Source organism: Haemaphysalis longicornis, unplaced genomic scaffold, assembly GCF_048455015.1.
Source record: "Haemaphysalis longicornis isolate Haplotype H1 unplaced genomic scaffold, Haemaphysalis longicornis Haplotype H1 scaffold_9, whole genome shotgun sequence".
NCBI lineage: Eukaryota > Metazoa > Arthropoda > Arachnida > Ixodida > Ixodidae > Haemaphysalis > Haemaphysalis longicornis.
The window spans coordinates 84276409-84420009 of NW_027526460.1; the positions used below are offsets into that span (position 1 = coordinate 84276409).

The 143601-nt window shown below is 46.8% G+C and overlaps 2 protein-coding genes across 9 annotated transcripts; one reads left to right on the forward strand and one right to left on the reverse strand.

Moving 5' to 3' along the window:
• Positions 1-10594: 10594 nt before the first annotated feature.
• On the reverse strand, positions 10595-41919 carry LOC144151465 (homogentisate 1,2-dioxygenase-like). The gene is made up of 15 exons (XM_077682519.1): positions 41636-41919; positions 34841-34912; positions 32624-32712; positions 29704-29812; positions 27806-27865; positions 25857-25948; positions 25134-25168; positions 24950-25029; positions 23998-24097; positions 22147-22268; positions 18980-19084; positions 17690-17816; positions 14226-14278; positions 12769-12897; positions 10595-11348 (listed from the first exon to the last, which is right to left on the reverse strand). Exons 1-15 carry the CDS (start codon positions 41657-41659, stop codon positions 11211-11213), a joined length of 1335 nt encoding a protein of 444 aa, XP_077538645.1. The 5' UTR covers positions 41660-41919; the 3' UTR covers positions 10595-11210.
• A 321-nt stretch (positions 41920-42240) lies between these two features.
• LOC144152560 (mitogen-activated protein kinase kinase kinase 15-like) lies at positions 42241-116205 on the forward strand. Of its 8 annotated transcripts, none has more exons than XM_077683857.1 (36): positions 42241-42355; positions 55421-55568; positions 56757-56948; positions 59518-59628; positions 60424-60593; positions 62435-62510; positions 65085-65177; positions 66103-66209; positions 67052-67222; positions 68109-68381; positions 70873-70960; positions 71791-71862; positions 72729-72898; positions 73767-73950; positions 74738-74999; positions 76492-76595; positions 77018-77156; positions 77446-77507; positions 77637-77702; positions 79259-79359; positions 81417-81485; positions 82062-82120; positions 82891-82963; positions 85063-85194; positions 87039-87119; positions 89318-89483; positions 91401-91463; positions 92076-92154; positions 93461-93540; positions 95342-95447; positions 96561-96699; positions 98706-98804; positions 102489-102571; positions 103778-103872; positions 104920-104996; positions 106523-116205. In XM_077683857.1, the coding sequence occupies exons 1-36, from the start codon at positions 42345-42347 to the stop codon at positions 106581-106583; spliced, it is 4062 nt and encodes a 1353-aa protein (XP_077539983.1). In that variant the 5' UTR covers positions 42241-42344; the 3' UTR covers positions 106584-116205. The 8 variants fall into 8 exon arrangements, with proteins under 8 accessions (XP_077539983.1, XP_077539985.1, XP_077539984.1 ...); XM_077683859.1 differs by having other exon boundaries at positions 89354-89483; XM_077683858.1 differs by having other exon boundaries at positions 87057-87119.
• Positions 116206-143601: the final 27396 nt, after the last annotated feature.

Consider the following 143601-nt stretch of genomic DNA (forward strand, 5'->3'; position numbering starts at 1 on the left):
GGCAGCTTCGTTCGCGGTGAGTTGGGCTTGAAGACATAGTTCGTGACGAAGGTCTCTGGGTAAGAAGGACTGAATCGGGAAACCGTCCTGGGAGCGAAGTATCAGTTTACGAAATGTAGGATCGCTCACCCTCGTTTTGGAAGTTTTGCGGAACCAGCCGTCTTGTTCAGGAGTGAATCCCTTCATCGTGCCAGGTTGTGAGGCTCTCGTTGCGGTGTTGATCGGCGAAGCCGTCCTGGTGCAGACGAGGTGGTCGCTAGGCCTAACGGTCTAGGCCTACTCCCAACGTGGTCCACACAAAGAACGCCGTAACTTCACCAATGTTCGCAGGAGAGTCCCAAAAATTGCTGAGGAGGTCCCGGTAATGTTCCGAACAACGTCCTGGTAATGATATGCACCAACACAAAAGGAAAACCGCACTAAAACGCAATACATGCGGAGCTCGGAGCACACACGGGCGTCTGGGCTAGACCAGTCAGCGGATCCCGAGCAGCGTGCACGAGAAGCAGCGGCCAGGCGTCAGCGTCGAGAAGCGGACCCTTCGAGTCGAGAGCAAGACACAGCTTCGAAACGTAAGCGTCGGGCCGCGGACCCCGCCGTACGGCAACGAGAAGCGGCGGCGAGCAAGCGTCGTCGTCTGGAGGCCGCCGCCGTCCCGGAACCCGCCGTCGCGGAAGCCGTCGGGCAACGTCAACGGGACTTTGGGGGTGCCGACGCGCGCTTCAACCCCACTATGCTCTGCATTTACACGTGTCCCTCGCGCGGGGGCATGCGACGGATGATTTTTTGTTTGTTTTTTTTTTTTTTTTTTTTTTTTTTTTTTTTGTTTAGGCTCGTTCTGGCCTTGTCATAGGGTTGTCGACTTGCTTCGAGAGTGGTTGCTATTATGTTCGGCTGCGTTGACTCTCGAGCTTGATCTTGATTGTTGCCTCTTCCGGATGCTTCCGCCCATGTTGGGGTGCCTGAAGCTGCTTCTCCCACCCCCGCTTGGCGTTGCCGCCTGGCCTGTCTTCACACGGCTTGGGGTCTGGTCTCGAATGGACTCCGCCCGTCGCTGTTGCTGCCGCTGTCTCTCCCTGATGACATAAGGCGTCAGGCATCAATGTGGGCACTCTGGCACCCGTTACGTGGTCTGTCGGTCTTCACGTGTAGCTGTCGGTCTTCACACCCCAGAGCCGTGGGACCCGACATATTGCGCTGCAAGTGATCGTAGAGGCGACGCGGGCTGTTAATATCATTTTCGCCTCATGTGGTAGGCATAGGGAAGTCCAGTAACTGGGGAGGCGCTCCTGGATCTCTGAGCAACTGGATGGAAAAGCTGGATGTCATGTTATTTGCTCTAGTCACGTGTATCTCAGCTACTGCCGATACAGCTTTCCCAGTAAGCGCTGTCTCTAGGTACAAGAACTTCGCGTTCGACAGGGCCTAGTTGTCGTGAATTGGCTGCCAAAACCGCTCCAGAGCCGCACCGTGCCAGCGCCCTTAAGTCATTGTAGATCGAGCTTCGGCCTTTTCACGTTCGCACTCGCAGAGCTCCTGTTACCGTCGGGAGGTGCCGGCCTTTCTTTGCCCTGGTTTCCATTTTTCTTTTTTGCTTTTAAGTTTCCAGGCCCAGACTCGCAATGCACTTGACTATACTTGTCATTGTATTATAATGCACGAACGTAGTTTTGCTTGGCTTCTTGTTCAAACACTAGTGGCTCAATGGCGCCGCCCGCCTAGTCCAGTGGTATTTTAGGGCACTAAGCGTAACCCTCAATACGTCGAGGCCATTTCATTCTGCTTGGCTTTGTAGCGCTATAGCGGCCTCACAAATCAGTTTTGTCACCTGAGCTCGTAAGGACCTTCTGCTTGAGCCGGTCCATAGCCCCTTTGTGGCGTTGTAGCATCTTCGTTGGGCTCTTCAACTTTGTTTGAATGGCGTCTTTAGGCTTCGTGCGTGGGCGTGTAAGATTCAACTTGAGTTTCAATCTGAACGCTCTGTGCGGTCACCGTGTCCCTAGATTTGGCGTCTCGTCGACGCGAGGTAGCCTCGTTGTTTCATAGTAAGCGTTATGTTACAGTCCCTCGATATCGCAAACTGTTCGCTGCTTCGATAATTCAACTAAACGAGATTATCAACAAAAAATACCGTTATTTTCATTCCTAACAAGTACAAAAGCACTAAGCTACTATACTTTTAGCATCCACCGGCTTTTAGCATCCACCGTGGCGGGTGCCCTCGACTGGTCCCGCACGGAAGAGAGTAAAGTCGATACGCTCATGAGGAAGAGCATAAAGAGGGTGCTCGGTATCCCCTTATCCGCAAGAACGAAAAAGTTGGAACAACTGGGAATCCACAATTCACTGGTCGAAATCGCAGAAGCGCAAAGAACCGCGCAAGAACAGAGGCTGCTTTCCACCAAGGCCGGCAGGAAGATTCTTGGAGACATCTGCTACATGAACGAAGATTTTGTGGATCACACTGCACAGGTCCCCGGAAGGGTGAGGGAAACGTTCCAGGTAGACCCGTTACCGGGGAATGTACATCCCCAATATAACGAGGGGAGAAGGCGAGCCAGGGCCCGAACCATCTTACGGCTCGCAAATACAGGATCGGCCAAAGCTCTGTTCGTGGATGTCGCCCAGTACGGCCGCTCGGGCAGGTTTGGAATGGCAGCGGTGGATGTCAAAGGAAACCTCGTCACCTCGGCGTCCTTCTATGCACCAAAGGCCACTACGGCCGAACAAATCGCCTTATCCATCGCCATGACGGAAACCCGGTTTAAGCAAATCTACACGGACTTCCGCTCGGCGGCCAGAGCCTTCCTCAAAGGAACTATTGCCAAAGAGGCAGCCAGGATTCTACATGGAAGAAAACAAGAGACGTTCCATAACATCACATGGTTCCCGGCCCACATGGGCCACGGAGTCCACGACACCCTCCCCAACGCCAACGAGTTCGCTCACGATCGCGCGCGAGAAACCGTCAGCCGCGGTGATCGAACAGGCCGAGCTCGCGAGGCCCCCAGAGAGTTCCGAGACGCGTTGCTCACGTTCAACGAGGTAGTCACACACTACCAACTTACGCGAAGAACACTCCCGCTGGCCCACCCTGCTCTCACACACCCACAGTCAGCAGCCTTTAGAATGCTTCAGACCGGTTCCTTCCCAACCAGGAGCCGGTTTAGCTTATTTCACCCGGACATTGACCCTCACTGTCCTCTCTGCGACGCAGCTTACTGTAACTTAGACCATATGCTACGTCAGTGCCCGGCGTTACAAGAGGACGCCGAACTCATCACAGAGGAAGAATGGACCATGGCGCTCCACAGCGAAGACTACTACACATAACTCCGGGCTGTCCAGAAGGCTTGCGTTAGGGCGGAGGTCCTAAACCTCCCGCCACCCGCGCAGGTGCGGCCCGCGTCTACTCTGGACGGTCCTCTGGGCCGCTAGGTTAGACCTTCCGGACCTAATAAAGTTCAATGTCTGTCTGTCTGCCACCGGCTTTACCAGGCTTCCAAAAAGAAACCAAACGGGTGCGGCACACGAGCTCCGGCATAACCACAACCGGATGAGCACGTCAAAAATACAGTTATTTCCTTCTCATAGACAGACAATAATAGGCGTGCACGCATTTTAAAAAATAGCAATGTCATAATGATACTGGAAAACAGTCTTTTTCGTCGCACACTCAGTAAAGCGAACCCTTAGACTCCTCCGTTACTAACACACCGTAATAGGTCACAACGTAGTGTCAAACATTTTTTGCTCGCTTAATCTGTGAAGGAAACCGCTTACACACAGCAGGTAAAAAATTTAGGCTATATACTTTTAAGCTTTTTTGTGTTAACAAAAGTGACGATTTACTGCTTTTTAGGCGCGTGTATATTCTTTCTGCATAAATGTGCACGCCTACTTGATTGTATACACCCCACATTCTTGTTTCATTTTCTGTGTCTGACGTGACTCTCTTATTACTTGATTGTATACACCCCTCATTCTCGTTTCTTTTTCTGTGTCTGATTGCGCTCCACAACAAACTGACCAAAATCTTGGAAGCCCAACGCACTTCACACCTGCACCGACTCTCTCTCACACCGGCCGGTCGACGAGTACGTCAGCTCATCGGACGCATGGCCCCTGCCACCCCACACGCGCCCCAACGTATTCCCCTGTCCATTCGTCAACACATCCACGTCCCTCCCGTCCTCAAGCATATGCGCCCCTTCTACAACCGAGGCCGCCGCAACGCCCGCGTCCAATTCCTCGACAAACGCTACGGCACCGATCCCAACACCCGCTATACCGACATAGCCCAGTCGTCCACCCGCCACAGCACCACCATCGCAGTCCTCACCAAAGAGGGCCGCCTCTTCACCGCAGCCTCCTACTGCCCCATCCCCGCGGTCACCGCCAAGTCCCTCGCAATCGCCCACGCTGCCCTGACCCACTTCCACGAACCCTACCTGACCATCATCACCGACTCGCAGCAAGCCTGCCGCCTTTACCAAGCTGGCCTCGCCCCGACAGCAGTCATTCACCTCCTTCAACGCCTCCCTGAAGACAGTGACCTTTCCATCGACTCCCGGCCACTCCGGCCTGGCAGGGAATGAATAGGCCCACGCCGCAGCCCGCGCACTCATTACCCGGACACTTCCTTCGCCTCTCCTCGACCAAGCAACGCCCCCATCCCCCGACCCAGCAGCCCTCACACCTCACGACTCCACGTAAAACTCCATCCTGTCCCACTACACCAACTCCCGACGGCGATACCCCCCCCCCCACCCTTCCCTCACCGCCCAACAAGCCTAGATCCTCCGCCGACTCCAGACCGAAACCTACTACAACCACATCGTCCTGTCCTACATTTCCCTTTCTCTCTTTCCACCCGACTTACCACATTGTCAAATCCCTCTCAACACCTGCCACCTCGTCTTCTCCTGCCCCCAACAACACACATCCTCCCCTCCCACTCCCCTGAGCAGTGGGAGTCCGAGCTGACCATCTCCGCACCGGAGCGCCAGGTCGTCCTGGTGCGGCGCGCCCTGGAGGCAGCCCGGACAAGAGGCCTCCTGGGCATAGGAGGCTAAACACTCTTCTACCCCTCCCCTTTAAGCTTAATAAACGTCTTACCATCCACCCATCCATGTGTCTGAAGCGACTCTTTTCTACAACACCTGTCAAAATATACAGCTTCTTTGTTTTGGTAGTAGTGTGTTCTGATAAGAGATTAATCTGTACCATAACCGATAAATGAATTATTACAGTTCGTCCGCTCTTTAATTTAGTGAGGCGCTGACCGAACAAATGTGTGTGTGCGTGTGCGTGCGTTACGTGCGCATCCATTTTTGTGAATACTTCTTCACTTGTCAGCATATTCCATATTCTATCAATTCCTTCCAAGTAAGCATTAACCAAAATATTTTTTCCTTTCGACAGGCTTCGTCACAAGACCACCCACGCGAGGGTGAAGGAGCCGGACTGCCTGACGTGCACTCTTTCAAGTAACTGGTCGACAGTTGCAGGGGCACCTTCCAACAAGCACAATTCGTCTCATGGCCTGTGTATAGCGACCTTATTAGTTGACCAGTACCATTCAGGGCTGACTGCCTCTCGCACAATCGCCGAACATTCACTCCACAGGATGGAACGCGCTCAAGTCATCCGCCCAGATTCGTCGCCTCGTTTTGCGATGAATGCACTCGTTTGCCAAGTAGGGGGGCGCCAAGTCGCCGTCTTTGCACCGGCAGATAAGAGCCAGTCATGTTCCTCGGCCCGTACGCGAAGTTACATTGCGAAGGAATCAACTGCGCATCCCGCCACAAGCAGGCAGCAACCTCGCAGTCAGGCCACCAGTGGTCCCCACACGTGCACCGTGTGCGGCAAGACGTTGGGTCGGAAATACGAACTCGCACAGCACCTACGAAGGCACACGGGAGAGCAACTGTGTGAATGCGCCGAATGCGGCAGGAAGTTCGCACGGCAGAGCGATCTCAAGAGGCATCTTCGTGCGCACAGCAGGGTTTACACTTGCGGTCCTTGCGGAGCGACGTACCCCACCAGGCAGCTGTTCACCGCGCACCGCAAGACGCACTCCGTGGAACGACCTGCCCACAAGTGTCAGGAGTGCCACAAGACGTTCTCTCGTCCCGGCGGCCCCTCGTCGCAACGGAGCATACACACGTGCGACAAACATTACGAGTGTCACATCTGCCAGAGGCGGTGCGCCACCAGGCATGGTCTTAAGGCCCACTTGCGCGCGCACGAGAACGTAGCGGGATTGAAATGCAACGCTTGTGAGAAGAGCTTCCTGTACCGATGGACCTTGCTCAGGCACATCCGAACGCACACGCGTGTTTCGACTACTGAATCGTCGGTGGAAACGGCGATGTGCTTGGAGCCGGTGCCTGAGCACGTCACACCCGACTTTGTGTGGTATTCAAACGCGTATTCTTTTGAAAACGGTAAAAGTTAATTGTCTAAAGGCCGCAGTAAACGCTCTTTAGCTGTGGAAATGGCAATACGTATGCAGCCAATGGCAGAGGAAGTCATGCCTGTTTTTGTGTTGTGTTGTACGCGATTTATTTTTTTTAGAATTGCCAAACATAATTGCCGGAGGGGCGCAGTAAACGCTCATTCGTACGTTAATATGTTTGGTGCCAGTGGCTGAGCAAGCCACGCTCGACGACTTTGTATCCAAACGGCTGTTATTTATGATAAATTGCATAAGGTAATTGCCGGAAGTGCACAGAAAGCAACCATGGGCTGTTAAAACGGCTGTGTGTATTACGCCGCTGCCTGAGCACGCCCGGCCCTACTTTGTGTGATATTCAAACTCGTGCTCTTTCTGATAATCTTTGAAGTTAATAAAGCCTGAAGGGCGCAGTAAACGTTTATTCGCTGTAAAAATGGCAGTTTGAACGGTGTCACTGCATGAGCACGCCATACCCGAACTTGTGTGCTATTAATACGCCTGTTCTTTTGTCAATTTTCAAGCACCCACTACCAAAAGAGAAGAGTAAACGTCGATTTTAAAGGAGTAGCTGCTGTTTTACTGTAAAGCATTATGTGTCTATCCCCCCTACTTTTCGTTCCGGTGTCACCGATTTGCTCGGCGCCGCTCCGCGGCTCCTACTCGCCACCGCTGACACCTCTTTCACAACTATTTCCCCCCTCACCTCCACCGATGCCCCTTTAGCAAGTTGCGCAGTCGGCAGCTAACGGCGGTAGCGCGGTTCTCAGATGACTGCGAAAAATAAACAGACGCACGGATGGGCGTAAAAACAATGGCAGCATCTCCACTCCGTGGATGATGGCGACGGTGTGGAGTACGGGGACTCGAAATGACATCCAAGTTTCGCCCCGAGTGACATCCGATTTGCGCCCCGACCGTCATTCGATTTGAGCCGTCAGTTGCACCTTGACTATTTCCTAAAGCAAACTGCAACTCGCGGCTCAAATCGAATTTCGCTTGATTTTCGCTTGGTTGTGCGCGCACGGATGGACATTGGGAGGTCCTACGGTACTCCGCACCGTTACAGGCGAGGGAGTAAGCCGTTTGACCCTCGGGTATTAACGGTCGTAGCCCAATGGATAAGACGACTGACCCTGACTCGGTCTGGTCTACCAGACACAGGCCCAAAACCTGGCGGCGCCTGTGTGATTTTTTGCGATTTCAAATGCTATGCGCAGGGACGCACACGGACATTGCGCGGTGCTAATTAGGTACTCCGCACCTAATATTCACTGACGATTACTACACTCCCTAAGATGAAATTGTGCGCAGCGCGAGCAGCAGTCTTCTCGGTCACGCTGCATTTCTGCTGCGTCTCAGGAAGTGTTCACGTGATCAGCGAACGCACGGCGGCGTGCGCTACTCTGCTGCTAACACGCAATGCGCCGCCGCTGCCGACCAGCATGTTGCAAATCATGTTTGAACCTCCCGCGCAAATGTCACGTGGTTCGGACTACCCCCGCACAAGGGAGCAGCGAGCATGTTGTTGCGCATCATGTTTGAACCCCCGCGCTAACGTCGCGTGGTTTGGATTAGCGCAGAATGGAAAAGCATCTGCGGAAAGTGACAGTGGGGGGGGGGGGGGGGCGCTCCTTGTGACCGACGCATGAGACGTGCTAGGGAAACGTAGTGAGAGAGTTGACGCCGTAGCCGCACGTGTCGTACCCCACTTCACCCTTCGCTAGACTCTTCTCTACGTTTTCTTTCTTTCGTCGCTCACTCGGTTGCGCGGACAAACAGACGCCGCTCCCGCGAAGCCCACGTAACGGCTGCCAAAGGGCTGCCCCCTAAAACGACTGAAACCTGCCGTCGCAGTTTCCGCTCAAATTCCACTTCGCCAAGTAGCTATCAATCCCTCCCGGTAGAAGAGGGACTTCCCCAGTTGGAACACCGGCTTGAGCCCATATTTCTTTTTCAGCTTGGAAGGCCTTCCGAGCGACATTTTCGCCGGTGTCTTTCACGCTTTAGTATGCGCCATCACCGGAGGAGGAGGAATAAACGTGTCTCAAAAACATTCCGCCCTGGGGAAGAGTCCTCATTCCAGGACCCCTTGAGTCCGTCCGGCTTCTTGGGCTCTCTGCACTAGCCAAAGCTGGTCGTCAGGGTCCGAGCAGGACAGAACTCTCTCCCAGTGCTCAGGGGAAGGGAAGGGCAGGGGGGGTAGGTGGGGGTTCTTATCACAGCCCCACATGATATGGTAGAGGGTGCCCGGAGCCTCGCAGAAGCGACATTGCGTGGAGTACAGGGTGGGGGCCAGAATGTGAGCTCTAGTGGGGTGGGGAAAAGTGTTTGTTTGGATGCCTAGGAGGTGGCGCTCTTGTTCTTTAGTGAGGCTTTTGTGCGCAGGGGGATATAGCGTTCGTTCCAGGCGGTAGTGCTGGGTGATTTCGACAAGAGGGGGCAGACCTGCCACTGCTCGCCGAACTCCTGGCTTGCCCGGTGACCGGTTTCCTGTTTATGCGTGCACGGTTTGCGGGTAGAAAAGGTGGGGCGTACACGCACAGCTAGGCTTCCTGCCGCTATCGGTGAAATGCCGGCCGATTGTGCTGGTGGAAGATTTAGATGTCGAAATTACATGGCTCAATGCGGTTAGTCGGCAGTCCTCCTCAATCGACTAGTTCTGGTGTTGGTTGATGTGTTACACAGAAATCTTACACAAACAGTAAGGTACATACGAGGAGCAAAAAAAACGGACAGTCACATGTTTGTACGCGAGAATAGAGCTTAAGGGCTTCCAGATTTTAAATCGTTATGGAACGGATGCATGGCGTTCGTTTGGAGGAGAAGAGCAAGAATTGAAGCGTTGGCCCGAACACAAGCACAAATGGGCGCAAAAACAACGGAAATCTGCTGGCGACACCGTTACCGCGTCAAGTTCAGCTCGTTGAGTAGCGGCGAATCCCTCCCGGATGAACAGTAACTTGCCCGCTTGAAACGCCGGCGTGAGCCAATATCAGTTCTTCAGGGGGCTTTCAGGGGATATCTTCGACCGCGTCTGTCACTTCTAAGCACGCGCACATGACCGGTTGCCGGTTTATGCGTGCGCAGGTTTGTAGTGGAGATTAGTGGGAGGGAGGAGGGGGGCGTGCACTCCTAGCTATAGGTTTCATTCCCGTGCTGATGGATGGCATGTCCGTTGTGCTGGTGCGAGGTTCAAGGACGTTAAACGGCCCAGCCGTTTAACGGCTTGTCCGCAGTCCTTAGTGTTAGAGCGGATTGGGTTTGTGTGTTAGGCTATGTTCAGACTACCGTCGCAAAAGCCGTATCGTGATCTATGGACGTAAAAAAATGGCATGTCACAAAGTTCGGTTGGCTAAGACGTGAAATTACGCCATTCTTCAAAGTTCTTGCAACTGTTGCGGCTACAGTCTGAACCCGGCCTTACACAAACAGTGAGATGCTTACGACGCGGGAGGGACACAGACAGTTACATGTTTATTTTGAAGAACAAAGCTTGGATCCTTCAGAGGTCCATTCAGTTAGGACGTATGCTCCATCGCAAATTACGATAAATGTGTTTTGTTTCGTGCACCCCGCTGACTGAGTCCAGCTTTGCAGGTCATCCTTCTTGACAGAGTGGAAGGGCTATAATTTTTTTTTTTTTTTGAAATATGCCTGTCGTACTTTAGTTGTGGGCTGGAGATTTGAATGATAATGGCGGCAATAAAGCGTCCTCCTTCCTGCCTCATCATTGAACGACCCGTACCGCCTTTTAGCTGAGTGCTGTAAGCGCGGTCTTTTTAAGCAAGAAGAGATACCTTGCGGTTCTACATTCTCATTGTTATCGTTGTTTTGATGACGTCAAACACTACTTTGGCGCATTCAGCCTCAATCTGTAAATGTGCTTCTCAAAGCAAATGTGGGAGCATCCAAACCTGTTTTGTACTGTCGGCCACAAAAGTTGATATGATGTGCAGTGCGTGGCGGAGCGAGGCAAATCTGCATTTCTCCGTAATGTAACGTGTGTGATGGAAAGCACGCTGTGTGCACGCTACTGCATACTGTTGCCGGGCAATCAGGATACATTTGGTAATTCGGCAAGAAGACAGGAATGACGAGAAAGCGAATGATACAAAATGTTTATTTTCTTCCACATAGCATTGATGTTCCCCCAAAAAATCAGTCGTTTAATGCTTTGCGCAAACAGAAGACACTTGTTCTCAGAAGAAATGGCACTTAGCAGAGAAAAATTGTTACGCATGCCTTGTGTATTCAAAAAGGCAAAAACATTTGGTTTCAGATACCTGTCAGGGCCGCTAAAAATCGAAAATGTCTCTTGAAGTGCTGAAGACGCAAAATTAGAAGGACTGCAGAAGAAACAGGCACGAAAGTGAAGTATCTCAAACAAACTTGTTCACAATGGGCTTTTGTAAATGCATGGCCTGTTAGAACAACATCAACGCGAACCGCCGTACAAAATTGTGAGTATTACTCAAATCTAAATACATGCACAGAAAAATTTACTCAAAACACTGGTAAGTTGCTTGTCTGGCTTGAGCAAACATAATCGTTCTCTTCAAAACTTGTTCGCTCCGCTCGAGACCGTTTCCTTTCCAGTAACAAAAAAAAGCTATTGTCCGAAATGGGAAGCCGAAAGGGGAAACTCTTCCACAGTTTCCACCGTTCAGAATGTAGCCAATGTGCCACAATATTGACGATGGGAGTACGCGGATTCCCTTCGTGGAAAGGGATCGCACCCCGGTTGCTTCAGTTAGGGTTTCTTCCAGCTCGGGTTGAAGTTCTTGCGCAGCCCCTGCCAGCAGGTGTAGTACTCCTTGTCCAGTTTGCAGCAGGCGTGCTCTGCCCACGTCGTCACGGCCATGCTCAGCGAACTCTCGAACATGAACGCCTGCACACGCATATCACGCCGCGCTTTGTATTCGCGGCTGCTCGTACGGACACTCAAAGCCACTGCAGTTACTTAGGACGCCGCCTAACGGTCCAAAACCAAGCAGCGAAGTCGCTTATTTGAATTCAAAATTTGCTTGTGTAATGGCTATTTCATGTCAGTAAAAATTTCTTGTATATCGCCAAACCACTGCCGTTGTAGCTTTCAGTGCTCGTTCTATGAAGCTACGCATGCGCACAACCTGTTTCGGCCCTTCTGCACGTGCGAGGTTGAGTCGGTCGACTACCGTGTGCCTTAAGAAGACCAGTGCTCTGCTATCTTGTAACCATCGCTACCTGTATTTTTTTTTTAATTCCAAACGCACCGCCCGTTTCACAATCAGAATGAGTAGGACGCATGGTTCGCCCACATGTAAGATGGGGCCCCGAGCTCAACTGGAATCATTCGACCGCACCTAAATTCGAGAGAGGCTTGTGCCTGGTTGCCAAGGCAACCCATGTTCGAGACCGCCGAAGTAGCTGCGCTCTGGCCAGCGATAGAAAACTCAGCGCCGCGGCGGAGCACGGTTTGCTTACGTTGTCCCTTTCCACCACGCGTCGCTCCACCTCCTGAAGACGCCACACACATTTACTGCACAATAAAGATGTTTATCCTCCTCCTCCTCCAAGATTAACCGGTCACGTGAATAAAGCACTGGGAAGGATAGCAATTGGGGGAGAGTGGCAGGAGTAGAAGGAAATTGCTTGGTTGGCCGCTCGGGGCTGATGCGTTTGGCGCTAAAAAAATACAGGAGGTGATGCTGTGGTTCTGCGTTGCTAATACCGGAGTAACAGAGAATATTTTCAGTCTTCTACAATGTCAGCTATTTTTGCAGTCTTATGCAGGGCGGGCAGGCAGTGCCGAGAGTGTTGCATGAATGACGACAAAGGGTTAGTAAACGCGTGATAAAAAACGTAATGAAGCAAAATTTCGATTAATTTCGATCAATTTGTTCTGAATGCTCAGCAATCTCAATCAGTGAATTTTTGACTAATAAGGTCATTGAATAGCTTCACCAGGCGATGAAATCAGCAAGCGTTCCGCCGTACCTGAGCTACACAGACATTTTCAACGGAGAGTTGAACTGAGGACATGCCGCATTAAAGAACAATTGGGAGTTTAGCCGATGGCCTTTGTACTCCTGGAACTGTACCGAACTCGGTTGAGTTCTCCTCTCATTTCAGCGCTAATCTCAGCATCCTTTCAGATGTTCAAGATTGCCCTAGCGCCGTGTTTTGGTGCAACAATCGCCGAAATGGTAGTAGCAGAAATTTGTACTAGCCGAGTACATTATCTATAAAGGTGAGAACGCACTCGCCTTGTACATAGCTTGTACGAATGAGCGGTTTCGGGGCAAAGAATTCGCGTATGAAGGACCTACCATGCATCCGTCCCCGATGCGTTGAGGCGCCAACTTTGCCTTGGAGGCCTGCTCGAAGCAGTCCACGTCCGGCCCGTGAGGAGTCATCATGCTGTGCAGGCTCGCACCTCCGGCCTGGAAACCCGTCTCCTGAGAAGCAAAAGACCGATTTGGAAAACGTGCAGCGGATTTATTACCAGCGTTTGTTCGAACTGCAAACTCCTGCAGCACTTGGCGCCGCACTGCCCGTCGTGTCCACACCCGGCACATTTTACGCAACCTGCACGCCCACCCCAGGCCCCGTTTGACTGGTGAGGCTTCGGGGTTCAGTTGACAGGCTCAGACATGTTTACTCTCCTTCGATCACATTCTTAACCCCACCCATCGGCGCCCTGAACAACCCTCTGGTCCCACCGGTTCTTTTTGCTTAGGAGTGCATTCTCAGGAATGCACCCTACACTTCCTTTCGGCATTCGTCGCCTCGATCATATCGTGGGAGTTATGGCTGTCTGCCCAGCCACCATAAAATTCAGGCTTCCCAGGAGCTCTGTGTGAACATATGCACTGTATCGAGAGAGAAAGCGAGAGAAACTTTAATAAAAGCTGGTAAGAGAATCTACGTGGTCGGGGTCTTTGGTTCTGTTGAGGCGGCCAGCCGTCCGTCTTCGCCCTTTCCGTTTAGGACAAACGTACTTAAACTCTGCACAGACCCGGAGGACAGAAGGCCACAACTATAGGACCTAAACCTAGGTCTTTTGGATAGTGGAGCTTGTTCTCTCTCCGTCTCTCTCTCTCCGCGATGGAGCTTTGGTGTAGTAGGTAGTCTTTGTCGTTTAGGCTACCCGCCTCATTACTTCTGCACGTCTTAAGGAGCCCATTGATAACTTAGCGGCGCTTATGGATCCTCACTGGGTGATTACTTAGCATTGGCAGTTGCAAATATGAGGATTGATTGATTGATTGATCGTGATTGATTGATTGATTTGATTTGATTGATTTGATTTATTAATTGTATGGTTCAACGCGCCGACACCCCGCAGGCGATGAGGGGCACCGTAGTGGAGGGCTCCGGATTAATTTTGACCGCCTGGGGATTTTTAACGTGCTCCCAAATCTCGAACGCACGCGCGTTTTCGCTTTTCGTCTCCACCAGATAAGCGGCCGCCGGGGCCGGGAGCCGAACCCGTGTCCTTGGACTGCAACTTTGAGGAACTGGGCCGGCTTGTGACGACAGTCTCGGCGACCTCGAGTTGGCGGCTACAACGATGCACTAATAGCTACTTTCCTTATCAGGTGCCCTTTGCCGCCGCCGGGTCGGTTACACTTTCGTCCCAACCACCACTAGTTTTGAATATTCGACAACAGCTACAGAAGTATCGTTTAAGCTACAAATTTCCGCATCTGACCATCTCGTACGTGTTACAAGACGCAGGAAAGAGTGGTTTAGAAGTGCAGAAGAGTGGTTTAAACGCGCTTACCTTGGCTTCGTACTTTCCGGTGATGAGACCCATGAACTCACTCATGCAGTTTCCTGAAAGGCAGAGATAGCGGACAGTAAGCAATTTTGAAAGCAACTACGGGCCAGGCAATTAACTGCATAAACTTTCTGAAAGCGACGTTTTCAGCTCTATAGCCGAGGATATATCAGATGTTCAGTCATTGCTTCCCACTGATATGAGTCTAAGCCACAGATGTGGCTCTTTCAAGTCAAAATAACTTTGAAATGGCCTGGGCGTTTCGTACAACTGCGTACTTTTGTCGGTGGCTTTCCAAACGCAATAAGAAACGGCGCATAACAGTTTCAAAATGTTGAACTGCTTGTCGGTTAGCTTTCAGGCATTTTGTATCGTTTCTCCCGTTTTCTTCATGTTCCCATGTAACCTACCGGCGTGAGATTTCAGCGGTCCTCGATGAAGTCAACAAACAATTGATCTTTATTTTATTGGATGCTAAGGCGTATCTGATTTCAGATTGTCTAGACGAGAAATACCATGGGGGCACGCAGCTTATATCTTTGGTCTTCCCATAACGAGGGCGGAAACTTTTGAAAAGCGCAGAATTCATGAATTTATCCGACTTATTTGCCTTCTAAAACACTTGTATGGCCAGCGGTGTGTCATTACAGGGACTCTGCAACGCTTCCCATAAACGTTCTTAACTCTTTCCTTCGCGTCTGGGAGCACTGCAAAAGCTATAGTTATCGCTAGGACGGAGCGGCACTGCGTGATTTGCTCGTCGCTGCAGATACGCCTTGTGGATCTTCTTTGCTTTTCCGGCTTTCTTTATAAAGCGGCTATCGAATGCGTTCGTTGCTGCAACCGACGGAAAGTCGGCCAATAGCCGCTAAACCGCTGTAACAACGTCATGTCAGCGGTCAAAGAACGCCAAGACCGACAAATAGAGAAAAATCTTTTGAGCAAGTTTCTAAGTCATCTGATGGGCATAGAGCAGTAATTTCTGGCTGAGGTACTTTGCGACCCCATAATCTAAGTACTGGATGTGTTGGTTGACCACGTTAAGCATTTAGGATTTTGAAAGACGTTGGTGAAAGTGTTGCGGGGTCCCCCTTTAACACACCGCGTATGCAGCGAGTTTCCCTTTGCTTTGTTGTACACGACAAGCGTCAATAGCAGCTACGTTGCTTCTAGGGGCTATGCGCTTCATCGCCACTATCGCGGTTCGCGGGCCGCCGAGTTCGATCACCGGCCCGTTGTATATCGAACAGATGCTTTCTTGGAGCAGCAGGTGGCTTTGAAGTCGTATACTGACGCTTCCTTGCCAAGCCCATATGCGGAGGTGCAGTCTTTACAAGCGGCCAGAAGACCTGTTTTCGATCTTTTTTTTATATTGGCCGTTGTGCGCTGGCTTCTGCGCGTACCTTTTCTCGGCTACTTGCCCCTGCATAATTGTCCACGTGACCATCTAACGAAAAAAGAAATTGGCTCCGCTTGCACTAGTGGTGGGAGGCTGGAGAAACAGCAGAGCTGGGGTTCGGCCTAGCTTCTTCCGGTTTTGCAATGTTTTGCTGGTTTTGCTTGGCTTTGCGCTAAGTTTTGTTCGGTTTTGCGACGTTCTTGCTAGGCTAGACCAAGTTCTCAATCGTGAGGCAAAGTTTAGCTGGATTTTACAAGGCCTCCCAGGTCGCTCCCCGATACTGACAGTGGATTTCAGAGGGGAGAACGTGGGTCGACCCCTAGCTCCGCTGTGTCTCATCCAAGCTTGCGCCACTAATGCAAGGTGCGCCTATTTTTTGCGTTTTATTAGCGAAAGAAAGACTATCACCATTAAGATACTATAGTAAGGGGTGCGCATACGCATATGCCCCTTGTGCTCACATTCGAGCAGGCGCGAAAGCTGGCTTCACTGTTATTATACCCTTACTGCAGTGGTGCACCCGTTACAGGCGGCGCAGCCCTCTTGGTATTTTTTTGCTAACGCCACCGGTCCAAGCTCAAGCCTAAAGAGCTCCGCTACTAAAAATTGGCCCCGTATCGGCTCACTTCCACGAAAATATCTCTCCTCTCCCCCCCCCCAACCCGTCACGCTCTTCAACTTTCCGTCTCGCTCCTCCCAAGATGCACTCGGTGGAAATTTGCTCAAATCAATTCAATTCTCCCGCGTTTCACTGCTCGTGCTCTTACTATGAGAACATTTTGTTACTGTTGGACTTGGCATGCCGCCATGAGTTGTAGACTTGGGCGCGAGCCGTTGTTGTATTTTTAGGTCAGATGATAATTATTAATGAGATTTTTTTTTATTTTCCATCACAAATACCAACCACACATTTGTTTTCAATTAAAAGAACCCTGCGAGTTCCAGTTGTGTCTAATGTTCTGCCTCAAATATGCCGATTGTTTTGTATCTACTAAGCCGCTGTTGACAAGTATGAACTATGGTAGCAGATTTAGTGGTTTTGAAAGTTTTGCCTATAGAAATGTGTGGTTTCAGTACCTTTATACCTTTTCGCCGGGTGACTGAATCGAGCGACAGAAAGACAGACAGACAGACGGACGGACAGACAGACAGACAGACAGACAGACAGACAGACAGACAGACAGACATACATACAGACAGACAGACAGAATAAAGGGCTCTAAAGTAAAATAAAAGCCCGACCGACACCAACATTTCCGGACTAAAGTACCCCAACACCGATAGTCGTCTTTAAAAAATAAACGTGCTCGAGTTTCACGCACCGCCACGGAACTCACTACTGGGAAAAAAATTTTTCTTCAACATCAGCCGCACTTACAAACATCACCGGCTACGCGCTGGTTCATGTCACCTTAAACTGCGGTTACCCCGCCAACAGAGCATAACGCAAACTATCGGCTACCTCGGTTTCTACATGGCTAAATGGCGCTAAATGCGAGGACGAAAGATGAGGAGACACGCTACGAAGCTCCCCGTCCTCGTCTTTAGCGCTATTTAGCCATGCACAAGAACCAATTAGCCCAACTGTTGATTATACATCGTTTTTTTTTTGTCTTGTAAACCAACAAAATGGCGGAGATCGACCTCACCACCTGTCCGCGTCCGGGCTGTGCTGGGCGGTTAGCTTCTCCCAAATGTGCACTACCTGGTCTTTACAGGCGCCGATGGTATTAATACGCTCCTGGCAAGCCAGAGGCCAACTCTATTTCTTCTTCCGCGACATGGCATAAGAGCAATGCATTATTTTGGAATCTGCGGCAACACCGATGTAGGCACAATATAAATTCGTGAACACGGATGTATGCGCAAAAGTTATCTCGTTACACGAACCGCGCAAGCAGGGGTTGTAACTGATTCCATAAATGTACGGCTTCGTGATTTTTATTTTTTACCGAAAGATTTTGGCGGTCCGCCTCGTAGGGAGGGGCTCGTATGACGGTGTTCATTCCCGTGTTGGCGTCTCCCCGAGATGGGGGACAGTAATGAACGTCTGTGGTTGGGTCCTTACGGTGGTAGTAGGGAGGCCTGAAGGTGTTCTCTGCCACCGACCAGCGCGGAGGAAAGATGACGAAGTCGGCAATGGCGGTTCCCGGCTTGCTTGAAGGGCACGTCAGCACGGTAAAGATGGATGGGTCCTGCGTCGCAGCACGGAAACGTTTCTGAATCGAAGTGCATTTGTAGAATACACCTGCCACAATTTCGGCACGCATGTGGGTGAAACAACGCACTGCCACGCTACGTGTTGTTTGAGCCACGACGTGTCGATGCTGTGCTATTAGGGGCGAAGCCCCTCAGTGGCTGGGGCTGTTGGCGTTTCCTAGCGTCGTCGTAATCGTCGTCTCACGAAGTCACGGTACTAAAACGCCGGGACACTCGTTTACGCCTAGCGCTGGAGCGCCTCGTGCTTCAAAGACACCAGACTTTTACAGCAAAGCTGTGTACCTGTACACCCCCAACGGTTTCACCTCCGTTGGCAAAAACGCCAAGGCGCCAAGAATACCTTTATACACTGCATGCTTCGCCCCTCCCCAGGTTTCACGTTAGTGAAGATGGCCGTCGAATTTTTTTTAAATGCAGAGCATTTCAGTAACTCACGATGTCACCCGGGTTGACGTCCGTAGTCGTAGTCCGCACCCCTCCCCCTACACTATATAAAAAAAAATACTACCCGGCGCCTGGTTTCGATCCCTCGACCCTGCGGGCGGAACGCAATGTACATGGTGCTCTACCCACTGCGCCACAAAGCCGACACAGATTGGGAGGCCACGAACGCGCCTTATATCCTTGACTCATTCAAACTACGTCAAGAAGCTGCTGATACAACGCATTCACTACCACCAACTCAACAAACACTAAACGTTAACGCAACACACCAACCCCCTATGCGACGCATTTACTCGACTCTCCCTCGCGGGGAGATGGGCCCAATTTTTTACTTTGGGCAACGCGGCGGTAAGCCATTTGTATGGTACTTGTGGTCCGTTGGTGCTTGCTGTCGTTTCAACCATCTGCACATGCCAGAAAGCGCTCCACCATAATGTCCTACCTTTCATCCTTGTCTTAGTGTCTCTATTTTCACCTGCCATCTCCGAAATGTCGATTGCAAATAAACCAAACTACTTTAGATTTTGTCCTATCCAGCGTAATATATCGCGCTGGAGGTGTGATGCTTGTAGTAGTAATAGCAGCAGTAGACGTCGCAGCAGGGGTATACAGGCGGTACTACTGTAGTTAATCTTGTAGCAGTAGTGCTAATATTTTGTAGAAACAGAAGAGCCGGAGAAAAGGTGCGACTCACGGCGTGGTCGAAGGAGACCGTGTTCATGGTGTTGAACTTAGCCAGGTCGTACTTGTACGGCACATAGTTTCCGTGCCACGCCACCACGTCGAAGGGCGAATGGTTCTGCACAATGGGGGAAAAGACGCATTACACACGACAGTGAATGCAGACGACATGTAAGCACCTTAGTGTCGACCATATTAATTAAAACCCTCATGATTGGTGGAACTCAACTTTACTTACGTATAGCACCCGGTTTAGGCTTTCAATATAGTCATATATGTAGTACGGGAACATTGTCGGCGACCAACATGGATATGGCTACAAGCTTGTACCCAGCCATGTATACATGGCTGGCATATTACGTCATCACAACCCATTCTGGTGGCCCACTTCCAGGTTCTTCATCGCTCCCAAAGGTAAGAGCATCAGATAAGTATGCAGCCCTTCGCCGTGCTTGTGGGTCACAAGCATGGAAACTACGCTGACGTCAGAGTAAGTCATGTATACTCGTAAAAAACAAGCACGTATAAAACTTTTGCAAAAGAAAAATTAAAGAGGATGTCGGAATTCGCGTCGTAGTTCCGCGTATAGGACAGGGGCTTCCGCTTCCGCTCTAGTGGCAGGCTAAGACGTGTAAGGCACATATCTTTGTCCGCCCTGTTTTTTCGACCTGGCTGGTGTTCCCCCGCCAAATAATTTGAACATGGATAAAGCGCAGTTTGATAATTGTATCTTTACATGTATACCTTTACTCAAGGGCAGTTTTGACACAAACCATGTGCTTAGTAGGAAGGAAGCTAAGCTGCCGTGGGTAAATTTTCGGCTGATGTTCACACAGCTGCCACGGTATACATTGAGGGAGCCAGTGCCCTCGAATCGCCCTCTATCAACGCCGTTTGTGGACACTGCTGGCGCGGGTTTCTTCGAGCGCAACTACAATCGGTTACAACTCAAGAACGGCACCACCTCATGTAGTGCATCACTCCGCCAAAGCGCCGGACCCGTGACGTCAGTGCGCGGGCGTTTTGAAAGGGGTTTGCTATGAATGCGTGATATCGTCTGCCTTGTCTCGCGCAGTTTGTTTGTCGTCACTGGAGTCGTTTATAAGCATATTAAGTCTAAAAAATCACGGGAACAGCTCGCGCCGTGTTAAAAATATTCCCAGTAACGGCCTACTTGCGCCGCGCGGAGAAACATCCGGCTACGGTGATAAGGCACAGCGGCAAATTTCGGTGCCGTTCTTAAACCGAGTATAGGAGCGTGATACACGGGCGTGCTATTACCGACACACACCTGCCCTTGAAAGCTAATGACTACATTGTGCGCGTTGCTCAAGTACCACACGCCAGTGTGCGCAAACGCAGGCGCCTGTTGTGCCGTGAGATAAGATGCCGTCTCGTTGGCGGCACCCGCCGCGTGGCTTAAACAGCTGCGTAGTGTTATCTTGTGTGATGTTATGATCATCTAGTATTTACACTCTTGATTCCGGAAGGCCAAATAACCATAGAGCTGTGCCCGTCTGGCGTATTCGTTGCATGTGTCGCGCTGTGCTCCGCCCGTGGTGCTGCTTGGGATATAACGATTCAGACATATTTCGTAGCGCGCACTCAAAAATGGCCCTTAAATCGTTCCAGCAACGAAAGTCTGAAAATTTATTGCACTCCTTCGATACTGGTGTAGCGTTTGCCTCTAACATTGGCCGTTTTCGCATCAGATTGTTAGCGTCCGAGAGAGAGCGTCGTGTTGCAGACACCTCCAATTTTTTTATTGAATGACTTATTTGCAATATTTATTGTATGGCTTTACGTACCTACGTACCTCGGACACGTTTCGGAAGATTTGAATGAGAGAAATGTCGCCTCTCGCGATAAAACCTGGAGCTGTTCCGCATTTTGAGCGTGAAAGCGTGGCCAAGGAGCGTACACCGGCAATTTCGCGGTTCATGGGCTATCCCTTCTTTGAAATTACTCACTAGATGTTCACGTCTTCTCGAAAATGAAAGCGTATTAAGTAGCCACTGAAGGCAAAAAAATAGGAAGAGAGAGAAAGCTTTAAATAATACTGAAGACGTTAGCCCCTCTAACGGCTTGCTACTGCAGATGGGGTGAATACAGTGCGGCGTAAAAGGAACTGGAGAAATAATGCGGCAAAGAATGCGTTCGTGCACTCCGTACAGATGGTTCACCAGCGAAGCTGTAACGTGTGTCTCCGCCCAAGCGCCGCCGTTCCTGTCCGCTGTTTTCTCTTGAGGCGTGCTTCACGCAATAACACTCACTGTTCTTTTCTGGGAGAGAGAACCTTTTTAGGGGCGAAGAACCTTAGGGGCTCGAGCTGTCTGCGTCACCTGTCGTCGCCGCCTCCTGTCGTCACGATAAATTAAGTTGTCAAACGATGGTAAAAAAAAAAACAAGTGCATAATGAATAAAACCGGTTCAAAAGAAACATAATTTAAACTAATTTAAAATACAGGAATAATCAGAATTTAATAGCATTGATAACAGAAATTTTTTTAAATTGTGCCTCGAAATTGGTTTCAAACGCTAGGTTTTCTCCTGTAAAGCATACTTCTTAGCATGCTGTGGCGTGTGACACGAAGACAACTTACGGCCTGTCTGTCCCTCATTTAATTGCTTAATTCTGTTTCAGCGCAAGAGAGGGTGCCACTGACTCAGCAAGCGCGCTATTGCTCCTCTCACCGGTGCCTCTCCCGCGCCCAATCAGCGCGTGCCGTGTGGCAAGAGAGAGGCAACGGCGCGCGTTGGCTCCAGAAACGCTCTTTTCTGCGATGTAAGCTTGCCCATTAGCAGTGATTTTGCTGTGGGAAACATCGGCGCACACTGCATGATTGGCCCCTCCCCAGATTTCGCGTTAGTGGAGATGGCCCGGGTGCTTTTTGGCTGCCTCCGATGCGCTGTTTTTACTTAGCAGTGTCGATAGGTGCGACAATGTAACTACGCCATCTATTAACCCAGCCACCCTCTCCCCCCTTCCCTCCAACTTGTAACTCCAACCTTTTTCTTTTCGCGCATTCTTACGGGGTTGCGCCGAATGAGTTTTCTGCGTACGCGGGACCGCTGAATTTTCATTTCGTCTAGCCTTATAGATCTTTGCTTTAGAAATAATAAATTATAAACAAGGTAAAATAGAATAGAATTGGATCGAAAATGTTCGCGGTCACTCGCCTGTGCTGCCTGGAAAAGGAAGCCCTGGTACTTGCTGACGATCAGGAATCCGTTCACGTCGCGGTCTTCGAACCAGGCCGTGGGGGTCTTGAAGTCGCGCGGATTGGCCAGCCCGTTGGCCCCTGGAGAGAATAATTGTTGATGCGCGCTTGCGTGAACAGCGCCAAGGGGACTACTCTTTCGTTTGAATGTTAGATACACGGACGTAGGGCAAAAATTATTTTCCTTGATGTCTAAGGGTCCCACACCTCCGTGCTCACCCCTAGCGACCTGTCTTACAATGCTACCCCTGGCGCACAATCTTCACGCAAGAGGAACGTATCCCCCTCCCCATCCCTCTCCCACCAACTGCGAAGCTCACGTGTGACGCTGGTATCAAGCAGGCACACTCTAAAGCCACACTACCCTCTCACGTATTTTATCTTCCCTCTTCCAATATTATATTGCACTTGCAATATCACCCTCACAACGAACCATCTAGTCTACTCCTGCCAGGACTACCCTAATCCCTTCCCAGCTCTTCATTCGAGCAGCGGGTGGCTGCGCTGCCCAGCTCGGCGCCGGAGCTCCCACAAGCTCTGGAGATCCGGGTCTTGGTATCAGAGTGGACTCGCGAACCCCTGAAATTGTCAAACTGACCACACCCCTTCCCTTTTTTTTAAATACTCTCCCTCCCTCCACCCCCTCTCTCTCTCTCTCTCCTCACTCATTCTCTCTCTCTTTGTCTCTCTCTCCCTCTCTGTGTATCTATATCTCCCTCTCGCGCTCCCTCTCTCGACGCTTTTGAAACGTCTGCGTGACTAATGCTCTCGAGTTGAATAAAACCGTGGCAAACGAAGATAAAGAATGCTGCTTGGCCGCTGATTGAACTCAAGAAACTTGCGACATGGCAAAAATCTGCGAAAGCGGTAACGAAAAGAAGTGCCGCGTTCCTATCTCGGAAAATATGAATCCATAACTGCCTCCTGAATAGTCAGGTATGTGAGGGTGTAACTGTCTCCACACGACTTTGATGCCATCATCTTCATCAGATAACTTATGCCACTAGAGGACAAATGCCTCTCCCATAGGGGTACTACTGCCCCTACCCTTCATAATCCGAGTACATTTCGCTATGCCCCCCCTCCCCCCCCCCACGCACACATTCTTATTTCATTTCTACACATGGGTCTCTGTGTTCTTTCGCCTACTTCTCACTACGTCCGTTGGTTATAATTATTTCCATTCCTTACATTTGCGTCTTACTAGTTTGGTTTCCCTCTTTTTATAAGTTTCGTTTTTATAAGTTTCGTTTGTTTATAAGTATTACAAGGCACCAAATACCATTACCGCTGCGGCAGGGAATCGAACTCTGCGGCCATCGTGTGTACCAGCAGAGCACCGTATAGTCCTGGGCCACCATGGCAGGTGTTTGCTTGAGCTAAGAACTAATTTCGTGCTGGCTCACAGCGAAACAACTAGGCGCAAAATCCAAAGACCCAAAATCTAATCACGTCTTTAACGGGTGTAGCTGCTCACACGTGCTCTCTTCGCTTACTCAGGGTAGACCCAAAAGTGGTGAGTGCGAGCAGAAGAGGAGGATGAGAGAGTCGGAATAATACAGCATTTCACCAACAGGTAAACGGAGGAGAGACTCATGCCAAAAGGTCCCTCAGATCACACAGACCTCTTCCATTTATTACACAGCCAACGCGACTTTCTCTCCGAACACGCTGCGTCAGTTTTTTAGGAATCTGCCCAGTAAAACATTCTCTCGAAAGGCGCAGGTAATCAGCAAAACAACGTTTGTAGGGTCAGGCTGGTCACTCAGAGTTTAAAGGGACACAGAGACCTCACCGCCGCGTGTCTTACCGATAGGGCCGAGGTTCGGCAGGACGAAGTGATTGTCGAAGACCTCCAGGATGTAGCCACGGCTGGGCCCCGACACGTGCACTTGGAATCGCATCCCTTGCTGTGTGACGCAGGGTCAGCAGCGTCGCGTGAATACGCATCAATGGGAGTGCCGTAAAATAAATGCTAGGTGATAACATAAAACAGCTGAAAATCTTTCACTACATTCATGTGCTGACAGCTTAAGGTTAAGTTTCGTTGAATAAAAGAGACCGCAGATAGCTTTAGTACACGAGGCTTCACACTTGTATTATATGGGTGCACGTATAGAGTCATTACACCCTTCATCCGCTTGCAATTTTAACAAGTCGTGACTAGTTAGCGCAACAAATGCTGATTATGGGTCGTTGTTGGCTTCATATATGCGCTACTTCAGCCAACTACAAGCTCTTATGCCAAAAGAATAAAGAGATGCGCTTCCCTCAAAAACTGCACCGGCACAAGGATGGCAAAGAGCTATGCGATAACGCCAGCAGTTATGGGAACCTGTGGTAAACCTAAATTTTATTGCGGTTATGTTAACTTAAACTTCAATTTTATTCTCAACGGCCGCGAAAAAAAGCTGCTACTCCCGCTGCAGTCATTAGAGGGTTACAGCAGAGCGCAGAATCGGTCCCGGTATGGTACCCGGCGGGCGACCGGTGCAGCCACGCGTGCGCAGAGGCGGCAAAACTAGTTGTGCAAATGCGCATGTGTACCGGTGCCGTACCGGGACCGGTTCTGCGCTCTGCTGTAACACTCTATTGCCGCTATTCGCGTAAAAATCCGTAGTACAGAAAACTTCAATTGGAAGTTAATATAGGCAATATAGAAATAATACAAGTTCTTGAAAGAGAGCCTCGCAAGGCGTGCGGTACAAAATTTCCACACGAGCAAGGGTCAAGTATTGGTCGCAGAGTTTGTGGCCGCTTACCTGAATGACGCATATCTCGTTGGGCTCCACGTGCATGCGGCCGAACTCTGTGATAATGAACAGGCTGCCTTGCTGGGGAACTGCGAGGCCCATGGGCACAGCGATAAGAAAAGTGGCGCCGCGTCTCTAGTACGCTCTGCCTGCTACATCGAACTCGCAATAACGGGAGGTAGGTTTGACTTGCCTATGAGGAAGTCCCCGTCAGAATTGTACATCGCCCTGAAAGCGAGAAAAACAGTAAAATGAATAGAAGGAAGTTCTTCGTAAGATGTAAAATTTTGTCAATTACTCGTTCCCTCGTTCTTGAGAACATGCATTCATCCGCGACGAATGATCTGTTTCGGGACACAATCTTTAGAGCAATAATCTGCACTAGTATGCACGTTCTAAATTCGCCCGTTATTAAGGGGCTGCTTGTAGTTATATGGGCACAACAGCTCTTTTACCTGATGCTCTAGATACAGTGACTACAACAAGATAAATATTGAAAAGCCATCTGCATGTCATTCCAAGAGTCGTTTTTTTTTTGTTCATTCTTCAGAAATTTATTTCAATTTGTCCGGAAAATGCGCGTCCATCACATTGACTTTTGTAAGACCGGCTCCCGTTGGTGTGGCGGCACCACAACTAACAATTTAACTGCAGACTGTGACTAGAACTCAAGTTTGCAAGTGAAAATTCCTGTGTTTGCTCAACACTACGCCAATGCGGCGGCCGGGAATCAAATTTTCGCAGAGAGGCTCAGAAGTACCAGTACAGCCACTTTGACGCCAATGGCGGGTCTCAACAAACTGCGACCATCTCCCCCACCGTTCTGGTTTTGAGACGCAGCTAACTTTAAATCACTCCGTTTTCTTGGGCAAATGACGATGTACACGCATGCCGCCAGCGTAGTCTTGGGTCTTACTTGTCCTTCATGGATATGTTGCAGCAGTAGACATGGACGGCCACGCCATGGCGGGTCCTGGCATCGCCCGCACCGCACACGGTGTTGAGGCCCTGGTCGAGCACACAAAGACACGGAAGGTGGATTTAAGACACACTTTTGTTATCCAAAAAGTTGGCCTTCTCAGTTGCTCCGAGGCCACGCGATACACAAACAGATCATTGGGTTTTGTGCGTCCAGATGAAGGAAACTTTTCGGGTCCCTTAAGTGAATGCCATAGAATGGCGGCTAAACAAACTAGGTATGCATCTGGCAATTAGAAAAGGCTGCGACACTTTCCCGCGTCGCCGAGCCAGCGTAAAAAAATGCCATCTTGGTGTCAAGAGGCGACGTACGAAGTGGCATTCAGCGCACTGTATGCGCTTGGGGTGTGTCCGCGTTGTCTTTCAGCTGAGCCGCACCTTTCCGACCATCAAGCAGCGCGTTAATGTGCGTGTTCAGACGGACGCGTGGCCGTAAGGCAAGGTTTCCGACGCATATTACGTAGCGTGACTCATATGCCGGCTGTATACAGGAGAGCTTTCTCGGCGAATTTGAGGAAAAGGGGCAATTGTTCGCTTTGTTTTGAACCCGTATTTTATTGGTTCTGCAACGGCTGTCATGACACTACACTGGGGTGGGCTGTCCTGTCGAATGACGAGCACTCCGTTTGTGCCGGGCGTGTAATGTCATGGGAGAATGGTGTGATCGACAACGCGTTGGTAAGTGAGTATTAAAAGTTGCGCTATCTTTGAAACCGCCGCAAACAAAAGTCAGCATTACAACCACCTAAACATATTGTATACACTATCTGCAAGAGATTTCAGTAGCGTAAAACCGGTCATTTGTACGGGGCTGGACGCATGGTCGGTGCCACTGTGCCTGCGCGAGGCCAGTTTCGAGTCTTCCGCGCACGCGCCGTAGCGGCGTGCGGTACACTTTCGTGTACTGCACCCGGTCCAGTTCTCCTATGTCGCTCTCCTTTTCAACTTTGTTTCCTTCTCTCTCCGTGCTGCGAAAAAGAACCTCAACGAAAGGGGTCCTGTCAAAAGTTTCCCCTGGAGCGAATTCAGCCGCTCTTTCGTGTACAGAGGATATGTGGGAGTGCGGAACCACTTCCGTTAAGTCCATTTCTTTTAGCACGTACAAAGCGGAAACGTTGTGAAAAACTTGTGATCGCCGACAAAAGGTTTATTTTAAAAGGTAAAAAAGACGTTTCTGCTTCCATACGGAAACCTTGTTCACCGCACGCGTTTTTCCTCGGAAAACCGGTGCGGCAGCTCTGAGAAGCAAGCAGGAAGTCTTCAAAACCGGTTTCGGAGAGGGGGAAAACACATGCTGAAACGCGCCGCTCTCCGCCTGTGTGTCTGGCCCTTTATTCTACCGAGCCCCGGCTCGCAAGCATTTTGCACCGCTTTCACGATAAGCGATTATGACATAGGATCATGATATAAATATTTCCAAACGGTGCTCCGTAATATACCATGGCAGCAGTAAACTAATTTCAAGTCGCCTGTTAAATAAAACTGCTTTGACTCCTTGCAGAACTATACTACATATTTGTGAGGTTTGTTTGCATCAGATGACCAGAAACGCAGGCAATGTCATGAACGTGGGTGCTGTTGGCAGTTACGCAATATGTATTGTCCTTGCGTGATTTATTTTCAGACCGCAAAATACCCGCTAAAGAAGAGGCCTACAGGAAGGTAGGTTTTGTTTGACAGGATCGCAGGAAGATTCGTACGCTCACTCAGTTGTTTCTTGTCGCAATGCCCTGTTTCGCGCTAGTGTTATGGTTCGATTGGGTTTCCTTTCTGTATCATTATTCTATTGAAGGTTTGAGAATCTGCACGAATCGATATGTTTAGCTGTTGGTAAGCGCCAATGCTAGCCCGCGTTCAGAAAGGTCAAACCTGTCGCCATCAACTTACGTCCACAAAGTCGATGGACCCCTTGGCCGGGTCCGGAATTTCGAAAGGCTTCCATCGGAGCTGGAATGAAAAGTGGAAATGTTTAGCTTCAGAACGAAGGAATCATGGTAAAAGAAAGGCTGGAATGTCAGCTAGGCTCTGGCTTTTTTTAACTATCCTACACGTGGGAAATGGGGAACATTGGGGGAAAAGATGAAAACAGTAAAATAATGGGAAGGTAAGGACAGAGCGTAAAGAGGTGTGCCCAGCATTACGACACTATAGACAACAGAGTTCAGTGACTGTATACTTGGGCTGTAATTCAAGCGTAGCTTTCTGGCTGTCGTGCCTCATCCCCACACTGTTCATCGTGTGGTGTTCCAGTTGATGATCGATGCTTTTATCCCATTCTGCCTCAGGTCATGCAGTACGGCGTGCAGCTTCCCTTAATTAGCTGCAATAAAGATCTTACCTGAAGTACATTATATATCTGGAGGAGCATTGCATTTTTTTTTAAATGTGCACCCCCCTGTGCACATGTACAGTCGGCCAAACCTTAAACTAGCATTCGCGAGAGGCGATTTTTCGGTGTTATGGCACTTTTAAGAAGGAACAGACTAACAGACGATGGGCCGAGCTGAGCTCGGTTTCTGAGCATGCACTTAATCTCGACCTATTTGCACCTTGGCTTCCGTCATACGGCGCTGACTCCTGAATAGTCGTTACTCGCGCACGCTAGATAAAGATTTCGGGGACTCTACATCTCTTTCAGATGTAATGCTGCTCAAGGAATTCTTATGTAAGCTCGCTAAGATTACACCTCTTTCCCTTCATCTCTTCAGCTCTACCTTTTTCCTGCCTTTTTTAAGTAGTTCGACTACTTCGTTAGCAGACTGCCATGCAAAAAAAAAAATGACGTACCCCTCCTTCTAACGTCGGCGATGGTTAAACGCGAAGATGTCTCGTGAGGGATTCCTCTGTTGATACGAAAACCTAAAGCAGGCTTCACCTGTGTCAGAGTATGTTTGAGGCAGAGTACGCTTTACAGGTGGAAGTTGGCTTTGCTGCAGTAGGTTTTGAGGTACACTACAGACACTATAAGTGACGCGTAGAAAGCTTCGCTTTAGACTTCTACCGGGTCGGAATGGCTCATCGGATAAACGTCGGCTACAAAAAACGAGGCACCCAAGTTCGATTCTGACCACAGGAGTCGTGTTTTTCTTTGACTTCACTCACGATCATCATCATTGTCCGAGAGAAGGTCGGCTTTTCGGCAGTGCGTCTTGAGGTGGACTGCAGACGCCATCAGTGATCCATAGAAAGCTTCGCTTTAATATCAACTTCCGCTGAAGGATGGTATTCAAAAATGCACGGCTGGGCCAGCACGAACGCTGGTGGTTGGTTTTACTGTGCGTTGACGTTTGTCCTGGGAATACTTCATAGCAGTATTAGGCGCGAAGCCCTTTGCGGGCTGGGGCTAGCTGTTTGCGTCTCCTGTCGTCGTCGTCGTCGTCGTCGTCGTCGTCGTAATCGTCGTTCGTATCATGTAGTCACGGTACTAAAACACCGGGAAACTCGTTTACTCCTCGCGCTGGAGAGCTTCGTGCTTCAAAGACAAGAGTCTTTTAAAGAGAAGCTGTATACCTCTGCCCCCCAACGGCCGTTGGCAAAAACGCCAAGGCGTCGAGATTACACTTACACACTGCATGCGTCACCCCTCCCCAGGTTTTACGTTAGTGGAGATGGCCCGGGATTTTTTTACTACTAACCAATGGGCATCGAGAGTCGGCGTTGCTCATTATGCAACACGATCTACGTTTGTCGCGCTTTTTCATGCTCGCCAAGATAACGTTACGGCCAGAGACAAAGTCAGCCAGTTTTGGGTGATGGAGTGCTTTGCGAACGCCTTGTTCACTTACCTGGTTAGGGTTAGGGTAGTTGGTGTTCCAGTCGGCGGTCAGGTTGTTGTCGCCGGCGTACTTGGTAAACGGCGCGTGCTGCACGGATGGCCTTATCCGGTACAGCCAGCTGCGGGAAGAAAGGTACGGGAATTGCGCTGATGCCTTACCGTTCACGGACAATACATTATGATGCTAGAGCACTGCACAGGCCAGGCCCAGCCTGCTCTAGGGCCGGGCCGAACGGCTAGCGTATGGGACTTTGCCCGACCCAGGAAATTTATTTGTGGACCTCGTACGGGACTTGGTACGAAATTCCGACCTTTGAAGCGCTCTATTTGGTGCTGCGAGTTGGTTCCTGCTGGACAGTGCCATAATACTAGCGGTCCTGGCGTTTGTGTAAGCATATTGGCCCAAGTTCATTAGCCTTGAAAAGGACTGCAGTTGTGAGTATAACCAATAACATGTGTGTGTGGTGTGTAGAGTATACTCATTCCACGCTCCAAATTTAAGGTTGCAAAATGGCACGCGACATGCGCACGCTAGAGACTGGTAGGAGCAGAGGAGGAACGAGGGGTGAGATAGGGATGGACGCGGATATAGGGGCCCAGGCGGTGGGACCGACAAATATAGACACACCCCGGCATTCTGTATTGTACCAATAAATACGTGTAAATTGTCTGAAAAAACATGGCTGCGGCTTAGCTCAGCGAACCCTGGATATGCAAAGCGAAAGCTTGGCCAGTCTGGTGGAGTCTTGGTTTCACTTGGTTAAACTTTCATTTAGCTGTAATTATTATACTGTTCGTCCAAAGCCCGTCTTTGTCTACAGTTGTGGTCAAGCTACCGGCCTTTTCTGAGCCGAACGGCTCGCTCTTCCTCATTATCCAACGCTAGCTTCGCGCCCTTGGCATTTCAGACCCTATTCAATCCTATCCAGTCCAACCCTGTCTCCAGTGAAGCAGCTCGCCGGGCAATATCCGCGAGGTAGCCACACGCCATCTGCCGACGACTGCTCATACCTCCCGCTCCCTCCCCATGCTCAGAGAAAACGGCCCGGCCTCGCTCTCATCCATGACCAAGCTCGCGTGCAAGCGGTGAGTCACGTGGTCAGGCGGCGACCCAGCCGCGGAGAGCGCATGCGCCAAGCCGGCAGCGGCGGCAGCCAGCGAATGCGGCCGTCGGCAGAGCTCGGCCCGGCGGGTCACGTGATGCGTTGCAAAGGATACGGCGCAGCGGCGGTCAAATGAAGGTCAAATTCTCCGCGACGGCGAAATGGCTCGACGAGATTGGCAAAGCTTTGCTTTAACGCGCAATTTATTTCCCCATCTCGCGCCGAGTTCGATAGAGCTGTTGGGTGCAAGAACTATAGCTATGCAGCTGGGCGTATAACACTCCAAACACTAAAAACACGTGTGACATAAATAACCTGTGGTTTGACATTCCTGGAAGGGTGGCAAGTAATACACCGAAACACTGATCGAAAATTCACCAGCGATAATTTTTTATAACATTTTATCGATGTAATGTGCCGACAAAACTTTATTATCTTCATCTGCTGGTAATTTTCCTCAACATATAAATTGTTCGCTTCAGCGCTTCTATCAGACGGCAGTTGATTAGAGGTTCTTTGACGGGCTTCGCGGCCTATTAAAGTTAGCGTTAGTAACTTCAGTATATTATATTGACTAAACTGAGAATTAAGGACAGCTGGCCGAATTGGAACGTAGTCATATTAGGAAACTTCACTGCTAGACGACACGAATGATTTAACACCAGCGTTCTCTTGGGTAGTCATTCTTTTTGTATAACGTTAACGTGCAGCGCCCCCCCCCCCCCCCCCCACTTCACGCAGATGCTCATATGACCACTCCATGGTATATATGTTCTGGATTTTCAATAAGTGTTTAGTTGTGTAACTGCGCTCGTTCGTCTGTCTTTTCTTGTCATCGTTTCTTCGAGCAGTAAAATTTCTATATGTGTATTTATAGTAATATGTCTATGATTTCGCGGCAGTCAACAATCTAAAGTTCCACATTATGGCAATAATTGACTACTTATAGCACAGTTCATTTATTGAGCACGAGGTTGCAAGTCTAAATAAACCATAAAAGCGGCCGCGGCGGCCGCTTTTATGGTGGAGGCGAAAAGCAAAAACGCCCGTGTGTACGAAATTTCGGCGCGCGTTAAAGATCTCCATGTGGTCAAAATTAATCCGGAGCCCTCCACTACGGCGCGTCTCATCGCCTGCGTTGCGCCGGCGCGTTAAACTCTACAATCAATCAATAAATTGTTCAGTTACTCGCTTACACTATTATCAATAGTCAATGTATAGCCGAGTATTAAAAGTACTATGAATAGTTCTTGTATTCCTACGACACAGAACTGGCCGCACCGCATACCCGAAAAAAAAATAGCTCAGGTTTCTCATCGCGATAGATTTACAAAAATGAAATATTTTAACCCGAACTACGTATACCAATACAAACGTTACCTAGAAAGTCATTCGCCTTAGAATAGTCCACACTAAAATAACGCAATTGGCTCATTTTCCTGTGCACCATTTGTGTGGATGCACAGCAAAGTGCCCTTAGTTCACTTCAAAAAACAAATCTTGATCAGCTAGGGACTGGTATACGTACTGCACACCCATTGTGAAAATTTCCTAGGTCAATCCTAAGCCTTCTCGACCACAAAGAATTCACAAAAGAAGCTTGCATTTAATTGTGACAAAATCATTTTATAACGTTAAGGAAGAAAAGTGTTTTCTCTAGCTTTCCGTCATATAAAACGTTTCATTCTCGCTCGGGACGTGAGCTTGTACGTTGAATTACTTGCGGCCTGCTCGCTTTCGGACTCTGCCTAGAAAATTTTGACAAAGACTGTACACAGTAAGCAACGGCTTGCACGGAAACGACGCTTTCATCCGCGAATAGCATACCTTCTCTTGTTAGTCTCCCTTGGAGCAGTGAACGCAGTCCCGGACAGCTGTTCAGCGTACAGGCCGTACGGGCACACCTGCGGGTTATTCTGCACAGACAGATGGCATCTGCTTTAGCCACAACTGCGCGCTCACACACACACAAAAGGCCGGCTTAATAGCGTTACGCCTTTTCTCTTTTATTATTATTTGTTAATTTACCTTGCAAAATTAGGCCGGAGGTTTCAGTTGAAACATTGTTACTAGGATTATCAGTCGCAATCAACACGGCAAATAAACGTCACACTATTTCAGGCAGCTGCAGTTATACACACATTCTCATGTAGGCCACTGCACGCACTTCAACCGAGCGTAGAGCCTGTCCAAGTATACCTTTACAACGTCGCACACAGGGGAGAAAAAGGAAAAACCGGCTTGCTATGATTATCCCCGCTTGCACTGCGACAGTAAGCGTCAGTTTAGAGAAAAACAAACTTCCATCCCGATGGCACTACTTTTCGCCTACAGGTGAATGGTGCTGGTATAGTTCATCCTCAAAATAAGTAGGTGCCGTAGAAAGTAGATAATTGCATAGTAGGTAATAGATAGATAGTAGATAATAGTAGATAATATATAGTTGCATTAGATAAGTAGTGGCAGTAGCTGCAGTATACATATATTACGGCAGTATATAGTTACAGTAAAAAAGTACCCCACCAGTGCACTGAACTATGCGCACAACCGGAAAGTGTGCTACCCAAAACGCCGCAATTTTGTCTCCCTGGGGATTTTTAGCGTGCGCCTAAATCTCGAACAAACGAGCGAAAACGCCCGTGTGTTCGAGATTTAGGCCCATGTTAAAGATCCCCAGGTGGTCAAAATTAATCAGCGCCTGTGTAGCGTCGGCGCGTTGAACCTCATAATCAATCGAGTGGTGATGAATTCCTTCAAAGCCTAAAAGGTGCATGCGGTATCATTTAACTCGCGGCAACTGAGTCTCCGGCGCTACATTGTTGGGAGCCCGGTCTTTCATGGCATGCCACCATCAGCAGTTAGGGTGTGCGTTATATGTTGACATTCTTTTTCCGTAAATAATAATGGGAACGTAGTCAATCTTATTACTTGTATACATCAACCCGATTACTCTATCGGAAGTCTACGTCCATTTGCAGAACACAGTTTTATGCTTCCGTATAGGCTCTCTCTCTCTCTTTTTTTTTTTCTTAAATAACTAGCCAGACTGAAGGCGTGAAGGAACAGTGCACATTTCTGAGCGCGATAAGCAAACAGAACAAGCTCTTTTTTTTCTTTGTCCTCGTTACTGAACGTGCGCTGTCCAGTCAGTCCTCACCTGTCATTACCTCGACATGTTACCTTGCTAGCTTGGCTCCCGAGAAACATTACGGATACGCAAGTTTGGGGGAAAGTATTCTATTACTGAACTCGTCCAAATTACTTGAACACGTTTCGAAACCGCAGTGACAAAAATTCTGTTTATTATATCCATAAGCAGGGGTATATACATTGTTATCCTGGCTTACCGCGGGTGCACCGGTTGTGACACCGATAGAGCAGACCGATCAAAGAGATGTTTGCAGAAAAATTAAGCTAGAATTCTCCGTATAAAGGAAGCGATTTTAAAAGCTATACATTGGGCGAAATGGCTCATGTATGGCGCTTCTGAAAATTTCGCGGTTGCGTAGTGCACAAGCTTTCAAGTTACCGACATTGTTCTCTTTGTCCTTTCAAATGAGAAATTATTCGCGGTGTGAAATATATCATCATCATCAACAGCCTATCTTAGGTGGTCCACTGCAGGACGAAGGGCTCTCCCAATGACCTCCAACCGCTTCTGTCGTGCGCTGCTCGAGTCCATCCTTTGCCCCCGAATTTCCTTATTTCATCACTCCATCGAGCTATTGGCCTTCCCTTTTTTGTAGTCCCGTTCCTCGGTATCAACTCTGTTACCCTGGGGCTCCACCGGTTGTCATTTTGCCTAACAACGTGGCCAGCCCAAGTCCATTTGTTTTATTAATTTTAGACTATGATATCTCCTTGTCGAGTTTGCTCCCGGATCCACGATTTCGTGGTTCACAAGCACCTCAAGATGTCGGTTTTCTCTTATCAGTGCGCTTCTGGAACCCTCATCACAGAATTGAGATCCTGTAGACCGACATTGTTCGTGACTGAACAATGCAGAGTAACACACCGAGGCATTATCTAAAGGAAAACGCTTACCTGCCCCTCCGGCAGGGATCCGGGACACCTTGGGTCTTCGGAAGCGAATTCGCTGCCAAAGCCCGTCAGGTACTGAAATGAAAGTCGCGGTATAGAGCGCACTCGTCAATGCCGCTATAGATTTCTGACCTTTTGTTTATATAAATCAGTAGAAGCTTCTGCGTTATGGAAGCCGTGTCATATATGGGCTCGTAGTGATATAGAGACCCACTTTACTTCCTACACAAGACCCCTAGAAACTGTTCCACGTGGAGTTGGCACCCGTGGTGTGAACCGACTAAGCAGACTCCCAGAATCCCAGCTCTCGGGAGAAGTATATATCTGTACAAACACCAGTATTTTTAGCCACTTGGGGCATTTTTTTACGTGAACTGGTGCAGATTAGTGCAGCGCAGTGCAGACCAGTGCAGAGTTCCACTGAGGATATCAAATAGCAAAAACATGAACATTTGCTGCACTCCTTGCACCAGTGCATCCACTTCAGGCAAAAAAAAAAAAAGTACCGAGTTGGTCTCGCGTGCTACTGCCCGCACAACCCAGCACTGAATGACACCACCTCACTCCACGTACAGGTGACACTCCTTGAAGCTGAACTTCAGGCTATTGGCCCCGAGGACATACCGTGGCGCCACCTACGAGTGACGTCACTTGTAGGACGCCGGGTTATGCTGTCGTCTGCTAGAACACATTTCCTGTGCTTATGTGACCGCACGTTTTTTGTTGTGACCAGTGTGTGCCCCCTCCTCGCGGTTTTGATGCAAATTACAGAAAGAAGTTGCCTACAGACCAAATAATCCGGGCAGGCAATCAACGGCTCGCTTGTTCCCGACGGCACCGCCGCGGCTGGGTAGTTGTTACCATCGCCACCGACAGCTCGTACGGAGCCAGCTAACGAAGGACGATACGATTGGTGGCGAGAAAAGTACGCTGTCAATTCATTATGAAATACTTGCGACGTGACATGTACGCGACTGTGTGTGCAAGAAAATAGACCTTGCAACAGCGACAGAAACGTGCCGCTCAGTTGTGATCTCACCACGCGTACTGCGCGCATTGCCTGGTAAATGAATGACTACGTGAGACCGGTGAGCGGATTGCTTCGCCGCACAGGCTTAAAAGTGCTGGTACAATCTGCACTTTGGATTAAGGAGTGCCTATTTCCCCTCCAATGTTTTTTTATATATATTTATGCTCTGATTTGATGAACGATCACTATAGTAGTCTGTACTGCTGATATGTTTACTTTTCGCGACAACTTGTCCACAATGTACGAATGGTATTAACGCGAGTTTTTAACGCTTTCGAGCGGGTTTAGACGTGGCTATGTTTATTTTTAATTAAGACCTGTGCAACACGGGCTTTTGTCTGTTTACAGTGAGCCTGTGCCTTTCTCTAGCATCAAGTTCGAGAATTCACGATTTCTCATAGAAAGCGCGGTTGCGTACGACGCGAAACACGTCGTGGAGTAATGGGGAGTTTAAGAATAGGGGAACAAAGCGTTGGAGGCCCCCAAAAAGTTCGGGGAGCCCAATGCAACATGCTTGCGCGCGGCGAGTTTTAGAAGAGGGTCTTCTCCAACAGCTAGCTCGCCGCCGGTTTCGGATGCGCGGAGTCCGATGTTGGGAACTTTCGGCTTAGCGTCGCGGCAGATATTTCATCGCCGCTACCGTTATACAGTCCCGAATGACAGTCCCTAACACAACTTTTCACCGCACTATCACCCCCTTTCTCGTATGTGGAAGTTTGTATCCGTGGTGACTGTCATGTAGGCGATCGATGATCAAGACACCTGCCACGGCCTCGGCCGATTTTTGCGCGCAGGTATCGCCACCCTTCGGCCGCTCGCCGCACCGTGCGCGAACGGGCCGGCGGCGCGGGGCCCGACATCCGCGGCCGGTCGGCGTAGATCGCGGCAGATATTTGAGCATCGCCTTGAAAATCACAGCTGATGACACTACGTAGCACAATTTTTCACCACACTAACACCCACTTTCGCGAATGTGGAACTTCTTTTCCGCGATCAGTGTGATTTTAAAAAGCGGAAACAAGGTGTTGCTGTCGCGACCTACGTCGGTTCGAGCCGCCGGCGGACACAGACACGGCGGACGTGTGTGCGGAGCGTTTCTGAGAGCAGTAAACGCTTCATAATTTCCTGCTTCACTTATTTCTTGCGAACGACAACCTAAATCTAGAAATTTAGCTCGGTGATCGTCGTAGCCGAGCTAAATCTTGATCGGGGAGACGAGCCGCAGCTTACGCTTACACCGGGTTCGGTCGCATACGTCCGCATACACCACCACGCTCAAGTCGTTTGCGGGCACCCTTCCACGGTTATAAAGTCCCCATGAGGTCAAACTACGCTTCACGCACTGGTAATTAACTTCAAAAGCCGAAAATTAGCACGAAAACGCACTCAGAAAGCTCGTCATAAACGACATGTCACGCCCTACAACCCACTAAGCTGCAAGGTAGGAACGGGGATCCTACAAGTGACGTCAAAACGATCGCAGCGCCGGCCTCTCCAGTGGTGGCCCTCGCGGCCAATATAGGCTTCACTCCTTCATCGTGTACCTACGGGCTCCTGACTCATACAGATCAGTCGAAGAATTACATCTCATTTAGTCTGATACTCTCGTCAATGAAATGCTTGTGCACGTCGGATTCCTTCAACGCAACTAGTCGCACGAATAGTCTCGATCCCTGGTCACGATCCCTGGTCACGAGACCGCCTGGGTAACCAGGCCGCTCACACAGTGGCTCCGGAATGCATTTTATATTCCCTTGTACTGGCTGACCCCCATGACTACCCCATACCCCAGTTCAACTCTCAATCTCTCTTTCGTACAACTTCAACACAAAACGGCCAAGAAGGAGAAATGTCACGAAGCCCCTCACTCGAAGAATACTCGCTGACTTTCCACCAGTATCTTGCGCCGGTTAAATTTTCAGCAATCGAACTAGTCACCAACCCAGTATCTGTCCTCATCTGCCCCCAAATCTACACCTCCCCCCACAGCTAACGCCAAATGAATCGACAAATCCTTATTGCGTAAAATAGGAGTCTTCTGGCCGAGACGAACTGAGTGCCCCCTGCTACACAGGCTGCAACTTCCCTCTCCTGATTCCCCTCTTCCGATCGGCTATTCGGTACTACTACTGTTTTAGTAGTAGTAGCAGTAGTAGTAGTAGTAGTAGTAGTAGTAGTAGTAGTGGTAGTAGTAGTAGTAGTAGTAGTAGTAGTAGTAGTAGTAGTAGTAGTTGCAGTAGTAGTAGTAGTAGTGGTAGTAGTAGTAGTAACCTCTCATTGAAGTGGAGGGCAGGCGACAGATGTAGAGAGGGGAGCACTACTACTACTACTACTACTACTACTACTACTACTACTGCTACTACTACTACTACTACTACTACTACTACTACTACTACTACTACGTCGAAAGAAAATAAAAACGACTGAGTGTATAACTTCTTCCATAGCCCTTTTTCTAGCTTGGTTTCAGGGCGACAAGCTTCACCCGCATACATAGGCAGTGTTTTGTTTTTAACGAATTTTCTTCTCAGAAGCTAGGGAAATAAAAACCGAAACATGTTGGTAGCACTATAATTCTCTAAGATAAATTATACACCAGTATTCGTATAATTCGCCGCAGAGCGAAATTTACGTTTTTGGCCTTGAAAGTATCCCAGGAGTACCCCCCCCCCCCCCCGGGTTAGGCTTTTATTTCGATGAAATACCGATAAATTTATTCGGTAGCGAACAGTTTCAAGAAGAGAGAGAGACAACCTTTATTAGAAAAGGATGACCACTGGTCACGATGGGGGAAAAGAATGGGGAGGGAGGGTAGGAGAACAAATGCTGGTCGTTCTCAGTAGACTCAATAACTGGGCCAGTTCTTGGAACCTGCAATTCATGGGCCAGTTCATGATGATCGCAATAGGGTTTGTGCACGTTCACCAGTTCTTTCGGGGGAGGACCCGCTCAAACAACCCGTGCCATAAACTGCTATTTCATAGTTGTGCATCAGTTTGTTGTGGATCGGGATGGGGTTGGGGGTGATTTGAATGTAGTACGGTGCGTGGCGAAAGCTGGGCACCACCAAACTGTGTGGCTGGGACCCAAGAAACGAAAAAAAAAGAAGTTAACGAGAAAGCAAGTGGGCAAAATGGGGTTATGGAACAATCACGAGACGTAATGGGTGCCGTCTGAATTTCCCCCGGGTTATTTTCCTTATTTTTGCTCTTGTTCATCAGCATTTCAAAATGGTTGATTGCCGTGATGTGAGCCGAGGACGTCTCGCTTGCTACCGCTAGGTAATTGTCGGTGATATTTAATTAACGATAGACAGAGCCAGTGGCCCGGCGAACTCCTCCCTATACCTTGAAATTTCGGGAGGTGCTTCGCTCCCCTTTGCGTAAGGCAACAAATTTAATCGCTAGAAAATTAACATAATAAAATTTGTGTGCGCCGAAGCTACGCATGGGAGATAGGTAGCGTCGTTGAAATTCTCCAGATTAATTTAAACGACCTACGGTTCCTTAACACGAGCACATCCTTGCTTGTTTCAGTCGGTCTATAGTTTCGGGATTCACTAATTTCGCAGCTACTGCCGGTTCGTTGCACAAGCGCCACTGGTGATGGCTAAAGTCCCTCCGTACGCGTCTTTAATGATGACGTTGTCGAAAGTGACGTCGTATTTTTGGCGTTCTGGCGGAAATACGTCTGACGACATCACTTCCGGTCGCACCATACTGCTCATGGTGTGACCGGAAATCAAGATTTGGTGACGAAAGGATTACTCTATAGTATACTTTGTGCATGGTATATGTTTCAACCGTACAAACTTTTTTCTGTACATTGGCGTGGACAACAATAATATCGTCGATAAGTTTTCCAATTGAACTATCTGCATCACTGCGGCTTTTTCGCCAGCCTCCTCAAGTAGTTGTGCAGCAAATAAATGTAAAACCGTTATCTGAAACGGCGGACGAGGGCTTTAAAAACGATAAGTGAGATTGCACTCAATACTGACCTCCCTCACAGATCAGCTGGCAAACACATCTCACGTGAACCAACCCGCTTACTTCTAACGCCTGTTCCTCATGCTGCGTTTGTGCACAAATACGTTACACCTCTCAGACAAGAACAGTTCTAGTTATAGCTCTGGTTCTTGGGCAAGTGTAATGTTTAAAGCACTCATCGGTGCAATAATAATAATAATTGCCACAAAAACGGGCCCAAATTCGCCGTATCGAACAGGCTTCTGTTGAAAGGTGTCAGAACACTCGAATGCATTCATTCAAAATTTCGGCGTTAGAAGAATTGGGTTACATTGTGCCTGGGGTTCGCTGTGAGTCTAGAGAGGTGCCGTGACCAATATACCACGTGTCGCTCAATGTGTCGTCATGGCTCGGAGAACGAGTGTGTTCGTATTGGCTTTGAAAGGTGCAAATTGCCACATACAGTGCTGTAAATAAGCATGCCTGTCTTGAAAGCCCCGTATCAGCAAAAATAGACAAAAATCTTCCCTTCTTGAAAGGATGTAAGTAAGATTTTCGTCTTTTATGCGTTTAAATAGGTTAGCAGGCGAAGACAAAACGAGTGATTATCGTGTCCCGTGCATGTCAGGACGATTCAGCCAGATAGCGAAACCTCCTTGACCCTGTCCTTCCCATCTGCAGACGATATCGAGTCGGACGATACGGAAGAAATTTCGCCTTCACTCGGAGTTATCTAAGCTGCTCGACGCTGACACGCTAAGCGAGTCGGAAGAGGTCCAGTTTTGTGCCGCGTCCGACTAAAGCCGCCAATACCCGTAGATGACGTCATCGATGCTGCTTAATGCGAACGAAAAAGCGCCTGGTCGGCCTTGAAGCCGCTGGCCCGAAGGCAGGGAAAAGATCTCGGCGCCCGAAGAATCCTGTTTGACATGTCCAGAAACCTCTCTTTTTTTGTTTTTCCGTAAGTGCCAGACGCGCGCGCTTCCCAGCGCCTCGGCTGATAGGGGAACGCGAAGTAAAAAGACAACAAAGATGGCTGCCCTGAGGCGTCAAATGTCGTCTGCTACAGCGCAGCTCGCCTGTCTGCCAACGAAAACCGGATGACCGTCGCGTCTGCTTTGTCGGCTGCTGTCACTCCACGTGCATCATACAATTTCGCCCAATATTTTGTTCCGTTATTTTAACTTCGTTAAATGTATATATATTTTTTTTAATTATGACAGTGATGACTACGCGCAGAGGCGTCTGCTGGCATGCATGGAAAGCGAAGCTGTCGGGTTTTGCATGCTACTCAAAGGTGACGAAACCTCATCTCTTCCAGACGACAAAAAAAGAAAAGAAAAGCCGACGTCTCTATATTACGTATACTTCGTGCGAGCATGCAATAAAGCATTTTGTTGATCAGAGCACACAATATTGGAGCTCCTATATCTGGAAGAATGGAATTTATTGCGTTCATATATGCAAAAGCCAGTGGCGGCTCGGCTGTGTCCACCCATAATAAATGAGGTATTTGCACTGTTCTCGACATTAATTACACTAAACTGCGGGTCGAGCGGATTTAATTTGTGGACACTGGTCAAAAATGCTCCACTCTGAGAAAGTTTCGAACTTGAAACAGATTGTCCTTTCATTTCCCCTCGCTTTATTATTCCTGCTATTTAGTTAAATACAATTTCCGGGAAGTTATAGCTAAAGGTTCTAGATCGTCCGTGCTTTTCGCCGTACCGCTGCGTATGAGCATGCGTATGAGCAGTAAATTGAATATTTCAAATGTATTTGGGATCATAGAGTACTCACTTGAAGTTCCTCTTTCTTAGACATTTCCCAGACGACCTAGACACAGCGAGTGAAGTCAGAGTGAAGGAGGACAGTATTTTGCTCGGCCGCTGATTAGCGTAGTCGCCCGGACGGGGCAAAAACTAATCTACGATAATTTGGGTTCTGGTTTCACTCTTCCCCCGTGGGCGTCCTCTCGCGGAGAATCACACCACACTGCGTCGCTCGCCTCGTAGTAGCTTTTGTACGGAGCTGATGTAAAAACGTGTAGCGCGAAGCTCGTGACACACAGAAACACCAAACAAGCTGTGGCAATGGTGAGGCGTTTAATAGAAACGTTTGTTCTAATAAAGAGCAGTGCGCGAGCGCCATCTGTTTTGTCATGTAAAAGCCTGCCGGAGTGGGTGCGAAAGCGACGGAAAATAGCGAAAATAGTTGCTTTAATGCTCTACGACGCCGAAAGATGCCGACACTAGACACTGCATTCGTGGGTTTGAAGCAGCTTTAATTCCAAAATGGTCTTCATAGCACATTAAAAACACATCTAAGGCTAAATAAGATTTTTTTAACGAAGCATATTGCACCTAGGAATATTTAACGTCATTTTGACAACCTTCAACATCACGTGAACAAACAAGGCGGCTGTGGGAGGCTATCACGTGACAAAGTATGGCGTCTGCCAGAGGATTTTGTGAGAGGACATGGTAATCGGGGCCTGGATGACATTCTCATGTTCAAACGGTAAGATTATTTCCATGTCCGATAGGATGATTGCGTTACCACCGCGTGGGTGTGGCGAGCGTAAAGTAGGCCTTTGCCCCTGAACTTAGGACGACGCCCGTATTCGTGGCGCTATCGCTTTACGACGTGCTTGATTTTGCCGCCGTACGTGCGTGACCAAGTTCGAGCTAGATCGCGAACAAGGACGTTTTCACGGATATGTGTTTACGGCGCGCTAGTGACATTCTTCCGGTCAGCGACAGCATTGTCCGTGGTGTAAAGGCTCTGTTATCGGTTCGGGCTTTCGCACCGTCTTCGCGAGATACCGCCTGCAAGGCGTAAATAGGCGAGCATCTGTTTTTGGTAACTGCGTGTGGCAATCGCTCGGGGCCGAAGAACGCCCCTGCTGGCGCCGTTTTTCATTTAGAAGTTAACTTAACGGTCAGCTGATGTTCTGAAACGCAAGAAACCGTTGTCGTGTTTCAAACTTTGCGCATTTAGTGCAGCGCTGTGTCTTCCAAATTTGGAAAGCAAAAACTTGAGACGGGTGCCGAACGCAGTTGCGGCGACCGCCGAGAGAAAAATAAACACACTGAAACATTTTCGCCGATCGCTAACGAAGCCGCGACGGTACGAGTTCTGTGTTTTTCGAATCGCGTGTTCGGTTGCCAAGAAATGCTTTTTGTGTGTTTTGTGTTTCCATTCTGCCTTTTCGCCTTGGCGCCGGACTCGTGGCCTTCAAAGAACCGCTGAAAACGAAAACACTGTCTTGAAACTAAGGCACGCCAGAAAGAAAAACAAAAAAACTTTGGGGGTGGTGTGTCGAATACTTGAACGTTTCATTTCCCCGGTCAGCCTGCGGCAACTAGAATTAAAAGGAACTCAAGTTGAGTCAGTTTTAGGGGTTGAAACAAACATGCTTTGATCGTCACATCTTCAAGTCAGACTGAAGGGAACGAACTAACTCTTTTAACTTGTTTCGGTCCAAGCGCTCGTGCGAAAGGCGCATTATATAGCGCTGTTTCGAAGCGCGAATTCTCACGATACGTCTGCGCGGAAGGAGCTAGATTGTACGGCGGCGCCGTGTTTTTATTGCTTATCATAAACGGCACGCGGCGTCGTCGTGACAATAACCACACACGGCGCCCCGTCCGCCCGCACTTTGAACTTGCGTGGGATGCGTCGAGAGTGTAGCGCGCGGGAGTTCGACTGGCCGCGCCGGGATGTGGAGGTTGTTTTTGAGCGGCTGACCGGAGGGCGAAGGGCGTTTCCGTTGGCACCCCCGCGGATCGCGTTGGGGAGTAACAAACACGTTTCCTAGTTCTGAAAAGTAAAACTGTCTGCAGCGTTGTGTGATACCCGCGCCCAGCACATTTGAAAAAAAAGTAGACATGGAAGCCAAAAAAACAAGAATGCTGAGCGTACACGTATAAACCATGAAGAATTCTGAACGCTTGTCGAGGTTATAATCCAGAATAAAGTACAGTCGACCTTATATACATTACGAGCAAAAATAAAGGCCGTCACAGATGTTTTAATCTGGTAGAAACTACACACTTAGTTTTAAGCAAAAAGTGCTCCTTTACTTCTACATTCCTTTTTGTTTGTTTGTTTGCATATTTAAATTTGCTCGATTGTATTAATGTTTATGGCAGCATGGAGCGAAAGGGCATTTGTAGCACATAGTTTGCAGTCATCATATCCATCATCTAGGAAGGAGGCAAAGTCCTCATGACGGCTATGTGCAATCTATTCTCCGTTCTTTATTTCAAAAATGGCGTGGAAGTGGGAGGTAGTTCTTTAAAGTGGCAAGTCTGATATTTCATGCAAGCGATTTAAACGCCAAGGGTGAGTGGAAAAGAAAGTGGAGGTTGACATCTCGGACAGCGAAACGGCTCCTCGAGAAGCGTTCCGTGGCACAGGCCATTCTTTAGCACAGGCTTGAACTTTTCCATCCGTGCCACTACATAACAGGTGCAGTAAGGGGGGGCAGGAAAGCATTGCTGAATGAGTGAAAAGCTTCAGGAACGTGCAGCGGCGCAACCAAGTGACAGATTAAAGGCAGCTTGATTGCGAAACAATGCATCTCAGGCATGCAAAGCCCTTCAACGCAAGGCAGGGGCAAGGCATCTCAGACGTTCAACTGGACACTCATGCTTTCGCATTCACGACCTTTAAGAAATGCTTGGGTGTCCTCTGGCCTTTTTTTAAGTGCAGAGCACTTTAGGGGCTCCTATTGTCGTCGTAGCTTGCTTGCTGGACCCAAGTAGAGCCACACGGCATTCCATCATCGCGACATAACCCAGAGGCTTCAAAAGCCAAGCGCTTTACATAGTCATAAGCATTCAAAACTCGTGAACCACTGGCACTTGTCTTACGTCTCCCCGTTTTTTAGCGCAAAGAAGACTGCAGGTACATTTGAGGCAAAATATACGTAATTAACCAGCAGCGCCCACGTTCATTTAGTTGGGAATGCTCATTGGGTTTGTTTTGACGATAGTGAGCGAAAAAAAGTGACAGTTGAATGCGGGCACATGCGGGAGGAAAAGGTGCAGTTTCAGGCAGGGGACACGTGAGCACTGCGAAGGCGGGAAATTTGAATTGCATTTGGTGATAGCAGTGAGTGGATAACGCGCTACAGCCCATTATGGCGAATCACTGCTCTGCGCTTCTGACAGCTTCCACATTGAGTGGAACTGCTTTAATTTTATGCCAGTTGCAAGCTTGCCACCATGCGAGGCGCGTTACGTAACATTTATCGCAAGCCTTGGAATGAAAGCACCTGTCTTCGATGTGAAGTACCCAGGCACAATTTCTTCCCACTTACGCAGTTTCTTTTAGAGGTTATTCAATACATGTTCCCAAAGTGTGTTTTTTTTCTTTGGAAACTTTGTCCGAGGGGAAAAAAAGCATTCCTCTAAATAGGGGAGGGGTGTTGAGGCTGGGTGTTGATATCATAATATCAGTTTCTCTTTTTCAGAATATATTCCCCCAGAAAAATCTGCTTCTTTTGAATATAAGCTTTAATGGCAATACAGACATCTGTACGTATTTCATAGAAACATTTGCCCGGCGGCATTTTCCTTTTATATCTTTCATTTTTTGCCTTATTCTACCGAAAGTGAAGGAGGGGGGGGGGAGGGCTGTTGCAATTGGATAATTATACTTACCGTGTTTATACAATTATAAGGCGAGGGTGCAGTTTGGAGAGTAAAAAAAATCACCTTATATATTTTTATTTATTTAGATACCCTAAAAGCCCCGAAGGGCATTACATAGGGGGGGATCAGAAAAGCAAAACTTGAACGGATAATATACATTGGATGAGTATACAAACAAAAACATAGAAGATTGACCTATACAAGGCAAGCAATACAATTTTGCATGAGAAATTTAACATCAGGCTAACAATGAACACAAAATGTGCTTTAAAAGAGCAAGGCAGCACTTCAGCATTTAACACTTTAACACACTTGAGCATTTAACACCAAGTCATAGCACAGACAGAGCAATGAAGGAACATATAACACTGGGCTTGAAATTGATAAAGTTAAACTGCATCTATTTGCGCAAGGTACTCTGTTTGTAGATATGATAATAGCGCCGTTTGAAAAGATGGTAAGTTTATTGAAGATACTATGTGTTCGGGCAACGTGTTCCATTCTGTAATGCTCAGGACAAGAGGTGAATTTTGATATTTATTTGTTTTTGCAAAAATTGGTTCGATTTTACGGGAGTGGTCTAGTCTGGAGGAAACGTAACTGGCAGTTCGAAGGTGGAACTGGGAAAATGAAGTAGCGTGTTGAAGTACGGAGTAGAAGAAAACCAGTCGATTATATTTTCTGCGCATGGCGAGTGGCATAAGGTTTAAGGAATGCTTTAGGGCAGATACGCTCTGATGACGTGAGTAAGATGACGAGATAAACCTTGCCGCGCGGCTTTGCACAGACTCAAGTAAATTTGTTAGGTAATGATAATGCGGGTTCCAGACAACTGACGCATATTCCAAAGATGGTCTAATGAGCGAAGTATATGCAAGGAGCTTAGTGTTCAAGCTCGCAGGGTGTAATCGACGTCTTAAGAGGCCCAGTTTTTTGAAACATTTATTGGTTATGTACTCTATGTGTGAGTTCCAGCTCAGATCAGAGGTTATGTAAATTCCAAGATATTTATATGATGAAGCCGATTGTACGTCTCTGTCATTTATTGTGTAGCGATTTAAGGGCCGGTCAAGCGCACAAGAAAACCTTACGTGTTGCGTTTTTTCTAAGTTTATGCCCATTTGCCATGTGTTACACCATTTCGATAGTTGCGTTAGGTCAGATTGAAGAGCAGATACGTCAGTGGGGTTAGTTATTTGCCGGTATATCACGCAATCATCCGCGAAAAGACGAATGGAAGATGTTATGCCAGTTTCGATGTCATTGATATAAATCAAAAACAAAAGGGGCCCGAGGACAGAGCCCTGTGGGACGCCTGATGTGACGGGAATAGGACGAGAAATGTAGTTATTTAGTTTAACAGACTGCGTACGGTTAGTTAGGAATTCACCAATCCATCTCGTTGTATTGTAATCAAGGTTTAGGCTATTTATTTTTAGAAGTAAGCGTTTGTGAGGCACACGGTCGAAGGCCTTTGTAAAATCTATAAAAACAGCGTCGGTGTCAAGGGACATGTGGAGGGACTTGTGAAGGTCAGTCAATAATTCATAAAGCTGTGTTTGACATGAAAGGTTTTGTCGGAATCCGTATTGGTTTTGGAGCAGAAGATTGTTTTGGTTTAGGTAGGTCATTATATGGCTTTACAATATGTGCTCAAATAATTTGCTGCAAATAGAAGTCAAAGATATAGGTCGATAATTCGTATGGTGCCTTTTGTCCCCAGATTTGAACAATGGCTTTATGTGCGCAGCTTTCCAGTCTTTTGGCACGCAGCCAGTTTCTAGTGATTGCTGGAATATCAGGGTTAGTAAGTAAGCTGATGCAGGGCAAGTAATCTTAAGAATCTTAGTAGTTATGCCGTCAGGGCCAGGGCTTGTAGTCGTTGAAAGTCTTTCAATTGCATGGGTGACACCATTTATTGTGATTGTAATAGGCTCAAACTGGTGTGTTATAGGGATGTGCGGTGACGTGAGGGAGTGGAGGGGGAGTTCGCGCGTGAAATTAGCTTGGAAATGTTTGCTGAAAGACTCTGCGCATTCATCTGAAGGAAGCATGATACCGTTGTCATCTTTCAGCTGTGGAACTGCTTGGTTATTTTTAGGGTTCAGCACACGCCAAAATTTTTTGGGGTCACTACTTAAGCTATCCGGTAGGGTTTTGTTAAAGTATTTATCTTTAGCTTCATGAATTGCAATTTTTACCTCACTACTGACTTTTTTGTAGTTTAACCAATCATCCACGGACTTCGTCCTTGCCGCCTTCCTGTACGCTCTTTTCTTTTTGTTTAAACATGTTTTTACTTCTCGCGTAAACCATGGGTCGTTTATCCCTGTCTTTATTGTCGTTAGAGGTACGCATGCGCTTTCGATTTCTTTGAGTTTATCGCGAAACGCCATCCAGTTTTCGTCCGCATTTTGATTATTGAAGTTAACCTCAAAGTTGCTCGAAAAACTCGTCATCATACGGCTTATCTTTTCTATGTCTGCGCGTGCAAAATTTCGAATTTGTTTTGTAACTTCCCCTCTACCTGCGCGTGGCAAATGAAATGTACAGTGAATCAGCTTATGGTCACTAATTTCTTCTAAAACTTGAGTGATGGCCTGATCGGGGTGGGTGGTAAAGATTAGGTCTAAAATGTGATTGCTACGTGTAGGTTCTAGCACAAGTTGGGTTAGCTGAAAATAACGAGTCAAATTGGCGAAATTAACCCTTTCTGTTCTATTTTGGGCAGAGTTTACTGATAAGGTCGGCCAATCTATTGCGGGGTAGTTAAAGTCCCCAGCTAAAATGATTACTGAGTTAGGAAATTTGAGTGTAATTAACTCGAGGGACTCGCTTAGTAATTCGACAAGTCAGGGCTGCAGTCGGGCGGTCTATAACAGGCACCAATTAGGCACGTTACACTACCGAGACAAGCATTTACCCAGACGAGTTCAAGGGGCGAATCGATTGATATGGCAGAAGGTTGGAATTCATGCTTTATTGCAACAAGTACGCCTCCCCCGCGGGTGCTGATCCTATCTTTACGAAAAAGTGCAAACGAAGTCGAGAGTGCGAGTTCGCTGTCAGCTACGTCTGGGGAAAGCCAGGTTTCAGTACCAATTATTATATCTGCAGAGCATGTGTGGATGAATGTTTTTAGTGCATCAATTTTGCCCAGCATACTGCGAAAGTTCGCAGTTATTATTGAAATAGTTTCTTGTCTTTTTGGTTTGCAGCCATTGCTTGCAAGGTGCCATTTCGCTGTTTCTGGGCTTTCTGCTAATGCTTGCGGGTTACTTACAGATACCTGGATGATACTGTCTGTGCGGGAATCATAGCGGTAAACACAGCCCTTGAGTTCAAGGGTTGCAACACGAATCTTGTAGCGCTCGCCTTCATCACGGGTATTATTGGCAAACTCACGCAGCTTGCGGCGTGCCAGCTGTATTTTGGGGGAGAAATCCTCCTCCAACCACACTTTTGGTGTCTCAAGATCTTTTAACTTGAAAGCGTTTGATAAAGCTTCGGTCTTAGATTTGAAGTCTTGAAACTTGACAATTATCGGTCGTTCGAAGTTGGGCCGTTTTTTCCCTAGGCGATCTGCTCGCTCTATGTTCCCTACTTTGATCTTGAGGTGGTGGGACAAGAATTCCTTTACAATTTTTTCTGATTCGGCATAGTCCTCTTTCGGCTTTTCGGGGATGCCTTTTACAATCAAATTATTTTGTCGCATGCGATTATTCATGTCATCAACAACGTCTGCAAGTTCCTCGGTGGTTTTGGCAATAGTCATTTTCACTTCTTTTACAGATTCGTTGACAGCGTCAAATTTGTCTTTGATATGGGGTGCGCCGCCGATGCTGAGACCAATTGAATTCATTTGTTCTTTTAAGTTCGTAATGTCCTGCTTTATCTCGTTGAGCGAACAAGTTGTTTGCTCGTGGAACTCTTTCATCAGTGCAAGGACATCGTCAATCTTCGGTCCGGGATTTAACTCAACATCCCCCGCACAAAGCAGGAGCAACGCAAGACATGTTAATAGTATCAAAACTGAAGACCTGGGGCAAATCGCACAGATGAGGGCTGATCCTGCGCCAAATCTCTCTTTATGGCGGCTCTGAGGTTCACGACAGGCGACAAATCTACCTATACGCGCACGGTACAAGCACACGTCTATACCCATGACAAAAAGACTAAAACCCGAAAGACCAATGTGGGGACTTGCCGGCCAGCGACGGTAAAAGCACAATATAACAAAACAGACACGTCTACCTACCTACAACAGAAAGTTGTGGAATTTAGCATGTGCAGCTCGTGGCCGCAAATCCCAGATGGCTGAGGATGTCCGGGCTTTAAGTAGGTTTCAGTGGCGCTGGGGTCGGGTCTGACGTCAGGGAGACGTCAGGAACTTCTTTGCTGTCGGCGGCAATCTTCTTGATAAGGTGCGGGCCACGAGGCGCTTGTTCGCGATGACCAGGAGGCAATCAGCGAAAAGCAGGAGGCCGGAACAGAGGATGATCTACAACAGAAAGTTGCGGAATTTAGCATGTGCAGCTCGTGGCCGCAAATCCCAGATGGCTGAGGATGTCCGGGCTTTAAGTAGGTTTCAGTGGCGCTGGGGTCGGGTCTGACGTCAGGGAGACGTCAGGAACTTCTTTGCTGTTGGCGGCAATCTTCTTGATAAGGTGCGGGCCACGAGGCGCTTGTTCGCGATGACCAGGAGGCAATCAGCGAAAAGCAGGAGGCCGGAACAGAGGATGATCTACAACAGAAAGTTGCGGAATTTAGCATGTGCAGCTCGTGGCCGCAAATCCCGCTATACTGACTATATATAACTATACTGACCTTCGAATATAAGGCGGGGTGTGACTGAGACTACGGGTTTTTGAAAAAAACCTCTTCTTGTATTCAAATAAATACGGTACCCGTTTCACATGCAGCAACGCACCCAACAAGAGACCCAATGCGTTAAGCAGAATCACTCTGGCACAATCTCTCAGGATTTGGGGACTTCCTAATGGTCAGGAGATTAATTGCTCCTGAATGATTTTCTATTGTGTTTTGAGGCATCCAAAGCTGAATGAGGTGCAACAGCTGGCTTGCACGTTGAATGCTTTGTTGAGCAAGTGTTAGTTGGTTGACAAAAGTAATGAAATTAGTTTCAACCAAGCCAAGTTGCATTGTTTGTGAAGCACGCATGTTTTATATTTCAGCGTACGTTAAAAAAAAAGAAATCCTCAGGAGGGAATAAATTAATCTGGCCTTATGGGCAAAAGGTATGTACAATACCTTAAGTCCTAATTGTATTTGAATAGTTTAGCAATTTGTTCAGCAATTTCCAATAAAGTGTATGAATTTGTTAGAGCATAAATTGAAAATTACACACTGTCTCACTGCTTCTGCAGAAAAAATGTGTAAACTCCTTGAATCACAAATTCAAAATTTTGTGCTGCCTTTGACTTCACTGGGGGTATTAAGGCCTAATCTTAACAGGCTACGTGACCCCTCCCCCTCCCTTCCAATGTTTGTTCAAAAAACTAGCGATACCTTGCACCACCGCAAGAGGGAGAAAAGTTCAATAGCTTTGCAGATACTTGGGACTTGGCTGCAATATTTTGCAGGTATTTGGGACTTGGGGACTGGAAATGAAATTAATAAAGGAAATAGATTTTTTGGCGATAACAAGCAAAGCCTGTGCTTGGTGTGCAGCGATATGTGACTTAAGTTGCAAGCCACTTGCAGTTCTGTAAATTGTTAAGACTGGTCAATTTTTCAAGGTTGGAAATAGTCCGAGTAAGCCAGCAAAAATAAAGAGTAGAAAACTTGAGCTGAATACTTTGCCGACAAACTTGTGATTTCATTCCCTTACAGATGACTTCATAAATGAAACATATCATTTGAAGCATTTTTATAGTGGCCATATTTTCACGAATTAAGCGCAGAAGAAATATGTAATATGGGAATAAGTACAACTGCTGTCATGCTCACAGGTGCTGAAAATCATTATTATCATCATTGATTGTTAGATAATTATAGTCTTGCCTGTTACCTGTTTTTGCTCATATGTTTAACCTGCTTTAAAGGAGCCATGAAGAGAAAATACAACTTTGTTTAATTTGAAAGAACTAGAATTCAGTATCTCACTCAGCTCCATTAGAGCCACAAAAGATGTTTTTTTAACGAAAAAAAAGCAAGAATTATTTTTGAAAATTCAAATTTTGCGCCGCAGTGACGTGTTATGAGCCAGAATGATGTCATACGAGCCAACAATAAAACATAATTTTCAGTGCGTTAACTGCACGTTAGCATTCAAGTGATGCGGTCAAATGGAACTAGAGGCCCCATTACAGACGTCCAATCATGTGTCGTCGCGACAGGTCAGTTAGGCGGCTGTGAATCGCACAAACAATGTTCCGTGACATCATAGAAAAGTTGCGGGAAATTGGCTAGGGGGTCGCGACTGCTTCACACGTTTTCTTCAATATCTCCATTATTTTTTCGAAGATTGCGATGATATTGGCCTCATTGTTATCGGGTCTAAGCAGTCTTTCTAATAAACCCAACTTGTATTTTGTCTTCATGGCTCCTTTAAAGGGTTGTTTGAGAGATCGTAAAACATTCAGGCTGTAACAAGAAAAGGTGGTAGGTTAAACTTTCTCTGATGTCCTTGGAGCACATAAAGCTGTGGCTTTACAAGTGCTGGATCTAAAGAAATGGGCTTAAATACGACGATTCACTTTTTTGACTTCGCTGTTCTTCTATTACGTCTCGCACTACTCTAATTGGCCTGCAAAACAAAAAAATACAGAGAGAGGAAGAAGTGGAGAATAAAAGCTACACTTTGTTGGCCTAAGCGCGAGCAGTTTCTGAGGCCTTGGCCTTTGTGGGGCTCCGCTAATTCCAGATACTTTTTTTGTTATCTGGTTTGCTGTGGGAGAGGAGGGGGGGATGCCATGGTCTGATGACCGATTTTTCACTGTAAACACTTCTTCATTTAATTTTTAAAAAAGCTGATGGAATCGGGTTAAAATTAACAAGATTTGAAGCAGCAAAACATAAGGGCAACGTGTTTTGCATTGGTATGATAGCCAATACATAGAACTGCATCCATTCTTTCTACCGAGAATCGTATGGGATTACCACTTGTATTTAGAGAGCTTAGAAGCAGCTCAAGGTACTTGTCTGTGTACTTCATAATTGATGCAATGGTAATGGCGGTCATGATGAGGCATTTTTTTATACCCCCCTTTCCACAGTATGTTGCAAATTTTGTGTGCAGTTTCACGTTTTCCTACAACATGTAAGGCCTTTATTACTTACCTGTAAAAAAAGAAAACGACCATTATCATTTAACCTAAATTTATTCTCACCATTTCAAGTGCTGATATGAAGTCGAGAGCATGATGCAATTCTGTCTGGCCAGGAAGGTACATTCGAAACAAAAAAAGAGATGCCAACCAATCCAAACAAAAACGTTCTTGATGTTTTGGCCTGTAGAACGGAAGCCTCGTTCACAGTCTGTCACTCCGAACTGTCATTGTTCACATTGTGACATTGTGAACAAAGCTTCTTCCGTATTGAAAGTTGGGCGAGTTGGTGCGTATGCATTTTGAAGTATAACAACGCAAAAAAGTGATGAGTAACACAAAATAAATTCACAAGACAGTGCCCATCTTGTGAATTTCTTCTGCGTCCTTTGTCGTTTTTTTCGCGCTGTTACATTTCAAAAGACTTCCGTGCTGGAAGCCCAAACATCAAGAGCGTTTTTGTAGGGACCAGTCAGCGTCTCTCCTTTGTTTCGCAAGTGCTGATCTGCACAGTGGCTTACATTCAGCATTTTCGGTACATGTACGTTAAAAAAAAAAAAAAAACTGACAATGACAATTGGCAGACAGACGCACGCCTAGACACATTCCAGACGTTAGTCCAAACGCTATTCGGACAAGCTTGACAAAAATTCAATCAATACCTAACATGACGGATCTTCTGAAACCATTGACGCAAACTTTGCACTGTCGTTGCTGCCGAAGCGGAAGTGGGCCTCGGAACAAAGTGATAGGGGCATGGGCGGGGACTGCTGTGGGTGCCGCTAACGAGTGCAGACGCGAGGCGGATTGACGGCAGCCGCTGTTGATACGGGCGGTAGCTAGATGAGGCGTGTCTGCATAACGCGTGGGGTGCATCCGTGCGTGTCATAGCGGCCTTGTCGCGGTGGTGTCAAAGGTGCGAGGCATGCGTCATTCGTCAGCTCGCATCACTTGGTCGCGGGCGGCCGTCGCGATAACTGTATCCTCCCTGGGGTGCTCTTGAGTGGCTGCTACTGGCTTCCTGGAAGTGGATTTAAATTTTGTTGGTGGTGTTTTTGGGATGAGGTGAGCTGTCATCTTTTTCGATTTGGCTTCCTGAAAGTAGATTTAAATTTTGTTGGCGGTGTTTTTGGGAGGAGGTGAGCTAGGTATGTAACTTTTTCAATCTGTTGGGAGAGAAATATACGCTAAAGGAACATTGCATTTTGGTGTTCCATCCTTGTTGAAATTTCTTAGATTGGCAGTTTGGGAATGTACTGGCAAAACTGGGCTGGGTAATACTTAATTGGAAAAAAAATTCACCGTTTTTTACGAATGTGTATTAATGCTGTTTTGAATTGTAGTGTGTCCGCATTAAGTAGCAAAAGAAAGGAGGTAAAAGCCACTACAGTTAAACCTTATTATAATGGGTAAAAAATGTCTGTTGCAGGCACATCACCTTTCAGTGTTGTATCCTTGTTGAACTTTGAGATTGATAGTCGGAAGCATCTTGCCAAAACTGTACTCTGTGATACTTATTTGAGAAATGTTTTCAGGATTCCACGCGAAAATTATTTAATAACTGTTTTCAATTGAATTGTCTGCATTGAGTAGCAAAAGGCAGGGAGGTAATACCAGCTACAGTTATACTTAATTATAATGGATGGAGAAATATACGTTGCATTATAACAGATATAGAAATGTGTGCTGCAGGACCATTGCCTTTCATTGTTCCATTCTTGTCGAACTTTTCGAGATCGACAGCTTGAAAAGGAGCTTTCAAAACTGTGCTCTGCAATATTTAGTTGGAGAAATTTGGCTATTTTGCACAATTATTTATTAACAATTGTGCAGCAAAGCATCTGCATTGAGTGGCAAAAAGAAGGGAATAAAACTACTAGAGGCAAAGCTCATTGTATATAAATGGAATATAATGCAGTAATATACTAGTTTGTTTGGCCAAGCTGGAGCATTCTTCAGTTTGCACTTAGCACTTTAGAAAATTCCCATGCATGTTGGCATCAAGAAAACGATCAGTTCCAGTGGGCTCAATACTGAAGAAGAAAACAAAAAACAACTGAAGAGGCTGTAATATTGTCACGAAGTCATAGACTGCGCAGTTGTCTTCAAGGAAAACAAGTTTATTGGAGCGAACTTGTGCTCCCCTAACAACTCAAGGAATACACACGTGCTGAAGCAGCAGTCAACAGAGTGACGTGTGCAGGCGAGCTCTGGCAATTCGAATCCTGCGGCGTCTGCTCTGCAGGCTTTTATCTTTTGGCGCGAGTGTTTCTTGAACCGTCAATTTACATCCAGAACATCGTAGATCAAAGAAGATTATTCTGGGCTAGTGACGTTAGGGCGAGACAGTCTGCTTATCTGAATAAGATAGCCCGTGTGGCATAAAAATAAAGAATGGAAGACGCGCTTCACTTGAGACACAGATAACAGAGTCGAGCGTGGCCGGGCAGTAAACAAACAATAAACAAACAAACCCATACATGGTTCGCGGCAATATGCTGCTAGTATGCAAGTTTCCAAAGCTTCATCGATGAGTGAATAAGTTTCTTTTGGGTTAGGTGTTCTTCATACAACGGACTGTGGCGCCCAAAGCAGTTTTTCAAAAGAGTGCCCGTGTGTCCATCCCCTGTGTGCAGAAAAGCCCTGTGCTGGAACTCGGATGAGGTTCCAGCCAAGGTGAGCTGCCCGGCCATGAGCGAGGTGGATGCCCGTTCCTGCTGCAGCGTCGCCAGCGCCTGCCCACCTCCGCGCAGCAAGATGGACGTCGTGTGCGTCATCGACCTGGTAACAATGGGCGCCGTTTCTCTCTCTCTCTGGAGCCTGCCTTTTACTTCGTACAGTAGGGCGTGATTGAAAGGGATGGCAGGGAATGCCCTGAACCTCCTCCTCTTTGCTGCACACCCCACACCTTCCTCATGCTTACAAGTAAACAGCTTTAAATTACCCTAATAGGAGGGTCAGAAAAGAGCATGGGATTGTGTGTACCCTTCTTGTGCACTTGGATAACTCTCCGAGACTAGCTGACTAATGAACAGTGCGAAATTTCGGTTGCTGGTAAGCGCTGTGTCTGTGTGCTCTCCTGTCATCGTGTTTTTTAAGAGTGAAGCTTTTTAGCAAATCGTAATTTTTCATGTCCGCAGTAAAAATACCGAGAAGTTGTGGAGTGCGCGCACGTGAGCACGAACCTCGTGGGCTGTGGCGACCACCCAGCAGTTAACAAAACCAAGAAAATGGGGAGCGCTCGTGTGTCGTGCGTGCCTTGCGGCGACCACTCAGCGTCCCCTGTGCACGTTTGTCAAGCCAAGCATACCCAATTAGGGAGATTGGTCAAGATTGGCCAAAAAAAAAAACTCCTGCATTAGCCGTAACCGTGGCAACGGTTCCTGAGAACGAGAAAGACTCCAGCGTTCGCCGTAATCATGGCAACAGTTGCTTGCAATGAGAAAGACACGTCGTAGTGTATGCCCCTCTAAGGTGACGTCCAGTGATTATCACTTCCAAAAAAATGAAGGAAGCTTATACTTACAGCAACAATGATGGAGTAGAGGTAGCTGCGTCAGCGAGGAAGAAGCAAATCGGGTGCAATCGGGGACTGAAACTGTTCTGATGGTGGTGAAGGTTGCACACAGCTTCACTACCTTCAGATCTTGTGTTAGTTTGAGCTTCCTTCATTTTTTTCACGCTGTTTATCACTCGGTTATGTATTAACTGGACTACCTGCAATCTGTGTCTCCAAGACCCTGTTTGCCCGCCGTTTGGTCAAGAGCCACCGGTGCACCAATGTGTGCGTGAATGCTACCACATTTGAAATGAGTTTGGTATCGCCGTTGGCCAACCTCCATAAACGCGGGGGTATTTATTATCCTCGGGGTTTATAATGTTCTTGTTTGAAGTCGGAAGCTTATCCGAACTTCAGTGCTGGGACCGGTGGAAGTTGATCTTTCTGTCTGTTCCCCTCCCCCCATTAACCAGATCACAGGCACGGGTGCAGTGGGCGGTCGGCTAGCCCAGCGCAAGGCGGCCTACGAGGAGATCCGCAAGGTGTGCACCTGCCTCGGGGCCAGCCTGCACGAGCTGCCCTTCAAGAAGCTCGACTTTGGCGAGACCAAGGTGCTGGACCTGTTCTACAATGCCGACGTGGCCATCGTCGACGTCTCCATCCAGGTGAGCAAGGGCTTGTTCTAGCTCCTCCCCTTCTTCTCAGCACTTTCACCATGACCGCAGGTCGGAGCCAAGCTTTTGTAAAGGCACGGTTTTAATGCGAGGGCCATAAATGGCCCATTGAGCGAGGAAGTTGGCCTTAGCGTCAGCTTCTGTTACACCAAACAGCTCCCTAGACCATACGTGTTTACTTTGTTTCATAGCACAAGGTTCTATGGCACGTTCTATGGCACGTTTTTCGACTCGGCGGTAGCGAAAGGTGGCTGTCCACACCAGTGCATCGCAGATGAAGAGAGGGAGCGGAAGAGCACGGCCAAGCAAGCTAACAGACAGGCAGCGAAATCCACCATCGTTGTCAACCCACCCTATGTACCTATGTAGGTTTGCTCGTTTTCCGGTAAAGCCTGATTTTACCCGATTCTTACACCCCGAACATGTTTCAGTGAAATGCTAAACCCGGTTTTTTCCCGAATGGACCTTTCTAAAGTAGTAATCTGCACAATCGGGCGCTGAAATCAGCCGTTCTCAAGCAGTACTTTCTGGTTACTTTCTGGTAGCAAGCTCCACAAACACAGCTGTTGAACTCATTGAGCATTGGCTTGACTCTACCGCTCGCTGCTGTAAGCTGGCAAATGTGGCACTGACATTGATGTGCCTGGCTAATAGAAGCTGTGATGTCGAGAGAACTTTCTCCCGGCTGAGATACATTCAACGATTGGACAGGTGTCGAATGGAGACCAACATGTTGCATATGCAGATGATAATGTATGTAAGCAAGGATGTGTAAACAATCAATGGCCAGCTTTTCAAGAATAAAATGTGTCATTTTTTGGAGGTTATCAATGCTCTTTGCGGTCATCATTACTGATTCAGTTGCAAACAAACGCCAAATTTCGTATGGTATTTGCTGGAAAACCCTGATGTCCCCCCAATTACCAGCTTGAAACAAACACCAATTTAAATGCGTTAAAAGTTACACAGTTCTTGATACGGTATGATAAAATAAATGAGTTTTATTACTTTGTACATCCCTAGATTTAACCCGAAAAAACCTGAATTTCGGAAGGATTTTACAAAAAAAAAAAACTCAATTTCTCTCGCATTATCAGTTTGAAAAATGGCACCCGATGTTTACTGCCTGATTGTGAAAAAGATATAAAACCTGAAAACGAACAACCCTCTATGTATGTTGGCAGGAGCGTGCAGTGACGCCACACGGAGAAGGCAGAAAGAAGCCATTGCAAAGCCTAAGGCAGAAGTAAAGGATAAAGCTCTTTGAGAATGCTGGGCAGAAGCAAAGCGTGTCATGTGTTTAATTGGACATTAATTCCTTCGCATTTTGAAACCTTACAAATGACTGAAGGGTCCTCAGACATTTTTGGTGCGTAGAGAATGTATATAGCCTTTGTTGAGGGATGCTTCCGCAGCAAATTGAATGGGTGGCGGCCCTGGGATGGTTCATGGTGTTTGCTGGCTTCTCTCGTTCAGTGTATGATGAGTGCGTATTCTGATGCAAGAGGTAATGCGTCTTTATTTCACCTGAAATTCGTGGTATTCCCTGCTGGAGTATGTACTTGCAGCATGAGGTCAAACTTCTGAACACAGAGGCTGTGTTAATATTTCTGATAGAGGTGAATGAGTTAAAAAAAAAATTGTTCTGGACTGCAGAATGTGGACATGGTGAAATATGCGAATACCTACTTCCGTACCGGATAATACCTGAAAGTAAAAAATTCAAAGCAGCACAAATCATTTGAGTTCTCCACTATGAACTGCATTACTAGCAGAGGGTCATGCCAGGGCTGTGTTCTTATTTGGGACGAGGCCAGAAAGTCGCCACAGTGGGAGGCTGAATGAAAATGGGGGTTGTAACTCCACGAGCGATGGGAGACCTTGCGGTCCAGCCCCGCCCTGCCGACCCAGCTCGCGCTGACGGCCAGGGGCCAGGAGCTGCTGGCCCAATACGGTTCCCGCGACCTGGGAACCGCTCCGTCTGGCGTCTGAACACGCCTCGAGCTCAAATAAAGTTACTACTACTACTACTACTCAAGAGCACCTAATGCTTGCTACTACTGAGCATTTCACTCCAAGCCATGCCTTGACGTGATGCAGCAGACATGTTCAGCACTCCTGCCTTGCGTTAAACATTGATGCTTGCCGGAGAGACCAGTACAATAAAAGCTTTGCATTGCACTTCATTTCACCCAAAGAAGTTTAATGTAGCATTATTGAAACGTGGGTGTGTTGGTAGTACATCATACAGAAAAGCGTGGAAAAGATTACGACGCAAAATATGAACAAGGAGAACAATGCGCTCCTGTTTGTTCTTATTCTGCGTTGTTGTCTCTTTCCCGCTTTCTTCTATGGTTGATGTAAGAAGTGGATGACCCCGACTACTTTGCCAAGCCTTCAGTCAGCTTTGTGAAATGAAATAGATGTGTTAGTTTTCACCACCTGCGGTACTGTGACATGCACCCAAATCTTGCATGTGCTACATTAATACTGTTCTTTTGTTTTCTTACAAAGCTAAAAGTCCCCGTCTCTCTCCCTTTCCCTCTCTTTTAATATCTAGGACCAGCGCAACCCCCTCTTCTACCACCTGGGGGTGCGGGAGAGCTTTGGCATGAAGCAGAACATGATCCTCTACAACGACCACGCTCCCGGGGAGGCCTACTCCATCAAGGTAGTGCTTTGCCCCCGTCTGCTTCTCGAATGTCTAGAGGGGAAGAGGGGCTACTGCTTTGCCGAGTCTGTCGCCTGGTGGTCAAAATGGATCTGGAACCCTCCACCACACCACGCCTCATAGCCCAAGTGTCGCTTAAGCGCGATAAACCCCATAATTAAGTCTACTGTGCGTGCATCCCAGTCGACCACAGAGTGCTAATTAATTGGTTCATGGGTCAATTAAGGAAATCGGGCTGTCCAGGTAAAGTTGTGGTAAAAGGCTAGCGGTTCTTTTTGTGCCCAGTGGGGAAGGAACTCAAGTGCAGTTCATTCGCTGTTCTGAGTGAAGCAGTGGGGTGGTGGCCTTAGTAGTAGCATGGAAGTGAAATCCTGACATTTTGAAAATTTGGGGGGCTGGTGGCTTACCTTAAACAAATATTTACCAGGTGAAGAAGTTTAGGATGATTCAAGATGCGGCAATGTGGCCGACAAGTGCAGCCAGAAAACATCCCTTGAAGCGTTGTCGTTCCAGACTTCCTGCCGGTTTTATTGTTTCTTTGGCAGGATTTGCAAAGTGAATGCCAGTACAACACATCAGTTAGATCAGACGGAAACAGTAATGTAGTTTTGCGAGAGGGTTTGAATGTGAGCAGGTAGTAGCGGCTGCAAATTTCTTTTGCAGAAATTTATAGTACGTGCAAAAAAGTGAGATTTGGGGGAGAGAGAGAACTGCTAAAATGGCATAGTAAAGCTCTTTCAGGCAGCTCTTGTATTGCACCCTTACCCTTGTAACCTGAATGTGAATAATTTTCAGATTGCCTGTGCAAGCTACCCCCTGACGACGTACAAGGTGAATGATGCCGGTGCTTGCGTCGTCACCGAGACACCCGGAATGGCCCTAGTCTCAGAAGACACAGTGGAGTCCAAGCAGCCGTTGCATGCCAAGCTCAAAAAGTTCCTCCAAGACGTTGAAGTTCAAACCAAGTAAGCTTTTTGAACAAATTAAACGTGCCATACGAAAATAAATGCTTTATTGAATGTAAAGATAAAAAACAACGAGAGGCTAGGCATAAAAATGTAGATAATGTTGAGATATGAGCTCAAAAGTACAGGTTGATTTCGCTCTTTCTACAGGCAGTAATTAAATATTTTTCAACAATTGCATGTGTGTGCTGCCAGAGTTTTTGCTTCATGAAGTCATATGTTATGGTAACTAACATGTTTCCTGGGATTTTATATGTGGTATACGCTGGCTGAAATTGTGCACCTAAAAACCATCAGTGCAACTGTCTTTAAAAGAGGGCATGATTATTTTCTCTTCAAAACTTGAAGAGATGCAAAAATGCTTTTATCCTTTAAAAAAGAGTAAGTTTTGCGTTGCATTCAGGCTGAAATGATCCCCTGCCAATACTAAACGAAACAACTTGCCTTCCAACAAACCACTTTTCAGTAAAGTTTGCAGTTGTTCTAATACTTTCTCAAACCTGTTGGAGATCCCTTGGCACTAGAGCATGCTACAAACATTAAGGAGTGATGCAGCCCTCACTTGTGTGCAATCAATAACCTCAGTGTATACAAGGTCTTCTGCTACATAGTAGAGGAGGTGTTGGAGCACTCTGCATAGGCAGCATACTGAAATAAATGGGAAGCCCTGCTGCCATGAGGAAGCAACCTCGCTTGTGATCTCGAAGCTTTCAAAACGAGATGTGTATGCCAGCCTCATTTAGAGGCGTTTTAATTTCCCTTGTCCTTACTCAATAACCTCCAACATAAATATTGCACATGGTGTTGGATGCAGCCTTTAATGGCTTAGTTCAAACAAAGCATGCCAACAAAGGCTGCCGGGAGTTTTTGCACCGGTTTTAATTAAGCCTGAATTGCATGGGTTATTTGTCGCAAAAGTTGCTTGGTACCCATCTGGACAATCTTTACACTTGAAACCTGAAGTTTTGCTGAGTGGCCGTTTAGCTTTACTCGCTTTACTCACAAGCTGTGGTGCAGAATACCGTATTTACTCGCATAATGATCGCACTCGCGTAATGATCGCACCCCTGAAATTTGTCGTCAAAATTCAATTTTTTTTAATTTCCCGCGCAATGAACGCACCCTTAACTTGCCGCAGCAGTATGTCGTATGTGTGCCAAGTCTAGCTGGCCATGATCGTGCTTACGTCTGTTTCCTTCCCTTTCAGACCGGACATGGCTACGTTATTGCCGAAGACTGGCCGATGTTAGCGATATCTGCAAGCATGCGTTCAATATTGATGAGGAAGGAACTCTCACTAAATGCATTTAATGTACTCACAAGACAAAGAAAAAAAATGCTCTCAGCTTGCTGCGTCAGCCCCCATGTCTGTTTTGATGTCCCTTACTCTGACAGCGGTAGCCACTTATTGGTCGCCCTGTTATCACCTCGCAGCAAACTTGTTCCGGTGCGTTCCGTAATTCTGAAAACAATGCATTTTGCGTCACTTTGCAAAGCGGGTGGCGGCGGTGGGCGGAATTTTTATTACGTTTTTATTTATTATTTTTATTATGTTCATGAGACCTATCGTAAAAATTTTGACCCGCCACTTGCTTGCCTTTTCTGTGCTCAAACGTTTTTCCCGAAAAATTTACCTTGCATATAGAACGCACCCCTAAATTTGCATCAAATCTTTTGGAAAAAAAGTGCGATCATTAGGCGAGTAAATACGGTATACCTTGAAACATTCCACTAAGCTGTTTCCCTCCCTCAGTGCTTTGCAGCATCAGCAGTAGAATTCCGAAGTTCCCACACTGCCTCTTAACACGTCCCTCGGTCTTCCTTTTGCTTTTGCGATGCAGAGCTCACATGAAAGAGAAGTTTCTCTCTGACCTGCGGAAAGCGCGGGAGATGTACACTGGGGAAGAGCTAGCCAAGGTGAGTTCCTCCTGCAAAGGAGTATTATATAGCTCTGCAGGAACGTTTGCTTTCGGTAATTATTAAAGTTAAATGGACACTGTATGCACCACTACCTGAACATGGTGTTACACTCAGGCCTTCAAAGCGAATATGAAGGGAATAACGATTTGCTTCAAGTAAGTGCTACGACATTTTGCAATAGAAGAGGCAAATAAGAAAACGCACCTGCACGCTTCATCTGTATCCACAACCATCTGTACTGTTATCCTTCTGTAAATGATAAATGATAAAGCTGTGACATGCGGCTGGTGTTTTACGAACAACACGTGACCTACCCATTTCGCAGCAACGTGTGTTTGCCGGTGTTTGCCGTTGGCGCATTGACGCTGCTCCCCCCGCACCGCCCAACATTGGTGCTTTATCTCCACATCTTCGCTGGGGTGAACATAAGGTCATATCTATGGGTTAGGGAAATTAAAAGCTGCTGAATTGAATTCGGCAGATCTGAGAAGTGCAAGGCTGTAGCTTAGACTGACCTGATACACCTATGATGGGGACACTCTGCTTAGCACTTCTTGTACCTCTGGCACTTAAAGGCCAACTGAACTCAAATTTTCGACAACGTAAAAATAATGTCACCTAATAGTACACATAAAAAGAGTGCGAAATGCAAAATACTACGTTTCAAACATGGACCCGAGCGACGCAAACGGCTCGCGACATTGGCGTTTTCGGAACCGAAACTGAATAGAAAAGGCGGCCATTACCGGTGGCCGGACGTGACGTACGTGACGGAACGGAAGCGGCCCCGCTAGAACCGGCGGCCGCTCGGATCTGCCTTCAAATGCGCGTGGTAGCGTCGCGTTTCGCGCTGTGATTTCCACAGAACTCCCACTAACGTTTGCCCAGGATAATGGAGTTAGGCGCGATTCCGACATAGCGTTGCTATCAATAGAAACGAAGTAGACCGTACAACAGTTATTTTTCCATCAGAATAATTGCCGTTGTAGCAATCGCGGGAATTGTGAGTAAAAAAGCGGGCCCTGATTTACAAAGCCAGGTGCTCGTACGGTATCGAAAAGCAGCTTTGGTTAGCCGGCGCCTCGGCTGTGACATCGCTTCTCTTTGAAGGGAATAAACCACACGCGGGCGCAGATCAACCACTATTTTTACTCTACATTACGCGCAAACAGCTTCGTGCATATATATATATATATATATATATATATATATATATCAGCCGAGTATTTTTTGCCTTGCTGCACATCGAGAATCAAATTATAAAAGGGATCTAAAACTATAATCCAGCTTTCACAGCTAAATGATGCGCTAAAACACGAAAAAAATTACTTATCTTCCGCTGTCTTCTACTTTCACCAGAGACATATATGGGCTGTTGAAAACATTTGACTTTCAAGTAATTCTAGTGCTCTACAAAAGTAAATACTTCATTTGAGAATTGAAAAAAAAAACAAGTTTATTGTTTATGAGATGAGTAGTTTCGTTAGCTTTCGCACTTCGCAAAGACGACGGCTGATATTTGTGCGGATATATTTGTTACCACGAGCAAGGTTCACTTAGAGAGTGAGGCAAAAGTCGCACAAATGTTTATACCCGCGTGTACAACAACCCTAGTTAGGTCGCAAAACTTTGAACAGGTCTAAGGGAAGGAGGTGGCGTTGGCCCAGCCCAAATATTGCAAATATCGGACGCGGAAGGTCAAGTGGTCAAGGCTTTATAAAAGATCTTTTTTTTCTGTGATAGATGCAATAGGAATGCGAAATGTAAGGCAAATGTGCGTGTCGCGCTATTTCTTTTTTAGCAGAAATATTATTTCCAAGTATTATAAGAAGAGTTTTGCTAGCTCCAGAACGTTCGCAAGCGCGCGTATATCTTGTAGGCTTCTAACATATTTTATTGCACTGAAAAAAAAAAGGCGGATATTGCTACCTATGCAGTTAATTTGAAAGATGTGATGGCGACGGCGGTACAGCGCGGTGGTGTAGCAGAGAAACCCCGGGCGAACGGCGGAGTGCCGTGCAAGTCGCCGGAGGAGCGCGAGCTCCACGGGACAGGTTCCCCAACCTCCGTCACACGCCGCTCGAAACTTGTTACGGCGACTCTCCGCCAGGTGCAAACGTCGTCTGCACGGAGCTACTTTGAACGACGGTACCTGGTGTGCTGTGTGCTTACGAAGCTTAGGATTTCGCCAAGGTGATTTTAACAGCTTAGACTGCTTATTTGGATCAAATTTGGACAAAGAAAAATTTGAGTGCAGTTGGCCTTTAAAAGATACTCCATGCTGCATATTGGTCTAAGACTGCACCACAGCTGTGACTGCTGTGACAAGTTGTTGTAGTTTGACACTGCCAACTATGGTTTCAAATTGCTTATTAAGTAAATTTGCTTGCTTGTAGTGGGTGAGGCTTATTAAAAATACGCATCTTCCTGGTAGTTTACGGGAACTGAATTGCAGGCCTAATACTATTTACCGAAAAAAAAGAAATGAACATGGTGTGTTTTTTTTTGTTTTTTTTTACGAATTTGCTTGTTTCTGCGCATTATTCTTAATTTTTTCCAATTTTATTGCAGACTCTGAGAAATTTCAGGAAGCGGCTTGACGACCCCAACATCATATCTGGAGACGTGGTTCTCAGCATGCTCATATCCTTCAGGGACATCCAGGTGAGCTCTCTTAGAGGCTGCTCGCTTCAGTTTATTTTAGGGGTGAACAGATGTTTTTAAAGGAGGGCTGACACAAAATTTTTGGTGCCTACGAGCGCACCAATCATAGAATGGCACATTAGATGGACGAACGCAGTATAAATAATTACAGCTTCATTTATTCATGTCGGTTTCGGTTTCGGTGAAGCGAACACCGAGGCGACCGCCATGACGGGAAAGCGCATTTGACGTCACTGTTCTCGTCGCACCACAACCAATGCCGGTCTGGCCGCGCATGCATGCACCAAAACAGCCCAATAGGCTGTAGTCGCACGTGATGTCAGTGCCAAAAACTGTGACGGGATGTACAAGGTGGAAAAGCGCGCGCCAACAGCACCACGGCTGCCTCGATGCGTCACGGGAGCCCTGATGTCAGCTGTTTGGGTCGAACTGCAGATGACATCATGAGCTTTCTTGATGGTGCGGATGAGCTTTCTCGTGTGCGTAAGAATTAAAATTGATTTAAAATATGGTCTACGGAACGGTTACAGTTGACTTCTGAGGTGGTATCTTTATATACAAAGGAAGCCTTAAACATAGTCATCTTAGCTTTGAAAGTTCGTGTAAGTACTCCTTCAATGTATAAATACGGATTAAATATTAAGCCTTCTTCTTGAATTGAATACCTAGTTTTTTATCTCACAAGTATTCATGTGATCGCTGAATATGCTTTGAACTGTGCGAGACACATTATATGAATTGAGTTACTTGTGTAGTCGTTAATTCATTCAAATTTGGTACTCCAATATTTGCACATTCCTACTTACTAGCCAAGGCCAAATAATTAGTCGATTGTGCACTGTAGCTTAGCAGTGTTGCATTGAAGCTGAAGCTTTGGTTTTGTTTTTCTCCTTTTCTAACATATTTTGCGACTCTTGCGAACCAGGACTACGACGCCATGGTGAAACTGATGGACGAACTACAGACCGTGCCAAACATGAAGTTCACATCGACGCCCGCCATCCAGCATCTGTACGCATTTGCTCTGAACAGGTGGGCAACTGTACAGCTCCCATACCTCTCGCAAAGATGCAGAGGAATGCGATTACCTGGGCCACCACTGACTCCGCTGTACTCTGTCTCAGCTCTGGGTGAATTCCTTTCAGAAAGTTCTTGCAGTCTTTTGTATCTTGGTGACAAGGAAACCCATGGTGTGAGACTGGTTACATTGGTGTGCTCTCATGAGAAGGGCGCTGTCATTCAAGGGCTCAGTGTTCTGCAGTTGCAGTGGATTCTTTTTCGTAAATGGATGTTTGTCTGGCAGGAATTAGCCTGAAATTGGTCTGCATCCGCAAATTAAAAAACGAGTTGGGCGTCTTTTGGTGCAAAAGACACAGGAATAGGTTGCTTACAAGATGCAACAAGAACATTTGGTAGGAAAGAGGGGTTTTTGATGTCGTAGGTTAGGAGAGTTTGGAAGTCTGCTGTAAAAGATGGGTTCATCTTCCTGTGAACATACCTAATTAAGCCACTGGTGCTGCTGATTGTGATAACTCTCTTTAAATGCGCTTTGAAAATAGCTGTGCTTGCAAAATGTTCTACCTACGCCTACCTTAGGTGTACCTACATTTGGTGACAGAGTGGGTGGGGAAAAAGTGAGATAGGAGTGTTTGGAAGCCTGTGGAAGATGCTTTCATTGTACAGTGAACATTTAATACGCTGCTGCAGGTAGATATCAAGGTTGTTAAATGTATTTTGAGGACGGTTTTCCTTGCTGAACTGCTTTTATCGGCTCCCGTACTTAAGTGTTGCAACCTCTCTTTGTGGCTCTAGATGTGAGATGGCCTTTGCCAGGATTAACAGGGTAAAGGTTAAGAGCCTCTCCCTGTATGCAGGCGCAACCTCCCGGGCGACCGCGAGCGTGCCCTGGAGGTGATGACGTCCGCCCTGCAGAAGAAGGAGAACCAGGTGCCGGACATCCTGTGCCTGTGCGGCCGCATCTACAAGGACAAGTTTGTCGAGTCCGACTACACCGACCAGGAGAGCCTGCGCAATGCCATCCACTGGTGGGTGGAGTGGGGCAGACCACCCGCTTGGCCTTTGCTATGCCTCCGCTCTACTGGAGCAGTGCACCGGGGTGGTTTAGACGCTAGATGTCAGGTCAGCGGTGGGTTAGAATCGAGTTAATATGGTACACTATTTACAAGCAACATCCTGGTCTGCTGTGCCAGTGTCTTATAACACGCTATCGTATTTGTGGTCTATGAGTGGAATTGTGAAAGTGCTGTCATTGCACTGTAACCTCAGGGTTCCATTTTTTTGTTTCTTTGTGTGGTAGTCCCCACCTTCGGGACTGTTTGGCTGTAGCTTGTTCGATTGGAAGCTGCCGTGGGGCAGGATGCTACCTATTAAGGTATCCTAACATGCCTTAGTTGGGGGGTAGTACATCTAACCTAACCGCGAGGCTTTACTCCTCCTTTCAAACGAAGCTCCCACAAGATATAAAGCTGCACTTGAGCTGTCGTGGCATGAAAAGGGAAGCTATATAATACCGTGCAGTGTGCCACCTGCCTGCTGGTTAGAGGATCGCTATTCCATGGCGGCCATTGGCTCCTATTTCCTTTTATTTGTTTTTCCGTAGTTCTTTTATTCCCGAGTTGAGGGATGTATGAGTGACATATCCATAAGCCGAGGGATGTGGATAAGGGGAGGCAATGCGATAAGCAATGCAGGGGCATGAAGAAGTGTTTGTGAACAGAGATAGAAAGCATTATTAGGTTGAAGGAAAAAGCATAAAGCCACAACTATGGCAAGCTGCACACCCAGGCTTCCACTCCAGTCGCTTCCGTAGAGTATGAATGTAATCAGAAATCAGAGGAGTGGCGGCCTTCTCATCTGCATCCCTATCCTCCCTCCTCTTCCATCCCCTTCCTCTTGCTCTTCCACTGGCAGGTACCGCAAGGGCTTCGAGGTGCAGCCCAACGAGTACGCGGGCGTGAACCTGGCCACGCTGCTGGTCATAGACGGGCACGAGCTGTCCAAGTCGACGGAGCTGCAGCAGATCAGCCTGCGGCTGAACAACCTCATTGGCCTCAAGGGCTCCCTGGACAGCCTGGAGGACTACTGGGACGTGGCCACCTTCTTCGAGATCTCCGTGCTGGCCGAGAACTACGCCAAGGCCTGCCAGGCCGCCGACTGCATGTTCAAGCTCAAGCCCCCCGACTGGTCAGCCACCTCCTTGGCTGCACTCCTCCTTCTCAGTAGTTAACCCCAAGGGCGCGGGTTCGACTCCCAATCACGGTGCCCGATTTTTTGATGGGAGGAACAAAGTAAGAGCAAGACAAGAGGGGAAGAGGGAGAGAGAAAAAACAGTTTGATAAACATGAAAGTGAGAGTGGAATCCTAGTCTAGGAAGTCATGATCAGCCCTAACCCGTGTTAGGGCAACACATGTCACAGGAGAATGTGGTCCTCCAGTTGACAGCTGATCAACAGTGCAGGGGTGAGACAGCTGCGCATATTGCGCAGTTCTGATACAAATTTGTTTCCTGCGCCAGGCTGCTCCAAAAGCCTGAAAATTGCAAAAATTGCGCCAAACTGCTCCAAAACAGTCTGACAGCCAAGGATTGTAACGCTTCCGTCAGTTTCAGTGGGGAAAAATGCTTACTGACGGCATAATTTTCCAGCACCTCCAAGGTGATAGTGTTTGTAAAGGTTTAGTTGATTGATCATTGAATAAAAAAACCTGCATTAAATTGTCCCCGAGATCGTTTTTTCGAGAGTCACAATGTCGGCTTGTACAAGTTATATTCTGTGAGTTTTTAAAGTTTTCCCATCGAAAACCATTGCAAAGTCCTGTAGAAACAACACTTATGTGTACTGAGGCGACAAAGTACTTGTGCAAGTAGATGAAAAAAGCGGCAATTTTTGGAGCGCAGTATCTCCGGAACGACATCACCGGCGCCGCCATCTTGGTTGGAAAACATGGCCGCCGGGGGAAGCACTAGCTCGCGGTAAAGTGCTCTTCGCCGATTTCTGCCGTGGCTTCGGTGATGAGGGGGTAGCTGGGTTTACATTTAGTCATTTAATCTGTTGCGGGAAGTTGCGCGACTCGAAAGACGGGAGTTCAAAAAGAGGCGTGGTGCCCGCTAATTCGCCGGTTTTCGGCCTTGAGTGTGATGCGCGGTGCGTGCTTGAAGTGAAATTTCGTACTCATTGCGGTGTTTTAAAAGGCTGAGTTATTGCTGCCTTTGACAGCGAGCTGCGATCAGCACTGGAGAAGTGGCGGCGCGGTGTAGGCTACATCGCCACGAAATGTTCAAGTAGTGTCCGATAGCGGGACGGGCTATTATTGCACGCTAATAATAAAGGTTCATCTATCTGACATGAAATTTAATGACAAGAGGGAGGTTGCTAAACATACCAACGTTGCGACGAGTGTCGCCTCGTTTTGCCCAACTTTTGCCGTGGCTCTACACTTGTGTGTAAAGCCCAGTCTGGGATTACAAAAATAATAACTTCGGCATTCACATGATAATAAAAATACCTTACAATTGCTTAGTTTTTCAATTCGATATTCTCAACGACGCTCCACGCTTATCTATGCGTAGAGCTTGATAATTTAAAAATGCTTTGTAAAAATGTAGTGCAGTTCGACCTTGGGATACTCTAGTAGAAAAAACTTTATTGAAAGGCGGTTTCAGTGTTATGTACGTTCAAAACCAATTAAAAAGTGCACGTGAGTTGCTAAAAGTTTGACATTTAAGGCTCCTAAGGTTACATAATAGATGTCAATCTTCTGCTCCAAATCAAGGTTCTTTTGCTCCAAAATCGAGATTTCGCTGCTCCAAAAACTGCTCCCAAATCTGATTCAGCTGTCTCACCCCTGACAGTGTGTCCTGCAATGCAGGAAAGGAATGCATGAAGAGGTGGGGTGGGCCTAGGCCATGTATGCATTCCAGGTGTATATGTTGTAGGGTGCCTAATTGTTGGCAAAATTTTCATTGAGTGGTGTACTCCTTATGAGAAAATAGTCGAACCCGGATATATCGAACTTCAAGGGGATCGTGAAATACTAGTTTGATATATCGCCTGGAATTAATTTTACAGTTCATTTAACTTTGGTGTCTGAAATGGGCACTCAAAATGGTTCCTTGCCACTGGTGCCACCAAAGTTTAATGGGCTGTAAAATCAGTTCCAGGCAATGCATAAAAAAACTGCTTTTATTATTACATTCACCAGGGCTCATAGCATTAGAAAGTATAACGATTACAGTTTTATCACCAACACTGTTTTGTCTAATGTTTGATTAAAAAATGGCTAATTATCTCTAATTATCTTAAGAACTAGTTCACCAACTCAAAATATATTTGAAATCAGGGGGGGGAAAGCAGCTAGACTGGCAAGTTTCACGGAGTTCACTTTAAAATGAAAATTAAATGAAGTTCTTTTGAGACCAGTGTCCCCCCTTAGCAGTACGAGAGGCAGTATGTCTGTGTTGTGTGAACTCTGCAGGATGTTTCTCCCAGCCTGTGTTTAGGTTCATGTCACTGTTTTAGCATGTGCAGGGTGGTTGGGGATGTGGTACTTGCTTGTGAACATCTGTTCAAGAATGAACCTACTTTCATAAAACGATATTTTGGGATCTTATCGGAGCGGTGATAACAGGGACGATCTTTTCATTCCTTGTTTTTTTGCTTTCCCACAACTTGTGCAGGTACCTGAAGTCTACGTTTGGGAACATCAAGCTCATCAGTCGCTTTCGGAAAAGGCCCGAGGATGTTGAGTTCACAGCTGAAGAACAGGCAAGCCTCTTTGCTGTATTTTTTCATTTATGTGCTGTTGTTATGAGCTTTGTGGGGCTTTTAGTGATCATTTTTGTGCCGTATCCTTGTCCCTGTGGTAGAACCTGCATTGTTGCCATGGCACTATGGGGCAATATAGTGCACCTGTGCCCTTTTAATTTTAAGAACCTCATTAGCAGCCTTGAAGTGTTTGGTTATCATGTGCCTATTCTTCACAGAGCCCAACGCACTGCTTTATAACACCACCCAACTAATATTTTTACAAGTTATCGGGGCAGTGTTGCTGAACCAGCGCTGTATTTTTTTTTTATGCATGCTTTTTCTAAGCGATAGATCGTTGCATCCACAGGGTAGGAAAATCATTGCTCCTAGTCCGTTTATTAACAGGCAATGACGTGCTGGTGGTAGCGAGCACTTCTGCTGGATAACTTTCACTTCTGTTGCTGTTTAATTTTAATTATTTAAGCTGAGGTGGCGCATTTTTTGTGGCATCTCAAGCCTAATCGCTGGTGCACTGAGACGTAGTAGGGTTGTGTGTTTTGTAGTGCGTGTGTACCTTCTAGTGCAACTGATAAATTTGCAATTTTTTTTCTTCCAGCATTAACATAGGACCTGTTCGCATCCTCTCGTTTACAGTTAGGCCTCATAAATGCGCCGAGTTTAATCCTTCCTCTTAATCGATTCATGTTTGAAGCGCGGACAGACGAAACACAAGAAGAGGACAACACGAGCGCACCTTATGTTTCGTCTGTCTGCGCTTCTAACGCGAATCAAATCCAACTAGCTCAACTTTCTGTTCTACTCTTAATCGACTCTCTCCTCTGGCCCAGGTGTTTGACTTCTGGGTGGACTTCTTTGTCACGGCCTACTCTTCGGACCTGGAAAGCACCATTCGGTTTCCGGTAAGTGGCCTTAAATAAAGTGCGACTCACTTTCTTCAATCTCGAACTGAAATTTTCGGCTGAATTCTTTGAAAAGGAATGTAATGGATGCCGCCAAATGAAGAGTCAGCTGCCAATTAGCAGCCAGATGTAAATACCGAGTTCCACCTTGGACCTCTATGTTCTGACTTGGACCTTGGAAAGCCTTGGACCTCTATGTTTCATGGAATGCATTCTGGGGTACAGAAAATAGGAGTGCAATCTGGGAAGTGCATGCCTAGAAAGCGAAGCAGTGGCAGCGGAAAAGTAGTCCACTGCTCTAGTATGTGTAGTACGAGCCACCTTGGGAGGTGGTGCAACCATAGGAGGCACACAGGAGGCTCCTAGAGATGGATAGTGAGCGGAACAGGCTTCAGAGTGCGCTGCGGGGCTGTCGGGGGGCTGGTCAACTGGTGACGGGTGCAGCCGCAAAGTTTAACAAAAAGTTCAACAGCAGATCAAGGCAAGGCCCAACTAAGCCTTCGCGTAGCTAATGGTCAGCGCTGTGTCCGCATCCCTCTTTTGTGTCTTGTTCCAGCGCTCTGTTCCTGAAGAATGTCAAAATGCCAGCTAGACCACCAGTCGACACTCGTCGATTGCACCTTCACATTAGCAGAAAGTTCTAAGCATCTCGCCAACCCTTATTTCTGTCTTAATTCAACGAGCCCCTCATTTTCCCATTCTGATTCGCTACATGCATAGCGAGGGCCTCTGTTCTGGCAGTCTTGGTGCCATAGGTAGCTTAAGGTTCAGCGCTGGTCGACCACTCTCAACATGTCGTTGATGCTCGAATCACGGCCCGGGGGTTGAAAAGAAGGTCTAAGCATTTTCGTTCTTTCTCTCCCCAGATCCTGGTGCTAGAGCCGACCAAGGTGCGAATGCCGAGCTACGTGACGGTGAACATGGGGGCGGAGGAGAAGTCCATCGAGATCCGCAACCTCTGCATCGACACCCTGCGGGGAAACTGCCGCAAGATCCACGAGTGGCTCTTCACCGCCTCTTCCATCCGCAGCATCAGGTCCCGTGGATTCCTCATTGGTTTCTCAATTATTGTGGATAAAAAAAAAACCTAATGTTCTGTTTTGTCGCATATGCTTGTGTGACCATTTTTTTCCTTTTGAAACGGTAAAGCACTTAAGAGCATTGAAGCCAAGCTGCCAACAGTAGGGGCAATAGCAATCGTATTGTCGATCATGTGGCCGCATGATGTCCAGCAGGGAGTTTGCTTTGAAGTTAATTGCTCAATGTTAACTTCGGTTCTGTTGCTCTGTTGAATTCCGAGTTGAGGAAATTGCTAAATACAGCAGAACCTCACTACAAGAGACGTTCAAGGGACCGGGGAAGCACGTTTCTTGTAACCAAGGTGGTTTGTAGCGTTGCTGACGTGGTGAACGTAAAACCAAACTAATCGTTTTCATTCAAATGCCTCTTGCGACACTGTCTCATGTAACGAGGTTTTACTGTAGGGGTACTTTAACGAGGTAGCTTAACTGACCGACTATCCACCCATCTCCGTCAAATGGTTGCGTACGTCACTTTTCCAGGGAAATAATTCATACGAACCGGCAGAAAGGGGTTTCGTTATGTGATACTCCTCAGTAGTCACAGTGTTTGGCAGGTCTTGGTAATGATGCTAGTCCTTGTGAAATTGGCCTGGTGTAAAGAATTCCAAAATTCGGTATTGCAGCTAAGATAAGTTAAGATTAAGATAAGTTTTTGCTCGCTGTTTTTCATTGTGAAAAATCATATTTAGGGCTTCCCTTGCTGTTTTGAGCATGTCAGAACAGCTATCCTGGAGGGATTATCTCGAAGATGTGCAAACTTGTTCGGTTAGTGATTTAAAGAGGCCTTTTCTCTCGCCCCCTCCCCCTGTGTTGTGCACGCAGCCAGTACAAGCGTGACGAGCGGTGCCTGTTCCTGTACGTGCACCAGAACTCGGACGACTTCCAGATGTACTTCCCCTCGGTGGCGCTCAAGAACCGCTTCTACGACCTCATCGTGGCCATGACCGCTGACCAGGAGGGCATGGTCATGGACATCGACCTGGACGTGGGCTCGGGCTGCGTCCAGGTGAGGAAGAGGCACACTGGGGCCACTCTGGGAGCACTCTGGGGGCCAACAAGGAGGGCGTGGTCGTGGGCATTGACATGGGCGTGGGGTACAGATGCGCCCAGGTAGGTGAGGGGACACACTGGGGGCATACTGGGATCACACTGGGGTACACTGGGGCCAACCCGGAGAGCATGGGCGTGGGGTCAGGATGTGTCTAGGTAGGTGAAGGGGCATACTGGGATCACAGTGGGGTGCACTGGGGCCAACCAGGAGATTATGATCATGGACATTGACCTGGTCATGGTGCCGTTTTCGCGGGACGTTTGAAATCATCGGAGCTCTGTGTCCGATGGCCTGTGGCGCCATAAGGAAAGAGTTCAGGAGCATTAAATTCAGCCGAAGCATTTGTACACCACTTCGATTGTCCCTGCTTGTTCAGTGCCATGGTTCTCTTAGCCCCAAGCTGCATGGGACAAATGTGCACGTGTGCAAGTTGGAGTCACCTTGCTCGGTCCATAGCTGAAATTGGCAATGAGACTGCCTTTCATAACCAGCCTGTTTTTGTAACAAGCTGTTATCAGTAGTTTATGGTTGTTGTTTCGGTGCGTTTGTCTGTATTACAGTGTTTCCCACTTCTCTCTGTAATTCCCTCAGGTCCTGAGGTAACACAAACAAACAAATAAATAAATAAATGAATGAATAAATAAATAAGTAAGTAAATAAATAAACAAAGAAAGAAACAAACAAATAAATAAATAATAAACAAATAATAAATAAATAAATAAAAAGACGTGTTTTTCTGCAGTTTGAGTACGAGACCGACGACCAGGGACGGCGCATCATCTTGGGCAAAGGCACGTACGGGGTGGTGTACGCAGCCCGGGACCTCACGACACAGGTGAAGATTGCCATCAAGGAGATCCCCGAGGAGAACTTGGGGGAGGTGCAACCCCTTCATGAGGAGATCAAGCTGCATGCCCAGCTGCACCACCGCAAGATCGTCCGCTACTACGGATCTGTCTCCGAGGGCGGATATGTCAAGATCTGCATGGAGCGCGTGCCTGGAGGTCAGTTCTTGGTGCTGGGGTGTGCTGCAAGGACTCGATCTTGTCCCGTTGCTTATTACCGTATAAGTTGGAACATAGGTCGAGCTGGGATATGGGTTTGAGCCCCTTACCTTGCGGCCGAGAAATGGGAAAGGAAAGTTGGGTACACAACGTCTTTTTAGGGAGGGTATAAGCACTCATTTTGTCTAAGGCTACTTCTTAGAGCCATCTGAAATCTTGTCAAACGGCCACTTGTGTCTGGCTGTCTCCCACACACCGGGTCGTCCTCAGTGCAGTTCGGGGATATGTCATCAGGAAGCGAGCGCCAAGCATGCAACACTCGTTGCAGACCGTTGCGACGGCCGGTCTGTGCAGGCGGCCAGCAGGTGTCTTGGGGTTGTCACTGGCCATCCTTGGCATTTTTGCCCACGAAGATGAAAACCGTTGGGGGGTAGAGGTATACATCTTTGCTGTAAGTCTCGCGTCTTTGCAGCACGAAACGTTTTTATTGCGAGGCGTTGTAGAACGACTGTCCCGGTGTGTCCTTTTAGTACGCGTTTTTCCCATGGACATGAAACATTCTAGCGTGAGGCATTGAAAAACGAGTGTACCAGTGGTTTAGTGCCCTGACTACCGGATACTACGACGACGACGACTGGAGACGCCAACAGCCCAAGCCCCTAAGGGGCTTCACCTGTAAAAGATGGCGATACGTCCGCTCGATGTCAGTTGCAATGGTGCCTTTGCCGTTTGGATGGGTCCAACAGGCTGCCTGTTTGCCAGATGACAATAACATCATGCCAATGACCAATAGGTTGAGGGGTGACTTTCCGGCGGTTTTTTTTGGTAAAAAATCTACCTATAGTCCGACTTATATGGTAAATTTTAAATTTGTCTGTATCCATGAGCAGGTTCCCAGAAGGAGTGTGTCCAAGCTCCCACTGCTGGTCCGCGACCATGTGAATGCATTTCGGGATATGCTCTTTCGGACAGAAAATGTGTCGCACATTAATGCTGTTTTTTACCTATAGTTTCCTTTATTTGTTGTTTCTTTTTAACTTTTCAAGTATTTTTTTTTTTTCGCGTGTATATGAAATTGAATGAAGCTAGAATGAATTTATCTACCCATGCAGCTGATTAGTTGTCTTGCGAAGAATACAGTTGCCCAGTCATTTACAAGATTCAGGCACTTTACCATGTTTCTGAATCCTGTTTAATGGACAACTGCTGTGCTCCTGCTACCATGTGTCACCAGATTAGTTTCTTTCGGGGGTTCTTTGTCACCTAATAGCGTTTCAAGCCAGCAAAATTATTTGTGGACAAGCCACTTGATGGCATCAGCTAAGAGACAGGAAGTTTTTAATGTCAAGCCATGCTTCCATATGACTTCTTCATGGGATATGACGCAATGCACGTGTAAGGGGTTTAGCAGTGTTTCTTGTGGAAGTATGGAAGCATGTGTTGGCTGTTTTAATTAAAAGTGCTGTCGCTGCATGTCGCCGCTTTCACGCAGGGAGCTTGTCACAACTTCTACGCTCCAAGTGGGGTCCGCTGAACAACAATGAGCCAGCTATCGCCTTCTACACCAAGCAAATTCTCGAGGGGCTCAAGTACCTGGTCAGTTCCTGTCATTTCTTTCATTTGTTCTTTCTGACGACTGTTTTCCTCACTCTTTCAAAGAGCATTGGTGAGCACTGAGTTCATTGTGAAAAATACTTATCTTAGAATATTTCCCCCCTGGTGTTGTAGCTCAGTGAGATAGGTTTACTGAGTAGGATTCTGAGGGTTTGATATCCAGATGCAGCGGCAATTATTCCAGTGGAAGGGTGGATACAAGGGGTTCTAGCTTCCAAGATTTCAGTGTCCATTAGAAATTCTCGGTTGTGCTGATTGAGTTTGTTGAAGTTAGCTGCGGTGCACAACTTTCCTCATTTATTCATGTGTGTGCGTGTCTTTTTTATGATATTTTCGGTATACGAGTCAACGTTGTTCTTCTTAGTCCGTAGTTACACCTGCCCCTTCCTTCTCCCTCTCCCCAGCATGACCAGCGGATCGTCCACAGGGACATCAAGGGCGACAATGTGCTGGTGAACACGTACAGCGGGGGCATCAAGATCACCGACTTTGGCACCTCCAAGCGCCTTGCCGGCATGAACATGGTCACGGGCACCTTCACCGGTACGCCTGGGCTGCTGCAGGAACTCTGGCACCCAAAGCCAAGAGGGTTGGGAAGGTGTAATGCGGCTGCTCACATCTGGGCATAACCCTTCTTTATTGGATGCTATAGAAACTTGGCGGAAATTACTTAAGTTACGGGAAAGGTAGAAAGGTTCTGCTTGTTGCTTGTGTTTGTTACCTAATCTCAATGTTTGTAAAGGGCCCATACACTTGTGGTAACAGAACTTGGTGTTGTACATGAAGGCATGGCTGTGCTCATTTCTGCTCATTTCAAATTGCTCTTCTTTAGGCACGTTCCAGTACATGGCTCCTGAGGTTATCGACAATGGCCAGAGAGGTTATGGACCACCGGTAAGTAAGACGTCATTTGGCTCCTGCATCGAGCTAGCAGTGCTGCCTCATCTGATGCCCTCAAGTGGTGCATGTCTTGTTGTACACAGACGGATTGATGTTGACTGCCATTTGTTTCCTCCCGTGCAGGCTGACATCTGGTCACTGGGCTGCACTGTTGTAGAGATGGCAACAGGAAAGACGCCCTTCATTGAGGTTCGCTTCTTCTGAATGCATGCACACGTCATCTGTTCAAATTTTTTTTAGAGCAAGCAGTATAGTGATTCAGTGCAGTTCGTTTATGTGAGGTACAGTAGCCGACCGTTTTTTTCGGACTCCAAAAATTCGGACTTGCTGGATATTCCAGAATTTCACAAGGGACCTCCAATTGTCCCATAGGAGTAATGTATACGAACAACAGATATTTCGGACAAAATAAAATTAAAAGTTCGATTTTCCGGACAAAATGTTCTGCAACAGAGCCACGGTGCAACTCCAGGACGACACCATTTTGACTCCTAAGCCACCCGGCTAGCTTTAAATTAGATGGGGATTGGCTTGACTCCTGCCGGCGTAACTAACTTTGATGTCATAATTTTGCATGTAGTCTGCGGCGGAAGCAATCTCGAAAGCCCGAAACGGGTCATACGGGGCCAGTTTTTTTTTTTTTTAAACACCGCTGTTTTTAGGCACCAGGTGATGCTGACTTATAAGCAATATCATCAGCAGGTTTGTCCTGAACAATTCGTGACTTCTTCATCCTATTTAAATGAAATAAAGTTCGTTTTTGCGACTCGCGGATTTTTCGGGCTGCTGTTTTATTCGGACTATTTTTCGTTCCCCTCCAGGTCCAAAAAATTGGTCGGCTACTGAATTGGCATCTTTCAACAAGCTCCTTTTGTTTGAGAATCTCTTAGAAGGCCTTAGTTTCATCGCGTACTTGTTTCTCGAATGGTGTAGAAAAATTTTTTTTTCTGTCTTTAATATTTTGTAGAGGGTGGAAATTTTGCAAAGCTATCCTTTGCTTGATCCTGGAGCTAGCCGTTGCGTCAATGGCTAGGTTACGCTGCGAGAACCCGTTGTGTGGAATGTGTTTTATGAGACTACACATCCAACTTCCTGTTTATTTGAACCAGTTCAGTTCAGCTTCGTTAAAGGGACGTTAAAGTGCATAGTTAAATGCGCAACTCATTGGCTCTAGGGCTCCCCTGGCTGTTATATTTCATGCTTGAGTGTAGTTTACATTCCACAAGGATGCAGTATGTGGCAGGGAGGCAAAAGAAAAGAGAGAAACAGTAGAAAGCAGATGTACTGTTGTACTCTCTTGCAATCTTTCTGTTTCACAGCAACAGCTGTCTTGGCAATTAATGTTAACTCTGCCTTGTGCTCCAGTGGTAGCATTCCTTTGGCATTATTGCAATTTCATTGGTGAAGCCGGGGTCTTATTTTGAAGGGAGGAATGAATTTTTCGCTGGTTGTAGCATCGGTGGCTTCGGGGGGGGTCACTATTCAAACGTTCATATGAATCTTCCTTCTTGGGCCTTTAGGAGGAAATTTCAGTGTATATGTGTAGATACAGTATACTGCCAGCTTCTGAAGGATGAGGAAAGGGCTGACCTTACATGCCTCTACTTCTTTCTATGCTGGTGGTTAATCTACCGTTGCTTAGATTGTTGCCACTAGGGTCAATTAACAATTTTCGAGTGTTAGCAACCTGGCTTAGAATTAGGGGGGCCCTGTGTGAAGGGGCCCTTTGCTGTGTGGAATTGCAGCTGGGCACACCCCAGGCAGCCATGTTCAAGGTTGGGTGCTTCAAGATCCACCCCGAGATCCCAGCGTCCCTGTCCGAAAAGGCGCAGAAGTTCATCAAGAGGTGAGTTCCCGCATGTGCTAGTTGGGCGTTCGCATGGGAACACAATGCACCTCGAGTAAAGGGACTGGCTAGAATGCGAACCAGCTGGGGTATTTCTGGGGTGGATTGTGATCTAGGTCCTCCTATTACAAGCTTGACAAATTGTTATACCGTCCAGCACTTACAACCCTTGTAGGTGAGGCCACCATATCAGTTAAAAGGTGGCTGCACATAATTGAAGCAGGATAGCTTTTCTACGTTTGTTTTTGGTGCCATAGAAAGATGTAACAAAACATCTAACTAGCTTTAGTTTTCCTTTTTGAATTTTTTCTACAAGATAGTTCTGGAGTGAACTTGAGAAATTGATTGATTGATTGATTGATTGTGGGGTTTAACGCGCCGACGCAACGCAGGCGATGAGGCGTGCCATAGTGGAGGGCTCCAGATTAATTTTGACCACCTGGGGATCTTTAACGTGCGCCGAAATCTCGAACACACGGGCGTTTTTGCTTTTCGCCTCCATCAGAAAAGCGGCCGCCGCGGCCGGGAATCGAACCCGCGACCTCATGCTCAGCAGCGCAACGCCTTAGCCACTGAGCCACCGCGGCGGGTCGAACTTGAGAAATTGTAAATTTAGTCTGTCGTATTGGAATCTGCAAAGTGTTTGATTTTAAATGATTTTCAAATACAGTCATTGTTCACTTGTTATTTGCTTCAGAAGCAAAAATGGCTATTCTTCACACAAGCCTAATTCGTAACATGCCAGGTGGCAGACTGGCTGTGTTTTTGAGGACTGCCATTATTGAGGTACTGAAGAGAACTCAAATACGATACAATTTTATTTATTGGAGGCACCCTAAAAATTTATTCAGGCTAGCATAAAAAGCAATTGCAAGACTGGCAAATTCTGCACACATGTTGCTGATGCAAAGTCCAATGTACCGTATTTGCTCGATTGCAACATGCGGGTAAGTTTACTTGTGAAAAATATGAAAAAATAATTTGACGCCGATTCTACCGCGCTGATGTAACAGACATGACACCGTGTACCTGGCAGAATACGCTTTATATAACATCGCAACTGTGGAGCGGAAATTCTTTGTGGTTCATAAACTAAACTTGCTTATACAGCTCCTGCAAGCATTAAGGCCCAACCACATGCACGCGTAAAACCGACGTACTCGCGCAACGACGTAAGCGTGTAAGGAACCGGTGTACTCCGGCGTATGCGGTATGCATTGCTACGCGCTTGTTACGCCCAAGTCAGACCCCGCCAGACATCGACGCAAACTTTCGGGCGTACGGTGTTGACGTAGACCTCTGGCGGTGATGTTATCTGGCATAACAAGACAGCAAATTCATAAATAAGCTAACTTTACTATTCATCATGCGATAAAACGAAGTAATTTGTAAAATACGGGGAGCAAGCAACCGGACAAACCAAGCGAAGCAATGAGCAACTATGGGAGCAAGGCAGTTTACGCCAAATGTAGCGGAGGGTTTTGTGCCTGGCAAGTATGCATACTAATCCTCAACGTTTTTAATGTCCCGAGAACTGTTTTAGCTGGTTCTGTAATAAATATACGTACTTTTGTAAGAATAGGCATTATTTGTTTTATTTGAGTTAAAATGTAGTTGAACTGGTCGCCACAAAGCTGACCCCGGTGTAGTCGAGCCACACTGCGTGGCGCTTTGGTTTACGCGCGCGTTGCAGCGATATGTAGTTACTCGCCCTCTCCAACGGCGTCGGTCGGCGTAAAGGCAGCGGTGTATGTCGCCGCAGGCGTACGTCGTTGCGCGACTACGTCGATTTTACGCGTGCATGTGGTTGGGCCTTTAAAACTAAATCGGGGAATATTAAAAGCCTATTTCGATGTTGAGCCCTATTGCAGTGCGCACACAACTTTCTAGGCTGCTTTTATCGAAAAAGGTACGCGTTAGAATCGTGCAAACGCGGTAGTCTACAGATTTGAGTGGTGCATGAAGAGGGGGCTAGCAGTGTCCTAGTGTGCTGCTGTGGGGCTAGGGCATTTGTGCATGTGACCCTGAACTTGTACTGCTTCATTCTCGCCGTCCAGGTGCTTTGAACCCGACCCCGCCAAACGGGCGACGGCTGCCGAGCTTTTGGAAGATCCCTTCTTAACGGAGTGAGTCCTGCTTGCAACATTCTTCTTTATGTCTGGTAATGCAGTTTATTACTTAACGTTGTGTTAGCATAGTAATTGTGCAACTGATAATTTTCGTGTTTTTTTTTTCCTGCTTTGTGCAGTTTTTTTTTTTTTTTTTTGCCAATAACTAATAGTCAATCTTTGTTCGCCAAGTCATTAGCCAAATATCGAGCGTGAATGGGCGCAACCTTTGCCAGGCTTCGATCGGACTATGACTGCTGTGGCCTGTGCATTTGGCAACGAATGATACACGAGCAAGAAAACAAGGACGTCATGGCATAAATTTGGTAATTCTAGTCTTAGGGGTTGAAGAATTGTGCAGCTGATTGCATCAGAACGGCTTTCGCATTTCACTTGAAATAAACTTAAATCTCGGAGGCATGCCCTTTGCATTTTCTTGAGCGCGTTTCATTCGTTGTTGGCTGTACACGTGTGGCTGTTACAGCAAAGAAATGCCCTCACGGTTGCAGTCACGGCTTTGTGTGGATTTAAGCTTGGGCGCTGTAGCACGATTTTTCGCTAAATATAGGTTTTTTTTCCCTGGCATGTTTGCAGCAGTGGGAGGAAGAAAAAGGCTCGACCATCAGCGCCTGATTTCAGCCGAAGCATATCAGGTAAAGCCCCCCTCCCCTTTTCTCTCACCTGTTGTCTAGAAAAAAAAATTTTAAGGGGGGACACTGCTCTTAAAACAGCTTCCTTTAATTGTTAAGTAAACTCGGTGAAACTTGTGAGACTTGCTGCTTTTTCCCACTGATTTCAAATATGCCATTATTTTTTCAGTCGGTCAATTAGTTGCCTAGATAACTAGAGGTAATTAGTCATTTTTGGAGGAACAATAGACATAACAGTGTTAGCCATAAAACTGTAATCCTTATATTTTCCATTACGGTGAACCCTGGCGAGTGCAATAAGTGAATGGGTTTTTTGATGCACTGCTTGGAACTAATTTTACAGCTCATTAAACCTTGGTGGCACCAGTGGCAAGGAACCATTTCGAATGCCCATATAAACACCGAGGTTTAATGAGCTGTAAAATTAGTTCCAAGCGGTGCATCAAAAAACCGATTCTCTTTTTGCACTAACCAGGGTTCATTGTAATGAAAAATATAGAGATTAAAGTTTTATGGCTCGTCTATTGTTCCTCCAAAAAATGACTAGTTATCTATAATTATCTTGATAACTAATTTACTGAATCAAGAAATAATGGCTTATTTGAAATCAGTGGAAAAAAAGCAGCAAGACTGACAAGTTTCACAGTTTACTTAAAAATAAAAGAAATTGTTTTAAGAGTCATGTTAACCTGTAAAATGTCGCAAGGTGCTCACCTGTGTTTGCTTGTCCCCCTTCTGTGTCCCCAATCCTCCTTTCCTTTTCCTGCCCATAGTTCCTGCCGATCGAGTACACAAGATGGACAAGCCGGAACGAATGTCTCGGTTCGCTAGCACCGGGGAGGACGGGTCAGTGTCTTTTCTTTCTTTCTTTTTTTTATCTGTTTTTGCTAACACGTGGTTGTTTGTTCCCCGGCTCTGTTCGCTGCGCTCTTGTTTTTTGGTTTTGGTTCAGTTTCGTTTTAAGCCTGCTGCAAAGCCATGCTTTTCTAAATTGCGCTTGCATTTGGAGCTCGGCATCATTGTGTTAGCTGTTACACTCGCTTAATTAAGGCTTTCGTGCTGCTATCATCGCTGGTGCTGATGAGTAAACGCAGTCACTGTTAGGTAGTTGCACAGAGTAGATGGGGTTTTAAACTAGGAGTGCATTGTCACTGTATTACGTGTAATTAGAGAGATAAGCATGGCTCTAGAGTAACTGAGGACTGATGCTCTTTACAACACGACTCAAAGTACGAGAAATTGACGGATAGTTCTGGATTGTTCTTTTTTGCTGTAATCAGAGACCAGGTTTGCGGGTGACAGATGATGGGTCAGGATTGTACTTGTACTAGTGTGCATGAGAGGGCTGTTTTTCGAGTTTGACAAGGAGTGCAGTTTTGAGCACACTCAAGAGAGGAAGAGAGTTGTTTTTGTAACATTGCTTTTGAATCCTTGGAAAGGTTATTTGTTCGCACCGTGGTGGAAATGAACTTAGCGGCAGCTTCTGGTTCCAGTGTATTGAGGAGTTTGTGTGCACGGTGTTTATTTTCGTACAAGCGTGAGGTGGTGTTATCTGAAATTAGAAGACGTTTAATGACAGTGCTTGCGGGTCGAGCTGTGCAGTCTGCGTCGGAGATGAAAACTGGTTAACGCCAAAGAGCTTGCCTGAGAAATGTTCCCACAGCGTGTAATGTGGAAAAATTTTCCATTGTTCGATGGTAAAGCAACAACAGTTTTATGTGCAAGTCCTTTTTTGTTGTTGTTGTTATTGTAAGGGCTGTTCAAAGTGCTTTTCATGAAAAAAGTGCAATTGCTAATAACAGGGTTCTGTCCAACGCTAGCTGAGAAATTGCATTTTGTGAATTCTTCTTTTAAGAACAGTTTTGACGCACTTCAAGTCTAGTTGCAAGTGACCACACTGGCAGAACTCTGGTAACTTAAGGTTTGAGTAAACTCAGTGAAACTTGTCAGTCTTGCTGCTTTTTTCCCACTGATTTCAAATATGCCATTATTTATTGAGTCAGTCAATTAGTTCCCGAGAATATTAGAGACAATGAGCCATTTTTGTACTAGCAATACACAAAGAAGTGTTAGTCATAATACTATGAACCCTGGTGAAGGCAATGTAGGAAGCCGTTTTTTGATGCACTGCTTGGAAAGAATTTTACAGCTAGCTCATTAAACTTGATGGCACCAGTGGCAAGGAACCATTCTCACTGCCCATTTCAAACGCCAAAATTTAATGTGCTATAAAGTTTGTTCCAAGCGATTCATCACAAGACTGCTTCCTATTATGCATCCACTAGGGTTCATAGTATTAGAAAATATTAAAAAAAGAACAGCGCTATGGCTAACACTGTTTTATCTCTTGTCCATTTAGACATGTTGACATGGCTAATTATCTGTAATTATCTCGGACTAATTGACTTACTCGGAAAAAGTAATGGCATATTTGAAATCAGTGGGGAAAAGCGGCAAGTCTGACAAGTTTCACGGAGTTTACTTCGAAATTAAAAGAAATTGTTTTACGACCCATGTCCCCCCTTTAAAATAATTAATGCTGTACCAGCAAGTCTGGTTAAAATGTTCAGAAGTTGCTAGCCTCGGTGAAATCCGAAATGATTGCACGAAAGGAGATCACAACCCTACTGCGCCCTCACCTGCTTATGCGTATCTTCGCCAACGGTGTTTAAAAGAAAAAAGCGCAACGTTATGATGTGATGTCTGCGTTTTGCTGCAGCAATTGCTGCGAGAAGGCACAGGCAACGTGTTGTGCAGCGGGCAGTAGTATGAACTGTTAACTGAAAAGGCAGCAGAGAACCTGCTCTAGCGTCGTGACCTTCTCTCATATCATAGAATGCTTCCTGCGAGCATTTTCTTTTTAGGGAGGTTGGGTGGTTAGTTATAGGGTGGACGGACCAGAGCCGGCCGCAGCCAATGGGGGCCGTCTCTTGCCGACTTTGTAGAGATGAGGAAGTGGTCGAGTTAAACTCGGACAAGGGCTACAGCTCCAGCGAAGCTAGCCCGACCGCCTTAGGCCATGCAAAGCGGGTGCTACCCAGGATACCCCGGCCCGAAAGATTTGACCTGTCCCAGAGGTAAACAGCTGCCTTCCGTGCATGGGGGGAGTGTTGGTGTCCTGAGGGGGGCATGGGATGTGTGCGAGGGCATTGAGTTCAAGCAGGTTGCCGATGCATGTGGCTGGAGCTGGTGCAGAGGTGCTGCTTGCGGCCGTATGTGGGCTTGTTGGTCTCCAGCTGAACTGGAGGCACTGTTTTGTGTGAATTGTTGTCTTGTTAGACAGTTTTTTCGTCCGAATGTGTTGGTCTTGGCAAACGTTTGCTGCTGAAAGATTCAGGCTTTTGAAAAAACGGAAGTTGTAAATGCCACTGTTTTGTCGTACACTTTGTAGGGCCCCAATGTTTTGCAAGCAAATTGCAATTGCAACTGCCTCAATTAACTGTGCAGTTTAGCAGTTTGAGAAACAAGGTGTGAGCATGTTTCGTTGATGAGTGATGGCTAGGTAAAACTACAAAGGTTGTGAAGGTCTGTGAGTTTTGGGTTTGTGTTTGCAAAGCTCTAGTTCACACAAACTTTTGCTTGTAGATGGTATGTCTGTACACAGTACTTGCAGCTTTTACAGATCACGTTGCATTTGCTCTGTTAGCTCATATGGTTCGTGATTTACTACAAATAAGCAGCAGTGTAAGTTGAGAAGTGTAGGTAGTTAGAGTAGAGGGTTAAGGCTCATGTCACCTGAACATTGTGCTTATAGCTATATTTGCACTGCATATTCACTGAAACTGTTGTATCCTTAGGGTGGTATTATGGGAAAACAGAGCTTAGTTTCCACTTCAGGCTGGGTTTTTATTACACCGTTTGCACAGCTAGTGTGCCTGCGTGAAACAGACAAAGTGAAGATTGTGATTGACGATCATGTGACTGCACAAAGCAGGGGCCACTTACTTGAAAGCCCTTGGCAATGAAGTGACATTATTGTTTATTCAAGTTAGGCCTTGTGTGACGGCATTTCTTTTCACTAGGTTGCAGTTGTACCTTGACAGGGAACAGAGCATTATGCAAATGCTGGATTTGTTCATGTCCTTGTTGGGCTAGTAGCTACACACGCAATCGCCGCGGGGCAACAGGGTGTAGTGTAGCGTAGTGTAGTGTAGTTTTTGTGTAGTTGGGCTTCTGGGCTACACTAACCACTTTGGGGCAGTGCTTTGCGCGGGCATGGGGTAGCGTTGCTTGCTTGCATGTTGCCCTAACCCCGATGTGTTTTTCCTTTTTTTCGTTTCGTTCGTCTCGCTTCTTTCATTCTCTACCTTTTCTTTTCCTTCCTCTATCTTCTTTCCTGACTTTTGTGCACACTTTGTTGCTCTTCCGTCTCTATCTCTCTTTCTTGTTTTCTCATTTTGGTCTGTTCTCGAATTGTCTTCTCCCCTCTCTTCGTTCCCACTCTCTTCTTCCTCTCTCTTAATTTCTACTCACTTCCTCACTCCATTCGTTCCCACTATTCTTCATTCTCTTCATTCCCACTCCCTTTCACTCCCTCCATTCTCTTCATTCCCCTTCTCTTTTTCATTCTCTTCATTCCCACACTCTTTCATTCCCTTTATTCTCTTCATTCCCGTTCTTTTTTTTTTTTCTTTCTCTTAATTCCCACTCTCCTTCATTGCCTCCTTCCTCTTCATTCCCTTTATTCTATTCACTCCCATTCTCTTCTTCATTCTCTCCATTCCCACTGTCTTCTTCATTCCCTTTGTTCTCTTTCATTCCTCTCGCACTCTTTTTCATTCCTTTCATTCTCTTCTTTCCCATTCTCTCCTTCATTCCCTTCGTTCCCACTCTGCTGTTAACCTAAAAAAAATACACGTACCACGCTGCTGGCCGCCTACTCTTCCTCCTCCTCCACCGCCTTTGCCCCTCCTGAATCTAGGATGTCCTTTCTTCTTAGCTCCGCAACGGCCACGAGTCCGACGGATGCGATTCCACGGTCGCCCTCGACGTTTTCCTTCGGGTAAAGTAGCAGTCTCTTCTCCCTTCAAGCATTCATCTCCCGCGTCTTACACGAGTACCGATGCCAAAGTTTTTATGCTACCCGTGTAGTTCTTTTAATCCACACTTACTGGCTGAGCAATCATGAAACAGCCCCTAAGATACGTAGATGCACAACAAATGAAGCAGTGTAATTTGGTGGCTACTTTTACCAGCAACACAGAGGCAGCTTCTAGTGCAGTGTTTCGCCATAGTACATATTCTGGGCTTCTTTCCTTGTATGGGGAATTTTATTTACCTTGAAAGGTCTGTCCCAGTGAGCTTTAGCTGCAGCCAGCTGTGTCAGTTTGGGATCGCTGCGAAGGCCATGTTATGACCACTCGTTGAGATGCACATCATGTGGGTCATGTAACATCAAGAATTCCTGGCCTGTGTCGAAGACTGACCAGTACAGCTTTTGGTGTGGCTTCACAAAGTAACAATATTCAGCTGTTTTAGAAATGGCAATTAACGAATTGGGAGGTAAGCATACCACTAAAGTATCTTCTTTGTGTCTAATGGGTGAGGCTAAAATTTAAGGGCCTGAAAATCTGCTCATCCGAATTTCTAAGGTCTAGAAGGTCTAGAACTTCAACCACTTTTTTTTTTTTTAAATCTTCAGCTTGAACTGTATCTTTGTGGTTACATGTCTGAGAATGTGGCGATTATCATTAAATGCTTCCTTTAGATTTGAACTTGTGGTGATAACACTTAAAGAAAACAGCAAAAGAAATGGTGTCAGTGGAGTGTTTGTGTATGGGAAGTCAAAGTCATAAATTACTCTTAACTGTAGTTGCAGTTTTGGAATACCTTCTGGATTGGGGTATAAAAAAAGCAACAACGTGTTGTGTCGACACTGTGCTTGCTGATTGGCGAGGTTTATTTTGGCCCAGAAAGGTTAAGAGCATGTCTTTTCACGAGAAAATCAACCCACTTTTCTGCCATTTGAGCTCTGGTGTAAAAGATTTCCGGTGTGCCCAGCCAAACAGGTGCCTTCTGTCTGTGACCCTTCTGTTTGTAGTGTTTAGTAGTTTTGTCCGTCCTGGCATGCGGCAGTAGTGCCTTAGAACACACCCTTGCACACTTTTGCACACATAGTGCTCAGCTTTTGCACTAGTGTTTAGTTTTATTGCCGTGAGGCAGGCCCTGTTATGGTCTGGGAGGAGTGATGGGTTATCAGAATTACTCATTTTGAGTAACGTAGCGAATTGGGTGAATTGGTGTAGATTCATCTTGTAAAACAGCGTAAACATGCAAGGACTGAGGAAAGGAAAGGACACGCAAGCGCTTGTGTGTCCTTTCCTGTCCTCTGTCCTGGCATGTTTGCGCTGTTTTACCAGGTCCTTTCTTGTACTCGTGTTTTTATTTTCTTTTTAAAGCCTACCCTTGTGGTATGTGATGTGGCGTACTATCTACCGGTTAGTTAATTAAGGTGTGAAAAGGAAGTAGGTATATTGAGTGGGTATGTTGCCTGGCTTTGAAAAGTTGTGTTGTAAACAATATTTTGTCTATACTATAGAAACCTACTGAGAATGTTTCAGCTATGTCTTGCCTTGCAAGGAGCCCTAGTTATGGCTAATAAAAATTCGATTTAAAGATGCGAAGTATTACTTCACATCACAATTGTGTAATGTGCAATGTATGGCAGGCCTACAGGAATGCCACCCTCACTTTTGCTGTGTTCATTATTCGAAATTCTGTTGCTGCCATTGCGTGCCGTTAAAGAGACTGCTGTAGCAGCCGGAAGCGTTCCTTGTCTACTTGGCCTGGATTGCAACGTGCGCTATTTTGCTACCCTGATAACAAAGGCAACAATAGCGGCGTCAGTTCTTCTTGTTCAGATTGCAGGAAGCTTTCAAGAAATTCCTAACGAAAAAGATTTTCACGTGCAACACTTTTATGTTGGTACAGAAAACCTCAGTAGTCTTTTAGGAGGAATAATTGCAGTTTTTGCAGCCACAGCCAACTTCTGAGCCTGTTGGTGAGCCGTGCCAAATAACAATGTAACGCTTCTCCGGGGCACATGCTGCGTGGCTTGCCTAGATGCTAGCAGTAGATTTCACTCTAGAATGTATGAGTGAGCAACTCTGTGGTCCTTATAGTAACACAGTAAGACAGGAGGAAAAGGAGCGGGGACAGTAGGGACGATAGAGGGTGCCATGTGTTGTGGCTGCTGCCCAGCTCGGAGACGTCAGAGAGCGGCATGCGGCGATGCAGCTCCGGCCTGCTCAGTCCCCCCGTGGACGGCTCCTCGACGGACCAGGAGTCGGGCGGCTTCTACCTCCTCAAGAAGGACTCCCAGCGCAGGCAGACCATCCTGCGGGTGCTCGAGGAAGACGGCGGGACGGTACCTCTGCCCTCTCTCTCTTTGGACTCTGCTCTGTGTGATTGTGGGGTTTAACGCACCTGGGATATGGGGCGCGCTGTAGTGTAGGAGGAATCGGGAGTGATTTTGACCACCCGCAGATATTTTAACGTGTGCCGAAATCTAGACTCATCTGCCTCATGGTTGACCCCGGATCCAAACCATGAAACAGTGATAATTAGAAGGATAAGAATGGGTGGAGTGCATTCGATAGGCATTCTCAGATAATGAATGGCAGCCTGCCATTGTCCCTGAAGAGGAAAGTGTATGACAGCTGCATCGTACCGGTACTCACCTACGGGGCAGAAACCTGGGGGCTCGCTAAGAGGGTTCAGCGGGCAATGGAGCGGAAGATGATAGGTGTAACATTAAAGGACAAGAAGAGAGCGGAGTGGGTCAGGGAACAAGCCCGTGTTAGTTAAGGACATATTAGTAGAAATTCAGCAGAAGAAATGGGCGTGGGCAGGGCATGCAACCGTTGGTCATTAAGGGTAACAGAGTGGATTCCCAGAGAAGGCAAGCGTGGCAAGGGGCGGCAGAAGGTTAGATGGGCAGATGAGGTCAAGAAGTTTGTGGGGATAAATGGGTCGCAGTTAGCACAGGACCAGGATAAGTGGAGATCCATGGGAGAAGCCTTTTCCCTGCAGTGGAAATAGACAGGCTGATGATGATGATGAAATCTATACACAGGCGTTTTCGCTTTTCACCTCCATCAGAAAAGTGGCCACCAAGGAACGGGATCGAACCCACGTCTCGAGCTCAGCGGCGCAACGCCTCAGCCACTAAGCTACGACAATGGGTGCACTTCTCCATTTCGCTGACTCCTTGCACATGGTTCCAGCACAAGAAGGAAAACGAAGGACAATGAGAGCGGACGGGGCGAATTCTAGTCCCTTTCGCCTTGCTTTGTCCTAGCGTTCGTCCTGTCTGCTCTGTTAGTTCTATCATCTCCCTTTTTGTGCTTGTACTATGTAGAAGTTCGGCAATCCTCAACTGGCCAAACTGTCTTCGTTAAACTGACATCTTGCATTCACTTCAATGCTGGAACATAGTGGAAAATGGAGTAGTCCGGAGGTGGTGTGCGTCATCTGTCGTTCCAGTCGTGTTGGCAGACGATGTGAGTGTGGATATGTGTGGAGGGGACACAGTGGGCTGGCTCCTCTTCTCAATGGCTGATCTAAATGGGTGAGAGAGTGTAGGCGGAACATGCTAAGCAAGAGCAAATGGAGTGGTGGGCATGTGAAGTATGGGAATGCACGAGGTGAAAGTAGACGCAACGAGGTTAGCACAGAAAGGGTGGTTCCTTAATTTCTTAATTCCAGTATGCACTTTTTTTTACTCAAAAATTACATCCCGAAATCGCATGCACATTAGATGTGGAAATTTAGATATTTTATTTTTTAGAAATTTAGGGACGTGTTCCTAAGATGTTTGGCAGCACCTGTATCTTTTGCAGCTTTTTGAAATCTGCAGCTGCAAAATATAGCTGCAGAAAAGGTGGCTCACACAATGTACAGCAGTTGTAAAGTTGTCAACCGGTACGCTTTCAAAATGTGTAGAGACTGTCAAAGCCTAGTGCCATCGCTGTGACTACCTGCTAGGGCCTCCTACGGCACTGTGTGTTATTATACATTGTTGGTCTGTCACGATGGCTGTGGGAGCAAAAGCAGCAGTTCCACCAAATGCTATTGAAGGTTAGTGACATCACGGTTGCAGCATCACCATCCAGCCTTCCTAGTGTGCCTTATGCCCATTGGGCCCCGAAACCATAACGGCTATTTGATGTCTTCTGCAAAGTTGACTTTATACAGTCGCAGGAAATGAAAAGAAAAGAAAAATGGTTAGATGTGGCAGTTGTCTTAAAAATGTGCTTTTTTCTTCTTACCTCTTGCTGCGCAGATTTGTGATATTTGGATGAGCAAGCTCAAACAAGACAGTGGGGATGATCTGGTGATCACCAAGGTAAGGCACCCCCCCCCCCCCCCCCCCCTCCCTCTCTCTCTCTCTCTCTCTCTCTCTCTCTCTCTCTCTCTCTCTCTCTCTCTCTCTCTCTCTCTCTCTCTCTCTCTCTCTCTCTCTCTCTCTCTCTCTCTCTCTCTCTCTCTCTCTCTCTCTCTCTCTCTCCCTCCCTTCCCGGTAGTCATATCAGAGTAACGGAGGAACAGCTTGACATTCCTGGGACGTGTAGTGTAGATTTATTTACACTGGAGCTATAACGCCCCCGCATTTTGTATTTGGAATGTACTGTTACAAATGGAAATAGCTTGGGTAGACGTCGCTGCACGAATTGCAGAACAACTTTGTATGCGTTTTCTTTTTTTTTTCTTCTTTTTTTTTTGCACTTCTATGGTTACTGGAGGTTTTGTTTGACGGTATTTTCGCCGCGTGTTCCGTCGCCTTTATTAACAAGAACATTCATTCATGAGAGAGCACTCATCCCTTCTCCTCACTGTTATCTGTGAGGCCATTCAATGTTTGTGTCAGTATATAGGCAAGGCCTGCCTTGGCGTCGCAAGTCCACCCTGGTTGCACCTGATTTTGATGGGGTGCTCTTTTTCCACTTGAACCTAACAGGAGCAGCTCCAAGCACTGATCAACGGCTTCAAAAACTACATCCCCGAACAGAACAAGACAGGCCTGCAGCACACAATAGGTGAGCGAGCATAATTTCTCAATTGATGCATTACCCGTGAAACAAGAAAAAGGTGTGAGTTGCAAAAGGGCTTCACTTCCTAAGCGGGCACTGTTTCTGTCACTTAGTATTTTTGAGGAGCAGTGGTGCTAGGCCTGGAATGCTTCCTCCTTTTAATTAAGTACTTTCATACTTAGGCACCCTGTAGTTGTGTACGGGTGCCGTCAAAAGTAATTAAAACAGGGTCTCGTCAATTTGAAGGAATTTCTTTTTCCAGAAACTGCCTGGCTGCACTGGTGCGCGTTTAATACAGTCCTCCCTAATAGAAAAATCTTATTGTATACTGGTAAGGGCTGTCATGTAGCCAGTAAGACGAATATGTTGTGATATTCACAAATCCTTGTTCTAATTACTTATGAAGGCACCTGTTAGTGACTGCTGTTCTTGTTTCATGAAGAAATGAAACCACGAGTGTGAATATATCACCTCTTGCTACGTACGTATTGGTGATCTGTTTGACGCTGAGTTTTCGTAACACCATAATGGTGCGCCGTATAAAAGCAATACCATGATAGCATGAGCGAGGTCGTACGATGCCATGTCCTGTGTACATTGTTTTGTTTGTGAACCTGCGTATAAAGGCTTTCTTCAGCTCCTAACTAAGTGTTAAGAAATGTAAGTTTGAGACTCTCTGTTTAGCTTTAAAGGAGCACTGACACGAAAATTTTATGTTGCACTTTTATTGCTTTTATCGATGCCTAATGGTCTGGCGAACCTGAAACAGCACTTTAAATACTTCACCGCGCGATAGTTAATTACATTGAACGGCCTGAAAATTGTTCGTTTCAAATTCCCGCGCTTTCATCCCGAACGGCGCATATGACAGAATCCCGGCCTGACCTCACCGCTTTGTGCGGACGTCAACGGCGCCCGCTTGAGAGGGTGTTGCGCCCGCTCGCCGCTCGTAGGGCCGCGCGCGTGAAGTGACGTCACGAGTTTTTGACGAGCGCTGTCGCGTCACTTCTTTTGGCTTCACGGGGTGATGTCACACTGATGTCCATTTGCTGAGTGCCGCTCCGCGCGCTGCTACGCCGGAGCGATAAATGAGATCCAATTGAACTATGTTCTTCGCGTCGCAGGCCGCTCATATTTCAGCCAGGGTATTCGGTAGAGTGAAGGAAGTGAACTGTGCAATAATATTAACGCCGAAAATTGGTGTCAGTGCTCCTTTAAGGTTATCACTGCACCTTCTTTATGGGTTCCACTTTGGTTCAATTCTGAACACCCAAAGTCTTCACTGCTTTCATAAGCTGCCTTATGTGTGCAGGGAAACTGAAGCAAGAAGTCAGCAATGACCACAAGGGCCTCAATCAGCTCGCAGTTGCCTTGTACCTGTTTCAGAGTGCCGTGAGTATGCAGTCAGTTTATATCTATTACTTTTTTAATTCCAACCAGTAAGTGTACTGTACTGCTTTTTTTTTTCTTGTACAATCCAGTGATGTTATGTACGGACACTCTTATTGTGGCCTCAAATTGGGCTGGCTGCATTGTACAGGTAGATTTAGTTTATTAGTTTTTTATTATTACTGCATTGATTATTATAATTATTTAATAAGTGTACTGGTATTAATATGTTACTTTTTTATTACAGCTTAGTATTATTTGTTATTTATTTAATAGGCAATAAATATGAACTGCAGTATTATTATTATTCATGCATACTTGCCATATATATTAGTTCTTTATGGAACCAAAAAGCATTTGGGAAGTCAGAAAAACTGCAAGCTGCAGTGTTCCTTCTACTTGGAAGAGATGTCCCCTATTCAAAACAGCACTTGAATAACAGATTTGTTTGCTTTTGTGGTTAGCTTGAGGTTAATTATTGAAATTGATGCTAGTTAGTGTGGTTAAAGAGTGCCAAAGCACAGGAGAGTTTTTGTGCCAAGATAACAATGTGTTCTCGGGTGGCGTACTCCATTCGCACTTTGACTTATTTATTTTTATCTATAAATACGGCAGCCCAGATTAAAGTTGTAGAAGGAGTGGGTACGAAGGAAGGTGTACAGTGCAGGTATAGAGACAGACACAATCAATATTATGTATCTTGACTGGTTAGAAACAAAAATGGAAATGTCAAATAAATACAAGTACAAATCAGTCAGACTGAAGCACAAGTGTAAAAGTGTATATGACCCTTATCAGGGAAGCAGTTGTATGGAAAGCAATCCCACAGGGTGTGAAACAGAAGCCCCATAAATCGGTGTAGACCTGCAGTTTATAAGTGTAATCCAGTGGAGCTCAGTGCATCGACGTATAGGACCCGAGTGTAGCCCAATACAGGCGAGCGAGGGGACATGTTGCTGCTGCTTTATGCAAAGATGAAATCATACAGGCGTGTGCTCTGCTGAGAGCAGCTAGGACTAGCATTTTGAAGCCAAGGTATGGCAAGTGAAGAGAGCGAAAGAGCTGTCAGTATGTTGTCTGCTACAGAAAAGCGACACCATACACTTCTGCATAGCATTTTAAGTGCAGAGCACTTTAGGGGCTCGCCTTCTCGTCGTCGCTCGCTCGCTGAACCCAAGTGGAGCCACACAGCGTTCTGTCGTAGAGGCTGTCGTCGCGGCTTAACCCAGAGGCTTCGAAAGCCAAGGGGTTTATATATTCATAAGCGTTCGAAACTCGTGAACTGCGGGCACTTGTCATACATCTTCCCATTGTTTAGCGCAAAAAAAAGTGCAGGTACATTTGAGGCAGAATATACGTAATTAGCCGGCAGCACTCGTGTTCATTTAGTTAGGAATGCCCGTTGGGTTGGTTTTTACGAATGTAAGCGAAAAAAAGTGGCAGTGCAACGCCGGCACATGTGGGAGGAAAAGCGAGCACAAAAAGAATCACTGGTGCAGTTTCAGGCAGGGGGCGCGTGAACACTGTGAAGGCGGGAAATTTGAAATGCGTTGGAGAAACCACTGTCGGATTCATCAGGCGAGGAATGAGGCAGGGCGGCGAAAAGCGGGATGGGTGGTGAGAGAGAGCGGATAACGGCACCACAGCCCGTTATGGCGAATCACTGCTCTGCACTTCCGACAGCTTTCACATTGAGCGGAACAGCTTTAATTTTTTCTTAGCACCAATCTTAACTGTTCTTGTTTGTCTTGCTCCTTGCCGCGAGCGCTTTGTGATGGTCCCACCCCCCCACGTTTATGCACAGGTAAACGAGGTGTTGCGCAACCAGAGCATCAAGCCTCACTGGATGTTTGCCCTGGATGCCCTGGTCATGAACGCCGCCCAGGTGGCCAGCGAGATCCTCTCCTACGGTGGGTGACAACGGGCTATAGTCACTGAACTTGGCGACTTTGATTCGCGTACTTGCCCACATGCAATTCTGCTTGACCAATATGCAGTGGAGTAGTGGTTTTGTTCTCCATCTTTTGGAGACCCTTTCTTTTTGTTTTGTTTCAATAATTGTCTCAGAGCTTTTATAGATTGGATAGATTGGAGAAAGCAACATAAATCAGCAACTGAAGGAAAAGCAAAACGTCCAAAGCTTGCTTTTTCTTTAAGTCACGTTTCTGACCTTCACATTTTCTGATCAACGTGATTTCGATGTTTCTTCGTGTGAAGCTGTCGCGAAAGAAGTCAATAATTGCACCGTCATGGACAAAAGTGGTTAACAGATAAATTAGGCCGTCCTCCGCTTCACCTCTTCGACATTGTGGTTTATAAAGCCAAGGATACCAGTCCCGTGCTTACTAGCATATATGGCTTTGTCCGTTTTCTGCTGGTGGTGCCATCTTAGCTGTGTTAACGCATGGCGTGGGTATGGAATGGCTGTTGTGTTATATGTCGATTATTTTAATGGTGAACTTGTTGAAAGCACTTGCATATCTTTTTCATCCTGTAGGTATAAAAGTCTGCTGTCTTCTCCTGGGCTATTCATTGCGTTTTACCATGATGAGCGGGGTTTGGTCTTTACTATGTCATTTGAATGCCGATGTTTTTATGTTCATTTTAACATGTACACACACTGTTTCATGGGGCTTGACACGAGAAGATGTATTCTTTGCAAGTTTGTAGAGTGTATGACATTCAAAGAGTAGTCATTACAATACCGTACAATTACGATTACGGACAAATGGTACACTATAGATAAACAATATGAAACGATGTGATACGGACAAACGATGCGGATATGATTACGGACAAGCTTGATGGAGTCTGTGTGCTCTCTGTCCGGTGCTGTGTTCGCGTGCCCTCATCTGTCCTCCTGTGTCTCACACTGTTGCATACTCAGACTGGCACGAATCTTCACTTCAGGGCCTCTTCAGCATTTTGTTGATTGTTAATCTACAAAAAATGGGGGGGCTCGTGCAACGCATGGCAGTTTGATCGACAGCTTTCTCTGTCTCTTTGTCCCGTCTTGTGTTCAGGCCAGGAGGACCAGGAGGAGAATGAGCTGGAGGACGCCGAGTCCACCTCAGGCGTGTCCACCATCAACTCGAGCAAGTCTCGGAGCGCGGCAGCACAGAAGCAGCTGGCCCTGGGGATCCCTTCGGACGAGACGCAGAGGTGGGCCTGGCCTTCATCCTCTCCCCCTCCGTTGTCCCAGCCTCACCTCTCTTTCCACCCTAGCAGTAGTGCGGACACGAGTTCTTGAATATACAAAAGTTGGGAGAAACTCCCCTTAGAAAGGTCTTGAAGGCAAAATGCAAGTTTAGTTCATTACAAAAAGACTGCTTTGTCCCTACAGCAGTGACAAAACTTCAGAGGAATTACAGTGTAACCCTGATAATACAACTTTCAAGGGACCGCGCGAAACCGTTGTAGGACTGGCATGGTGTACGGCCTAGTAGATGGCCTCACGCTACGGGTGGGCTAGGAACTTATTTAAACTACTATATTTAGCGCGCTCACGTGATTTGCAAACCTATAGCGAACCTACAGCGAGTCCACTCGCGAGCCCACGTGCATGTGATTTGCGAACCCTTGTTTAAAAAAGAAGAAACGCCTATTTTGTGCCCCATCCCCTCTACGGCGTCCAAGCTAGCCCGCCAGCCCCGCGCCTCGCGCACGCGAAATAAGGCCGACGTGGTCAAGCAAATTGAGAAAGGAAAAGGCGAGTCTGAAACAGCCAAGGCGAAGGAAGCGAAACGAACGACAGCCCGAGACGGCGATGGAAAAAAGGCGAAAAAGAAAGGGGTGGAACGACAGGAGGTATAGAGTGACAGTGCCACTTTGAAAGACACTCAACAGAGAGCAGAGAGAGGGGGGGAGAGACAGTCTCGCGAGAGAGAAAAAACTTTGATCGAGTGTGCAAGGAAAGCGGGTGTTTGGTCATCGCCGTGCAGTTGCGTTGTATCGTGTTCTCGCGTTCGTCGGTGGTGGCTCGACGGGGGCTTAATTCACAACCTGCCAGCCACCTGAACTTTGACTTCTTGCTGCTGGCATGTTGGCGTACTGCTGCTGTGTGAGGCTGTCAAAAATTGAACTCCCTCTTGTGAGTACACACCTGCTTGCTTGCATCTGTCCAGCAAGTGGTCTGGCCCGCCTGCGAGCCTTCGCACATCAACCAGCATCAAACGGGGGTTAAGAATAAAGAAAGATTGAGACGAGTTAAGGCATTGTTTCTATGGGGAGTTTGCCAGGAACACGGTGATCCATCATAAGAAGCAGGTCACCGTAAGTCCGGGGGACATATCAGCGGGGTTCCATTGTACTAAAATATGGAAGAAGGTGTACAAAACAGTGGCGACTACCCAGCCACTTTCAGGTGATTTCTGTTGTTCGTGCAGTTGACGACCGCCGACCCAAACCACCTCCAAGAAACATGACTGGGCGATTGTAGTAGGTCCTCTAGTCCCGTTTGGTTGTATCACTTGAGGGATAACGTGCATATGACACTTTGAAAAGTACAACCTTAGTGCCAGCCTGTATTACATCGCACCTGCCCATAGCTACGTCACTGGGAAGCAGAAATCGAAAGTTTTGAACATTTCTTTCTTTCTTTTTTTTCCCCCCTTTTCTTTTCGGGTAAAAAAAACGTCTCCCACGGGCCGGAGCTGAGTGACTTAGCCAAGGGTAGCGCTTTCAAAATAAATGAAGTTGTATTTTGTCTCCATGTATTCTGTCTTATTTTGTCCCTTAATAATCCAGGCCGTGTGAGCACCCCTGCTTTGTTGAAGATGAGGGGCGCTGGCAAAAACCGTGCCTTGTTAAACGCTTACTTAGTAACACAACTTTATTATATGATAAAGCTTGCTTTTCAAATTAGGAAACGTTAAATAAGGTGCTGTTCACGTATGTTTCCACTGTTTTTATTTTGTGACTTATAACAGCAGCCTCAGGTGCTTGGGTAGTAGTTCAGCTTTCTGTCGACAGATGGCGAAGTAGGTAGTCAGTCAGTTTGGCCCGTGTGTTTGGGGAACACACGAGGGGCTAACTGCATACTGCTTGTTGGTAGACAGTGCCTGCAGGGAGTTTTGCAGCTTCTTCCTCTGTTGGATAACTGTGGTGTGGACGAGAGTGTGGGCTTACTTGTGTGGTCGTTGTCCTCCCTCTCCCTCTTCCCCTCCTAGGGTGATGGACGCCATCCAGGTGAGCGAACAGCTGTACCAAGACCTTCTCCGGAGGCTGCTAGACAGCCGTGCGCAGCAGAGGCATTTCGTCGAGGGCTGGTGGGTTCTCTTTTCTGGGTGCTGCATACCGTTTGATCTTTCTCCACGTTGTCTTGCCTTAAAGCTCTCCGTGCCGAGGATGTTTAAGGCGGCACACTGGTCCTAAACCAAAAAAGTCTTTCTTTTACAGTTATGATAATGAAAATTGGGGGACATACATATGTAGTTTTTCGTTGTGATTGCAAATATAAAGTTTGTTTTTGAGGGAAAGACTACAGTAAAAACCTCGTTACAAGAGACACTCAAGCGACCCAAGTACCGTATAAACCGGATTATAGGTCGACCCGGTATATAGGTCGACCCCCTACCTTGAGGTGGCAAAAGTTGACAAAAAAAAAAATAATTCGGCACAGAAGCGCACTCACAATGTCTATATTTATTTTCGACGCCCGTCCGTCACTGCCACTCACTATGCCTGCCGAAGTCACTCGTCCGAGCTCTCAGAGTCGTCCGAGGATGACTGCTTCGCACTGTCATCTTCCATGCCATCAGGCGCGTTGCTGATGGAGCACTTCCTGAACGCTCGTGTTACCATGTCGTCGGGCAGCGACTGTCCAGGGAAGGACACCCAGCTTGACACGGTCGCAACCGGCCCGTATAGGTCTTTTTGTTGTCGCCGGCTATCCACTCATTGTACAGTTTGCGGAGCCGGTCCGCGCATGGCCTCCGGAGCGATCGTGAGCAAAGTTCCCGGACGAAGTTCCCGGACGAAGTCCGCCACTTTGTTCTCCAACTTGGGGTGCACCGCTTGACGTCCATGGAACGATCGGTTTGGGGGTTGCATGCGCACAGCTTAGCTTTCTGGCTCCGCCAGTACCGCACACTTTTCTCCGAAACCATATTACCATTCTGCTCGGTGACTCAATCGCCGTCAGCTTAAAGGAGCCATGAAGAGAAAATGCAAGTTGGTTTTATTCGAAAGATTTCGTGTTTTATAGTGCCCCCAGCGCTTGTCCGGATACAAACGGTGCTTTATTCACTGAGAAATTAAACAATTTAGGTTAAAATTTTGATTTTCCCGCTCAATCGTGCGTTTTCGTGGTCCCAAATGACATCACGGGAACCGACCGCTCTGCAGCCTAGAGTACCTTCATTCACGCATCCGCCGTACAGGGTAGAGACACATAACGCTGGCGCCGCCATGTTCGGTTGCTCGCTCGCCGCCGAAGCAAGTCATTGTGTCAAAACCGCGCTAAAATTATCGCCGCAACGCGGTTTACTGAAGAAGTTTGAATCATATTGTCTGTTTCGCGTTGCTAGGTCTCGTGGGAAACGAAAAGAATAACGCGTTGAGCCCGTTGGCCCAATTGTGGCGGCACGGGACCGTTCAAAAATTGTCTCCACCCTGTACAGCGGTGTTGGTTTGTTCCCGCGTTTCTTTACGTTCCGTAACCTAGATGGCGCCACCATACCGTGGCAAGCGTTTGGTTTGTTTTTGCCCGCATTTAAACCTGGCTTGTTTTTGTTCTGGGAGAAAATATTCGTTCCCTGAAACAGTGCTCGCTCGACAAATGGGGTCACGTAAGACACCGTTGCTTGCGTCAATCGGCCAGTGTCGTCTGCGACAACCCCAAGCCCCGTACGTAGTGCTGTGCAGCTAAACCAAAGCATGCTGTGCGCAGTACGAACAGCAGAACGCATCAGTACTTCTATGTTTACATGTGCTTTCGTAACTTCCACTGTTTGTCCCATCATTCTTATTGCTTTGTAAAGAATGTGCCCTAAATTTAAGCGCAGATCGCTCGTTCGTCTAGTTTGTAAGCTCTACCTAATTTGCGTCTGCTTCTGCCAGCCTCCGCCAATCGCAGAGCTTAGCCCATGTGACATCACAGGTTCTGTTGCGGGAAATGAGCTGGTGGGTCGCATGACCATTCCCGTTTTTCCTAATTATGTAGCTTATTTGAGCGAAGTTTACGTTAAAAGTGGTGTCGGTATGATTCTAACGAGACAATCTTTTGAATGAACCAAACTTGTGTTTTCTCTTCATGGCTCCTTTAAACGCCGCGGTGAACTGGTGTCGACTGCCGCCACTCATCTCGGAACAGAGACGTACAGAAATGTACGCACGCACGCACAATAGACGAGTAAAAGACGAAAAACTAGAGAAAAGCGAAATCAAATTAAGGCCTGATAGTGCGAGAGAGCAGTCCGACACGAATGGCGATGGCGACGGACTACGCTTGCACATTGTTGCCAGACAACGATTTACATTCTGCCAATGACCGCTATATAAGACGAGGGGTGACTTTTGTGCAAATTTTTTTTGAAAAAAACTTGACCTATATTCCGGTTTATACGGTAACATTTCTTTTGTAACCAAGGTCTCTTGTATGCAATGTTGCTAACATGGCAAACATAGGAAAACCAACCAAACCGCTTTCATTGAAATGTCTCCTATAACTTAGTGTCTCTTGTAACAGTCTCTTTTGTAACAAGGTTTCACTGCATATTAAATCTATTTGGTTTTTTATATTTGATTTTTTGGCAGCATTTCTAAAACAACTGCTGGAGGGATGCAGCTGAACAACGTACCAGTGAACTGTGGACAAATCAAGCAGTGCAATAAGGCTAACAGTATCATTCTATCTGGTCTGTAGCAGAAGTTACAACTATGTGAAGTTTGGGCCTGGAAAGCAAAACTGGTTTTTCTGGTTCCAACCTTTCAGGCCCAAACTTCAAACGGTCGTAACTTCTGCTACAGGTCAGGCAGAATGATAATGTTAGCCTTATTGCACTGCTTGATTTGTGCACAGTTCACTGGTACCTTGTTCAGCTGCATCCCTCCAGCAGTTTTTTTACAAATGCTGCCAAAAAATGAAATGTAAAAATCCAAGATTTGGATATAGTCGTTTTACACAAAAACAAATTTTTTAAATACAACCGAAAGGAAAAACTACGCATTTCCCCCCCTTTTTACCATCATAACTGCAAAAGGGCAGTTTTTATCAAAGACCCATGTTCACCCTTTGACAAGGTGCAAGGCAATCCAGGGCTTGGTGTTGTACAACATTGGAGACCGAATTGGGATTGTATGTATTTAGAGCCGTGAAGAAGCATAGTGAGCCTCGATCAACCAATGAGTCTGAGTGAGTAAAACAGGGCATGTTTGAAATGGATTGTGGTGGTGTCCAGGGCTAGGTGGGATGACATTTGGGACCAATGGTTGTGTAATTAGAACCTTGAGGGAGCTTAGTTGTTCAAATAGTGTGCGAGGCAATCCAGGGCTGGGTGTGGAATGTCGGGAACTAACTCGGGTCGGTCTGTAATTGGAGCGTTGAAGACTTTGATGAGTTTGAAAAAAGCAATGAGTCTCGTAAAACAGTGAGCTGTTTCTCTCTCTCTAAAGTGTGATCACCCATCAGTGTGCTCCCAAAAAATGAGACATCTTGGTTTTGTAATGTCTGAGCAGACTGGGGACAGGATTTAATGCCTCAAGGAGTTGCCCGTTTCATGAGGCCAGTTAGCACGCACATACTTAATGTGCCTATAGCATGCAGTGGTCGTAGCTTACCGGGTTTTAACTAAGATGGAATTGATGGTGCCGTTGTGGCATCTTTGGAATTGTCACTTTGCTAACGGAACAGACGAAAAGGGCAGCATCACTTTCTGATCACTGCAGTAATCTTTTCTTGCTTGAATCACCGCCTTCATCTGCACATACTTTTTATGCTTTTTCTCGCCCAGCATTAGCCAGAACCGGTTTGTCCACCCAGGCAGCAGGGAATCCAGTGTGACCATATCAGGCCCGTCGTCGTCTGTTCCTTCCGGTGAGTGGATGGGCTCATGTCCTGCTAGAGTTCTAGTAAGACCCATAAACCAGCGCAAGAAAAGGCAAAGACAGAGACAAGATGGCGAGGACTGCGCTGAATGTCCAACTGATTTTATTGTGAATGAAGCCCACTATGTAAATAAGCCATCCAACCGGAGGCTGTTATCTTTGCATGCGTAGAAGTGTCAATTCTTTTTGTGAGAGTGGGCACGAACCCGTGCTGACTTGCACCTCCCCAAGGGTTAAAATTCATTCCGATTCTATGATTTCATGCATCTGGTTGGACAGCTTGTGTATATATTGTGTTTCATATATTGTGTTTGTGTATATATTGTGTATATATTGTGTTCACGATAAAAATCAGTTTGGAAGTTCAGCATAGTCTCTGTCTTCTCGTATCGGTCCGTGTCTTTTTCTGCACTGCTTTTTAGATTATGTATCAACACCCAGTTTTCCACATTAATTGAATTCTTCTACTAAGACGTATTTTTAGCAAAGGTCATTTGTGTATTTACCTATTACTGTGGCCAGCTTAAGAATGCCCCAGGTTCCTAATTTTTCTTTACCTAACCTAGTAAGACCTCCACTTCTAAATACGTCTATGCACATAGGTAGTTTGAATATGCTGAAAAGATTGTTGCTGTTGCTGCCACTTTCCTGATGGAGGCGAAAAGCAAAAACGCCCGTGTGTACGAGATTTCGCCGCACATTCAAGATCCCCAGGTGGTCAAAATTAATCCGGAGTCCTCCACTACGGTGTGCCTCATCGCCTGCGTTGTGTCAGCGCGTTAAACCCTACAATAATGTAATTGTTGCTGTTGCTGTTGTTGAAATCCTGTTTGAAAATGAAGGGAGGGCTCAGGGATGCATCTTTTGTGGTTGATTGGTTGAGCCTTGCTTTCAGTTTGGCTGTCACTTTCCCCTTGACTATAAATTCAATTTTTATTTTATTTTTGTTTTCTAAATTTTTTTGTGGCCGGCATGTCGGCAAATGTGTTAGCTTGTTGTTTCGTCCAAACTTTTGTTTTGATTGGCACTCTCTCTTTACAGCAGTTTGAGGTCAGTGTTTGGTGTTTTGTACCCGTAATACGTATCAAAAGAAGTGGCGTGAAACATATTTGGATTAAGTGTGTGTTAGAATCTTGGCCCACCATTTTTGCACCTTCGCATTGCAATAGTTCTAATCATGACCACATTGTTGCAGCCTCGGCAGGCGTCCACAGGCCTGAGACACACCGGGACGAAGATCTGATGCGCTGGCTTCACGACCTTGGCATGGACACGGAGTGCATGGAGAGGGTAAGGCAGTCCCAGCATCTTGATTGGCACAGCCCCAAAACCATGACACTGCATCAGGCTTCTTGGGCTCCAGTTGTGAACATTATGCTCCAGCCAATAATGTTTCTGTGAGGTCACCGTAATGACCTTATTTTTTGAAGCTTTTTCCACTCAGCGGGCATTGGGAGATGCTGGCAGAATTGAATGCCGTCGTGAATTTGCACGGCTGACAAGCTTCAGATTATGCTTTGAGCAACCTACTTTAAGTTAAACCAGTAGGTTATGCTTAAAAGACATCCTTAATGGTAGTTGGAATCCTGCTTTGGCCTCTTTTGTTTTCTTTTTTTTTTATCTATACTTCAATTGTAATTTTCATTGCTGAGGTTAATTTTTCATGCTTAAAATGATTGCTTTCTGTTTGTTAGATTATGTTAGGCTACGTCAGGTTAGGTTTCATTGGGTTAGGTTATATTAGGGATAGCAAAGCATTGCCAGACGTGGCTTTTTTTTTTTTTTTTTAACAAAAACTCAGTAGACATTGTTTTAGTGGAGTGCTTTTAGAACCATCAGACCCCACTCTAGACGGAGCCCATTTAATTACGTTTAGAACACCTGAAAAGCAATATACTGTGGGCTCTGGGCTTGGGGAACTTTTAATTTTTTAACTGGGATGCTGAAAGGAGTGAAATTTCTGGAACAAGAGACTTGCGTAACACAAAAAATATATTTTCTTGCTCTCTTCATCTGCAGTCGCACATGAGACTTCTTTTGCCCTTGTTTTAGTGTAATCTCATTGGCTTACAGCAGCACTGGTGGGTGGGAATATTTTCTTCTGGTAGTCTCGGTGCATTTTTCCGTGTCCGAGGAATAATCAAGTGCATAGCATGTATTTCACAGTGTGTACAGCAGGTGCATTGTGTCGAAAAATGAATGTTATCAGAAATTGCACCAGTGTATTTTACTGAACTGACAAAGGGAAAAATGACTTGGGCAGGATGTGCTTTCAGATGTCACTTGGAGCAAAAGCAAAAGCCAGAAAGAATTTTTTTTCTCCCCCTTTTGCTCTAGTTTGCAAGAGAACAGTTCACAAAGGAAGATGTCCTGCACCTCATGACGAGAGATGATCTCCGAAGGCTTGGGCTTCGGTATGTGCATGCCCTCGAGTTTTTATTTTTTTGTGCTTCGTTTCCGCAATGCTGTCATAATTTCTTCATTTCTGCATAAGTTCTTCATTTCTACAGTGCTGGCATAATTTCTTCATAAGTTCTTCACTTCCGCAATGCTGTCATAATTTCTTCATTTCTGCATAAGTTCTTCATTTCCACAATGCTGTCATCTCACGGGCAAGCTACATTTGCTGTTCGCCAAAAGTGCAGAAGAAACAGGCTTGTGTACTACCGTGCTTGCGTTTAAAGGACACAGAAGGGGACTTTCTGAGTCGAAAAAAAAAAATGTAGAAGATTGCACAAAAATATAAAAAGTGGTACGAGTTGTGCCGCGCCTCCGCCAGGTGGCGCCACGGGTCCCGCGACCGAGAGAAGACGCACTGAAACATCCCCCTCGCGAGGGGCGCGATCAAATGCAGAGCATTTCCGGGGGCGCACGACGTTAAGTAGTTTGCGTTACGTTAATGTTGTTGCACTTGTGGCAACTGCTGACGAGAGAGCGCTCGTCAGCAGTAATTTGAATGAGTCAACGATATAAGGCGCGTTCGTAGCGTCCCAATCTGTGTCGGCTTTGTGGCGCAGTGGGTAGAGCACCATGTACATTGCGTTCCGCCCGCAGGGTCGAGGGATCGAAACCTGGTGCCGGATAGTATTTTCTTTTATATAGTGTAGGGGGAGGGGTGCGGTCAACGACGGTGCGGACTATGACGGGACAACGCGGGTGATATCGTGAGTTACTGAAATGCTCTGCATTTAAAAATATTGTTTCACTGTCTGACCCTGCTTTTCTGATAGAGGTGAAAAGCGAAAACGCCTGTGTGTCAAGATTTCGATGCATGTTAAACAGGGCCCTCCACTACAGTGCGCCTCATAGCCTGGGTGTAGCTTTGGCGCATCAAACCTCCAAAGTTTGATTTTTTTTTTTTTAATTTTCACCATATGATCACATTTACCCATTTTCCGAGTTTTTAAGTGAAAGCTTTCTAAGTGGGACCGAAGGTGTCTGGTCAAAAAACTAATGCACTTCCTCATAGACCCTTTGGTCGACAGAGAAGCTCTGATAAGATCTCTGGATGCATGGCGCATTTGTGAAACCGGTCTTCCATTGTGTCAAAACGGTTCCTTGAAAATTGCGAAAAAGGAGTGGTTCTAGATCAGACAATACACGCATCGATCAGGAAGGAGGAGTACAATAGTGTACCTTTATCTCATAAACCCCATATTGGTGTGCACTTAGATCGCTCGTAGATGAGTTTACGTAGTGCGCGAAAAATCGTTGCATGGGTTCATCCTCCGTTTGCGATTTGGGTCTTTGGAGGTTTAAGGATCGAGTGGACACACTTTCAACGAAAGTTGGACGCACTTTTAGCTTTCGCGCTTCTCAGCTTTCTTTAAGAAGGGATGATAACTATTTTTCAGAAACTGTTTGTACTGCGTATACATCAGCCAAATTGCACAGGTTGGCTTAAAGTCTCCTTCATCCCAAGCTTCTTCCCCCTTTTCAGGTTAGGACCCGAGCTGCGAATCTGGAAGGCAATACAACACCACCGCGAGGGATTGTCCTGAGGCACGGGGAGCGATAGCAGTGTTCTCCACTGTGGCTGCAGCGTCCGGCACCGGTCACGTGCCAGCGTCCGGCCGACCGCGAACCAGCGTGTTCGGCCGAGGAGGCACATCCGGCCGATGCGAGTGATCCGCGAGGAGGAGGTTTGCCTCGAGTGATTAAGCCAGCCCGCATGGGGCAACTGCCTTTCCAACAAGCGAGGAAAGCGTTCACGTTAATGTTGGCAGGGAGTTTTGCTACTAGTGACTAGTTAGGAGAGACCTAGACAAGAACAGATCACGGCCGGAACTTTTGAAGTGTAAAAAAGCAGCTTGAAAGAGAGAGGGAGAGTTGAGCGGCCTTCTCTCAGCTGTGTTTTGCAAATCTTCCTTCTTTGTATGCCATTTTGTATGGTCTCGTAAGTGACTCTGTCCTCTCTTTTTCTGCTTCGTATCATTTTAGGTCGAGTGTTCGTAACGCTAGCACAGAATCGTACTACTGGTGGCTAGTTGGGAGGCGTGAGATGAAAACGCATCACGGCTGAAACGTTTGGACTGTGAGAAGCGAGCTTGAGAGAGATGATAGAGTGCCTTTTCCTGCAAGTGTTCCACAAATCCTCCTTTTGTGTTCCATTTTCATGGTCTCTTAAGTTACTTTCTCTGTCCTTTTCCCCCTTTGTATTGTTCTCTGTCCTTTTTCTTTGTTGTTGTGTATCGTTCGAGATCTATCCGATTCTTTGGTTTTGTGCTGGTCTGATCAACTCTAGATCCAGATGTGTTTCGTCTTCTCTTTAGCTGTGTCCTTGTCTTAATGTTCACTAGTACAATGAATTCCTTAGTACCAAGTTAATAAGTTTCTGTGGTAGATTTCTGATGGTCATAACATTCTGTTGCTTTCGCATTCTACCGTGAAGCCTTGTTCTTACAAACACTTCTTTAACAAAGCTTTTGGATTAATGAACTTATCCAAAACTCTGCGCTGCTGACCTATGGTCATAATGCAAAAATATTCAAGTACTTCAAATTTCAGTGGTATACTCTTCAGAGTAGCGAGCATCATCCACTTGTTTCTTGCTGTATTAACAATTACTTCCATACTACGAATTCATATTTCAGGACGTAGCCGTTTGAAAGTTTTGCCTGCATCATCTACAACGAACTGAGCGGTGGCCTCGCAGAAACAGTATGCATCAATCAGTCAGGCACATTTGACTTTTGGGTGGCAGGGTGCTGGGGAGATTTTGCGAACGTTTCATCTATACTCCTCACCAATACATCACAGATGCAGCCGAAAGGTCAAAGCCAAGCCAAACCAAGCCGCTAAACAGTTGGCCGGTAGCCTCCGGGCGTTTCCTAAACGGTGAAAAACCAGCACTTACCACAAAGTGCATGACGTAATTCAACGTCACGAATGACTGCATTTTAAGCCTAGGGACGGCTTAAAACAATACCGAGCGAGCACTATTTAATCAAAAGAAAGGGATGCGTACAACTCGTCTAGGAATACGGTTATTACGTAAAAATAGAAGTAGCAAGAATGAAGACAAATTTTACGTGGAAAAGGAAGAAGATAGGGAAGCAAGGCGAGTGCATGCGGCACAAGGTATCAGCATCATTAATTGCTGTTTCAGAGATAATAAAAAAGCACGGTTGCACTGTCTAGGGTTGTCGGTCCTTGACTTGCAGTAGTTGTCATGACATCTTTGGTGTACAGAATCTGTTCATTGGAATTGGGAAAACATTCTTTGCGTAAAAATAGAAGTTACGAGAACAGAAGCAAATTTTTATACGTTTGTGCGCTCGAACCCAGACTGTACGTTTCGTGTCATGGGGATCGAACATTGAGCACTTTCTAGCAGTTTGTCGAGAAAGCACCAGTATTGTTCAGTGCGAATCACTAGCTATATAGTTGTATCTGCACATGAAGTGCCTGTTCTTTCCAATTCAGGAATTCGAATGTCGCATTGCTTGCGCCTTGAGCGATAGTTGGGTGTAAGGCGCGGTGTTGAAACGAAGACTTTTTTGCTCTTGGTTTGACGCTTGGTTTGGTGGCCTTGTGGTTACAGGGAAAGAAATTATTTCTGGGCACAATACTTCCCGGAGGAGGTAGCGCAATGGAACGGGCTCGTGCACATCAGGAAGAAAAACTGACCCACCCGGCTCCACTGAAATTTTTGTAATATGAGGTGCTAGGCACAAATTGAGACAGTACCAAAATTTTTTATAAGTGCGGAAAAAGGGATTGATAAACGTGCGGCGCTACCAAAAATTTATGGGGGCAAAAGAAACGTGGCCTAACCTGTTGTATCTACTTTTTACAGTAAGGATTCGAAATGATTAAATTCTTCGGTGGTCCCTTGCAATTCGTTGTAAATGAGATCGTACTGCATCAGGAACGCGGGATAGGCAGGGCTGCGTTAGTATGTACAGCCATGCTAGAACGTTTCATTGTCGAGGAGCATTGAAAAGCACCGGGCATCATGCGGTTCGTTAGTGTGCAACAGTGGTGGTCAATAGTGACAGCACCTAAAATTAAAAAAACTGAAGATGTGATATCTGTAGAACTGATAATAGTGCCATATATATAAAGTGCTGTACACATGGGGATGATAGCCGACTTTCTACAACCCTTGTGGTGTGTTGTTCCCGCCATCGTCCTTGTGCGTACTCTGCTGTCAGTATTTGATGCGAACTACCAACAAGCCCAACAGGTTCTTAGTAATAATGGAGCTTATGTTGAAAAAGAAAAATTGAAAACCTGCCGCAATCGGTTAGGCAGTTGTGTTGTGTACGTGAAACGTTCTTTCTTTGGTCCGATCGAGTGGGCTTTTCTTTTGTTCTTTGTGCGCCTTTTTTCTTTTTTCTTTTCCTTTACCCTGCAGCGGTCATCTTAGTGATTTTTTTGTGTTAACCTCCTTTCTGCTCGCCTATCAGCCAATCAGTGGCGAGTCTTTTTCCTCCCCTAGCTTTACCCTTTCAGTGATTCAGATTTCGCTACCACAAAATTTCGGACAGCTATCCTAACAACCCCTCGCGCTTGAAAATGCAGTGCAGGTTTTTAATTTAAATAACGTCGGCTCAAAATTTTGCATAATTGCAACCCGATCACACCTTTACCGAATCGTGAAAAAAATTTTCCTTCACCAATTACATAATTGCATTGCCCATTTTGTTCATGGGTGTTGTACAGTAGCACCAGTCTATTCTTGCATGATTAACACAACCTGGCGCAACATCTTGTGCTCAGAGGAATAACTTCGAACGAAGGGAACTAGAGGTACAAAACTGAAACAACAAAATGGCAACCGACAGGCAATTTGTGTAGTAATTGGGCTAGAAAAAGTAAGAGAACAAGAACAAAGTAAATGCCCCCGACGGGGGCACATTTATGTCCTCGTTTTAGACAGATACTAAAAGTGTCTGTCGGCCACTGTTTCAGCTTAGGCTGTCCATGACAGTACAGTGTCTTGCTCCTCACCGACGCAGTTGTGAGTACCGCCTTGAATGCAACAAAAAGTGCAGTAAAAGCAGCATTTCTTACTGCTCGTTCAATGAGGCATGGGAGGTAAATGATTTCACTTTCAAGATCTCTCTTCGGGTTTGAACATGTTAGTTGAACATGTGAAAGCACTAACCCGTGGTATTTGTATGCTACGGATCATCTCAGCAGTGGTTCTAGCAGCTCAACTGGTGTTCATGCAATCACTCCAGCTAGCCTTATCACTCCATCACCACACCAGTTTTCACGTTCAAGCTGTAAATAAAACGACAGAAAACGAAACGGTTGCCACGGTGAAGTTACCGTAATTACTACTAGCATTTCGCAGTAAACTGGTTGTCATTCCACTTGGTGTTTTGTTGTGACACTTGTGTGTCACTCGTGTAGATCTGACACTGAGGCTTCGTTTTGCTTTTCTTTTTGTTCCTGCCGTGCTTGGCAATCTGAGAGGCTCGCTTCCATTCAAACTTCACCTTTTCACCTGCACAGAAACTGTCCTATCCATGCCCCAAAAAGACGTATTGTTGACTCGTATACTTAATGTAAGGTCAACACTCATTTTGCCAACAGGTTATTTTTCGAAGCTGTCAGTCATCATGATGTGTTCTTCAAACGTATGAAAAATTTGGGTGTATTTTTGATCATGCTTCAACAGTAATTGGTACGTCTTCTGCTCGGTTCTGAATGCACACGGTGCGAGCGTTTGCGCCTTCAGTTAAATTAGTTTTTCTCGCTTGTTGGTAAGAGCAGTTGCTGCCGCACGTCGTTCTGGCTGTGGCTGGATTTTCGTCTAGTGTTGCGGATCGCAGTCGTAGAAAACAGGGTCTTGTCACGTGACAAGGTTGCACCTGCAAGCAGCCTTGCAATCAGTCATATAGGGGCTGCCTGCGTTCCCAAAATACAATGCAACGATGGGTTGACGCCTACCGGCACTTTACAGGCAAACCACGCAAGGTGTAACATAGGCTGAAAGGCAGGCATCAATGGATTTAGGGCAGGGTTGCAGCTGAAAAAGCCTAAGAGCGTGTTATGGTAACGGCAGTGCAATGCCTTAATTGTTGGCGCTTTTGTGCGTCTAAATGTCTGTGGTGTGAATCCTGTAATAATGAAATCTGCTGGCCATATATGCACGCTGCTAGCGATGTGGTCGCATGTGTTATAGATAGGTGGGGTTGTTTTCTTGACGATTGTGCTGTTAGTTGCATACACGGATTGAATTGAATTTTGCTGTGCTTTTGCGGGGTGCATTATTGTACGTGTGTAAATTTTAATGTCAGGCCTTTAACATCAAGCCAAACCTTTACAAAGTCAAGCCAAAATTTTAAAGTCAGGCCAAGCCTTCGTTTTTGTAAAGCTTATGCAAAGAGAAAATTATATGTACTACTTGATTACACACTAATCTAGCAGGGTTTTTTTTTTCTTTTTTTCGCATAACCAACAAACTTTAGAAACATACTATTTGAAATACCTCCATGCTTAGCACATAGGGATTGGGATGAGTGAAATTCTTTTAAAGTGGTGTGCCTACCACCTGCTGTACATCGTTTTTTTGTGGCGCTCTGATAGACAGCTGAATGTGAAACAGCCGTGCATTGTTTTGTATTGCGGTCTCTTCAGCGTAGGAAACAGTTTGAAGTAGCGACGTGTGAATATTTGACTTTGAAGTTTGAATTTCGTTCGAGGAATTTTCTTTAACGCTTGTTCCGTCTCTTCACTTGAGGTGCGCTGCGAATCCCTGAAAGTGGCCACAAAAACCAACACGGGCGCGAGGATAAGCAGATATGCCTGTGATATAGTGCATACAGCCACAAGATTTGTGGAAATATGGATACCAGAGTGCCTCCTGTCATAACCCGCACTACATTCATCCTTGTTTTTAGTTGCAGTTCGTGTGAACCTATCCAAACTTCTTAGAAGCGAATAAGAAAACAGCTGAAGGTGTGGCGGTTACACATGCATATAGAGTAAGCCCCTGTTACAGTGACAACTTGAAGACAGTAAACTGGATTCGTTATTAATGATAATTACCCAAAAGTGGGTCTGATGTGTAGTGGGTACCATTGAAACAATCAAATAAAGTGATATTTGGAATAAAGCAATTTTGTTACAATGAGGGTTTGCTGTATATGTAGTATGCATTCTTAAATTCTAAATGTATAAAAAATGCTACTCGTTTAGTAACCTCGAGGTGGAAAGTACAAATGTGGAGTGAAAAAATTGAAGTCTGGCGTAAAATAGCTTTGAATTTGGAATGAAAATTCCTCTGTGTTCAACTTTTTTTTGCTACTATTGAGAACTGTCCCAGGAAATTTGATTCGAGCTGAGGTTTCGATATCTGTGCACATCTGCTTTAGTTCAGTTAAAAAATACCAGAAAGATTTTCTGCTTGACGCAAAAAGTGAAAATGAGATGAGCAAGTTGGTTGTGTGAGGGCTCTGCCGCCTGCATATTGCAAGGAAATACACCATCCTTTTGAAAAAAAAATATTTTTTTTGTTTCTGAGGTCTATTTGGGGATAATAATAGTGATCTTTATTTTCTCAAGGCTCTGGATATATGTGTAGGCCAGCCCAAGCCAAAAAAGGCTTGTGGGGCTGTGCCCGGCAGTTGCTGATACAGGCAGTTGCAAATACAAGAGTTTGCTTTGAATACCTGTGTTTATTTGTGTCTTTCTAGACCTAAGGATGACTAGAATTTTCACTGAACTGCTGGTTGCTTATCTGCAGTTGCAGTGAGTGATGATTAGAAAGGAAGAAGGTTTGTGAAAGAAAGTCACTATTCTGATACAAGGTCGTTCTTGTTAATCTGTTGCAAAGGAGATTTTGGTATATCCGTGGGTGCTTGGATTTCATTGTGTGCCATGTTTCTGTGCCTGTATTATGCTACAAGGCCAATCTTAGTTCCTGTGTTTTACTTGTTTATGGTTAACTAAAATGGGCGTTATTTCTTTGAAGCCCTTGGAAAGTTGTTGGAGGCAAAGACTTGTCGATTGCAAGCGAGAGGTAGTACTAAGCGTGTAATACACAGCATTTAGCGGGGTTTAGTTTACTGCTCAACAACTAATATTTCTGTGTGGGGCTTTCTTATTAAAAAAAAAACAAAGCCAAGCCAAAGCATAATGTGACGTAATCTTCTGCAGTCAAATGGAGATTGGGGCATTCGACGTATATTTCCCAGCTTCTCTTTCAGTGCCCTAAAAGTGAAGTACAAAAAAAAAGGAAGACAGAGAGAGAGAGAGAGAAATCTTAGAACTATTCATTCATTTTCGACATCTTGCGACTTCTGCATCGAGTTCTTGTTTGTGTTCCTCGTGGTGCCCCTTATTTGCTTACGTGACTATGCATGGGGGTGTGTTTGTGTGCATGTACATTGAACACGCGTGTGCATGTGAATTCTTCAATCACCTACGAAAATCTGTACATAGAAGAAAAGAAAAAAAACCGTAGAGTCATTTCCTGTGTCATTTTTGTAATGTGCTTTGTTGTGGACAGCCGGCTGCTACAAACTTTTGTCCGAGCAGCAAAGTATTTCTTCGGACTAGTTGCGTTGCCAGTTGCTTTTTTTTCTCTGTCGAAGTTGCCTTTTTCATGCATTGTTGTATGTGTACTGTACATATTTTTGCCTCGTGTTGTTTCTTTTTCTTTTTAGACGTAGGTAGGTTCTTTGAGCTTTTTGTGTGGAACTTGGTGACCGTAAAGTTTGCCAGTGTAGTGTGGTGAAATTGAGCATTGATTTTTTAACGTTGACTGTCAAGAACTTGCTGTAGTATGAAATTTGGCAAGTACAGCGGTCAAGCTGAAGACGACGTAAACATTGGGGGCAATTGCCGACAGGTGGATGCAGCTACCTCCAGCAGGTTGTTGGGGCGAAATGTTCATGAAGTGTCGTTACCACATGGGACAGCGAAGCGAGTGAACGTGCATCCTTTTAACATTCATCCCCTCCTACATTTTGTGCACTGCCTTGTGCCCGTCTGGCACCAAGTTATACTTTCCCTTCCTCAAATAATTTTGCCAACCCCGACAGCGGTGCAATGTTTTCAAATTTTATTTGTGCCAGTAATCTTTGAGTGCTACTATATACATCGCTGTTCATGTTTCACTCGTCGCTTTTGGCCATAAGGCGAAATTTTGGGAAGTGCCTCGAGGAAGTGACAGGCCCTAATGTTCTCAAATGCAGGTTCTGCACGTCTCAGCTCGATGATTTAGGAGGGTTGTTAGTTGACCAAGTTTGTGAGCGTGTTATTGACAAAGGCAGAAAAGTGACAGACTACAAGTGAAAGTTGGAAGTCTATTTTATTTTCTCCTTTTGTGAGTGTGATGCCTTTTTGGGGGGGCCGTGTCCATACAGCAGTGTTGTAGTGTGCTGGGACCTTGGTGGTCGTGTCGGAGGGGGTTAGTCGAGCCCTGAAACGGCAATGTAAACCAGAGAGATTCTTGGGGACTGTAAGTAAATATGGCATTGTGTGACACTGAAACAGGAATTACGTTACCGGCTTTTCCTTTTTTTCTTTTTTTAGTAAATAGTGCGTGAGGCAACTCAAACTCACCCCGCCATTGGCATTACAAACATGAAGGCACTAACTGTAGCAGGTTTCTTTTTTCTTCTTCTGTTAATGCGCAGTTCAGTTTAAACTTTGGGTAACAAAAGGCTTTTTGGTTCTTGACTGAAAATTGTAACACTTGGGCCATTTTTATAAAAATTTGTAGACATGCACTGCAGCATAATGATTTCAAGTGTGAAATTAGTTCGTACATCTAACGGCAATCGTCCTCACCAGCCTCGGGACGTCCACTGCAGGACAACGCCATCTCCGCACCTTTCCAACAACTTCGGTCCTGCGTCTTTCAAATTCATTCTTTACCCACAAATGCTCTTATTTTGCCTTTGTTTTCCGTCTTTTCATAGTGCTAATCCCACATCGCTGTGTCTGTTGGGCCATGGACGTGGCAAATTTTGACAACAAGCTGGAGGCTTTAGTGACCTTAATTGCATGTATAATTAAATCTAATTCCTACATGTACAAACTGAATTTATATTTGAGGTCAGTGTATAAAACACATTGTTCTAAGACATTTACCTCTCCTGGTCGGAGATCAGTGCCCTCCTCGTAAAGAGTCGGTTCCTTGTTTTAGAAATGCACTAGAGCTACTGGTCTTACTAATGCTTCGACGTGCACACTAGCTTGAGTTAGTGTGGTGCATTAAAGCCCCTGCCTGACATGACATTGGTTGCATATTGAAGCCGATAATATTTCAATATATATATATATATATATATATATATATATATATATATATATATATATATATATATATATATATATATATATATATATATTCGTTACTTTGCTAAACACCTGAAACCAGTGTACTAATGTGCACATGTGCAGTACATCAGTGCATTTTCAAGTTTTGTTATATTGCAGTTTTTAGCAGAGTACTGAAATATATATATATATATTATATCTTTACTCTGCTAAAAAAACCAGCCAGTGTACTAATGTGTGCGCATGTTCAGTACAATTCTGTTATATTGCAGGTGGTTGTTAATGTTGTAACACTGCAAACAGAAAACCGTCTTGTTTCTGCGGCATAATACAGGGGCATTTGTTCAGGATGCATATGTTTTTAAACCTCTGTGCAATACACTACTTGTTGACTAATTTTAGTGTTGGGTATGTTTCTTGTTATGCCAAGTTGTTGCCACACACATCGTCGTTGATGCATTCTAGGTTAGTAGCTCGAGTTTTTGCCACTGTTAAATATGGTGTGGATACAAAATCTTCACTGACATTTGCTGTAGAAGTTGTATTAAACACAGGACTGTTCTGAGGAAATGTGAACAACTTAATTATGTTACTAGCATTCTCCCTGCAACTGCCATCTGGTTTCGGCGTTTCACTACCTATGTATGTATAGTCAAGAAGGGACAGACACATTAGCGTTTGCGACGTATGCCAGAAAAACTGCATGGAACGTGTAGAGGCTGTACTACTTTTTATTGCAATGTCCTGTCTCTCTCCATTGGTGAGATGCAATTGCAAGGGTGAGGCACTTGGAATGCTTCAGCCATTCAATCTGTTTTGAGAATTGTGGTGTGCTTTTGAAAATGGGAAATAAAGCTTTTCTGTTGTAAATTTCCGTGATATGCTGCGTATTATTTTTTTTCTCGTTAGTTCTGGTGGTGAATTCACAAACCTTGTGGCTTAGACAGAATGAGGATCAAAAGATTTAACTTTTGCTTCAAGGTGAACATTGAAGGCACAGCAGCAGAATACTTGTCATACCCCAAGAAAGCACTCTTGAAACTCATTGACGATGCTTTTGTTCATGCCAGGCCGTAAACTGGATGCTACGTTATAGGTGCCTGGTGACCACAACTGCAAGCCGTTATTTTTTTCTAGCCCTTTCAGCCCTGGTGTCATTTAACAACACTACAGAAAAATGCGCTCGCACCTCAAGAACAAAACGAAAACTGCTAGTTTTGTGGGGAAGAGTTCTTCAAGGATGCTCCTTGTAATAGGCATCATCATTCTTGTGGTTTTGTGGAGTGGGACATTATAAAAAACTCCCACCTCCCCTCGCGGGAACCCCTGTGTAGATGCGACGCATAGGGCGTTCACGTTGCAGCGTTGGACAGTGGAGGAATGATGGGGCGGAGCGGCGCAGGCACCGCGTTTTATAGCGCGCATAAAGCGGTAACCACAAGCACGCGCCCGCGCGCTCGATTCCACAAGCGTTCTTGTGTCTACGCGCCCAAGTGCTTGACGAGGGCGAGGGCACGCAGCCCCACGGAGGCGACGGAGGCGCGTGAGCATGCTCCGCCCCGCGCTTGACGAGACCGCCTTGTCGATATAGCCCAACTGTACAGCTCCCAACTCTGTTACACCGTCATCGTAACACACAGAAACGTCGGCTTTTCGTCTTACAGCAGAGCAACACTACCTTTAGCACCAGCTTCGGACTAAAACACAACAGCATCGCCGCGTCGCGAGGCGCACACGACGGCGGAAAGCCATGTTTGCCTCCGGCTGATGGGCGACGAAGTTTGTTCGCGTGCGTTCGCGTGCGCCAGTGCGTCTGCCACGGCTATGACGCAACGTAATTCACTTTAACCCAATCCAATGCCCCTCGCGAGAGAGTGTTCGCTATCGGAGGAGAGGGGGTGAGCGGCGGAGAGCGCAGCTGGCGCGGCGAGGAGAATGGCGGAGGGGCGGACGCCGACGACGCCGGATGCAGGGACAAGGCGAGTGAATGAGATGCAGTCGCATCTAAAATGAAGCTCGAGTGGAAAGAAGGTATGACGACAGAGCAGGTAAGAAACTCGAAGTCCTGGTTTGTCAAAATGTCCATAAAATCGTGAATTCTTGCACTACCAGCTTTTTTTTTTTGTATGCAGGCTGTGTGTCGTAGCTTTTAGGGAAACAATGAAAATTTTTTTCATAAAAAAGAATTTGTTCCTTGACGACGCAATTATTTTAAATGTCTGCAAATGTACAATTTTTTTTTTGTTTCTAAGCTTGTGGCATGTTAAACTTTACAATACAAAATAATTTTGCTTGAAGTAAAAATTCTTGTGCCGAAAGGGGACTAGAATTTAGCCATTTGATAGATGTTGATGAACACTGCTGCATTAGTGAACTGCAATAGTATACTGCTACTGAATCGACAAAAATTCCGGTGGTCAATCTGCATGGGCAGATTAATGGAGCTGACTGACTTTTTCATCCTTTGTAGTATATTATCCTCCACCATCTATAGAATGGGCTGCACTGAGCATTTCTTAAGGAACAATAAGAGCAACGGGAATGCGCGCTCAAAACTAGCCAGTTCTGAGAATGTCCTGAGGCCGGAAAATCGGATTTTTTTAAGGCGAAGCTTTATATGACTAGGCGAAAGGAAAATACGGTAGGCCTGCGGACGCGGAAAACTCCTGCCCGGAAACCCAATCAGCATGGGTGAAAAAAGCACACTGGAAATAAGTCCCATGAAACAAGTCTTGAAGACGTCTTGAAACAGCTTGAAACACCTCGAAACAGCTACTTCTACGCGAAGAAGTCTTGTAAATGTATACTGCAAGCAGTGTCAAGAAGTTTTCTAGGAAACGTTTTCGAGATGCCTTGGTGAGAACAAAAGACTTGATAGTCTAAACCACGGAGCTAAGACGTCTTGATGACGCCTCAAAACACCTCACTTGGAATTTTAATTTTGCTCTACACAATACATTTGCATACCTCTAGTGTAAGCACTTTATTAAAATTTCCTTTAAAAATGTGTTTCTTGCGCACGTGCAGCGTGGTATACGGGCACCAAACCCTTGACACGCCTGTAAACCCCGAATTCATAGATGTATCTTCTAAACTTAAACCGAGCTAAACTTGCCGCCGTCTCATACACCTTTCATACACCCAACGCGCCTTCAAGCCGTACTTCAACCGTACTTCGACTAATATTTGTCGGCCGAAATTGAAGTCTGCTTCGTAACTAGCTTGAAAGCAACTTCGTCATTTCGTTATTCCAACATGGCGCCTCGGCATCGGTAGCGGCGCGACGTTGCGCGACGGATCGCCGGCTTCGCGGCAGTCTGTCGTGCCGCTGATCTTGCGTTTGGTGATGCATTTACAACAACGAAAACCGAAAATTTTACAGTAATCAAGTGATCGCCAAAGCCCGTGTACGATGACAGCCGGGGACTGATACTGCCTACACTGCAACAGCTGATGATGGCCCTCCGTTTTAAATGCATAGCATTTTAGTAACTCACAATGTCACGCGGCGTTGGCGTGCGCTGTCGTGGTCCGCATGCGCGCCTTGTCGTAGTCCGCAGGCGCGCCTTGTCGTAGTCCGCAGCCAGGAAGAAATAACAGTTTCCGGCGCCCGGTTTCGAACCCATGACGCCGCGGGCGGAACGCAAGGTGCCCGGCGCACAACCGACCGAGCCACGAAACCGACACAGATTTCGATGCACCGAACGCGCCTTATATCCTTCACTCATTTCTCGTTTGTTTCGAAAGCGCCACAAGTTGTCCCGCGCTTCCAAAAGATGGCGACACGGGTCCCGCGATCAAGAGATACGACTTGCCGGCGCACCCCCTCGGAAATGCTGTGCATTTGATCGTGCCCCTCGCGAGGGGGATGTCTTTGTTGTCTCCTTCTTCTAAAGTACCGCAATTAGGAAGAAACACAGATAACTTAGTTCAAACTACTGTGTAAAAACCGCCATTTACGATGGTCAGCAGCTAGATGCTTCACAATGAAGATGATCAATTTGCGGCCTGTATAAATATCTCCAATTCCTGATGTGGCGAACAATCTTGCTGACAGCCAGGGCGACTGTCACACAAACTGTCCATGCTTGACGATGCAACACTGGCGCTGAAACCGCTAATGTTATATGGGCGATCACAGCATCTTCAAACCTCAACTACCATATTTCGGGCCGCGCAGAACTCCACGACGTCTTGGCCGAATACTAGGAGAGTCAGCGAAGAGAAAACTGTACCTTGTGGTTGTGTACATAGTTCGCTTTTGTTTTCGCCTCCATCTTAAGATCAGCCACTGTGGCCGGGTCTAAGCTGTGTCAAGTATTCTAACAAGGACATGCATCTAGACGGGAAACTACACAATATGACACTATGGATGCTCTTGAGACTCTCGAACTGTGTGAAGAAGCGGATACTCGAATATAAAGGATACCTCCCTGCCTAGCGCTACCTCCCACCTCGACCTTCAAAGGACTAATGAGAAGTGCACACAGTAGGCCTAGACACACGCCAAAGCAGTGGAGACATCGTGCTATTACTGACGGGAACAACTTAAGAACGACAACGGAAGTTGCCCTGTGCTTCATCACTGCAGCCGGATGTTACTGAGCGCGGCGCAAGCAGGGCGTTAGTGGGAATATTTTGAACATGGTACGAGCAATCTCCTTGATGTTTTGGACTTAATATGCTTATAAACTACTGCAGCGACGACAAAGAAACTAGGCGAGAAAAGGCAGACGATATCACGGGTTCATAGCAATCTCCTTTCAAAACGCGCGCGCACGTTGACATCCAGGTCCGCCGCTTCGGCGGAGGGATACCGTACATGGGCTATTTCACATGCCGCCGGCAGGAATTACCACCGCCACAAAATAAGACCCGGCACCAGCGGGGCCACATCTGATACGGCGCTTTTTGGATAAACAGTGCGCTGTGCATCCAAGGGAGCGAGCGCAGGATCCTTCCCGTGCGGCTGCGAGTTCGCCGCCGATAAAAAGTCGCGTGCCGCCGATAGCAAAGTTCTGCAGCAACGTACACCGCGAAAGGGCAAGGCCAGGCCGCCGCACACATGGGGCCAGATTTTTCGTTCGCTTTTCCAGCCTTGAGCGGAGTGCGGAATTCATGGTGTCAACAAAGCTTGCCCGTAGCAGACGGCTGTGTGAGCAGCGCAATAGCGGAAGTACGTCACCGCCGAGGAGCGCAGCATCATGGGAGGGAAGGCTCGGTCGCCGTCAACAGCGGAGAGTAAGTTGAAAGGAGGAGGAAACGCGGCGCGACGATAATGCGCGGTTTTTGATTTACGATTTCTCAGCTAATACTCATCGCTTCAACAAAATTCTTGCGGGAGGAGATTGCTAATACATTGCTTTATTTGGTTACATGTACATCCACGCATCGGCGGAAGGTATTTCAGGACCCCTTTAAGCGCTATCTTTGTCCTTGTGATTCCTGGTAGCGGTTTATGTTACCTGAGCTGTTACCTGAGCTGTGTGCATATTACGTTATAATACGGGTATTAAAGTAAAATGTGTTTGTATTCTTATTGCTTCATGTCTGAAGACTATCTGTATATGGTATGGTGTTTGTGCACTACACCTGCTTCTGTTGCTGCTCAAGCGGATTGAAGCCTTGTCAGGAGGGTATACCTCCTTTTGCTTTGCCTCGCCGTCATTTCTTCAGTGTATTGGCCAAATTGAACAATAAAATACGAACTGACTACATTCTCATCGTCATCACCATCGTGTTGAGCATGTTTTTGTTTATATGCCAACACGCCTTGTTTCTTATTGCCATGAACTGTGATCTGTTTAGCAATTGGCGCCCGCGTGCGGGAGCCAGGCATTTAAAAAACCCGCCCGCATCTTCCCACGGGGGCAACTCGAGTAAATGCGTCGCAGGGTGGTGGGGGTATCGCGTGAATGTTGCGTAATTGGGTATGGTTTGGGAATGCTTAATTGTTATTTACCAAGTCTTACGGCTCCGGCTTCTTTCTAGTGGTGACGGAAGACTATATAGTGAAGGTCTCTCAGCCTACTGTGTGCTGCACCGTAAGGAGGGTGATGGAGCTGCTCGGAAAAAGCCACTGTTTGAGCGGCTAGTGCACTTTCAGGACGATTCAAGGTAGTGCTGCAAGGGGTATTATTGCAATTCATGATATTCCGGTTACTGATATAAGCCAACTAGCTTTTGCGCTTTGCTATATCCCTTGAACTTGTCACCGAGTACACCTTGTCGCATATCTCGCCAAAGTGGCTTCATGTGGTTACTTTGAACATTTTCTGGTCTTATTTTTTCTCTCTATGTTGCAACATTGCGTGTTCGTTAAAGGCCCGTTCACACTGCGACGAAAGCGACGTGAATTCTGTCGCTTTGTCGCGCGACGACAAGAATTGGTCCCGACCATTCGCCAAAAACGGTCGTCGCGCGACAAAGCGACGGAATTCCCGTCGCTTTCGCTCGCTTTCGTCGCTAGTGTGAACGGGCCTCACTGCTTTTGGTCTACACAGTGAATTCAGTGGAAAAAATGTGCAGGTATTGCACCAGATAAGATGAATACAACATACATATTTTTTGTTTTAAAGGACTGGCCTTCAGTGACACCCAGCTCTATTCTGGCTCCAAAGATGGTCTAACACACACAAAGAGTTATTGCAGCTCCAATTTTTTTACTTCACATTAATTTCTGAGGTAATCAAACAGCGTAGTCAGTGTGTTAACTGCATGCTAGCATTCAGGCAGCACAATCGAATAGAAAGTAGGGCCATGTTTATTGATGATGGCTTTTGTCGACCGTGTACTACACTACTGGTCTAGTCCCAGCAACGCCACAGGTGCACGCAGTGCGAGTTTCTCGCGAGTCTCCACTTGGCCAAAGTGAGTGCGCCGGGGACGCCGGGCGGTCGCCGCGATGCACGCACGCACGAGCGGTCGGCATCTTTGTTTTTTTAACTACCGCACGGTCGCCGTATGCTTCGCTTGACTAACACGCGTCTGAGTCGCTGGGCGGTCGTCGGGGGCACGCACACACGAGCGCTCGGAATTTTCTTGGTTTTTGTTAACTGTGGGGCGGTATTCGCAAGGCCAGCGCTCACATGCTTGCGCTCGGATATTTCTAGGTATTTTTAACTGCGGACATGAAAAATTATGATTAGCTAAACAGACTCGCTGTTCAAAGAATAAAAACTACGTAAAAAACTACGTTAGCATGTGTAGCGATGCAGCCACGCCGGAGATCCACTTTCGCAGGAACGGGACGGCGCCTCCCCTTTCTTGTCGCAGTCTTCTTGACAGGTAATGGGTAGTTTTCCTTGCGTCAAAGTATTGGAGAAAACCATAGCCGGTAATTTCTCTAATGTCTATTGCACTGTTGCTGGGGCGAGTGGGAAGTATTCTTTGCTTGCTCTGTTTTATGACATTGCGCCGCATTTGCAACCTATACGAATCTGCGATTTTAGTTCGCGTTGGAAGTGTTTTCGTGCAATTCGGTTAGTTTGGGGCTTGTACGTTTGTCGTTACGCTTTCGTATAGTTAACGCATGCCGATGTCTCTTATTACTCTGTGCAGTGAATGTTTACCATGCCGATTTGGCGGCGCCGTATTCTTGAACCGTTGAGCGCGTATACTGCAATTTCGAGCTTTTGCACACTGTTTGCACTCTTTTGTCACAATGATCAACCCCGAAGTGCCATGATATTTTATCGCCTCAAGGCGCCGCTCTCGGGAAAGGAAATTTTATTAAGTGGCCCGTAAACACATTATTCACGAAAACGTTTTAGCCACAGCATCGCGAAATTTCTCTCTGATAAACGATATCGGACATTCTAGCGCGCAAGCCCTGTAATGTAGCGCAAGCAGGGGAAGATGAAGATGAAGGAGGTGAGACGCCATTTTAAGGAGGTAAGTGCTGCGCAGGTGCGTAGTTTATTTTTCTTTCAATCTGACAATTAGTGAAAGCTACTTCTTGGCTCTAAATGGGAGTGAACGAGCGCTTGGCCACGAGAGGTGATAAAAATGGCAAGGGTTTAACAACAAAGTTGGGCGAAAGCAAAAGCTATGCATTTGCTTGAGATTTCGCAGCATGCTGTTTCTATAGCTGTGTCTACAGAATGATTGGTTTCAGCCTTTCGCTTGCTCAGAAGAACACGCCCAGAGAGCCCTGCCGGAGCGCCATCGATGGCAAAACAGAGGGTCCGAGTGGCGGCGAAGCGGCCGTTAATTCTTCGCCTAGCCACGTGGTTCGCTTGGGTTGAAACGCAAACACAGCCAGCTAAGCCGGCGCTGAGCGATCAAGCGCAGGCGAAGCAGTCGTTTCACCCTCTTTTAATTAGCCACGTGGCACCGCAGCGGAAAGGCTCCGGGTGAGCGAAGCGAAGGCCCAGCTTGCTCGCCGGCACCTGAAGGTCGCTTATGACGCGATGAATGACCTTGAAAGATGTAGCGTATTAGAGCTTTCGTTTTAAAATCAAGTCGGCCCAAAAATAAACCAATAAAAAAGATCTCTCCCGTTTGATTTGCAGGGAGCCACCATATCTGGTGATGGCGTTCTGGGTTCTCGAAAGCATTCCGGTACATTCAGAAGTGTCACACTGGTATTGCAATTGCAAAATTCTTTCATTACAGTTGTCTGAGACCTGGAATTCGTTCATTAGTTATCTTACTGAAAAAGCGCTGCCATTTGTCGACATGCTTGATTTAACGGTTCAATTACGGAACTGAGAAACAGAGCGTATGGAGCACAAATTGAGATACACCACTGTGGTGCGTTACACTTACTTTATGTGATGTCTATTCCGCAACAATCTACCTACCTATCCTCCCGTTTAGGAGTAGTGCCACCATTCAAAAATTTATACGCTCTTTCTTGTTGCCACCATCGCGTCACTGTGTTTCCCAGCCTAATCATTGTTTGTTGACGTGCTGTTTCTCTAATGTTTTTACCCTGTTTAACCGCAACGATTTCTGACACGAACGATGCACGGGATTTCTTATTAGTGATCGACGGGCCCCATCGGCAGCGAAGAGCATGGACTCCCCTCGCGCGACAGCCCACCGCGTCCCAACCAAGGCGACGTTTTCAAAGCGAACTGGGTCTCCACGAACTGAGTACACACGCTCACCAGGAAGCGGAGACTCTGCGGCTTCTTATCGGCGATGTCACACGCCTTCGTTGCTGACGTTGTCAGAAGGTGGGTCGAATTACAAAGATAGGTTTATTATTATCTTCTATTGGCCCTTGAACGGACTGTAGAACTCTCAAGCTCACCGGGCACATTTGCTGGAACAAATTTGCTAGGTAATAGTAAGGGGCGAATGTTGAAGTAAGACAAATGGTGGTTCTGCAGAGAAGCATCATTTTATTGCCAAATCTAGTCACTTATTGGGGATATCATTCGCTGATGTGGTGGCCAACCCATTCTTCCCCAGCGTCATTCTCTCTGTACTACTGGGAGAGTAGTGAAGGGATAAACTTCTATAGCCATCGGGCTCCCAAGCTCGGAGTGAAATGTTTTAATGTGAAAACATAACTGGCTCATGGAACAACAAACCCGGTTTGCCAGACACTCGGCAGGTAGATTCCCATTACATCGCACAATGGCGGCTCATAAATTTCTAATGGCGGCCAAAAAATAGCGATTTGCTGCGTACAGCCGACGGTGCACGCGCCGCGATGACGTTAGGCCTAACGCTTCGGTTTGATGTCTAACGTCGTCAACCGTTACCCGCGGCTTAAAGTACAATTAGTCTGACGTGGCATGGCACGTCGTTAGGTTGATTCGCAGCAGAGGGATGATGCGACGTTGGTATGCGATGTCCCGACATTTGGCCTAATGTCAGCCGGTACCCAGTGAAAGGAGTACTAATTGTTCTCATTGTACTTTGATATCACGCCGTGAGCCGGTACCCACTGAAAGAAAGGCACTCGTTGTTCTTATTTTACTTTCATCTGCGGGTACCGATTGACGTTGCAACACCTCAAAGAGCAGCGTTAAGCCCGTCTACACTGCGAATTTACCTGCCAAATAGGAGCTGCAGCGCGGCTCGTTAATTGACGATATATTTTCGTACGTCAAACGATCTATTTTCGATGCTGCCGAAGCCACGAAGATTGGCCGGTTTGCCGCACGACCGGCGCCGAAGCTGCGAATTCCCAGGTAAATCCGCACCATGTATAGAACGAGCTTCAAGCCTATCTACTAATCTTGAGCGCATGCTTGGCAGTTTCCGCTGTTAGTCTAGCAAAGTGGTGCACACCCATAAAGCAGCCCATACATACTCTTGCAAGTATAGTATTCAATGATGTGAATGATAACGAGAAGAGACGTTCGGGATTTTGTCAATTTAAATTATTCGCCTATTCAAAGTCAGCGCTTTTTGTGGTACCCTGCAGCTCTCACTCATCGTTTTTTTATTGTTAGTTGGCAAGTATGGGCTGATTATATTCGTACTGTACTATAGGGGTTTTTGGATCTGAGCGCTTCGGCAATTTACCACCAGGGGGCCACGCCGAAGTTATAAAAGCTGACGCCAGTTTGAATGTACCCTCTTTTCGGATTTACCCGTTCAAAGTGAGCACACATCTCTCTGAATGGAATAAACCTGAAGGGCTCTTCAGGGCCTTCGCTGTCGCTACACCGGCGACACTACACATGCGTTTGCTGCTTCTCGCTCATGGTTCAACCACTCACGCGGGGAATGACGGTGCTCTCTCTGCTATGGATCTTTCTTTGTCAAGTTTGTATGTGATCTCGCACACAGTCCCTCAAGATTTCGCGTAGATTCCAGTCGACAAGCAAAAGTACTTTACTTTATAGATCTGCAATAAACCACGTATATATATCTCTGTCGTCTCAATCTATCTCTCAAAGCCACACCCCGTTAATTTCTTTTTTTTTTTCATTCTCGGCTAGGGTCGGCACAACCGGAGGCCACTTCCCCTTTCTCTACGCCTGTGGGCACCCCAACGCCATCACCTACCGAGTACACCGTAGGGTTCTACATGCCTGGCATGGACGACTATCCGTTCGGGCTGGAACCTGAATTCCCGCCGCCCGACCCGAACGTCACCATAGCACGGCCAGTAAGGAACATGGGTTCTTGTGTGATTTCTTTATTGCGGTGTTTTGCAGGTGTGTCGCACGTTAATAATAAAATTGGGGTTATCAACCCTTCGCACGGGCTCAAAACAAAAGGTTATCGAGCTAACAAAACTTCATGAACCAGTTGGTTCATGACTGTGGTAAATAGCCCAGCTTCACTGACTTGATTTTGATTATGAGGTTTCACGCGCCGACGCTATACGGGCGATCACGCGCGCCACAGTGGACTCTGGATTTATTTGACCAAATGGGGATCTTTAACGCACGCCGAAATCTCGAACACTCGGGCGACTTCGCTTTTCGACTCCACCAGAAAAACGGTCGCCGCGGCCGGGTATCGAACCCGCGTCTCTGGGCTCATCAGCACAACGCTTTAGGCACTGAGCCACCGCAGCGCGTAGCTTCACTGACTTAACGCCGCGAACGCTGACGTTAACGGCGAAGCTGCCTGGCATTTCCTGACGGAAGGTTAAGCTTCACAGAACTTCTCAAAGCCAGCAGATCGATTCCCGTTGGCGCTCCCGTTCGCGCTACCTTTCTTTTCCCGGAGAGCGTGCGACTTTTCCCATTTTCCGTACATTTCAGAAACGACCGCCAAGCGCACTCGTCTATATATCGGCGCTTCTCCGAACCATTTGTTGGGTGCGCGCTCTCCGATTGGCCGTCTCCTCTCCTCCTCTCCGTGACCCCGGCCATTTGCCTCCGGCGCGCGCTCTCACCCGCGCCTTGGCTCCGTCCACCTGCGGTTGACGTCTACTCTCCTTCGCCGCACTACGCTGACATACACTTGGCGCTTGCTGACCTTCCGCCCACTACGCTGCACGTGTGCACGATGCTTTCTCACCCCCTCGCTAGTCTATGCCATCTCCACATCGTTGCGTCCGCGTTACCACGCCTCGTCCCATGCAAGCCTAGACCAAGAAAAGCTTCGCTGTTAAAAGGCGCTAAGCAGACCAGGGCGGAGACAGAAACAAACGACATTTGACGTCTGTATATGTAGTTTCTTTCTATCTTCATCCTCGTCTGCTCAGCACCGCATTATTTCTATTATCGCGCGGTTTATTCGCTTCGGTCGAGGTGTACTACTGAAGTGGTGACAGTCGTCGCTGGTAGCAAGCGGGATAACAAACAGGAAGATAATGTCCTCGCTTTGTTCGTACGCCGGATTCCCTGCCATCCATCGTTTTAGGAGAGAACCATGCTATTGGCTGTCTTATTTGGGTAGTCGCATTTCAGCGGTGGGAGGCCGTGCGCACATCGGCATAATTGGAGAACACGGCTATCGCAAGGCTAGTACCGTTAAGATTGGTAGATTCTCAGTGAATGGTTGTGAAGCGACAGCCTCCACTGTGACCTCTTGATTGCAGGTGTGCCAGAGATTGCAGGGGAGAGTTTCAATGTTTTTTATCCAAAGGCACTTATAGTAAAATTGTTAGTAACGCGGTCATACAAGGATTTATGTAGTTGTAAAGTCTACTGCAGCGTGCCACCCAAATGATGGGATATTGGTAAATATTTCGTATGCGTGTTTCACCTCGGAAGGAAATGACGGCGATACATTGGCGAGCAGGTCACATGTGTTGAAGTTAACCCCGTGTTTTTAAAGACGATAGTCTTTCTTGGGCTACTTAAATCCAGAAATTTTGGTCTGTCTGTCTGTCTGTCTGTCGGCCTGTCTGTCTGTCTGTGACTCGATTCAGCTACCCGGCGAAAGTGAAACAGAAGCTGCGCAATAGTCTTATATACTCACAGCCAAATCTAAAAGTGTATGTCCGGTGTCAATGTGCATACTGTCAGCATTGTTGAACAAAAACAAGAAATTACGCAAACATAAGGCAGGAAATCAATCCACGAGTGATGTTTTCAGTGTTTCTTTATTAAAAAAATTACGGATGCTTGGTTTTTGCGATAGCAAATAAAATACATCACTGCAGAAAACCGTCGTCTGTTGTTGCCCGCGCTACCTGGCGGCATTTGAAAAAATCAAACGGCAACAGCAACGAAAGGTTACATTAGATAGGTTCCATGTTCCGCTTGGAACGCTCGTGGAGTAGCGAAACGTGGTTCTATAAACGTTGTAGTTGGGTGCCTCAATTCACGCGCGTCTCCGCCGTCCGGCAGCATGCTGTCATCGAGGCTTCCGACTTAGAGCAGTGAACGCGGTAAATTTAAATTGACTTGAGCAAACCTCTAGCGTGTTGCCTTGGGAGGAACGAGACGGGAAGGAACAGCATGGGATGTGAGCGGGAAAGAGAAGGAAGGCAATTACTTGCCAGGGGTGCCAGCCGACTATAGTCTTTCGGCGACATCTGCAACGAAAGGAGCAAATACGCGGCCAATTTTTTGTTTTAACCTCAATTCTGGATTACCTCGACGCCGCAGTTGCGTTAGGCGATTCTTTCACGTCACTGTTCACCACCTTCTCGCAGTTCCAACGATGTTCCAACCAGCCGTAACCTACTCATACGCAAACGCTGTCGGATGTAGAGGCCGCGGGGGGGGGGGGGGGGGGGGGGGGGGGGAGGAAGTGGCCTGCAAAGTTATTAGATCACCACGGCCGAATAAATTCTAGGTCCAGCCGCAGGCGTTACTTTCATGATCTTCTATGAAAAAAAAAAAACATGAACTTTGATTGTCAGCGCTTTAGCAACGAAGCACATATACCCTTCCGCCGGCGTACCTCGTAAGTGACATTGAAATGTTCGTACGACACGAACCAGGCGAGGAATTCCGGTGGTGGCAGCATTAAGTTTCGCTTATGGTCGGACGGGGCGACATGCAAGTCCTGTAACGTCTGCGCACTTCATACCGCGCATGTGACATCAGCACCGTGCAAATTGGAGCTTACTGGCGGAAGCTATTTTACGGGTCATAACACGGTTGTTGAGGCTGTTATTTACGGGTTTGGCGGCTGAGAGGAGGTTGGCTGGCTCACAGGTGGTGGAGAAGGCAGTCCCCAGTTGGGCTTCGGCGCTACTTGCTCACGCGTTCATGGATTGTCATAGGCTCAGGAGCCCGCATAGCAACGGAGAAGGTATCGTCAGACTCAAACACCTCGATGTCATAATCACCATCATTATTATCCTCATAATAATAATCATCATCATCAGCCTATTCGCAGGACGAAGGTAACTTCATTGACCTCCACACGCTTCTTTCTTGTGCCGTCCGAGTCCATTCCTTCTCTCCGAATTTCTTTATTTCGTCCATCCATCGAGTTAATGGTCTCCCTGTTCTTCGGAACCCGTTTCTCTTTATCACACTGGTTGTGTTACCTGGTGGTCGACCGGCTGTCATTTCGTCTTACTATATGGCCACCCCAATTACATTTGTAGGGCAGCCACGACAAACGCTCTCTTGAAAGGTGTTCGTGTAGCGGACCGATGTCGTTTATAACGAAGATCAAAAGAAGAACGCGCGACTTTGCGCGGTATCCATTGAGTTTTTATGAGGGATTTGCGCCTATGGGGAACTACGCCGCAGCTAGAAATGCGGCTGCAAGCACCGAGATTACCCTGTTTGTATCAAAAGGGGACCAATCGGCTTAGGCGTTGCATCTCTGTCAGAATGCTTTACCGCACTAGGCTGATCGCAGCGACGTGTGACAGGGCTTATGCAAGAATCAACCCAAAACACAGGAGAGCGCATCAGCTAACGCTATTTGCAGAAACTTGTGTTTTTTTGCGAAGTTACGGTATTTACTCCACTCTAAGCACCCCCTTTCTTCCACGATAGCCATGCCCTAAGTGATGGGGTGCTTATATTCGAAAAACCTAAATTACCCCCCACCCCTCCACATTTTTCACGGCCGTATCTCGAGGAGACGGGCACAAGAAATGAAATTTTATGTGGCAAACATTCAAATAAAAAATAGGTAGAACAGTGAACAAACCGCTTGCGTCTGATCCTCAGCCACCCTCACTACCATTCGAGTTGCTCTCATCACCCCCATCAGGTCATCTTCTGTTCCGTTGAAGTAGTGTGTAATTTAAAACTTTAAAATGACTTGGCCACAGCGTCATCTCTGGCCCACTCCCACGCGACTCAAATCCACCTTGCCATGCTACTGTCTGGCCGAGAATGTCAGAAGAGCAGGTCGGAAGCGTGCCAGCCTCGAAGTTCCTGGCGCTCCTGCCCCCAGGGGTACCCACGTCCGAGAACGCCTTTTAGCTTCGATTTCGGAGTGTTTAAAAGCATTAAATCCGCTTAATTCCTGTGCTGACATACTTGATATATACTCAGCTTCCAGCTCGACAACTGCGGATGAGCAATGAACCGAAGTATTGGAATTCGGAAATGAGAAGAACTGTTGGCACGAACTGTTCCTAACCTAAACACACAGAAACAGCGCCTAGAACCAATGGCGCCATCTAAGTATTTGTAAGGATATCAGAACGTGTACAATCGGTTATTAGGATATGAGGTATACATGTGCAGTCCTTGTTAAACGTAAAAAAACTTGCACCAAAATGGGGACATGGATGAAATGAGGACAGGCACGCACAGTACAATGCGTGTCTGTCCTGCGCGCTGTGCGTGTCTATCCTCACTTCGCCCGTGTCAACCTTTTTTGTGTACTTTCCTTTGTAATTATGCAGTACCAACGTGCCCAGAATGCTACCATTATTTTGTGAACATCTTCTAGGCTATGTTACAAGTGGCCATAAAAAACTCAAAGGGGCCATAAAAAACTCAAAGTACAAATTTATCTATGAAGCGATCTTGAAGTGTTTTATGCCAGAAATCTGCAGAAAACACGATTTCGTAACAGTCAAACGTTAAGCTTTTGCTTTGGATTTCTTGTGGAACAGAAACCCTTGGCATGGCTCCGAAATTTTTCACAAATGCTTTATATACAGTAAAGAATCGCAAGCGTTTCACAACGTGACCGGAAACAGTATACGGGCACCAGTGAAAACAGGTGCAATTTTATTCGCTGCGTGCTGTCGCATCCGTTCCAGGCTCCCGATGGAAGAGGCGGCAACACTCTCGTCTCCATCCCTATACCCATTTCCGTTCCACTTCCCCTTGGCCAGTCGGGAGGGGGAGGTCAAAGCGGGCCCATCATCATCACCTCCCCAGCACCGCCCAATCCCTCACCACCACCACCTCCGCCACCAACGCCCCAGCCCGGAGTCTCCCAGGTATGTGGAAGTGCGCCGATATTATTTTTCAAGAGAGCTGTTTACCTCTATTCCGTACATGCAAGTGGCGTAAACAGGAAACACCCGTACACTTGGAAAAACGATATTTGCAAAGATACGTAGAGGCCCCGGAAGGAAAACAACATGCCTTCGATATTGCTATTCAAGCCGCCCCACAAAAGGCAAGCACACTATCTTTATGACTTGCTGCAAGCGTTTCCTCTCATTCATTTCTATTCAAGGTTTTTTGTACGTTTTCCAAGTCGAGGGAATAAAAAAAATCACCACTTTGTGCCAGCATTCCTCGTAGGACATGACTTGATGCTCATGATGTTTGGGATGATATACGTGTCATCGTAGGATATGACCTCGAGCTTATGATGCTTGGGGTGAAACGTGTCATTGTAGAAAATGGTCACGATGCTCATAATACTTGTGGTGTACCACGTATCATCGTAGGATATGGCATCGACACTCATCAAGCTTGTGATAAACCACGTACCATTGTAGCTCATGGCCCCGAAACGCACGGTGCTTGTGAAAACCCAAGTGTCATCGTAGGAAATGGCCTCAATGGAGGAGGAATAAACGTCGTAGAGCAGTCAACCCTGGGGGTGAGTCTATATTCCGGGGCCCCTTGAGACCGTTCGGCGTCTTGGGCTAAGACAGCAGCTAAAATTGGTCGGTAGGTTCCGAGCCGGACAGTGCTCTCTCCCAGTGCTCAAGGCCATATTGCGCATGACACGTGTTTTGTCACTAGCATCACTAGCATCCCGATCATCGAGGCACAGACACGGCGGGCGAAATGGTGTTTGTGTCCTCGATGATCATGAGGCGTGGGATATAAACCACATCTTATTGTAGGATATGACATAAATGCTCACGACGCTTGTGATAAATCACGTGTCATTGCAGAATGTAGCATCAATTCTCGTGATGCTTGTGATAAACCACGTACATGACATCGCAGGACATGACCTCGATGCTCATGATACTCATGATGAATCATATATAATTGTACAATATGGCATAATGCTCGTGGTGCTTGCGATGAACCACATATGTTATATTGTAGGACATGACCTCGATGCTCATGATGGTTGTGATAAATCGCGAATCACTGTAGGACATGACGTTGATGCTCATGATGCTTCTGATGAACCACATGTCATTGTAGGACATGGCCTCGATGCTCATGATGGTTGTGATAAACAGCGAATCACTGTAGGACATGACGTCGATGCTCATGATGCTTCTGATGAACCACATGTCATTGTAGGACATGGCCTCGATGCTCATGATGGTTGTGATAAACAGCGAATCGCTGTAGGATATGACGTCGATGCTCATGATGCTTCTGATGAACCACATGTCATTGTAGGACATGACCTCGATGCTCATGATGGTTGTGATAAACAGCGAATCACTGTAGGACATGACGTCGATGCTCATGATGCTTCTGATGAACCACATGTCATTGTAGGACATGGCCTCGATGCTCATGTTGCTCGTGATGAACCACGTGCGCGAGCGCATGGAGGGCATGGAGGACATGGAGGAGATGAAGCAACGGGAGGCTGCCAAGGCGAAGGATGAGCCCATGGTACCTATATCGGCCGTCCTGGACATGGTTCCGGCAGCACTGAGGCGAGCCAAAATGGCGAAGAAAAAGAAGGCGAGGGATAAGGAACTACTACGCCAACAGCAGCAGCAACAACAACCCGAAGGTGCTGGCCTGTTTTATTGCGTAATATTTTTTTGGCCTGCGCTTTTTATGCTGCAGTGTTTTTACCCATTGCGAAGTACATCTAAGGCCAGCTGTGTTCCTTGGATGCTAGAAGCATGGAGACGAAGGATTTGTTTATTTATTTATTTGCATGCAAACTTCCCAAACTACTGAAATAGTGGTCACGGTTCATACCCAGTGGAGTAAGAAAGTTTCACTTTGGGTTGAAGTTGGAGGGTGGATAGCAATAAAAAAGGGCATGAAACAAGGCGGGAAAAACAAAAAAGCCCTAACAAAAATCGTTTCAAAATGAGCGTAGTCTACGTGACCAAGGGATTGTTTTTCTTTTTTTTTTCTTTGGGGCATCACAAAATGACTGCTCATTGTGGTAATAGAAGTACCTAGAGAAATTACACCATTCCTGGAATTAAAAATGCACACCAAATCAAACTTAACGAAAATGAAAAAAAATTAGCAGTGGCTTAGCTCGGCTATGCCAGGACATACGTAGCGTGAGCTAAGGTACAGCGGGTTAATCTTAGGCTTCCTGGTTGTCTAGGATTAGCTTATTATCATGCTTACTGCTGTTAAAATGATTTACAATTCAGTCCAATCCAATCCAATTTATTCCGATCCAATTCAATCCAATCCAATCCAATCCTATCCAGCCGCGGCGGCGGCGGTACTAGTACACTGTAGCGGCGGCTCCGGCGCTCCAGCTGTGCGCCGTGAGACGTCCCTGCTCTTTGCGCATGCGCAGCACGGCTCTCCAGGATCCACGCAAAACTGCTCAACCTCGGCCAGTGTAGCTCGCGGTAAAAACCCTACGTTAAAATACAAAACCAAAGAGACGCCGTTAAAAAAAAATAAAAAAATGTCTTCGGTTTAACACTTGTAAACCTAGTTATCAGGAACAAAAGAGTTTCGTGAAAGTTTGTCTTTGCGTAAGATTTGGCATCTTGCCGTCTAGCTATATGTACTGAATCATTGATTTCATCATTTCACTTGATCTGAAGGGCATGCATAGACAACCCTGCTGGCGCGACCTCGATGGCGAGACTGAGGAACAAAGCGCTGCCGAAGCAGCCGTCAAAGGGACCCTGCAACACTTTCAGTCTTTCCTTCGCGTCTGGAAGCACTGAAAGTTATAGTTATCGCCAGCACAGAGTGGGACTGCGTGATTTGCTCGTCGCACCAGATGCGCCTTCCGTTTCGGATTTGTTTTTGTGGTTTTATTTTAAAGCTGCTATCGAAAAGTGTTCTTTGCTGCAACTGAAGGAAAACCGGCCAACACCCGCTACATGGCCTCAATTACGTAATTCGAGCGGTGGAAGAACGTCAAGACCGGGAAAGAGAAAAAAATATTTTGAGCGAGTTTTCAAGTTATCTGATGAGCATAGAGCAGTAATTTATCGTCCGCGGAGGTACTTTGCGAGCCCCCACTGGGTTTGTTAATTGACTACGCTCTGCAAGCATTCAAGATTCGAAATAAGTGTTGCAGGGTTCCTTTGAGCCATGGCTTCGTGCTGGGGAAAAAAAAAACGGACAAGGACACAGGGAGGCGACGGGCACAAGCGCTAACTTCCAACTTAGCATTATTGAAAAAAATGCGGGAAATTAGACACCGAGGTGGAACATAATCGTGAAGAAAGAAGGATTAGAAAGGAACAGAAGGCATGAAAAACTTCGCAAACAAAATTATTCGCACAGTGATGAGGCGGCGACAAAAAGGCTGCACGAGACGTCGACTAAGGTGGCACCCGCTCCTCTCTCAGATAGCCTGCACTTAAAGGAGCCATGAAGAGAAAATACAACTTCGTTTAACTTGAAAGAACTAGGATTCAGTATCTCACTCAGCTCCATTACAGCCACAAAAGATGTTTTTTTACCAAAAAAAAAAAGCAGGAAGTATTCAAAAACTTTCAAATTTTGCGCCACAGTGACGTGTTATGAGCAAGAATGACGTCACACAGGCCAACAATAAAACATAATTTTCAGTGCGTTAACTGCACGTTAGCATTCAAGTGGTGCGGTCAAATGGAACTAGAGGCCCCATTACAGACGTCCAGCCATGTGTCGTCGCGACAGGTCAGTTAGGCGGCCGCCAATCGCACAAACAAGGTTACGTGACGTCATAGAATAGTTTCGGGAAATTGACTTGGGGGTCGCGACTGCTTCACACGTTTTCTTTGATATCTCCGTTATTTCTGCGAAGATTGCGATGATATTGGTATCATTGTTATCGGGACTAAGCAGTCTTTCTAATAAACCCAACTTGTATTTTGTTTTCATGGCACCTTCACGGAGCTTTCCGTGGTCGGAGTCGAACCTGGGTCTCGGAATCGAACCTACGCCATTGCGCTATCATAGTTTATTTTTAATTTATTGCCTGCTTCGACATTTCTACAGTACATCACACGTCATGTCATATTGTAATGATCCGTCAACCCTACTTGGCCAACTCAGTGGCTTTAAAACTTTCTAAGACACACTAAATCGTCAAGCACAGACAACCACTCAGGGGGATCATCCTCTGCACGAAAAACTGCCCGTATATACTGTACGCTTTCGATGAAATTTTCCCTGACAGGACGGGCATTTATATACGCATTCCTCACCGCCATTCTCGTCCTCCATATACTATGAAGGCTGAGGAGCATGATCAAATCGTACGGCACACCGCCCTCGTTTTTCACTGGTAGGAACCGAATTCCGTGCGGTGTTATGGGTAAGTCTTTCTTTAACATACGTTCGAGGGCGTCCCAGTAAAACACTGTGTCCGAACAGTCGATGAAGACGTGATTAATATTTTCCGGCTTTTTGCACAGACTGCAGTCTGTTGTCCACGGCACAAAAATGCCTTTTTCTGCTAACCAAGTGTTTACGGGAAGGGTTTCACTGTGTAGTTTAAAAAAAAGGACTTAATTGCAGGTTTCACCGGCATACTTCTCACCCTCCTTAAAACATCAAGCCCAGTGCCTGTACCGTATAATGGCTTATACAGTGGCACGGGTAAACAAACATCCACTAAATATTTGTACAGGCGCTTCCTGGAAACACTACACAGATAGTCGAAAGAAAACCGTACCTTCAAGAATTCAACAGACAGAGCCACTTCTCGCAAATATCCTTTAACCCCCCTGCAAACAATATCACCTGAGGACACAACAAAGTCAGGTAGCACATTTTTCAATCGCACTTGAATTACAGTGCGCAAGAATGCGTCTTTTTGATCCCGCACAAAACAAAACCTTGCGATAACTTGTCGTAAAAATAAATGACGAAGACCAAGTCCTCCCTTTTTGACTGGCCGAAAAATATCGTATTCGGGGCGCACAGCATTTCATTTGGGTTTGTAGCGCCGGCGTTGGCTTTAGGCTTTGGCTAAGTTTGGCTTCGCACTTTGGCAGTTTGGATTCTGGACATTAGGAGGGTGCATTGTGGACATAGTTGTAACTGAGTTTCCATGGCAAAGACTTCGTTTTTAACCATATTTCTTTTTAAAAAATTACGCCCACCTCCCCTCGCGGGAACCCTGGTGTGATGCGACGCTGAGGGGGGTTCAAGCACAAGCGGAGAGCAACCGTCGTCCGAAAGGCCGCCGGAGAGCGGCACACCGGTTATATGCGCAGCGCGCCCGAAGGAGAGGAGACCGCGGAGAGAGAGAGAGTGTCGCGGCAATGACGCAACACAATCCAACACAATCCACTCTAATCCAGTCCAATCCAAATACGATCCAATCCAATCCAAGCCAAGCCAAGCCAAGCCAATCGAATCCAATGCCCCTCGCGAGAGAGTGTTCGCTATCGGAGAGGAGAGAGGGAGAGCGGCTGCGGACAACAACAACGGACGCACGCAGGAAGGACAGGGCCGCCGACAAGAGATGCTCTCAGCGTCGCATCTAAAAGGGGCAGACCTAAGAAACGCCACGGTAAATGTAGTGAAGACCACCAGCTTCGCCATTTCCTCAGTCTTTTATCTCCATGGCGAAGGTGGCGGAGTTTTTGTTGACAACAAAGCGACTTAATGGTAACGCTACATGTGATCACACATTTGGCTGTACCCTACTGTGCACTTTTATAAATGCGTCGCTACACAAACCGCCTCCCAATCAAATGCGGTCCACCTTAATAAGTGCGCAGTGGCCTTCGAAAGTATAGTGGCAGGGTTTCCTACGAGGCAAGTTTCACGCGTTTCAGTGAAAACGCGTGCTTTGTCTCCTCATGGCTGCTGTTGCACGTTTTATAGGCTTGTGGCGATGTCACGCTCGGAGTTGGTTTGTGGGAAACGTGGGCATGTTAGTGGATGCAGGAATATTATGACTGAAGGATTCGCCCTCTGCTAGTTTCCTCAAAGTCCTCAGATTCCGCGGGCGTATAACTGTGACGTACATTTTGCTCCAGTCCACAATAAGAATTATCTTTGACAATTCACGCAAAATCTTTCCCAGGGCTTTAAATCACCGTTATTTTCATGTTGACATCCGCGCTGCATTCTGCGACATCGCTAATTGCAAGCCGGCACTTAATAAAGCGGTGCCTCGAGCGAGTCTTGGATCTCTTTGCAGGGCTTCATGCCACGGTGTATCCGCCACTGGTGTTGCCGTTCCCCGACCAGGAACCAAGCCAGGGCATGCCCACAACCATTCTCCGAATTAAACCGCTTGAGGAAACAGACTCTCCATCTCCAGAAGACCGCAGGGCTGCGCGCAGCGAAAGCCCTTCGGATGAGAATGGGTAGGTCCCACCTACCGGCAATATCAGAGCGTCTAAAGGATGAATACCCCTATCACGAGGAAAATCTGATAACATTTAGAGCAAATGCCACACCCTCAAAATGTCATTAGATTGGTGCTACACGAGAACATCGAATGGCATTCGAGGCGAATGCCATTTAGCCGCTAAATGTGGTTGGAGGGGTCACTCAGGGGCCAAAGTATACCCTCGACAGCATTTGCGAGTGAGTAGACAAGAAAGTTCACTAATAAACCAAACAATACCGTTTTTAAACACTGTCAGTAAACTTATGTTTTCCCCCTTCACATTGTTTTTTAAATAAAGAAAGACAAGTACTTGCAAAACAAAAATCTCGTCCCGAACCCCAATCTTAATACGGACTGCTTGCGGAGTTGTCTCTGCTCGTGAGGTCTACTTACGTCACCTTAAACGGTGATTTTCTTCTTTTAAATTTGAAAAAGGAAGTATTTGTTCTGTTTTAGCAAAAGCTGTTATGTATGAAAATATTTTGGAGGCACTTGAACTGTAATTTTGCCTTTTTGCGAGCTTGCTAATGGCCACCGCTATCACTATCCAATGGCGTTAGTTTCTCCGTGCAGTCCCGCACGCTCAAACCTAATGTCATTAACAGCTAAAGTCGTTCACTTTGAGTGGCATTAGATTTGCCGTGTGACAAGGGTATAAGTGAATCTAGTCGAGAAAAAATTCCCCGCTTTTCCCCGAGGGGAAGAATGTGAAAGTGCGAATGCACGAGTTGAATTTGCGCGGTTCGGTAATGTTCGCGAAAGAGAGATCACACACACACACACAACTACAAAGAAAGAAAGATGCATTTATTCACAGACACCTATTTGTGTTGTCGTTGTACTTGATTGCTAGAGCGGATCTCAGCTTTGAAATTTCGTGTCAGTACTCCTTTAAGCAGGTGCATTAGCCCTTCTCACGCCCGATTCTTGGCCAATCCCCCACGTGGGTATGTGCCATGTCAGCGGCCAGGCAGCGCGCGCCCATCTCCCCCCGTTGCCAAGGAAGACGAGGAGATTCCTGGCCAATCCCCCACGTGGGTATGTGCCATGTCAGCGGCCAGGCTGCGCGCGCCCATCTCCACGTGCGCGGACATCGCCGGTGGACGCAGGTTCAGGGTCGCTTAAGAAGTGCATTGCACTTAAAAAACTGGGCGTTAAGGTGTAGCCTGCGTCTAAATTATTGACTCTGCAATACCGATAACGTTTTTTCCCCCTCACAAACTACTGTTGCCGGAGTTCGAGACCACTTAGATGCTACGGCTCATGTTTCGTAACTTTGCCTGAGATATTCCAGGGAAAGACTACGGCGGTAGTTCTCCCCTGGGAATGACTACAGCGGTAGTCGCTGTAAAGAATTTTCTCGAGTGACGTGTGGCGCGTATATTTGCCTTAACACCGAAGTATTTTTCGCGCAACCATGCTGAACTCACGGCTACTTCATCAAGTCTTGTGTTAGGCCTACCGCATTGAACTATTCTTGGTATTTCGGAACAAGCTTTAATAATGTAATCGGATCATCCGTTGGTATAGGCGGGGCGTCGACAGCCGTTTGAGGAGGAGGGCCGAGTTGCATGAAGCCGACACGGCGGTGGCAGGACGGCCAATAGGGGGGGGGGGGGGGGGGGGGTACGGAGAGAATTGACATTAATGTACAGATGGGGAAAATTAATACTCGCTGGCGTAGTAGAACATGGTCTTGTAATGCATGATTCGGGCATAAAACCAACAGGCTCGACAAAGCCACTAGATTGATTATGACAAATACTTTGGCGCAAAATGCAACTCGTTTGCCTCCAAGTAAATAGCCCCTACTTTCTTATTGTTCCTTTTCAGTTATTTTATTCCTCTCCAATTTAATTTGCCGGCTCGGCGTTACTGTCTCGCACTTTGAATTTGTTTCAAATTAGGTAATCTTGAAGTTGCAGTAATTGGACTACGAATTCCAGTGATGCCATTTTTTTTTTCATTTTAGAATGACGCCATTCTGCTTTCGCACCGCCTAGCAAATTTTAGTTTAAGTAGTTCCATAACCCATGTATTCTTAAGCATATTATTTTTCTAATCGCTAATACCGGGGGTCGGCAGCCTGTGGCCCGCGGGGAAGTATTACGCGGCCCCCTGCACGTCACAACCCCCCTTCTCCCCCCCCCCCCCCCCCCACCTTGGTACATCCTATCTGTAGGCCGACATGGCTGTTATGACCTCAAATGGGGTTATACGTGAACAATGGAAGATCGCTTTCGTTTGTCATCCCCCCGCTACAAAGGGGAAAGCAGTGGCAATCATCCCCATCAAGATCATAATCTTCATCATCATCATCGATTCAGCCTCCCGTCCTTGACGTTTAGCTTCCGATCTCTGCATGAAACATATAATTTGCGCGGCGATGGCATTGCCGTTCTCGGGGGAGCGCCCCTTGACGTTATAGCCGACGTAAAAGAACCGAAGCTCCACTGTTCCGGCAGATTTCACACTGGGTGAAACTAGGGACTTTAGGTGAAAGAGGGTTTATTTTTTGGCTTTGTTTCTACAGATGGAGTCACCAGGAAGACACGTATCGTGTTACCGTACCCTGCTGCGACCGAATGTGCTGTTACTTGATGATCCTGGTCGTCCTGGCCGCTGTGTTGGCCATAAATGTGGCTTTCCTCGTCGCTCCTAAGAAGTTCACCGAATTTCTGTGTGAGTATGCTAGACGATGCACTTTGAAATTAATGTTAATGGTCCTACCCCACCACTGAGGCTTGTGTATCATCAAAGCTCTCCCTTTGAGGCACCCTGATGTGATGCCCAAATATTTTTATGAGCTTCAAACTTTCATATTCAATCTTAGTCACCAATCATTTGCCGTAAGCACCAATTTCAGATAGCTACCCTTTAAACAAAATTGGGCGCAGACAGTCGCCTAAGACGCAACACACGTCTTTGACGCTCTTTCGTTTAGTAGCCCTTGCGCAGTTAAGCAAGAATATCACCTTTAAATATTATTCAGTCGTGTGTTTAGAGGCCTAATTACGCCTATACAGCTAGAACTTAGCTAGCTTTTGATCGTAACCTGTACTGATTGTAGGCTAAACCTACATAGTCTTTCTTGGGCTACCCAAACAGTATTTTGCTGGGTCTGTCTGTCTGTCTGTCTGTCTGTCTGTCACTTGAATTAGCGATGAATGTTATTGGTGAGCCTGCTCACCAGTGAGCTACTTAACCACGAGGAACCGGTGCATAAATGAATGTTTTGAAGATCTTGCTGGCGCTGTTTCTTGCATGCCATTGCTATATAGCCTGTTTACCTGTAGTGCAAATGAGTCTTTGTTATAGCATAAGAGTTGCTTGCGCATGTTTTCGATGCGCTGTACACTGGCTAACATGGGGGCCGGCGGCTCCGTCAAGCTGTGAGTGTATGGCATAGTATATAAGAGTTGCTAGCCCATGTCTTCAATGCTCTGTACACCTGCCAACGTGGGGCCTGCTGCTCCGTAAAGTTCTTTTTAAAGCGAAGTTTGACTACTTTCGTCCAGCGATGTCGTGGAGGATGCGCAAATGACCTTTTTACCGGAGACACGCCAGGCCCGCTACTGGCGCCCGCGGGCGCCGACAGCGGTCGCCACCGCCGCTGCGGCCGAGGCAGCCAACCACCCCCGCTGCCTCCCATGCATGCGGCGCTGGGTCGTTTTGGGCAACGAGTCTCGTCTCGCGCCCGGCAAAGAGGAACGGTGCGTTCGCCATGAATGAAGGCCGCGTTCGCCCAGCCTCCTTTTGTGAGCGTTGCACGGAACCGAACGGCTCTGAGACGTGGTCGGCAATACAGCTAAATCAAAGGTTAACCAAGTGAAACCAACACTCAACCAAACTAAGCCAAGCTTTTGCTTTGCATATTCAAGGTTAGCGGAGCTAAGCCACAGCAATTTTTTTCCCTCAGCTTTTTTCCGCAGCCCTCCAGCATCACGACCCCTGTGATGCGAAATAAACGATTCTATTCTAAAAAAAACCTGTTGAGCGAGGAGAAGTGTAGCTGGAGAAAGCAGGGAGGAAAAGTTGAATAGAGAGTGAGCGAAATAGAGGGGAGAAGAAGGTAGAATAGTGTTGAAAGAATCGGGGAGGGGATGGATATGGGGTGGAGTCGAACCGAAATTGGAAAGTGATGGGCAATGTGAGTAGGGAAAGGCGAATTGGCTACGATGAGGGGAATGAGAGGGGAAGGAAGAAGAGTAGCGGAAGTTGGAATGGGGGGTGAGAGAGTGGCGTAGAGGAGGTATATAGAAGGGAGGAAAAAAAATGGGGCAGCTTGCACTAGTGGCGCAAGGCTTAAGAAACAGCAGAGGGGGGGGGGGGGGTGGTTGGCCTAGCTCTTCCCCACACAGACAGCGGATCCCACAAGAGAGAGAGAGAGGAGCGGGACCCCAGCAGTGCAAAGTCGTTTTGGACGGCAGTGTAAAGCCAAGTTTTGATGCAGCCTTCTTGTGTAAAGCAAAGACCACTAAAGTATGTATAGTGTTGTATTCAGTAGCATCCCTTTCATCGTCGTCGTCCGACGGCACAGCTGCGTAGGAAAAATCATTTTGTAGCGCGTCCTCGCTTCGGTAGGCCTCCAGTTCCTCGTCAGCTGGTCCGGTGGCCGTCTCCATGTGTGAATATTGAATGGATGGCTCGGCAGATTCGTCGTCGTCGCCTTCGTCGTGGCGGGCCCGTGGCTAGGAGGACTGTACATGACGACGACGACAACGAAGGCGGGAGCCCGCCACGTGGCGCAAGCCCTCCCGCCATAAGCCTGGACGACGCCGGGCGCGGCTCACTGCGCGCACGCTCACAGGCGCTGCTAAAGATACTGCGAGAAGGTCGTGCCGTGGCCTCGCGCCGAGGGTGTTTTTAAGTGCGAATGCACTTCTTAAGCGAGCCTGAATCGTCCGCCGCCGTCGTCCGCATAGCAACAGCTGCGGGTGCACGCGCTCCTCGTATCCCCTAGCAACGGGGGGAGATGGGCGCGCGCTACTCTCCTCCTCCTCTCTCCGCTCAGTGACTGCGGGTGTTGGGCGCCTCCTCTCCACTTCGGGCGGGAGAGCTCTCGCTCGCGTAGCGGGCGCTCCGCATTCCGACGCGTGAGGGCGCTCGTGTAGCCCTCGCCGTAACGGCGGGTGCCACTCTCTTCCTCCTCTCTCCGCTCAGTGACTGCGGGTGTTGGGCGCCTCCTCTCCACTCCAAGATCACGATATCCACCGTAATCGCGCAATCAACAACCGTGCATTCGCACTTACACACTCTCCCCCTCGGGGAAGTGCGAGGGTGTTTTTTCTTTGTATTTTTAGCCAACGCCGACGGACCAAGCTCAAGCTCTGGTGTAGCGGAAGTGGAGGGGAGAAGCGAAAGGCCAGCGGGGTGCAGCCAGTGCAGCGCGCCGGATCAGGAAGGTATCCCAATCACGGCGCTAAAATGCAGATAATGGTGGAAAAAAAAAAGAGAGCGACAGGCAGCCTATGTTGCTGCTCAAGCGAACAAACATGACCACTGAGACGGTTAGGGCGCTAAGCCCGGTTGGATTGTGTACGAGGAGCA

What these genes read in the sequence shown, in the direction of transcription:
- LOC144151465 (XM_077682519.1), bottom strand. Translation starts at nt 41,659, where the DNA reads ATGTCTAAGAAAGAGGAACTTCAA. An exon ending in CAGGCCTCCCTACTACCACC is followed by an intron (nt 14,279 to 17,689) that starts GTAAGGACCCAA and finishes TCTGCCTTTCAG; the next exon opens with GAAACTGCATGAGTGAGTTC. An exon ending in CCGGAAAGTACGAAGCCAAG is followed by an intron (nt 12,898 to 14,225) that starts GTAAGCGCGTTT and finishes TTTGCTTCTCAG; the next exon opens with GAGACGGGTTTCCAGGCCGG.
- LOC144152560 (XM_077683857.1), top strand. An exon ending in TCTTCCATCCGCAGCATCAG is followed by an intron (nt 72,899 to 73,766) that starts GTCCCGTGGATT and finishes TTGTGCACGCAG; the next exon opens with CCAGTACAAGCGTGACGAGC. An exon ending in CAGCGAGATCCTCTCCTACG is followed by an intron (nt 95,448 to 96,560) that starts GTGGGTGACAAC and finishes TCTTGTGTTCAG; the next exon opens with GCCAGGAGGACCAGGAGGAG.